This window comes from Vitis riparia, chromosome 12, assembly GCF_004353265.1.
Source record: "Vitis riparia cultivar Riparia Gloire de Montpellier isolate 1030 chromosome 12, EGFV_Vit.rip_1.0, whole genome shotgun sequence".
NCBI classification, from domain to species: domain Eukaryota; kingdom Viridiplantae; phylum Streptophyta; class Magnoliopsida; order Vitales; family Vitaceae; genus Vitis; species Vitis riparia.
The window spans coordinates 22,352,567-22,466,294 of record NC_048442.1 but is presented as its reverse complement, the minus strand read 5'-3'; the positions used below and the strand labels follow the sequence as shown (position 1 = coordinate 22,466,294).

Below are 113,728 nucleotides of genomic sequence, written 5' to 3'. Positions count from 1 at the left end.
CAATTAATTTTTAAATCTTCAAAAATGATATTTTATCAAATACTTAATTTCTACTATTAAAAAAAAAATGCTTTCTTTCCCAAACAATCTTTTGAACTCATTTGGGATTTGATTTTTTAGATTCCTCAAGAACACTTTTGTAATAATTTTTTTTTATTTAACTTATCCTATATTGTAAATAGTTCCGACTTTGGCCTCAATTTTGAGAAGGAAATAAAACGAAGTTTATCAAAATTGATTTTCAAAAAATTAAGGTTTTGTTTGGTAATTGTTTTTTAAAACAATTTTGAAAAATAATTTTTAATAACAATTTTTTAAAATTGTTCTCTAATTTTTGTAGAACAAAAGTGTTTGAAAACTTAAAATATTTTTAACCTAATTTTAATATTTTTAAATATGTTTTAAAAATAATTTTTATATGTAATATTTTATTTTTAATCGTTTGTATAATTTTTTTTAAAACAATTCTAATAAAATAAGTAAAAACAACTAAAAATGTAATTTGAAAACATCTTATTTTTTATTCTTAAAAACAAAAAATAGAAAATACCTTTGGGTTATCAAATGTGTATTTTTTGTGTTTTTTGTTTTGGAGAATAAAAATTGTTATAAAAAATAATTCTCAAACAGACTCTAAGGTGTCATGTGGACAAATTTTCTATTTTTTATTTTTTAAATAGAAAATATTAATAACTTCTATATAAAATATAACCTTTTATTAAAAAAAACTATAAATACATCCACTAAAACTCTCTTTACAACCACCCTTTAATGAATTTTTTTAAACACAAATGCCTCTCTTTGAAATCCCCAAAATACTCTTCAATACAAAAATACAAATATGTCCCCTCCTCTTTTAGTCTCTCGTAACCCTAACCAATTTTAAAGTTGTGTTTCTCACTTATTGATAAACAAATAATTATATCCATTGATGTTACAAGTCCATAATTATCATTTTTATATATCTTTCAAAATTCACCTTAAAGTGAAACTACGTGCGACTAGATTTTATATTCCAATTGTCATATATGAACTTTAAGTTATGGCCTCCGACTTTTTTTTCTCGTGCTTGTTTGCTCTCCAGAGATTTCCATAATCTTCATTTTTCATCTCTCAAGTTATGAATTACTCCATTTTCATTTGTTGCGACTCTCATCACTCCTAAAAACTCTTGCAACTCCTTATATGGACGTTAATCTCCTTCACTATCATAGATGAAAGAGGTTCTTGTAACTTGCATCATTCTCTTCTCTTAAACTTTGATCTTAACCCAATATATACATTGGAACTCATAACTACATTTTTTAGAATTAGTTTTTTTAAGATGATATTTAAATAAAAATTTACGATATTAAAAATTAATATGATAAGTGTATGAAACAAAAATGCAAAACGAAGGCTCAAAATTTTTTTTTTGTAATTTAATTAATGTGATTAATACTGACAAATTAACATGACAAATACATATATATTTACAATTTTTAAAAATAATTGATAAATATGAAAAAAATAAATAAATATAAGAAAAAGATAAACCGTTAGAATCTAACACTAAAATTTTTCAAATACCACATAAGTTAAGGAAAATAAGAAAAAAAAAAAGGTGATCAAATGCCACCTAAATCAGAGAAAAGAAGAAATAATCATAATCAAATACAACCTAGATGATGAAAAGAGGAAAAAAGCAAGAGGACAAAACCTTGGCAGTCACACCCACTAATCTTTAAGGGTCAAATGTTCACTAATCTATTATTAATCTAAAAAAAAAAAAAAGTAAATACAAGCCCTAGTAAATGCAAACCCCTTTTTTAGACTTGTACACCATAAAAATAATCCATCCTTGCACTTAAATTAAAATAATATCAAGATTCTCTAAAGTGCAAAGGATGTAAACCTTTCTTATTTCAATGCTTTATTTTGAGTATAGTGGCATGAAAAAGAACAAAAAAAAAAAATAACATAGGAAGAAAACTTGGGTCTAGGGCAAAAACTGCACTTCATGGAGACAAAAAAAATAATAATTATTATTTTATCAAACTTATATTCAAAATGACCATTTTATTACTACTGGTATGAGTCATATCATTAAAAAAATATTTTTAAAAAAATTTAAGTTAAAGCCTCAATATTTTTTTTAAAATTAAGTTTAAGTCTTAATTACCAACTGTAACTTCATTTTTTAACCTAAAACCTCAATTATTGAGGCTTCAACTAAAAAATGAAATCTTAATTGCCAACTAAGATTGAGATTTCATTTTTTAATTAAACCTTTAATTAGTAATTACGATTTTATTTTTTAACTAAAACCTCAGTTGTTAATTAAAGTTTTATTTTTGTGGAAAAATGATATGAGTGGAAAGAGACTTAAATGGTAAATTTTTATGGTGATATGGGCCATTTTGACCCAAAATTCAAGAAACTTGTGTTGTGGGGTACTTTGGTTATTGTGAGACGGAGGGTTGGATAGGATTTATCCTACTTTGTACTACTTACATGGTCTTACACGATAAGTATGTGCAAAAAGGTTTTGGGTTGAAGGAGGTTTCTTTTGTTATACTTGGCCTTGTAGTCAAGTTATTAACATAGTCATTCACCTTTTTGAGGTTTTGATGAAATATATTTTATTTCCATAAATTTATAATTTCATCAAATATTTTCTTTATTTTAAAGGAAATGGGAGGTGAGTGAAAATAACACATAAAAAAAATATAAAAATAATATTGATGAAATTTCAAACAAGTGTATTTAACCAAAACTTAAAAGAGGAAGTGAATAAAACTAACCCTAATAATAATAATTACTCATGATAACTTGGCTTTTGTTATACTTTGAACACATCTAAGTGACTAGAAACCTAACCAACTAGACCTTAAATGTTTTGAAATTGTTATATTAGAGTTTTTAGTCTCGGTAGAAGGAATTTGAGTGTTCTCTTGTACACTTTCAATTCGTGCTACAAATTTTTTATTTAAATAATATTATTTTTAAAAAACAACATTTTATAAAATATTTACATAATTTTTTAAAAAAAATCGACTTTATAAAAAATGATTTTAAATGCAAATATCATCTTTAAAAAAAATAATTTTACATTTCGAAATCATCCTTTTAAAAAAATATTTATTATTAATTGATATTTTGGTGGAGTTTGTTTTTTTGTTATTTATTCAGTTAAAAATAATATATTGATATCAATTAATATAACTAAATTGAACTTATTAATAACAAATCCACTTTAATTATATTGGTTGATATCAATAAATTACTTTTAGTTTAATAGAAAAAATCAAATATTTTAGGTTTTTATATTCAACCAAAAAACAAATGTTAATTTCATCTTTTATCTTTTATTATTTATTATTTTGGTAAAATCTTCTTTTCCAATATATGCACAATCTATATATTTGTACTAAATTATCTTGTTTAAAAGACATTATGAGATTTTATTTTATTTTTTATTTTGTTTATCATCATCTTGGCTTTGATATAAAAAACAAGAGGGAATAAAAAAAACTGATCTATCCTTTGGTGAGAACCCAATCCATCCAACGGTTGTTCAACTATATATCGTTAATTAGTATAAAAAAGGAGGTTTATCACCATCGACGATAATTGATATTTTGAAATAAGATTTTGAATTTATAAATTAATTATATTATTAAAATTAGGTGTTCAGTCTAAAAACCATATCTTTGCCTACCAATATTTTGTATAACTTTGTTTGTTATAACCAAGTTTTTTATACATCATAGTAGAAGGGTTTTTTTAATAAGATAAGACTAACAATATGGCAATGCCAAGATTTTTACTAGCATAATAATATATTGATGTTACATATAAAACATCAATTTTTTCGAAACTTATGAAAGAAGAACACACAAACAATTCAAAATACAAACATGTTCATATTTTGATTTCTTAAATATGAGACAAATCATTCAACACTCCTTTCAGATTTCTAAATATGTGAGAGTTCATTTAGCATTTTCTTCATAGATCATAGTTCTTATGTCTTGGTGGTTGAGATTATAATAAATAGCTTAGGTTGTCAAGAATACAAAATTCAAATTAAACTTGTTTCTATTCAAGGTTTATCAAACTCGTTTAATAGTATGAAAATTCTTATAAAGGAAAGACTTTTTAAAGGGTTTTGATTTTATTTCTTTTTCATCTTAAAATAAACCAAAAATATAATTATTGGTGGCAACGGCTTTTTATTACTCAAGCTTAAAGTATTTTAGTGTACTCCAATATCTCAAATTTTATTGTTGAAATTCTATAAAAACTAAGATACATTTTTATTAAATAGTTTATTTAGAAAAAAACTACGGTCAAGTCAATTCACACATAATCTCAAAATAACTACATATATGAAAGAATCACGTGAGGTGCATGATTTATGAAATACAATTTGGTTCATCACAATGAATACATTTCAACTTTCAATAAAAAAAAAATGAGCATGGCCTCATGTTTTCTTCATTTATTCTCTTCTTTATTCTTTTTCATCCATGTTTTTCATTTATTTTAGTTTTTATTTGAAATTTTACTTAGATTTCATACTATATGTGTTATTGAATAACATTAGTTTATTATGTTGGTTCATATTGATATGTTACTTTTAAAAAACAAGTTAAAATATTTGACTTTTTCCATTCAAACAAAAAACGAACATCATCTTTATCTTTTATTATTTCTTATTTCATGTAAAATATTTTTTTGAAATGTATTCAAAATCTATAAATTTATACTAAATTATCTTGTTTAAGAGACATTCCAATATTTTGTTTTTATTTTTATTTTTTTATCAGCTCTAATACAAAAACAAGAAGGATTACAAAAAAAACTAATCTATCAGTTGGTGAGAATCCAATCAATTTAACGGGTGTTGAACGATATACCATTAATTAGGATCTAAAAAGAGGTTTATTTACCTTTGATAGGAATTGATGTTTTGAAATAAGATTTTGAATTTATAAATTAATTATATTATTAAAATTAGGTCTTGAAAACGTAACTTTGTCTACTAGTATTTTGTGTAATTTTGTTTGTTATAACAAGTTTTTATACATAGAAGGTTTTTTTTTAATAAAATAAGACTAGCAATATATTTATCATAATAATATTTTGGTGTTACACATAAAGCAACAAATATTTCAAAACTTATAGAGGAAGAATATCATCATACATAAAAAATTCAAAATATGGTGTTACTATTTTGATTTCTTAAATATAGGATAAATGATTCAATTCTTCACTGTTGACGTGTAACATTTTTTTCATATTTATTGAACTTGTTTAATAGTATCAAAATTCTTGGGAAAATTTTATTAAGGTTTTGATTCTATTTCTATTTTATCTTAAAATAAGCCAAAATAGAAATGAATTTTTTCTCTTTTATCTTAAAATAAACCAAAAATATAAATGGATTTTTATCACTCAGCTTAAAGTATCTTAGTTTACTCCAATATCTCAAATTTTACATTATTCAAATTCTATCAAAACTAAGATCTACCATAAAGTCAATACATATATTCTCAAAATAACTACATGAAGAAATCATGTTTGAGTCATGTATGAGGTGCATGATTTATAAAATACAATTTGGCTCCATCACAGTAAATACGTTCCAACTTTCAATCAAAAAGAAAATGAGCATGCCCTCATGTTTTTTTCATTTATTATTTCTTATTTCCTTTTTTTTTTCATCCATGTTTTTCATTTATTTTAGTTTTTGTTTAAAATTTCACTTATATTTCATACTATATGTCTCAGTATCCCTTTGCATTACTTATGTTGAACTCTAGATTCGAGAAATTAACCGGAAAAGTCAAATTAATAATGTAATTATAAAAACATTTCAGTGGCATAATTATTCTAAAAAAAAAAAAAGACAATCTATCATATTGAAATGAAATTAAAAAGAACTTGAAGAGAGAATAGTTCAAGAAAATGCAAATTATAAAAGGCCTTCCATTAAAAAAAAAGAAAGAAAAAGGTACTGAATAACATTTTAATAATGTAATGTAACAACAAAATATTCAAGAAATGATGTACAAAAGAAAATAAAAAATTATAATAAAATAAATTACTTACCGTATTAAAATAAATTCTAATAATATAATACACATAAACATTATTAACAAGAATAATATAAATTTTTTATGGTGTATAGACTATGATATTATATACTCTACTATATTATATTACATTCTATACACATTAATATGACATTATTATATACTTATAATTAATCAATAAATTATTATAATAATTCATAATTTAATAAATAAATAAACTTTTATACCATACTATATTTGAGATAATGTTTCATTCATATTAACAATTATTTTATATTTGTAATATTCATATTCCTTTTATATCATGGGCCTTGATTTTATTCCCATTTTTATTTTTAATATTTAAAAAAAACTATTTTCATCTTTCTTAAGAAAATGTTAAAAATATCAAATTAGGGTTTTCACTTTCTATTTTTTAAACTTAATTTTCTCAAAAATATACTATTCAAACACGCTTTCGACCTTGATTTCTATTTTATTTTAAAATGAAAATAGAAAGGAAAAAGTGTGTTTACATGCAATCATGTAAAAATAATCACAAGATAGAAATTCTTTAAAAATAATTAAAGTTTCATACATGTACGGGTCAAAAATAGTATGGTTAAAGGTAATACTTATATCATTAAAAGATAGTACCTGAATGGTTAAAAATATTACTAATTTATTTTTTTTAAAAGACGGAATTCTGGCCCTAGCTGTATATTGCAATGTGTTGTCCTGTGCTGAATGAAACTAACAGAAAAGCATGAACCTTGGGAAAGGAACAAACTGCATCCAAAGGAAATTACAAAGAGAACACAACAACCAAAGTCTTCTTCAAGTTGTGGCTAATAGAGCCCTAACACTAAGGCATACATAGAGTACACCACTACTTAACTAGCATGGAGTATGCAGCTCAAGCTCAGTAGACAACTGATGAGCCACAAATGAAAATAGAAATAGAAGATGCTCTGGACCCTGATAGCTCAACTTCAAATATTAAAAAAGGTAACATGCAGACTTTTACTTCCAGATGTGGTCACTTCAATATTTGGACTCCTAAATATTTTCTTGCAAGAGGAAGATATACAGAAGCAAAGTTAGTTCTCAAGGAAAACAAGGAGAAAACCAATGTAGTCAAGGCTTCTGCTAATATTGATAACATTGCCGCCTAACTTGTTTAGACCCATAACAGCTCGATGCTCATATTTGTCATTCTGTGAGGCCCAAAGCATAAACACATGATTGATCACCTCCATGCCTCCTGCTCCATTTTGTCAGTTGCATTTCATGGTAAGACTGACATGAAAAACTAAAAACCACAGAAGGGTAAATCTGCCACAAAGTAGAAGTGAATTGTCTTTTGAGTGCTAAATTATCACACCATACCATCAAGTGAAAAAGGAAATATTGTTCAAAACATAGTCGTAAGCCAAAATTAGGTGTTGGGATGGATTTGGCAATACAAGGAATGGTAAAATGTGGCAATACAAGGAACATATGCACCATTCTAGACAGGACCTTAAGAATGATGGAATGCAGCCTCATCAGCAAACTAAAAGATCAGAAATCAATAATCAAGTTGGATTCTTATTATTAGGAACTGAACCGAAGAAGGTGTGGTTAGAACTGTGATTAATAACCATACACCTACTTGACAAATTGAACAGCAAGGATTGTAAGGTGAGCCATGTGCAAGCAGGCCAGGTCGTAGACACCTAGGATCATCATATGCCCACAATAGACCATACAAATGAACCAAAATGTTGATCGGGCTGCTGAATTGATTACTTGGGTATGCATATGTAAATGTTCCAACCTACCAATAAAGATTTCATAACACCCATGGCCAGTATGAAATTGAAGACAAATTAAAAAGGATTGAGAACTCATAACTGAAATTGGAAGATTGAAAATTGAATACAGCAGTACCCCTAAGATTCAAGAAGAGCCATTTATCCATTGACTTGGCAATGAAGATCCAAATATTTGAAGCAGCAACCTTCTCTCTTTCTTCCCTGCCTTGAGTACACCATGATCCCTACCAACACCAATCTTTAGTATTTTCCGTCCTTCCTCTACAGTAGTTTTCCTCACAACCGTCAATAAACCTGTCCCTTGGGGACCAATGGTGCCCTCCTCTTTCTCATTTTCAGCTTTCTCTCCATCCATTACTAACAAATTGGCACCATTATCTGCCAATTGTTCAGACTGTTTTTTGTCTTCTTCATCAATTTCAACTCCATTACCAATGGTACCTTCATAGCCATCAGGACTGCTGCTTCCCCACCACTTATTTGAGGCAGTTGCTAGACCACTTGTTGGGAATCCATATTTAAATTCATCCAAAGAGGCTGCAATTCCTTTGCTCAGACTTGCATTAGGCAGATTCTGGGGTCGCCCATTTTGAATGTTCCTGCTTCCTTGCTGTTGCAACATATGAGGTGGTATGGCACCATGTAATTTGGACATTTGCCAGAGAGAACTTTTAGTATCGTTTTGGGGCTGGGAGCCACTGCATTCACAAAAATGGTAAAAAAGGAAAAATAAATAAATAAGAAAAATGGAACAATAAAAAGTAACTGTATGAAAATCTAAAAATTGGGCCAAAATGCATCTGATTGCACCCAATTATTTTGTTATTTCATACCAGAATTTACTAAACCATTTTCATCAGGTATTTCTTCCTGGGGTGCAACTCAAATGAGAGAACGAGAAGTAAAAAGGAAGACACATACCCCTAGACTATTTTATAAGAACAGGAAAATAGAGCAACAATAGCATAGAGAAAAAAAAAAGTCAAGCAGCAGGATCATGAAAAATTAGAATCAATCCAAGTAAAGTTGTGTCCTTGCAAAACCATGGTAAATTGTGAGATTAGAACTTGGTAAATTGAAATTTGGGGAAAATATTACATTTTTAAGGCCTAGTTGACTGGTTTTAGCTTTAGTTCAGGCAAAAATTTAAAATGGCAGGTTTTCCTGTCCACTTCTGGTGGAGAGAGATTTTTAGAATGGAGAGCCATTTTTCTGGAGCATTTGTGGCAGTGGATGAGAACGGTACCCCACAAAACTGCTGACAGAAAACAAGAATTATGGCAAAGTTGTGTGATAGAGAATTGGGGGAAAAAGATTCAACTTGGTAAATTGTGATTTTAGAACTTGGCAAATTGAAATTTGAGGAAAAGATTACATTTCTAAGGCTCGTTGACTAGTTTTAGCTTTAAAATGGGGAGTCATTTTTCTGGAGCATTTGTGGCAGTGGATGAGAACATTGCTCGCAAAACCGCCTACAGAGAACAAGAATTTTGGCGAAGTTCTGTGATAGATAATTGGGGGGGAAATAAAGATCAAGGTCAAAGAGGTTTCTTTCTGTCATCACAGTGCGAAATCACTCCTTGGATGGAGATATTGATGGAGAAAAGCTTTTTCCATGGATAGAGGAGTTTTTTTGGTGTGCATGAGGTTAAAGAAAACCTGCACCTAAGCTTGGAGCAGTGTGTGGACTTGCAAACTAAAATTTTGAATTTCCGGTTGGAAAATTCCAGTGGAGAGGGGTCAGTTGACTAATGGATACAGTGGGATCCAAATTTAAGGTTGAATTTTAATTGGAAGGGTGATGCAGAGCCAGAGAGCTAAAATGATTGACCTGAGTTTTTTAATGCTTCCTTTTGCATATATGTATAGAAACAACTTCCTTTTCAGGCCATTCTGAAGTTATGTCCAATCAGTTAAACCAGCTTGAGGGATTAAATGAAGAGGGTGCAGGGTCCAGTTGTCCTTTAAAATCATTTGGACCTGATGGCAATGAGGTCATCCAATAAAGGAGGTGGGTCATCTAACGATAAGTTTGGGTGCAAGATGGAGATGAATGAAGCTCCCAAACTGCAACTGGAGGTGACAGATATGTTGGCAAGCCTCAAAAGACTATTTTCAGAGAGTGCCTACTAAAAAAGGAGGAAGAAGAAAAGACTATATTTTCAGAGAAGGCAAAGGCTTGCAACTTCATCAACAGTAAATTACAACCTACTGCTGTGAAGGGTACAGAGGCATTAAGTTCCCAAAAAATCTGAGATGCAAATGGAAATCCTACATCAGGCTGGTTTCCACCTCCAAATGGTTATTTTCCTTGAAGGGCACCTCATCAGCATGGAAACAGGAGGCAAGAAGCATCGCGTTCAATGAGAGAGAACCACTTCCATTAATGATGAATTGGATTTCTTATATATATTAAATTGCTCATAGATGCGTGAACATTTACTAAAATAACCCAATACATAACATGAGTCACAAATTACATGTGACAATCAGGTGGCCACCTAGGCAAGCAGCTAGCACCTAGGCCACCAGCAGGACCACTGCGTAGGTCACCTAGGCACTTAGACATCCATCCAATAAAGAAACTACAGTTGAATCAAAAGACGAGACATCTTACAAGGCTGCTGACACAGCTGAACTTGTTAAAGCGTCATTTCCTTGCACATCAACCGTCGACAATTGAGCAAGTTCCTTGTTTCTTTCTCTAGCAGCATACTTCTTAATTTCTTCAACACTTGTTCCAGATTGAAACTAGACACATTTCAAAACCTTATGAAATAGATACAAAGATAATATAAAAATCATTCTGGAATACAGTCATCAACCAGACTAAAATATTGTATGCATGTCCAAACAAAATGACACAGACATGCCCAAAGGAAACCATGCATGCCTCTTTACATAATCATAGAACTTGTTAAAGCCTCATTCCCTAGCACAGGAACCTTCAACAGTCAAGCAAATTACTCGTTTTTTTCTCTAGCAGCAAATCTTTTAATTTCCTCAACACTTGTTCCAGATTGAACCTAGCTAAATTTCAAAACCATAAGAAATAGATAGGAAGGTAATATAAAAATAATTCTAGGGCACCTCTCATGGTAAACGAGAAAATTCCTTAGATTGAAACTCAAGATGCAGAATGAACGATAAGACATCGTTCCAAGATTTACAACAAACTGAACAAAAAGGAAATGCATGCCCATAGCTCTAAATCTATACAAAATAAACTGCCTCATAATAGTATACATCTCATTGTCACCCAACCACATTAAAATAACCAAAGAATAAATACAAACTATTTTATATATGCATGTATAAATGATGCTATATAGTCAAAAGAATGGCAACAATAACATAGGAGTAAGATTCCAAAAAAATAAAAAATAAATAAAACAACCTGTGAGTTAACATGCAACCCTAGATAGAGAATAATGGCATTACTGGAAGGTCAGGCACTGGCTCCTTCTCTGGGTTTTAGCCATCACCTTGTGAAAGGTGACTTGGCTATAGTGGTATCTTGTGTCTTTTCAGGAGTACATGCCCTGGAAGTGGGACATTTATTTGCGTAAAATACATGATCCATCTGCTGAGTGGATCACTCATTCCACCAACTATATAGATAAGTTGGCCAAGCAAGGTGCCTCATTGCAAGAGGTTTTTCTAGGTGAATGCGTGCCTCCCCGAGTTTTATACATTTTATAGAAGGTCAGGCACTGGCTCCTTCTCTGGGTTTTAGCCATCACCTTGTGAAAGGTGACTTGGCTATAGTGGTATCTTGTGTCTTTTCAGGAGTACATGCCCTGGAAGTGGGACATTTATTTGCGTAAAATACATGATCCATCTGCTGAGTGGATCACTCATTCCACCAACTATATAGATAAGTTGGCCAAGCAAGGTGCCTCATTGCAAGAGGTTTTTCTAGGTGAATGCGTGCCTCCCCGAGTTTTATACATTTTATAGATGGGCTATTTGGTTGTATGTTACATAGTATAGGATTACCATTCGGTCCTTGGACAAAACCTTAGAAAAAGATAGAAAGGAATCTTAAATTTTCTCTTGTTTGATTTGCTAAGAATAAAAATCATTTAGAAACTTAAACAATTTCAAAATTTGCATTCCCTATATAAAAGGGCAATAAAATTTAAGAATGACAAGATTAAAAAACATGTTGCTAAAACCTATTCTTTTGGTTTTGGTTAGTTTTTTTTTTTTTTTTTTTTTTACCCTCTTCTTTCCTTATTCTTCTCCCTCACAACTTCCTACTTTCCTTGATCCTAACAGAGTATTAATTCATAATTCAGCCCATTATAGTTTCTGATGAAAAGAATAGTAGAAAAAGGTTCATGCAGTCAAGTGCAATTTCAACTAATTGGAGTTCACTAGGTTAAATCAGAGTGTGTACATGGCTATCCAAGGATGCAGTGTTTACAAACAAAAATATTCAATCATTGGGGAAGAATCAATACAATTCTGACATTGAATCAGGATCAACTAGGGCAGAAATAAAGTATCAGGTCAAACTCTTCTTTGGTGTTTGGGTAAAAGCTATAATAGTCATCAACTCTCACGAAAGTGAGCTTATAGCACTTCCTGACAAACTATTACTCATCATTCTGCCGTATAGCCATCTTAAGTCCAGCAATCAAGTTTTTGCATTTCACTTCATTGTTGGAATGCATGAATCGCAGCTGCACCCTTTGTTCAAACAACAATCCATATGAGGTAGTTAGGAAAACTCCATCCCCAGCTCACTTTCAATCGAAGGAACTATCCATTCTCAAATTCCACCATTCAATCGCTAAGATACAAGTACTTTTATCTCACCATCACCACCTTCTGGTAGAAAACCTACTAAAACCTAACTCTTAATGTTCGCTCTTAGGCAACATTAAGTATTGTATTCTCTCAATTCTACTGCCCAAGTAACCAATCTTCCATGGAGGTCCTGCCTCTAAACCAGTGTGGTTAGCACACTGACAGATACCTCTCTTCAGAGGCAATCATATTTTTACTAATGTAGCATACGAGTTGATGAATTGATCCATCTTCTCAAGTTAAGATGGCACTTACAATTCATGCTGATGTGACCAATTAAAGAAGTCCTATCCTTTTTGTGGAAGTCTCAGTATCAAAGGTGTATCAATATACTTCTTCAGCTGGGACTGAGCTTCCTCACATTCCGAGGTCCATCCTAGAACCACCTACCTTAGGAGCTTAAAGAAGGGAAGGCGACAAACAGATACCTTGAGATGAAGTAATTCAAAGTTACAATCCGCCTATTTAAACTCTGGATATTTTTACAGCTACAAGACAACAACACTTATGGCACAGTTTGGATCAGATCTGGATTGACCTGAGTTCCATGCTAAATAATCAGGTAACCAAAAACTTGTTATTTTATATGGCAAAGGTGCACTTCTATGGGTTCAGCTTCATGCACTACCTTCTTAACATCAAGAGGGCTTGAGCTAGATGTGCTCCATGTTCATACTACCTTGCACTCTTCACCAGCATGTCATATGAAAGGTGAATCTCAATGATAGAACACACCTAGAGAAGAGGTGAATAGGTGCTATCGACCAATTTTACCTAGATGGTGTAAACCTCTTGTTGCTAGAATCGTGCAATGCATTCTTATAGCTATATGCACCATTAGGAATTACTAAATGTTGGTGGTGAGTTGACAAAAACCACCTCCATTTCATGTATCCATCCCCTCCCCAAAATAACGATGTATGGAGAAAGGACATCCAATAGCATGAAGTAAACAGAAGTGGTGATGGTCCCTGCAGTTCCTGGCAAAACTACTTCTCCTGCTCATAGACTTCCTCACCATTGAAACCAACAACAAAATTGGTAAATGGATCAATGGCACCAGGCCTTAAATCTATTTTCATAAAGGTAGTGGTGAAAAAGATATCAACATAACTTCTTGGGTCAATGAGGATAGGTCACACCTCACAGATGGCAAAGGGGAGTATTATCACCAACACTTCTATATGAGGATGACAGAAGGTTGAGTCACCTACTTCCAAGGACACCAGGTCATTGAGACCTCACTCTAAGCTGTTCACAATAGGTTGGGAGCCACTATTGATCCAGAATGCTTTGGACAAAACCGCTCTGCGATATTGTTCTCTAGGATCGTTCACTATAAATTGATTCTGGTCTCCTCCATGTACAATAGCAATGATGATTCCACCATGTGCGTCAAACTACAAACCTTTCTGTTGTATGACCTATCCCATGACATGAATCATAATGATGGGAATCGTAATATTTGTTGAGATCTTTCATTGAATTGTTTATCATGGTTGTGGGCCAACAGAATCCCTCCTAGCTCATAACATTAGCAACTACCTTAATATATGGGTCTATTAAAGGAGAATTAGGCCCTGATGAGGGCAGAAGCACTGGGGCTTGTACCTTGTTTGGATGGACCTAGTTAGATGGCCCCATTTGGCTAATTTAAATTTTGAATTGGGTACTTCCCAGTTGTCTTCCATGGAGGCCCATTGCATGCCATATATCCCTTTTATAGGCTGCATCCTCACAACACAATTCGTTTTAAACTCTTGATGCTCATCATGTGCATCCCAACCCTCTATTGAAACTTGGCAAGTTGACTCAACGAAACATCAACAATAATCTTCTACACACCCAACAATTGAGACAAGTATCATGAATCTGCATCCACCATCAGAGAACTCCATTGTTGTCAGAAAGAATAGCTTTTCAAACACCTCCACTCCAATTCTCACCTTTGTTAAATCTTTAAGTTTATGATTAATTTTGAGAACTTTCACCACCTCTATCCCAGATTCAACAGCCAGCTCTTAGTCCATAAATGGAATGGAATACCTCGCACGTCAACCAAACCATTTCTCAAAAAAACCAGACCAAGCCTCTTTAACCCTATGTGACCATCTCTCCAATCTTAATTAGATTGCCGGCACTTGACACCACCTTCCCAATTTTACCTAGAAAAATAGCTTCTTCTAATGTTTCCATAAATTGCACCCCCTTTAAAGGAGCAAAAGGAGTACTGCAACACACCCCTTGAACCCCCCACAGCTTTGAAATTGCTCTATCCACTTAAACCCAATCTCTTGAGAGAGCCTTCTTTTGATATAATACAACTCTAGCCCATGTACCCATTGAAGATACAACACTATCTCTCTGGCCTTCCTCTCCCACCATCTTTGCATAGGAACAGAGGGGAAGGTTCTGCAATTCCACAGGTCCCCAACCACCTTTCTCTTTGGGTCATTCAAAAAAGATGATAGAACCTCCTTAAGATTACCACTACAACTAGGCCCTTCTGGGATAACCAAAAAGTTAAACATCTAATTTATGAAGACCTCAAAAGTCCGTTAGACTGATATGCTTCCCATTGTAGTTGAAATTAACCTCCAAAAGATGGGTTTTAAACTATCATCTGAATTTGTTGTTGAAAGCTATGTTTCTCTCCAAACCACAAGGTTTTTCTAGATGCTCAATAAACCAAACAACCTCCTCATTATCCAAACCCAGTGCTATCAATGCTCCTCAACTATTCCCTACTATGGTAAGCCAATTTCCTCACCTGTCTTCAATCTGCAACTCAAATGTCTTTTTCTCCACTTCCAAGTAGTGACACCATCGCTGTTCCAAAGCCCTTTCTTTCACATTGTAAATTTTGACTTCACCCTAACTTTTTCCATCTCAAACACTTGAAGGTAAAGTCTCTGCATATTCTACTAGATATAGTGAATACATTAATTTAAATATTTCATGGAGGTCAAGTATATGTCTTATAACAAGAATTCACTGCAAAATCATTTGAGATAACATTAATAATATAAACTCTAAGATACAGATCAGAGAGAAAAATATTACTTCCCCTACAACCGAACACAGATCAAACAAGAACAGAATGCAGGGGACTTTCCTAGCATACCTTGCGGTAGGGCCACCTCTCAAGTCCATTTTCGCGACATATTTTCTTCAGAACACTAGTGCAGACACCTGAAACAATAATTAAAAAAATGTCATCTGCTTTCTGCAAAATATACAGAGTCTTAAAGGCATGATTTGACAGCATTTTCAAAGTACTTTGATTGCTTGTGAATACCAAAATTACAATGACTTCCAAAATGCTAACCAAACAGTCCATTAATCAGCCCTGGAGCGAGTCCCATGGTAAATAACACTTCTTTTAGGAGCAGAGAAAATGTCAGAAAGGAAAATAATGTTTTTCCAACACTTGGGACCCAAGAGGACAAAACCCTCTACCTTCCTTGACTCGGTTGAGGATGCAATTTACACATCAAAAACCAAAAAAAAAAAAACAAAAACAAAAACAACCCTGGTAACCAAAACGTCTTACTCCGTTTGGTTACTGAGAAAAGGTGGGAATAAAAAAAATAAAAAATAAAAATTTGCCCCGACCCAAGAGACCAAAAGCCTCCACTTTTGGCCTAATTGAAGCAAACGGTTCGTTTCCCATAAACCAAAACCACAAAAAAGAAATACATATATCCAAAAATTTAAAATTCTCTGTTCTTTTCTTTACCTATCAAAAAAAAAATCCTCCGCTCTTTTCTTTGCTTTACTTTTATTTTCTGGGCAAGCAAACAGATAGATTGGAGAAAGTGGGGAGAATTACCGAGAGCGTTGGCGGCTTCGGAGATGGGCAAAGAGAAACAATTCGAGACGTCATCAAATGAGAGAGATTTGTCTGAACCTTGTGATGATTTACTCATCATCGTCTTCACCCTACTATTTTTACATTTCTTCCATGAATTTTTTTTTGGATAAAATAATATTTGAGACAAAACCTAAAAATAAAAATAAAATAAAATATAATAAAAAAGACAAAATCTAAAATTAAATAACATAAAATAAAAAAGTGAGGATGTTGAAATCATATAAATAGATAATCAATTTCTTTTATTGATTAGATTAAGTAAATTTTAAATTTTATTAACACTCCCACTTTTACTAAAATGAATTTACTATTTTGAATAGGAAAAAATGTGATCAGAAAATATAAAATATTTAAAAAAAAAACTTAAAAATCAAGAAAAATAGCTTTTGATTCACTATGAAAATAAATGAAAAAAACCTTAAATTTTTTAAATCAGCACTATCTTCGTATATTTAAAAATAATTTAAAATACATATACTTTTTAATTAATCATTTAATTATTACCAAAAATATTATTTTTGTTTGTCATGTCATAAACATTCAAACTCTTCCACTTTAAACATCATTCAAAGAGACCACCACTATGTAAAGGTAATTTTTCAAAAATCCTATAAAGTGTAATATGATTATGAGTTGACTTGAATGAAATTAGTTTGAGAATAACTTATGATTGTGATGTAATTAAGGAATATTTAAAAAAATTATTTTTTATTTTATTTTGGTTGAATCAGAGATGGGTTGTATCCACAATTTTACAATTTTTAATAAATGTGTATATTTTCTTTTGCAAAATTAGAATCACAATCACCATTTATACAAGCACAACTTCCTTATCATACCCCACAATTAACATGTATATATATATATATACAATTAACAAATATTGTTCACTCCCTATCATGTAAATATCATCTGTTTTATGTCAAATGACCCTCACGACTTTAAAACGTGTTTACAATATATGTATATATATATATAGATATATATAACATAAAAAAAAAATATATTCTCCTATCTGATATGAGATATCACATATTGGGTTCAATAAGCTATATGGGTTGATGAGTATGATCCATAACAACCTTTGCCAACTTACGACATCCAATGCCTACAACAAGTTCTCAAAGTCGTCTTCTACTTATTGGTTATTGTAAGTGTAGCATTGTCATGTGTTTTTTTTTTCTTTTATTATTTATCATATTTCTTATTCTTATTTTAATTATTGTTAAGTGAATGTATATATTGTTTAAAAAATTATCATCTATAAACTTTGAAACTTTAATATATTAAATTAAAATATGGTGTTGATGTCATATTATATTAAATATGGTGTTGATTGTGCTAGTATACATGTAATTACATTTTTTTTTTTAATGAAAACATGAATTAGTACAATACATTTATGATTAAAATAAATGTTTTCAAAATGATTAAAAAGTTTACCATATGTATGAATGAAAATATTATTAAAATTAAAAATCGTTACACATGTTTATAAAGTAATAATTTGTTTAAAAAAATTATAATCGGTGTAAATAAATTTTAAAATGGAATAATTTTTTAAATTTAAATGAAGTATGAATTTAAAAATTGTTTTTATTTTTACAATATCAAGTTAATAGAAAAAAACACTAAATTAAAAAAAAAAAAAAAAACTTCTAAACATGTTTTTTTGTTTTACTTGTTCTAAATTTTTTTTTATTAACTCAATTTTTTTAGAATAAAAACAATTTTTCAAAATTTAATTTTCAAATGCAATTTGATTTTAAAAAAATTGAAAATTATTTTTAAAAACGGTTTAAAAAAACACACACACACAAATAGGCTCTTAGGGTTTTTAAATGCAAAAAGATCTTTCTACCCTTATTAAATTTATTTTATATTTCTAATTTACTATTTTATTCCTAAAAATTAATTTAGGACGTTATATATACATTGTAACATCCTAAATTAATTTTTAGGAATAATATGATATTATAATAAAATCATACATTTCGGCAAGTCTAATTACCAAAGATAATCTTCAATTTATAAAACCTTGAATAATATAATGTTATCAAATAACTACATAAACTTATAAAATAGAATAAATTATTGAATATATAATATTTTTAAAAAATGATACGATAACACAAAACTACTACATGAAAATGTTGATTGGGCTAAAGTACACAAAAGTAAAATAAGAAAAAATATTTAAATGAAAACATAAATTATAAAAAAATTGGTATCAAGGAAAAAGAAAAGAAGATTTTTTAAAATATTAATAAATCTATTTTTCTTCCATATTTTCTTTTAATTACACTAATAATTTTCATTTATTAATTTCACCGTCTTTGTTAGGTGGTTGTGAGCATAACTAGGCTTTCAACTTTAAATTTTTAAGCATATTTAATAAAACATTAGAAAAAGTGGGTTTTAACTCACTAATATGAAAATATATAAAAAAAGAACCGAATTTTTTAAATTAATATTATTTTCATTTATTTAAAAATAACTTGTAATACATTGTGGACCCCGCATTTTGGCTCATGCGTTTCCCACTCAATGGCGAGCTCGATTTTTGTTTTGAAAAATGATTTTATTGTCGATTAAGAAAATGACTTGGAGTCGCCACTTATTTTTGTTTTATTTTTAAAAGGGTAAACAAAATAAGAAAGAAAACCCTAAGTGCGACTCCTTATTTTGAAAAAGGTGATCTATGAAAAACCGGATCGGGGTCGGGGGTCAGGTTACTTATCGGAAAGGTACGGTAGAAGACCATAGCACCCCTCTAAGTCCCTAAAGTCGGGTCTCTACTAATAAAACGAAGCTGACATGACAATCAGTAGGAAAAATCAATGGATACTCACCTAAATCATGCACAATATGGGAAACAAAACACGCAATAGAGATTGACCAGAATGAGAGTAGATGCATACCTCGGCCACGAGCCACAATGCGCTATCAAGAAACAGGATTAGTGCAAAATTAATGAATACAAAATATAGCTCATGCATATCGGGGTACAAACGGAACTCAAGCAAAATACATTAAGCACGACGATTTACGATCAACAAGGATCAAACCTGGGGCCCCCACCAAAGCCCAATTTTTCATTCATGAGCTAGTCTCACAAATCCCGTGTTTTGGAATTATGGAGAATTCATTATTGCTTACCAGAAGATTATTTAGGAACTGAAAGGGGATTAAAACTATTCGAGTGAAAACCGGATCCCGGGAGTTTATTTGAAGATTAGAGTATTTGGAATTAAAATTTAAAATATTAGAGCCTTGGTAATTAAAATGAAATTTGCCAAAGAAAATGAGTAATGAACTTTAGGGAATTAAACTGGACAGATATAGATTTTGAAAGTTGAATTTGTAATAATAATAATAATAAGGAATGAACTTTAGGAAATTGAACTGCGAGAATATAGATTTTTAATAATAATAAGAAGAAATGAACTTTAAGAAATTAAACGGCTAGAGTATAGATTTTTAATAATAATAATAATAATAATAATAATAATAATAATAATAATAACAATAAATGATAATAATAATATGGATAAACGAAAGGGATTAAAAAGGGCTTTGGAATTATAAGGGCCTAAGGTGATAACAATAACGATAATAATAATAAGGATAATTACAATAACAATAAGGTTTTGAAATAATAATAATAATAATAATGATAACAAGATTTTGAAAGTCGAATTAATGATAACAATAATAATAATGAGATTTTAAAAGTTAAATTAATAATAATAACAATAAGGTTTTGAGGGTTTGAATTAATAATAACGATAATAATAATAATAATAATAATAATAATAATAAGATATTAATGATAAGATTTTAAAAGGTTGGATTAATAATAAAAAATAAGAATAAGATTTTGAAAGTGGAATTAATAATAATAATAATAATAATATTAATGATAAGATTTTAAAAGGTTGGATTAATAATAAAAATAAGAATAAGATTTTGAAAGTGGAATTAATAATAATAATAATAATAATAATAATAATAAGATTTTAAAAGGTTGGATTAATAATAAAAATAAGAATAAGATTTTGAAAGTGGAATTAATAATAATAAATAATAATAAGATTAATGATAAGATTTTAAAAGGTTGGATTAATAATAAAAATAAGAATAAGATTTTGAAAGTGGAATTAACAGTAATAATAATAATAAGATTAATGATAAGATTTTAAAAGGTTGGATTAATAATAAAAATAAGAATAAGATTTTGAAAGTGGAATTAACAGTAATAATAATAATAAGATTAATGATAAGATTTTAAAAGGTTGGATTAATAATAAAAATAAGAATAAGATTTTGAAAGTGGAATTAACAGTAATAATAATAATAAGATTAATGATAAGATTTTAAAAGGTTGGATTAATAATAAAAATAAGAATAAGATTTTGAAAGTGGAATTAATAATAATAATAATAATAATAAGATTAATGATAAGATTTTAAAAGGGCTGGATTAATAATAAAAATAAGAATAAGATTTTGAATGTGGAATTAATAATAATAAATAATAATAGGATTAATGATAAGATTTTAAAAAAGGTGGATTGATAATAAAAATAAGAATAAGATTTTGAATGTGGAATTAATAATAATAAATAATAATAGGATTAATGATAAGATTTTAAAAAATGTGGATTGATAATAAAAATAAGAATAAGATTTTGAAAGTGGAATTAATAATAATAAATAATCAGATATTAATGATAAGATTTTAAAAGGGTGGATTAACAATAAAAATAAGAATAAGGTTTTGAAAGTGGAATTAATAATAATAAATAATAATAAGATGAATGATAAGATTTTAAAAGGTTAGATTAATAATAAAAATAAGAATAAGATTTTGAAAGTGAAATTAATAATAATAAATAATAATAAGATTAATGATAAGATTTTAAAAAAGGTAGATTAATAATAAAAATAAGAATAAGATTTTGAAAGTGGAATTAATAATAATAAATAATAATAAGATGAATGATAAGATTTTAAAAGGTTGGATTAATAATAAAAATAAGAATAAGATTTTGAAAATGGAATTAATAATAATAAATAATAATAAGATGAATGATAAGATTTTAAAAGATTGGATCAATAATAAAAGTAAGAATAAGATTTTGAAAGTGGAATTAATAATAATGATAATAAGATATTATGAGTTCGAATTAATAATGATAATAATAAGATATTGAAAGTTTGGGATTAACAATAATAAAAACAATAATAACAATAACAATAAGATTCGAAAAATTGAACAAATAATAATATTGACAATGATATTAATAATAATAATAGTAATAATAATAATAATTAATAATAATAATAGCAATAACAATAATAAAAGTAACAATATCCATCTCCATTAAGCCCAAGTCCATAGGCCTAAGCCCACTAATAAGCTCCATCTCCATTAAGCCCAAAGTCAATAAGCCTAAACCCATGTCCAACCATTAAAAGGGCCCAACTCCATCAAGCCCAAGTCCACGCCCTCCTTAAGCCCAAGCCGAGTCCCCATCTTCTTCCTCGCCTCTGGAGACGGCGACGGAGGAAATGGAGATGAGGGAGGCAGCGCCGAAGGGCCTCAAAAACTGTCTAGGCTGCCCGCTGCTCCGCGCCGCCTCGCCGCCACATCGCGCGTGTGCGCTGCCACTGCCCGCACCGCTAGGCTGCCGAAGCTTCGCGCCGCCTTGCCGCCGCGTCGCGCGTGTGCGCTGCCACTGCCCGCACCGCCAGGCTGCCGAAGCTCCGCGCCGCCTCGCCGCCTCGCCGCCGCGTCGCGCGTGTGCGTTGCCACGTCGTGCGTGTGCGCTGCCACTCCTGGTGCTGATCCCGTCGCTTAGACACGCGAAGGCCACTGCTGGGCTGGTGAGATGGGATTCGCGTATCCATTGATAACTTAGAGAGTGGATCCGCAGAGAGGAAGATATAGAATGAGCGAAATGGAGAGACTTTAGAGAGATGAAGAGGTGGTGATAGAGAGAGGAAAGGTGACGACATGCATGGGACTTTGTTTGCATGGGAATTCAAGAATGTATGAGAGGTGGGCATGAAGATGAGTGGGGGGGAGGGGGGGGGGGGGTTGCTATTGACAGCATAGACGGCTGGCGATGATGGGGAGCGACCTTGATGGAGAGGTTGGGAAAAGGTTGGGGAGATGGGTTTGATGGAGGCTCGGGTGTGGGCAAGGTCGAGTCCAGTGTTATCATGTGGGATAATGATACCAATATGAGCAACTAATCCAACACGGGCAAGAGCTTCAACATGGCGAAAACAAAGAAACAAAGAAAATAGGAATGAACACAGAGCCTGGAACGTTTTACAAGCATGCCAAACCCATTTTACTATCTCATTCATGAATCTAACATCCAATGGATTAAAGTAGAAGATGCTTGCTGAGGTGACACATTAAAATATAACAAACTCTTTATAGGTCAAACTGATAATCACCAAAACACAGTAGCTCCACAAGTAGGGTTAAGCTCACGGAGAACAAAAATAAGGAGAAATTGAAATATGAAGGAGCCTTGAAAAAACTATGAATGGTGATACCGGAAAATACCTGTCCTCCCTTTGCGGCCACCAGGCTCCCTTTTCCTCCAGATCTCTGTACCCCTTTGTCCCAGTCCTCCCCTTTTTGTTCCTCTGTTCGTGTCTTCTTCAGCAAGCCAACCCTCCATTTCTTGTTCCTCACATCAGCAAGCGTGCGGCCTCTGACCATCAGCATGGCCTATGGTATGCTCGGGCAGCTGATTTCCCGGGCATAGGGAAAAGGGGCCCCCCACTTACCTTAGCTGCTGCCCGGCTCCTCTAATGTCATTTCTTAAAAAAAAACTAACCCCTTGGCTCTTCAAAGGGGGTCTACATACATACATTTTTTAACGAGTCATATAATTATTTCTTAAAATACATTTTTTATTTGTCATATCATCAATATCAATAGATAACTAAACTCCTCCATATAAATGTTTTCCTTCCATTTATTATTGTTATCTTTTTATTATATGAATTTTTTTTTCTCCAAAAACAAATACATTTTATTTGTATCTCTATCTCTTGAATCGAAAGTGAAGCTAAAAACAAAGAAAATGTCCCAAACAATTAAAGTCCTTGAAACTAACCTCAATTTGCCATAATGAAAACAAATTCTAAAGTGATAATGGGAAAAACCATAATTTTTATTCTCAGTAAAACTCAAACTCATCTACTCAAACTCATCTATAGTTCACGTTTCACTATTTCTAATGTCTACACTTTTCAAACTACTTTGCATTTGCTATGAATTACTTGTTTATGGAAAAAAAATATTCTTAATTTTTTCTATGGGTGTTTGTTTTCTGAGTAAAAAAAAAAATCCATAATAATAATAATAATTAATATATCTAAAAGAAAGAGAAACATTTATGTGGAGAAGTCGTAAATTATTATTGGTGAAATAATAAAGTAAACAGGGTATTTTAGTAAATAATTATATGAATCATTAAAAAGTACATATGTTTTAAATTATATTTAAACGGACGGAGATAATACTAATTTAAAAATATTAGAATTAATTTTTTCCATAACCCACTTTTCCCTAAAAAATTTATTTCTACAACTTGCTGTTTTATTACCTACAAACAGGGCCTATGATGGGCCGGAATATTCATGAGGCTTCAAGGCCCAGCAAAGTACCAATCGACTCGGCTTGCCATCTTCTCTCTCCCGCCTCCAATCAAACTCTGAAACTATTCGGAAAGAAGTGCGCCAGTGCATCTGTCGTAATTTGAACACAATACCAATGCCAAAAGCGGGGAGGGGAAAAAGCAAAAGCGGGATGGAAACTGAAAAGCAGAAGCAGCTTCTTTAATAAATAGAGAGGGCTCCGAATTAGCAAAATCATGAGCCGCTTTTGTCTTCTAATTTATTCCTTAGACTGAACTAAAGCAAAAAACAAAAGGCTAAAGCAGTTCCAATTCCTTTCTTGTTCATAGAGAAACCCCACCTCCCAATCAAAGAATCTCTCATAGAAAAGAGAGAAAGATGATCACACTCTCTACTCTCCCATTTACGCATCCACTTCTCCTCTCCCCCAGCACTAATCCTCAAACCTATTCATCCGAAAGTTTTTCTCAGAGACACAGAACTTTTGGCTCCACTCTCCGCCCTTGTATTCGCAGAAGATGGCCGCTTCCACCGGGGCCGGCCCTTCTACTTCCAGGGCCTCCTCCAGGAGGATAAGCAGGGCTCCCACGATGATGGATTCCATACTCGACGACCCGGGCGACAGGGTCCCTTCGTCCCTCGCACCTGTTGTTCCCATTCTTCGTGTGGCAAATGAAGTGCAGGAGGAGAACCCTAGAGTAGCCTACCTCTGTAAGAACTAACAACACACTTCGTCTCTTCCATTCCCTAAAAATGCTTTCATTATTGCACTAGTGTTACTGCTCTTATGATAAAATCACATAATTCTGGCAGTGTCAGGGATGATTTGATTAGATGACATAGTTCTATGCGTAGTCTTAACGTGAATCTGATAAACTGTGATATTTGTAGTCGTTTCAGTGTTAAGTTGATTCAATGCAATGATTGTAGTGGTATTGTTGCGGTTAATTTGATAAAAGCCAATGATTGTAGCGGCAGAGTCAGCATTTTTATTTATTTTATTTATTTTTATAAAATGCAATAAGTGTAGGAGTAGCGTGTTGGTGCTAACTTGATACAATGTAATAACTGTAGATGTTGGCCTTCCCTTCCCAATATTGATTGAATAAGATGCGATGATTGTAGCAGTAGTATAAATGCTAGTGTTAACTCAATAAAATGTGATAATTGTAGCAGTAGCAGCAATTTGGTGGGATATCCATGTATATCTCCTACTCGAAATCACCATGTAGAAAACAATGATCAACTCAGGTTAATAGCAAGAGATAACAAAGCTCTAATAGTATTGATTTTTGCCACAAGTGCAAAAGTCTCTTGGTAATCCATGCCTTGAGTTTTAGGTGAATCCTTTAGCTACCAATCCAGCATATATCTATGCAATGGTCCATCCGCCTTGTATTTTTGTGAAAATTCATTTATAACCTACTGTTTTCTTTCCTTAAGGAAAGTCCACTATGTCCCAAAACTCATTCTTATTCAGTGCATTACTCCTTGATCATGCCAAATTTCCACTTTTATCCTTAAATGCTTCTTGGACTGTCTTGGGTATTTCTATGGATGTTAAGTAAGAAATGAAAGCTTCATAGTACGAAGATAGGTTTGCAAAGACATAAAATTAGAAACTGGGTGTTGTGTGCATTTTCTTGGACCCTTTTGAAGAATAATCAACATATCAAAATTTTTAGAAAGATCAAGGGTCAGAACAGGAGATAAGGAAATGTTATCTAGTTAGGTTTAGACAATTGATTTTGCATAGAGTTCATGACAGGTTGTTTTCCCCTTGAGTATAACTTAAGTGAAGGTGAATGATTTCCTTCTTGTTGGTCGGGTGCAATATCAAGCTCAAATGGCTTAAGAGTTGTAGAAAGCTCAGGTTCAGGTGTAACTACAGGCTCAATATGAGGCTTGGGAGGTTATTAAGGAGGTCAGGAGGTTTAGAAAGCTCAGGTTTAGGTTCAAAAGTAGGCTCGGTATTAGACTCATGATGCTGTTGAGGAGGTGAAGGTGATTATTGAAATGATGGCTCAATGAGTTGAGGTAGAAGTGAGGCACCATTCCTATCTTTTCTCGGAGAACTCTCCCTTTGAAGATAGGTGGCCAGAAAATAGGGTTGATGTTCAAGGAATGTCACATCCATAGTGACAAATTGTTCACAAGTTGGGGGATGATAACATTTGTACCTTTTTAAAATGGAAGAATAGCCAAGGAAAATACATTTAAGGGTCTTCAATCTATTTTGGTTCTATGATGCCATGAATATGAATAAATTCAGTATACCCAAATACTTTAGGAAGAAGCATCTCAAAGCCCTTGGAAAAAGGAACCCTTTTAAAATCACGATTCTTGGCTATAAGAGATTTATGAGATGTGTGGTGGTCTAAACGCCTTCACTCCATTAGTTTTGGCACTCATTTGGAAAAATAAGGCTCGAGCCATATCCAAAAAGTATCTATTTTTTTCTCTTAGCAATGTCATTTTTTTGAGGTTTGCCTATATAGGAAGATTAGTGGATAATTTAGTCATTTTGAAGATATTGGATGACATTATTATCAAAATACTCTTTTCTATTGTCAAATCTTAGAACCTGGATTTTTGTGTCAAATTGTGTGTGGACTATTTTATGGAAAATAGGAGAGACAAAGTTGACCTTAAATTTGTGTTTAAGAAGGTAGACCTAGGTAGTTATTTTACAAATCCACATACTTCACAATGAATAGAATTTTTATTGAAATCAAAGGCAATATTCATAAAGGGAAATGCATTTTTTATCAAAGGGAAAAGGAGATGCCCTAGTTTATAGAGCCAAAGTAAAAACTCTTTTTCTCTTAAGGAAGGTAGCTAATGGTGATGAATAAGCCAAAGAAGTAGATAATAACATCCACTCTTGGTCTCAATGTATAGTCAACTAAGTTTTCTAGTATGCTAATCATCTTCCTCACTACCTAATCCTGAAAAACACATTGAGAAGGAAAAATGTTCATATAATAATTCAAATCTTGAGTAATCTAGGACAAAAAATTGTAGACTAACTTAAGAATGTGTAAACCTGATTTCAATGAAATGGAAAGAGTTAAGAAAATAGTTCCTTGACAAGCAATCAACAATTTAACATTATGACTTCTTGCATATGAGCTATATGAAGAGAACAACTTAGGAGAACATATATGGTCAATCACCCCCAAGTCTATTACCTAGAGGTTGGAGAAATAATCTTTTGAAGCATTCAAGGCTATGGAAATGTCACCTAATTGTGCATAGGAGGTTAAGCATGCGAAAGTCTCACATTGGCTAAGAAGAAACAAAAGCTTTTCCATTTGGTTCTCATTCAAGGCTCGTCATTCGTGGTTGCTTGCATTGGATCTTTCATGAGGTTTTGCTTTAGAGTTCACTACATATGCTTTGTTAGCTTGCCGACTAGTTATATCTTCCCTATATCCTCTTCTTTTTTTACTCTCAGAAGGTTTGGCATGATGCTTCTAAGGCAAGTCATGAGTGTGCCTTGCTTTCTTGCAATAATCGAATCATCGAGAATCCTTTTCGCCTTGTTTTCTTCCACTAAATTGATGTTGGTTTATTGGATTAATCATTGGTGTACTTGGTTATAACTAGTGCTGGATTCTCATGAATAGGGGAAAAGAACCTTAGACAATAAATAGACAGAGTGAATAATCAAACCAAGGGTAAAGGCTATGGAAACTTGAGAGTAAAGTCCAAAATAGTTGGGAATATATATGCATAAGGAGATAAAGACTAAAAAAAACAAATTTTCTTAGCTATGGATGTTAGAGAAAGAATAAGTAACCAATGGTGGTGAAGGTAAAAAAATAAAGCAGATTTTAGACTTATTTGGTCATGAGTTTGTATAAGATCATTTCTAAGGTCTTATCAAGGCATATTCAAAGAGTTCTCCATGAAACCATACACTACTCCTAGGGAGCTTTTGTTGAGGGTAGACAAATTTTGGATGCAGTTCTAATTGCTAGTGGCGTCATGGATGATAAAAGACATTCAAGAAGAGATGAGATTGTCTTCAAAATAGATTTTGAGAAGGATTATGATCATGTGGATTATTTTTGAACCATATATTAGAGCAAAAAGGGTTTAGTACGAGATGAAGGTCTTGGATGAGGTCTTGGATGGGTATGGTGACTAGAGGTTTAAGATAAGGAGGTCCTCTTTCCCCTTTTCTTTTTTACTTTAGTAGTAGATATTTGAAGTAGGATGATGCTGAAAGCGAAGGAGGGTGGTCTTGTAGAGGGATTCCTATTGGGTAGGGATAGGATTAGAGTTTCTTATTTACAATTTGCAAATAATACAATCTTTTTCTCTAGAGCTTCTATGGAAGATCTGAAAAACCTTAAACTAGTCCTATTGGTTTTTGGAAAATTATTAGGGCTAAAGATCAATTTAGGCAAGAGAAACCATTTGGAATTAACACAAGTCAAGATTTGATTATGAAATTGGCTTCAATGTTTGAATGCAAAGTTTAAGATTGGATATTAACTTACTTAAGTCTTCCATTAGGGGGGAATCCAAAGGCAAATGCGTTTTGGGACCCCATGATTGACAAAGTTCTGAGGAGATTGAATGGATGGAAAAAGACCTTTTTGTCTCTAGGAGGTAGAATTACTCTAATTTAGACCTGCTTGTTCCACATCTCTAACTATTTCTTATCTTTCTTCAAGATCCTAGTGTTAGTATAGTCAAAGATTGGTATTGTAAAAAATTGAAAGATTGGAAAGAGATTTTCTTTGATCGGGACTTAAGGATGGTAGAAAAGATTATCTCATTAGTTGGGACTTAATGTGTAAGTGTAAAGAGTATGGATGTTTGGGACTTGGGTTGATCTCTCTGAAGAATCGTGCTCTCTGGGGGAATGGCTTTGGAGGTTCCTTAGGGAAAGTTTTGACCTTTGGAATAAAGTTATTTTGAGTATTTGTAGGACACATCCTAATGAATGGGATGTCAACATCATAGTTAGATGGTCGGATAGGTGTCATCCTTGGAAGGCCATTGCACGATTGTTCCAGGTTTTTCTAATTACACTCGTTTAGCAGTGGGTGATGGGGAGAGAATTCACTTTGAGAGGATTTGTGGTGGGGAGATCATCCTTTATGTTCATAGTTTTTATGTCTTTATAGAGTTGTCACAGTAAAAATCTTATCATTTCAATTATTTTTTGTTGTTCTTCTTCATTGTCTTGGAGTCTTACTTTTTATTTTGTCACAACCTTATGGTTTTTGAGATTAAGGATTTTGAAAGACTCATGTTCTCCCTCACTTGTGTGCATTTGGCTTCATCTACCCCAGATGCGAGAGTATGGTCACTAACCTCTGTTAAGGAGCATGATATGCATATTGAACCCAAATCTTGCAAGCTTAAACTTTTAGGAAAATTGGTTGTTCAACATGGTATCAGAGTTTGGTTTGGTGGAAGGTCATGTGTTCGAGCCGCCTTTCTGCAATTTGCATGTTTGTAAGTCCAAAAAGGACTATTTGTGTTTGTTTGTCTCTTTTTCTCTCTCTCTATACCTTACCTCTCTATGTCTTTCCACGTGCGGGGATGAGGCTGCATGTGAAAAAGGGTGTTAAGGAGTATGATATGGATATTGAACCCAAATCTTGTAAGCTTAAGCTTTTAGGAAAATTAGTTGTTCAACAACCTTTTCAGGATTATTCATAGTCAAATCTTTTTTCATGTCTTTGTCCAATACTTCAAATTTTGCTCTTTTCTCCTAGGCCAAATTTATATGGAATTCAAAAGTCTCATCTAAGGTTAAGGCTTTTGCTTAGTTAGTGACACATAAGAATGAAAATACTAATGACATGTCATAATTGAGAAGACCTTTCAAATTCCTTAGGTATGATTGGTGTGTTTTATGTAAGTAGAGCTGAGAGTCTATTGATCATCTCTTTTTGCATTGTTCGGTGACTTTAGGGCTTTGGCGTTGTCTCTTCAGGAAAGCTAGGATTAATTGGGTTTCACCTAGGAGTATTTTCAGTATATTGTTCATTTCATATAGAGATTTGCAGAGCTCCAATAGAGGCAAGATCCTTTGGCAAATATCTTATCACATTGCTTTGGATTGTGTGGCGAGAGAGAAATTGTAGAATCTTTGAGGATAAGGGAGGGATGATTGAGGGATTATGGGATTTATTTCATTTATATTCCTCTTTTTGAGCCTTTTGCACCGAAGCTTTTAAAGGCATTCCTTTGAGAGTTATCTAACTAAATTGGCTTGCGGTGTATAATTCAAAAGGGTGTGGAGATCCTTGAGAGGAATGAACTTTGTAGCCTAAACCTTTTGTATAGACTACTTGTATAGTAGAGGAGGTCAACCATATTATTATTAAGTTTTTTGTAATCATAGGGAGGATTCCTCATCCTTCTCTTGCCTTCATTAATATAAATATATACATCTCTTGTTTTTGATATAAAAAAAAAAAACAAAACAGCAAGGTGATAAATTTGAAAAAAAAAAACCTTACCCATGAACTCTAGACCGTTTACACGACGTATGATTCCTGAATAGAAATCTGAATTTGAATTATTCATTGACTAAGAAAAATTACATAAATAATGGACGCTACCCTATGAATACAATCTAGTCAAATGATTTACAAAGGGAAACTGTACAAAATCACAAGATAAAAACAAGGAAAGGTAAAATACAAAGTAAAAGAAAAAAAAATTAGAATAAGAATATGCTCCCCTTAATCAGGAATATAATCAAGCTGAATCAGGTTCAAAATTAGGTACTTTCAAACAATTCCTTTATGGTTGTTTTGAACTTTCTGGAAAGAGAGGAATAGGAGAATCTTTGAAGGCAATGAGTGGACTTTGTTGGCGGTAGAAGACACTTTTTTAAGGTCCTTGCTTTCTTAGTTGAGCTGCTTGGCGACAGGGATGATTAATTCCTTGCTTGATTTGGTAGATAATTTATGCAGGGAAGTTGTTGTACTTGGTGTTTTTGGTTCTTTTTTTCTTCACCATTGTGTGCCTCGTGTATGTCTTGTGTACTGGAATTGCGACCCTTATATGTTAGACACTTTTTAATACCTATTATTTCCTTGCCTATCAAATATTTTTTTTTGGAAGAATGTCTTGTTCTTCAATATAGTTACTAATTCATTTTATTGATTTTTATTTCTGATAAAATAAGTACCTCTTAGGGAATTTTTGTCCAATGTTTTATAAGGAATTTTAAAAATTTGTGGATTTTAAGGTGGGAGAGAGTGGGTCTAAAAAATATTCATTGCTGACAAGTGGTGTGATGGTGATGGTGTGTGCCTGTGTTCAGGCATTGTGCCTTGTAGGTGAAGGTTGTGTTGTTAGGAATGCCATATAGACATTTGGCAATTCAATAGCTGTACCCCCAGGATCAGGTCCTTTAGGAGAGTGAGTAGTTGGAGATCACCAATTTGTAGAGCTTTGCTACTGAGGACCATGGTATTGTCAAAATATTGTGTGAATGGCCGAATACTTTGGCCTTGAGTTTTGTATATTATATATAGACTTTACAAGGATGCTATACATGGAAAACAAATAAAAGCAAATAAATTCCCGCATGATTCTAGCCCTATACATGTAAACTATAATCTGTCAAATAATGTATGCTAACTGTACAGAATAATAAATGGAGAAATAAGGAAAGAAGTGTGGACTAAAATAAGGAAAAAAGTGTGGGCTAAAATAAGGAAATAAGTGTGGACAGCAAAGCAAAGCTGTCCTTTGACAGGCCCCCTCAAATTGATGCAGGTTGATCAATAAGCATCAATTTGCTACTTAGTAAGCAATGTCGATGACGAGGAAGAGCCTTGGTGAAGATATCAACAATTTGTAAGTCAGTGGAAATATGTGGAAGAGTGATAACACGAGCTTCAAAGGCTTCACGGATAGAGTGACAGTCCACTTCAATATGCTTTGTGCGCTCATGATAGACAGGATTGGCCGTGATTTGAATAACACTTGTATTATCAGCATGTAGAGGTGTAGGATCGGTCTCAAAAAAATCTAACTCACAAGCAAACCTCGAAGCCAAATGATTTCAGAACAAGCAAGAGACATCGCCCGGTACTCAGATTCCGTAGATGACTTAGAGACTCTGTCTTGCTTCTTACTTTTCCAAGAGATCAATGCATCACCTAAGAACACACACCAACCAGTGATGGAGCGACGGGTATCCGCACAACCAGCCCAATCAGCATCACTATAAGCAGCAAGGCGAGTAGAATTGCCTGCAGGAAAGAACAAGCCACGAGTAGAAGTGCCTTGAACATAGCGTATGATCCTACGGACAACAGCCAAATGAAGATGATGAGGAGTCTGAAGGAACTGGCTGACTTGCTGTACAGCAAAAGAAATGTCCGGTCTAGTAATGGTGAGATAAACAAGGCTACCCACCAACTTCCTGTATAAACTAGGATTAGCAAGTAAGTCGCCCTCCTCTTTGCGAAGCTTGATATTTAATTCCATGGGAGCATCAACAGAAGTAGCCCCTTGTAGACCGGCTGTAGCCACCAAGTCACTCGTATACTTATGTTGATTGAGGGAAATACCATAGGGACTATGATGCACCTCAAGACCAAGAAAATATGTGAGAGACCCAAGATTTTTCATATGAAAGGACTCGGAGAGATGAGTTTTGAGCTGACCAAGTAAAGCAGAATCGGAACTAGTAATCACAATATCATCAACATAAACCAAAAGAACAACAATACCCATGTCTGATTTCCTAAGAAACAAGGAAGTGTCATACTTGCTCTGCCTGAATGAAAATTGTAATAAAGTGGTGCTGAATTTATCAAACTAGGCCCTCGGAGCATGTTTGAGACCATAAAGAGAGCGACGAAGCTTACACACATGTGAAGTCGGAGAGGGAAACAATCCCGGGGATGGCTTCATATAAATACACTCTTTAAGATTCCCATGAAGAAAAACATTTTTTACATCCATTTGATATAGTGGCCAATCACTGGAAGCAGCAAGAGCTAGAATCGTACGAACAATAGTCATTTTAGCCACAGGAGCAAAGGTCTCTTCATAATTGACACCATATTTTTGATTATTCCCAAGTGCAACAAGCCGAGCTTTGTAACGAAATCCATCAAATCGGACCTTAACTGAGTAAACCCATTTGCAACCCAGAGGAACAATAGTGGGAGGACAGGGCTCAATGTCCCAAGTGTGATTGGCCTCTAGAGCGGCAATTTCTTCCTGCATAGCTTGTCGCCAACAATCATGCTTGGCAGCATGTGAGTAGCATGTAGGAATATCAAAATTGGACAATGCAGCAGTAGGGGCTGAAATAGAATTGCCAGAACTGGAAGAGGGAAATCCATACCTATTCGGAGGTACAGACACTCGAGGAGAGCGACGTACTAAAGGTGTTGGAGGTGCTGCAACTGACTGAATCTGAAGTGTGGTAGGATCAGATATCGGGTGAGCCACTGAAAGAGACCGTGGGTGGGAGCGTCTCGTATACACAATACCTGGTTGAAAGCGAGAACTGATTGGATGAAGATCTGAGAACTGCTGCTCAAAGGAGGGGAGGACCACAGTAGAAGAAGATACAAGAAAGAAATGTTGATTTTCAAAGAAAATAACATTCTTAGAAATACGTGTACGATATAATGTAGGATCATAGCAAACAAATCCCTTTTGACACATATTATATCCCAAGAAAGCACATCGAATAGATTGAGCAGATAATTTATGTTGCTCATGAGGAGGTAAATGAACAAAGCATACACAACCAAAAATACGAAGGTGATCATAACTAGGTTGCTTAGCAAATAAGCGAAAATAGGGAGACTCCATATGTAGGACTTGAGAAGGGAAATGATTAATCAAGTGAGTAGCAGTTTTCAGAGCCTCTACCCAAAACATGGATGGAGCAGAAGATTCTAACAAGAGAGTACGTACCACATCTAGGAGATGACGATTTTTGCGTTCGGCAACTCCATTTTGTTGAGGAGTAGAGGGACATGAACGTTGATGAATAATACCCTTAGAAGCCAAGAATGCTTGAAACTCAGTAGACAAATACTCACCACCGGAATCTGTGCGTAATGTCTTAATAGAAGTAGAAAATTGATTGTGAACATACGTTAAAAACTCAGTGAAAGTACAAAAGACCTCAGATTTAGAGCGAAAAAAATAGACCCAAGTAAATTTGCTATGATCATCAATAAAAGTTACATAATATTTAAATTTCTCATGTGAACTAATCGGGGAAGGTCCCTAAACATCACTATGGATAAGATCAAAGCAGTGAGATGCTCTACTTGCATGCAAAGGGAAGAGAAGAGTTTTACTTTTACTAAGTTTGCAAGAATCACACTCAAGAGATAAAGAAGAACGATCTTTATTACTAGGTAAATCAGAGTTCAATACATGAGATAAGATCTGAGTATTGGGATGGCCTAAACGACGATGCCACACTATACTAAGATCTGAAACATTATTACAAGCAAAAGACTTAATAGAAGAAAGTGGAGAAAAATCTGGAACAGGTAAAAATAGTGGAAACAAGCGCCCCACTTTAGGTCCCTTCGTGATCGACTCCCCCGTTACCTGGTCCTGCACAATACAACCATTACCAGAAAAATTAACAGCACAATTGTTATCAACTAATTGGCCAACAGAAATAAGATTCGTGAAAAGCTGAGGAGCAAGAAACATATCAGTGAACTTAGAAGAGGCATCGTTGATAGCAGCTATGGGCAAAAAGCTGCCATTGGCAGTCTGAATGGAAGATTGACCAGCGTAGGGCCGAACATGACACAAAGCGGTGGGATTATTAGTCATGTGATTAGAGGCCCCCGAGTCCACGTACCAGAGTTTAGTAGAATTGTTACCTTGGAACCCCATTGTTGATAATGCTGAAATTAACATCCATTCCACTATTTCTGGGGTGCAGTAATCTAGTGCAAGAGGTGTAGGAACAGAGCACGCAACTGAAGGAGAGTCGTGTGCTGCAGAGTTGCTATAGGAGGGACAATAACCGAAGTCTGAAATGCTTGGGCCTGACGATTCTGGGGGCGAATACGGCATTCTTTGATAATGTGATCCTTCTTCTTGCAATAAGAACAAAACTTCTTAGGACAAGTGGCAGCAATATGCCCATATTCCTTGCAGCAGAAACACTGCAAGTTTTTAGAATGCATAAGTGGTCTGCGTCCTTAGGCAGCATAGTGTCACAGGATGCTTCAAATGACCCTCCCCATGGGCTTATATAGGAGGAGGGAAGCTTCCGGAGACTCCTAGAGCCATCTACACTAAGCCATTGGTGGGAAGAGTGTGGAAGGTTCTAGAAATGCCTAGAGATGTCCACACATCTCTACACTATGGAGGAAGGCATGGGAGGAGTCCAAGGCTTTCTAGAGACTTCTAGGAATCTCTTGTATATTCTTGTACATAGGGTTGTACATAGAATAGGGTAGGATGTTCTAGAATATTCTTGATTTGTAAGGAACCCTCCAAGGTTCTAGAGAGTTCTCTTGGTGCCTATAAATAGGTGAGGGCCTCATTTGGCCAAGGCACCACCCAAATCACTTCCTAACCAAGCAAGTGAGCATCCAAGCACTTGTAAAGTCTTCTTTGAGTAATAAAGAGCTTCCATTCTTTCAAGAGTTGCCTACCAAGCTTCTTAAGCTTTTGAGTTGCGAGTGTCTTAGCTGAGCGAGCTAAGCATTGGGGAGCAAGGCTGACTTAGCAAGATCAAGCGTCTTGGCTTGTCTAAGTGCCGCACGAGCTTAGTGAACGACTAAGTCCGTGACAATAGGCTACAGTTGCCATCCCGGAACTACTATGAGATTGCTCTAGAATAGCTTGAGTACTAAGGCGTTGCTCTTCGCGAAGTAACTCACCAAAACAAATATCAAGAGAGGGAACAGGAGATCTGTTCAGTAAAGAGGAGCGGACAGATTCATATTCCAGACGTAGTTTCATAAGAAACTGATCACGCCGGGTAGTCGCGTGAATATTTTGAATAGTTGAGAGAGCGGCAATAGGAACATCCGCTGTAACCAAATCAGCATATTCATGCCAAAGAGTCAGAAATGCCGAGTAGTAGTCTTGGATGGAAAGACTGCCATGTTGAAACATGACAATCGCATGTTCTAACTGAAAGCGACGAGTATCATTATCCTGATGATAAACTTTCTTCAAGTAAGCCCACATAGATTGAGCGGAGCGATGGGGCCGCAAGTGGGTGACAGTATGAGGCTCCATTGAAACAAGAAGCCAAGACATGATGCGTGCATCAAGCACAACCCATGAAGGAGAAGACCCAACTTCCTGAGATTTGTCAAAAGTGGATGGTTTTTCAACATCGGTGCCATCAATATGACCCCAAAGGCCTTTTCCCTTGAGAAAAAGTTAAAACTGAAATGCTCAGGTAGAATAATTTGTGCCTATAAACTTAACACACACAGGTGCGAAATCCATAGAAAATAAATAGAACCCGAGACAAAAGGATGGACCAAAAAAAAATCCCAGAAGAAAATTGACCCACGACAGCCACATAAATACCGAGAAAAATGGTTGTGGTTGGGTGCAGGACGAATCAATACAGACTTGACCGAAAGACATGAGAGGCACTTCCGAAACCGAGAAGACAGAAAAGAATTTGAGGGAAGAAAAATTAACAACCTTGCTTTGATACCATGTCAAAATATTGTGTGAATGGCCGAATACCTTGGCCTTGAGTTTTGTATATTATATATAGACTTTACAAGGATGCTATACATGGAAAGCAAATAAAAGAAAATAAATTCCCGCATGATTCTAGCTGTATACATGTAAACTATAATCTGTCAAATAATGTATGCTAACTGTACAGAATAATAAATGGAGAACTAAGGAAAGAAGTGTGGGTTAAAATAAGGAAAGAAGTGTGGACAGCAAAGCAAAGCTGTCCTTTGACAGGTATATGGGTTCTGATGGGCAAATATGACTGGTAGAGGTGAGCTGTTTTTGTCAGATTAGTTGTTCCTTGTGTGATGGTGTCTTTCATTTGAACTTGGGATAATATTTTGCTGCCCCACCTGGTGGCGTTGTTCATTTGGATTACATTGATGGGTAAGAATTTCCTTCAGATAGTTTCATGTGTAAAATACAAAACCAAAAAGGCTGAGACCAGCGGACCACTCAATAATTTTGGTGTATCTGTAAAGGGATCAGCACATTGTTGGAAGGGTTAAGACTGTCAGAGTTAAGATGAAAAGATCTTTGTATGAAGCTTTTATAACTCTGGGCCAGGGGGCCTTTATTGATAAGTTGTTAGTCTATGGCCTTGTTTTTTGTCCTTTTGTTTGTGGACTTGCTGGTGTAGTTATGACTCTTTTGTTTCTTTAGGCGTTCTTCATAAACTGCTTCTGTACTAGGGTTCACACCCTTTATATTGCCTTTTATTCACTTTTCTTGCTTATCTTAAATAAAATAGAAAAAGTTAAAAAAAGAAAGAAGTAAAGAAAGGAAGAAAAAGGAAATGAATTGCTAATAGTTAGAACCTCGGCTTTGGAGTTGGGATATTGATGATTGCTAGTGTCTTGGTTAGACTCTTAGGTTTTGAACCTCTTGAGTTAGTGTAGATTAAGGTCATTGAGGCAGCAGTATAAATTTCCATGAAGGTCTGCTATTTTGCAAACCTGTGGCTATGTGGAAGGTGAATAATATGCATTGCTGAGGATGAAACTACTCAAGGGTATTGAAAAACCTCCCCCCATGTGTATCTGTCTGCTTCCTGTTTGAATTTTTATCAAGAGTAGAAAATATGTGTTTTTTCGCCTTCTATTATAGCTGTGTGATAGTATATATGCTTCTCTTGTCAACTCTCTTATTCTACTAATCTTTGCATAAGAATTTCATTTATCCTTTGTCTAACAAAGATCTTTCATACAAAAAGGTTGAATGAGGAGGTCTTTTTTTCTATGTATTATTCTCTGCTGTTGGAGCGACAATTTTTGTACATTTTGTAGCAGAAAGTTATTTAATTGAGAGAGAGAGAGGCCCAAATACCACCAATATGGAAAAACCAGAAAAGGTGGAGGACATAATCTCCAACAAAGTACAAGAGTTTTGATGCTCCTCTCTTGTTCAGTGGATTAGTTTTTTTTAATCGTTAGCTTCAAGAAAGGAAAGATGAATTATAGTGATTTTTATTTGCTAAAGATCATTTTATAGCATTTTATACTTTTATTTGTTTATTCGTATTTCATAATTGGCACTTGCATTTTATATGCTTTCTCAGGCATTTTTATTTGGCATCAACTGCACATGCCAGAGATATTCTGTACAAGCTTGTTGACAAATATCTTGCTTATGACCTTGATTTATTTTTGTTCAATTAGGTCGCTTCCATGCATTTGAGAAGGCACATAAGATGGATCCAACATCAACTGGACGTGGTGTTCGCCAGTTCAAGACCATCCTATTACACAGACTTGAAAGGGTATACTTTACAATTGTTGATATTTTGGTCTCTTGCAAAGGGTGATCTTTGCTCTTCTTACTTAGTGGTCTAAATTTTTTTAAGGCCTTTCATATTATATTTTTAGTTTCTTTAGTGATATTTTTTTAATCGTTGAAGATATAAAAAGTAAATAACTTTGGTAAGTATTTTATGGGGATGAATCTCCAAGATCTACTAAAGAAAGGAATGAATGGAAATAAAAAGATCATAAATTACTCTATCAAGTGCACTAAGGTAATTTTACATTGTTTTTCTTTTTCAATAGTAAGTAGTTGGTATTTGAGTTTCATTTAGAATTTTTTTTTAATTGGAAATTCTGCTTAAAAGAAGTTTCTATAGTTTTAAACTTTCAATTTTATAGAAAGTCTTTTATCATAAAGTTTCTATTTTGAGTCTTTTTTAGAATCTAAAAGTCTTCCATATTAGAAATTTGTCATAAGAAGTTTCTATAAAGTTAAGTTTATAATTCTAAAAAGAACGTTTATATTTTCCTTTTAATTCTAATTTGAAAAGATTTAAGAATTTTAAGAAAGAAATAAGAGTCCTGATAAGTTATTTTATATCTTTGGTTTTTTGTCCAAGATTGTATTTAGTTTTAACCGAGAGTACTGTTTCATATATTTTCTTCATTTTTTTCTTTCTTGTTCCATATTTTATTTTCTTTTTTCCTGTTGCCATAATTTTAGTTCATCATTCTTTTTTTCAATTTATTTGGTTGTAGACAACCATCCTAGGATTGTTCTACATCAAGATTACTGACTATTAGAAAATAAGCATTGTTCATTTGATTTGAAATAAACAATTTTGATAAGGAATAAGGAATAAAGGAGGGATAACTTATTCTTCATACTTGAAGCTATCATGGAAACAAATAGTGTGTTGCCTTATTGATTGAACTGGGGATCTAAGAAAAAGACTAGCTCAACATCAGAGAAATATCAATAGTTTTGGGAACCTATATGTCAGAATAATGGTTTGTTCCCTTGCACTAGGAAGTCACAAATACTTGATAGTGTCACCTTAGTCAAATCTTCTCATAGTGCAAAGTTTTGAGAACTAAGTCTTTTGGGATATATTTATAGGATGCTAGTTGGTATTTTCCCATTTCTATTTCCTTATTTATAGAAAAAAGGCTATGTAATTGAATATACTCTTTTTGCTCCTTTTTCACATTGTTTTTTGTTAACTAACATTAACCTTTACATGTGTAACTCCAAAACCTTTGCCAACTCCCTTTGTATAGACTCAAAGAACATCTCATGATACTAGGTGTACCATTCCCTAATTAAAATAAAAGATTTCGAGAAGCGTTTGCCACTCCCTCCTTCAAAATTAGGTACACAACCTCCAAGTGAGATTCTATATGTTAATGCTTATGTTAACTCACTCTACTAACTACAAAGGCTATATTTGGGCGAGTGTGTGAGAGATAAATTAGCCTACTAATTAATCTTTGAAACCTCCCTCTTTCTATTGGTGCTTCGTCATCCAAAGACTTAGGTCTTTTATTTTGATCAACAGGAGTTTCACTAGGTTTGCCTCTAAGCATCCCTGTTTTTTTAAGTGGATTTAATGTTTATTTCCATTGACAAACAAAAATTCCAAGTTTGCTTCTAAAAACTTCCACCCCCAAGAAATATCTCAAACTACCAAGGTCCTTCACTTCAAATTCATCAATCAATGTCTCCTTTGATTTCTTCATTCCAAGGTCATCATCACCTGTAAGAATTATGTCATCTACGTAAACAATCAAAATTTTCACATTTCTTTCTTGAGAGTGCCTATAGAAGATAGTATGCTCATAATGTCTTTAAGAGAACCCTAACCTTTTTAGAACTCTAGTGAATCTTCCAAACTAAGTTCTAAGGGATTGTTTGAGCTCATAAAGTGACTTCTCTAATTTGCAAACCCTGCCCACTTGTTGACCATATGAAAATCCAAGAGGAAGATCCATATATACTTCTTTATCAAGGTCTTTGTTTAAGAAGGCATTCTTGATGCCTAGTTGGTGTAGAGGTCAATCCTTGTTTGCTACCAAGGATATAAGAATCCTTATTGAATTAAGTTTAGCAATAGGAGCAAAAGTCTCCAAGTGGCCTATACTATAGGCTTGTGTGAAACCTTTGGCTACCAATCTTGCCTAATGTCGCTCAATTTTACCATCAGAGTTGTATTTTACCATAAAGACCCATTTGCATCTGACTGGTCTTTTTCAGTTAGGCAAATAAACAATTTTCCATGTTCCATTTTTTTTTTAAGAGCTCTCATTTCTTCCAAAATAGCTACCTTTCATTGGGGAACCATCATAGCTTCCTATATATTTTTGGGATTTCTTCATGTGAAAGATTAGAAATAAATGCATAGAGAGATTGTGATAATTTCTGATAAGACACAAAATTTGAAATAGGGTGAAGCATGCAAGATCTTACTCCTTTTCGAAGAGCAATGGGAAGATCAAGATTTTCAAAATGATATTCTGGAGATGAGTTAGAATTTTATTACCTATTGATGTTTTTCTCTTCGATTTAGATTCATGTTGAACTCTTGGTGCAACATGCTCTTTTATTTGAGGATTTGGTTGCTAAGGATAGACACAAAGTTCATTCAATTGGTGGTTTGCAAGTAGTGAACCATCTTCTCCCCCTATGTTTGATTTTTCCAATGGTACTATAGGTTCGATTGAGTGTTGTGACAGTGGTGAGCCTAAGATAGGAAGAGAAATTTCCCAAAAATGGTCTTCACTCAAATTCTCCCCTTGAAGAGTGGTGTTGGGAAAAAAAGGTTGTTTTTTTAAAAATGACATCCTTAATAATAAACAATTTTCGTGAGATTGGATCATAACACTTATACCCTTTTGTTGTGGAATAGTAGCCTAGAAAGATACAGTTAATGGCACGAAGGTCCAATTTGGAATGATGATGATCTGGAACAAGAGTGAAAGCCGTGCTACCAAAGATCTTTATAGGAAGGGAATGGTAAAGAGAAGAAGGTTAAGTGGTAAGAAGAGTTGATAAAGGAGTGTTAAAGTTTACAACACGGGATGACATTTGATTTATGAGAAATGTAGCAGTGCGAAAAGCTTTGCCTCAAAATTTTTTAGTCATATGAGTGGTGAACATCAATGCTTTGACAACTTCTAAGAGATGTCGATTTTTGCACTTGGCAACTCCATTTTGTTGTGGAGTGTTAGTGCAAGAATTGTGATGAGCAATTCCTTGAGTAGATAGATAATTGTCAAGAACAAAATTAAAATACTTAGTACCAGTATCAGTTTGTAAAATTTGGATTTGGGCTTGAAGTTGATTTTTAACCATGGGATGAAATTGTATAAAAGTTTGGGCATCTTTAAATTTTTCTTTCAAGAGGTAAACCCAACATATGGGTGTATGATCATCAATAAAAGAAATGAACCATTTTGTATTAGTTAAATTTGAAACATGTGAAGGACCCGAAATGACATTGTGAATAAGTGAGAAAGGACGGGAAGCTATGTAGGGTTGGGTAGGATAAGGACTAAGGTGATGTTTGGCAAGTTGACAAGTTTCACATTGTAAATGAGAAACATTTTTGTAATTGAACAAAGTGGGAAACAAAGATTCATGTGAGAAAAACTAGGATGACCTAATCTATAGTGCGATAACATTATTTCGTTATCACAAGATAAAGAACCTAATCCAGTACTTGCAACTTGACCTTGTCCATTAACAATGATCGAGTCCTCAAGATAATAGATGTCGTCACATTCCCGAACTTTCCTTATCGTCTTCCCCAAAGATAGATCTTGAAACTCACAATTGGAAGGAAAAAATTTAGCTATGCAATTGTGGTTGCTTGTTAATTTGCTAACGGAAAGTATATTACAGGAATTTTGGGACATGTAAAACAAAATGGATTTTTAGAGAATTTGAGAGTGACATCATTCTCTTCTCTGCAACAGGAGAAAGTGAACCATTCATAATTCTAATATTTTGGTGACTAGAGCAAGGGACATAGGAATAAAAATATGTTACATACTCTGTCATGTGGTCCGACGTCCCAGAGTCGACAATCCACATATCTTCTTTATTATTTGTAGCATTGAGAGCAGTAAGGAAGGTAACCTTATGGGCTGTAGAACAATTACTACCTCCTTGATTTGAACAGGATTAGGACAATGGTGAATTGAGTAGTTTGTAGAGGCGCTCAATTTGCTCCTTGCTGAATTTGACAAGAGCATTTTCTGAGTTGTTTTCATTCTGGTTTGTAGTGGCTTGATTGTTGGTGGTGCTCTAGACTTGAAAGCTCTTTCCATTTGTAGGTTGTCCAAGTGCCCAGGTGGCTGGTTTTGCATGGATCTTCCAGGGGATCTTCTTAGTATGTCCAGGTCGGTTGTGATGCTCACACCATGGCCTTTCCCCATGCTGGTTGCTATGCTGGTCACCAGGGTTTCTAGTGTTTTGCTCATGTGACACAACAAACTCTTAGTAGTCTCTTTTTCTCCCAGCATTACCTTTCTACAACTTTCTTCTATCTTTACCTTTAAAAAACTTCATCTGCGGATGGAAATGGCTCCCTTCTTAAAACTCTTCTTCTTGCTTTATCGAGTTCTTTATTTAGACCTGCCAAGAACTTAAAAACTCTTTCCTTTTTAATAATTTTTTTCTGCTTCATACTACACTCTTCAGAGTCTAATTCTGACTCGTAGAATAGGTCTAATTCCTGCCAGATAGCTTGTGGGTCATTACAATATTGTGTTACGTCCATAGTTCCCTGTTTCATCTCCTTGATCCTTGACTTCAACTTGAAAATTTGGGTAGCGTTGCCTAGATCTGAGTAATTTCTCTTAACCATGTCCCATATTGCCTTTGCTGTTGATAAGAACAAACAAGTCTGACTGATTTTTGTGCCCATGGGTTGATTAGGCATGCCATGACAATTGAATTGTCCATGATCCATGTGGAATAATTCAGATCATTCTTCTCTGGTGCCTTTGTTTCATCGGTCTGATAATTGGGCTTGCCTCTTCCACACACCACCAACTTGACTGATGAGACCATTGGAGGTAGTTCTTTCCAGTTAATTTGTGTGTCGTGATCTGCCTAGAAGGATTATCACCAGCTTGAAATGCGGCTAATGATTAAGACGATGTTGCCCTCGGCTGGGTTGAAGAGTTAGTCGAAGATTCTTCTCCTCTAGCTTCGCATCATTGCTTGTCATGCTCCATATGGCAGTTTTGGCCATGCAAGTAAATAGTTTTTAGAGTTTCTGCTCTGATACCATACAGACAAAATAGGAATTGAAACTTTATTATTTTTCATTAGATGGATTTATGGGGCCAAATAAATAGACCCCAACAGAAAACAACTAGCTTGATTTTCTCCTACAAACTAGGATCCAATCTCCTCCTAAAATCTAGGTAACAAACTGACTTCAAAATTAAACTATAAAAAAGAAACAGAAAATTCAAATCTCCCTAATTTTCAGGACTTATCATGAAATACCCTGATTTATTGAACAAAAATAAATCAAATAAGAAACCAAATTCTATCCTTATTCACAATATAGGAGGCCTTAGAAAATCTCAAGTGGAAAGAGGCAGTTCAGGAGCAAATGAGAGCTTTGTACAAGAATGAAAAATAGGAACTTATGGAATTACTTCCTGGGAAGAAGACAATGGGTTGTAAACGCATATTTATGGTGAAATTTAAGACTGATGGGACAGTTGAGAGATACAAGTCCAGGTTGGTTGTAAAAGGAATCAGTCAAGGATTCACTCAACAGCCTTGAATCATAGTCCATATTCTTGATTTATATATAGTTTTTTGTTTGAAGTATTTTGGAATTCATGAATTAATGAGGGTGTTTGCTTGAAGAATTCTGAGATAATAAATTTTAGCATGGGATCTTCTCCCCTGTTTCTTTTTTAATGATAAGTATTATAATCCTTAAAACTATAGAAGCTAGTGGAATTGATTAGATTTGCATCTCAGTAATACATTGGACGGACATTGTTTATGTCATTTTTTTTATGGGAATTACAATTCAAAGTGAATAAGTGTATGTGGTTATTCTTGATTTATTTGTTATCCATGGCTGGTTGGTGCTGCCAATATATATTCAGTCAATACAGAACATGATAGGGTCCAGAACCCTATTGCATCCAGTCTTATATCGCGAGTTCAGTGGATACTCAACCTGATATGGAGGGTTGTACCAAGATATTATGTAAAATAAATATTTGGATTTGATACTTTGGGTATGATATGATCTTTTATTTTATTTTATTTCGTAATATAAACTGTTAAAGAAGAATTTGCTTTGCCCACCTCTCTCTTGTTTATCTTGTCTGATAAGGGATACTCTTTATTTTATTCATTTATTTTCCTGATGGCAAATAAAGATTTTATTTATTAATAGGGAAAGGAAATGTATAGGGATGAGCCATTATTCCAAAAGGACAGAAGGAAAAGAGGAAGAGGAATGAAATTTGGAAATAGCTCCCAACAAAAATAATTATTTAATTCTCTTTTGTTTTGGGTACTGGAATTTGAAGGAGGAAGATTATAATTGGTTGTGATGGAAATGGGCCTTCAAGTTGTAATGAAATGACATAGAATTCTAGCCATGTTACAATCCGCTGGTATGGAAATAATTAAGGGTGGACATTGATGTTAATTGTTTGTCAGTTTGTTATCTAAACAATAATTAATTTTTCAATAGTTAACATCCGTTAAAATTATATCAGAGGTTTGAAAATCGATTAGAACCAGATTCACAACATCCCAAAACTCTTGGTTGCAGGAAGAAGAGGAAACGCATCCTCAGCTTGCAAGAAATGATCCAAGAGAAATACAGAAGTTTTACCAGAACTTTTATGAGAAAAATATCAAAGAAGGCCAATATACAAAAAAACCGTAAGCCTTGATTCTGAAGCATTGTTATGGGCAGTTCATGTTGAGTCTTGTAGCTGTTCTTGTTTATTTATCTCTTTCTTATGGTTTTTGTTATCTTCTGAAGAGAGGAAATGGCTAAGATCTATCAGATTGCAACAGTATTGTATGATGTGCTGAAAACAGTAGTACCTACTGGGAAAGTTGAAGAAGAGGTTTGTTTTGTATAAAATTTATTATCCTTCTTCGGATGTTTAAAATATTTACTTGCGTGTGGAAAGTAACATACTGGATATGTGGATTCTCAATTGACATTGTTATTGCAGACCGAAATATATGCCAAAGAAGTTGAAAAGAGAAGGAAACAGTTTGAACACTATAACATTCTACCCTTTTATACTCTTGGCGTCCAATCACCAATTATGAAGCTTCCAGAGGTTGTATATGTGCTGGCTATGTAATCTTGGTTTTGTTTGTGCTCATTAGATTTATTTCTTAATTTATGATTGTTACCTTGTTCACTTTTTCAGATCAAAGCTGCAATTCGTGCTCTGCGTACTGTGGACAATCTTCCAATGCCTAGAATTCGTTCCACTCCTAGCGGCCCTGATGACAATTCAATAATGTTGGAGGACAGGGATCAATCTTTTACTGATATCCTTGATTGGCTTTCTTCAATATTTGGCTTTCAGGTAGCTTCAAATTCGGAAAGCCTTTTTCAGCTTTTCTATTTCATGCACTGTATCATTTGTGCCATAGGATCTGTTCTACTTTGGAGTGGGTGTCAGTGGATGTAGGCTGGCTTTGACCCATCCTGTCTTTTTTTCTTTTTTGGATCAGAAACAAATATATTAATTACATTGAAAAATACAGAGGAGGATGAGAAACCCTTTCAAGATGTATAATTGGTGATCAGAAAGTAGAAATGTATATTGCTCCACAAGAAAATCCTATCTGCATAGACTAAGGCAGGAGAAGCAATGCCCACACATGACAAAACTTGACACACCTAGAGGGTACTTCAACAAAAGAAACTGAGTGCTTTTCTCCTTGATTGTCTAATTGGTTTGCAATATGGTTACTTGAGCAAGGAACCAAGAGAAGGAGCCCCCACCTCCAGCAATATCTATAATTTTGTAAAGCTAACTATTGAACTTTTTAGGCAACTAAAAAATAACAACAGCAGCAATATCTCCTTCTGCATTTTGGTTGGATAGACACAAAGCTTTAGTTTGCAGTAAGCCCTCTAGAAATGCTAACATCTCTACCCAATAGCTGAACTAACTTGGTGGGTTTTAGAGTAAGCCCTCAGTACTGTACTTGAATGATGTCTGATCCTTGGATGGAGGAGGTAGCTGTACCCATTGGTCTCAAGGGCCAATTTGGCTTTATTGACACTTCACAACAGATATTATCCTTTTTGAATTGTGGTGTCAGCCTGGGAGTAAGTTCATTCAGAATTTAACATGCTTCTGAGCATTCTTTCTTCATGTTTCAGAGACATTGGAATCAAGTTACACTGCTTTTTCCCCCTGAAGTGGAGACATATTGTGGATATATTACTATGGAACTATTATTTTCTTGAAATTAACTCTCTTGAACTAATAATCTGCAAATGAATAAGCTAGAGTTCACTCATCATGCAACTGGTACTCACCTGAAATGGTTTAACTTCAACTGTTGAGCTCAACAATAGAGACACATAATTGTGACATAGTGAAAATTAGTTGCATATAAAGCAGGTGGTTATGTGTTTACAAATAATAGATGTCAAATTGGAACTGAATCAGAAGATTCTTAGTATCTGATAATTCAAATATTGCATGTTTTCAAGTTAGATACAAATGCAAATATAAGCATATCAAAACATAAGTTTGATCAATTTCAAAATTTCCCTGTAGGATCCAAATACATAATGGGTTCTCATGAACCTGACGCAAAAAGTATAGTCCCTTGCTGGCTAGGGTCAAATAGGGTGACCAATCTTAAAGTGTTGAAAGATAGTCTGTGGTTGCAATTGTTTCAATTAATGGTACGAAAATGCAGTACGACTCTTACTTGACAGGGTTCAGATCAACACCACTCCACTCTGGGATTGAGATTTGGATTTTATTTGAGGATAAATCTTAAGATTCTTTGTATTAGGAGAGAGGAAAATTGTTGAAGTGATCATTCTTGGAGGATAAATTAAGAAACACTCTCTTGTGGATAAGGACAAAGTCTTGGAGTTGATGACCTTTGTATAGCTTTTTATCAAGAGTTTTATTTACCTTGAGAGCATTTTGTTAAACTTGTTGAGGAATTTTACCACAAGTGGGTTATTAAACTTCCAACTCCATAATTATTGCTTTTGATCTTAGAAGAGCCCTTAGCTTTAGTATTGAAGATTTTAAGCTCATTAACTTGCTAAGTAGCTTGTATGAGATTTTAGCTAGGGTCATCCCTAAGTATTTTCATTAGGTACTCTAGGGACTATCTTTCCTTTCGAGGGGACTTTGTTGCGGTGAAGATGATTATTGATGCATATTTGATAGCTAATGAAATTATGAATGAGAAGTTACTTTATGTGAATGAGGTGGTTTCCATGGTAAGCTTTAAGAATGATTGATGATGCTTTTTTATAGGTGAAAGAGAGAATATATTGACAATGTCTAAATGAGAGTGCAACAAAGTATACTCGGTGTATGCAAAGAGTGCCATCAAGCAAGTAAAAGAAGGGGAGGGAAAAAAAACCAACCTCCCTCCACTTAGTTTTAGCTCCACCAATCAATAAAGCCTATAATAGTTATGGAATGGTTACCTATGTACACTCTAACCCAATTAGAGTATACACATGAGTGACCTTTCAAGCTTTCTTCCTCTCCATCCCCACATAATAACTATGTCAACTCATAAGGGTCTTTCTTACTAAAGATTATAACCTAGGTCGCACTAAAAAGAGAACAAAATATCAACCATAGAGTTCTTGCTTTGGAGCAATGTAGAAGCAAATGATCAACTAATTCCTCTTCCCTTATACACATGTAGCACCTATTCATCAAATTCTGAGTTGGTCAAGTGTTAAAATCCTACCCCATAAATCTTCCAAAGCAAAGGAACTCACCCTTATGGGAGCCCAAGGATTCTACACTATGCTTGAAGGAAAAGCCTCACTTCTTTCCCCAGATAATTAAGAGTAGTAGGATTTAATAGAGAATTTGTTGCACTTTGTTTTCTTCCAACCCAATCTATCCTCCACATCCCTGCTTATTAAGGCTGATTGTAGTCTTCTAAAAAGGGCCTCACTTATTCTAACTCCCAATCATGCAATTGTCTGTGAAATGGGGATTCCATTGACCCCCTTTCCTTACTTGCTCCGACATTTCTGCAGTCCAATCATCTTTTCAATGGCTATACAAAAAAGTGCCAAGGAGGATTCATCCGAAGAACTATCTTTACACCATTTGACTTTCCAAAATTTTACCCTCTTTTAGTTACACATGATGTAGTGATATCTACTTTTAAAGTTTTCCCACCCATTTCTGATAGCCTTTGATAGGCTCACCTCATAGTAGTCTCTCACTGATCTTGAACACCATTCCTTTCCATTAGTCTCAAAATTTTCAACTATGACTCATTTCCAAAGGGATTCTCTCTTTGAAGCTAATCTTTAGCTCCATTTACCAAGGAGAGCCTTGTTTAGTGTGTATAGATATTTGATGCTAAGACCATCATTCTTTTTGTCTAGTTGTGACCACAGACCAACTCAACCAAGTAAGGCTTTTTCTTTGACCTCCCATTTTCCTCAAAGGAAGTTGTTTTAATTTGTTCCAATTTAAGGCCCACCTTAATGAGGATGAACATTAGTATTAGTTGTAATTAAATTAGGATTAGCATTTATTGCAGTAAATTAGGAATAACTAACTTTGTTATAAGATAATTAGAATTAGAGTCATAATATGTTATTAGAATTATAGTAGACTTTGGATTTCTTAGAAAAGACTATAAATAAGGGTAATTGATGTAAACCAAAGTATTGATTGATAATTAATAATATTACATTTTCTTACATACTTTGCAGTTCTCAGTGGTGAGATTCCATTGATTTTGTTTTAGGTGAGACTCCTAGGAGGCTTTAGTGCGACTCTAAGGTTCTATCCCTTCTTTTCCTTATTTTCTCTCTCTATATTTTATTTTCTTTTATTTTGCTGCCATAAACTTTATCCCTTGTTCCTCTCCTTAAACTTGAAAAGATAAAAACCCTAACCCACCTATTTGATTGTAGGCAACCATCTTAGGCTTGTCCTACATCACTCTCTCTTTGGAATGATAAAAAAACGATACAAAATAAATGGAAAAACTTGACAACGTGCTCTTGATCAAAGTAAGTCTCCCTCCATTAGAAAGATATTGTCATTTTCACAAAGCAAGCCTTCTTTGAAGTTTCTCTTCCACCACATTGTACACCCTCGCTGATTTGTAAGAAGCTCCTAAGGGTAAGCCTAAGTAGGAAATGGGAAAGACCTCTACCTTGCACCTTAAATATCCTCCATTAAATGCAACTTGTTCTACCGGTATAAGTTCACTTATCTCCATATTTATTTTTAAGCCTAGCATTTATTTTCAAACCACATGAAAATCCAATATACTCCATTTGTTCTTGATTAGCATTGCAAGAAAATAGGACGTTATTAGCAAATAACAAATGGGACACTTCCATACCTTGCCCACCTCTTCCACTCATATTGAAGCTAATATGAAGCCCCCATCTATTGCCTTTCTCAACATCCTTACTTAGGGCCTCCATAGCCAAGATGAAGAGGTAGGGTGAGAAAGGATCACCTTGCCTCAAACCCCTAGATCTTTGGAAGAAACTAGATGGGATCCTGTTAACTAGAACAAAGGATCACCATAGAAATACACCATTTACTCCATCTCACCCACTTTTGATGAAATCTCATTTTGTCCAATACTATAAGCAAAAAGTCCTAATTTACATGATTATATGCTTTCTTAATGTCCAACTTGCAAATAACCCCACTACACTCTTTTAACCTTCAATCTAATGTCTCATTTGCAATAAGGGTTGCATTCAAAATTTTCTTATCCTTTACAAATGCATGTTGATAAGTTAAAACCACATTACCTACCACTTTCTTGGGCCTATTAGCTATGAATTTAGTTAGAAGCTTATATACCCCCTTAACTAAGATAATGGGTGTAAAATCTTTCAAGTCCTTAACTCTACCTTTCTTTGTGATCAGAACTAAAAAAGTGACATATAAGCTTCTTTTAAAAGAACTATTATAAAAAAACTCCCTCAAGAAGCTCATCACCTCTAGTTTTACAAAGTCTAAACTCATTTACTGCAACGCCATGGTAAACCTGTCTAGCCTTAGGGTTTTATGCCAACTCAAACTAGACGGTCGCTAGAATTACCTTCTTAGAGAAAGAAATTGCCAAATTCCTAGCCTCATCACTTCCCAGTGCTTCAAAAGACATCCTGTTAATGCTAGGTCTCCAATCCTTGGTTTTGGACAAAAGTAACTAGAAGGCCTTGGAAACTCCCTCCGTTATATTTGCTTCCTTAGACAAAGATACACCATTCACTCTCACTTTGGTCATGGAGTTTCTTCTTCGAGTGTTGGCCCTTTTATGGAAGAATTTGACATTTTTATCTCTCTCTTTAACCAAATTTCTATTGATTTCTATCTCCACATAGTGTCTTCCAACAAGGTTACTTGTTGAATTCAGTCACTGCTAATCTTCTTGCCTCAAACTTATCAAGGAAAGGGGAGCTTGTCTCTCCTTAGAGTCCCAAAAACCAATCTTATTAAAGGCCTCAATTATTATTTTTTTTTAATTTTTATTTTATTTATGACATTCCTAAAGACCTCACTATTCCATTTTTTTAAGTGTTGCTTAAGGTTCTTAAGTTTGTTGCCAACATATGATTGTGGGAGCCATTCATGTTATAACCCAACCACCAACTCCTCACTAAGTCTTTAAAACCTTCTAACTTAAGCCACCTAATTTCAAATCTAAAAGGAGTTTTGTCCTTCCGTATCCCACCTCTATCAAGAACTATAGGAGGGTGATATGATATTAGCTTAGGTAAAATGCTTTGAACTATGCTTGAACATGATCCTCCCAATCATTCAACACTAGGAAATGGTTTTAACCTCAAAGTAGAATGAGAATTCATTCCATGACGCCAAGTGAAAGGCTCTGTAACTAGAGGAAGATCCCTTAAGTTCAATTTTTTTTTTGATAGGTAAGATACCTTCAATTCAATTCCTTAATAATCTTTGAGAAATGCCTCGTATCAAAAGATGGTCTTGGACAATTTCCCTTCTCGACCAAGAAATTGACCATATTAAAATTCCCTCCTAAGCACTAGAGATATCATTCCATAAACTTCTAATAACACCTAATTCTACTCAAAAGTCCTTTCTTTCCCTACTAAGGATTGACAATAAACATCTAAAAACACCTAGACAAAGCCATCTTCACAATTTTTGAACCAATAAGGGATAGAAAACACTCCCACTTACATTTTAAGAAGCTTTAGCACTCTATTATCCCAAAAACCTAAGATGCCTCCTACTGAACCATTGGCTTCCACTACAACCTAATCCAAGAATCTTCCTACTCCTAGACTTTTTACTAGTTGTCCAGTCATCTGTTTTACCTTTGTTTCTTGAGGATTGACTAGATCAGGCCCTTAAGACCTAATTAGTGGTTTTATTAACTTTTGCTTTTTCCCATCATTTGCCTTTTTGACATTTGAGATATGATTCCTAACTTCATTAAGTGGCTAAGATTGGCTCCTCGCTTTTCTTCTCATGATCCTTTTCTATCCCAGATGTACTCTTGTAATTAATTAAACATTCTAATTTTTGGAGCTCTCTCTCAAAGTGGGTTGTAGAAGATGATTTCCTCTTCTTTCCCAACAATGAAACACTGCCCCCTTTCTAGCTTCCATCATCTCCTACAGGGATATAATCTCCTTTTCAAAACCCTCGATTACCATCCCCATGAAACTATTAAAGATAGCTAGTTTGTGGAAGACACCCTTGGGTATCTTTTTTTCCAAATTACTCTCCTACCACCTTACCCCATCCTTTGAGTATCCCGAATCACCTGGACAAAATTCGAGGAACATTGACAATGTGCCATCTTGGAAAATAATCCTTAAAGGACCACTTGTAGCCCTCATGGACTTGCTAGAAATCCTTTTCTTCATTTGGTTCAAAATTTCCCACACTCGACAACTATAAGAACTCTAGTTCATGACCTTTTATCAACATTGGTAGGCCTTATATCAAAACTTACCTTTGGCTCCTTTTGAGTGTCCTCAATTATGCACCAAACAAAGAATTTCTCGCCTATCCTTTGGAGGACAAGAGGAAGAAGAGAGCCCGTCCCCAAAAGAAACACAACGGATAAAAGTCATTCTTTTGAATTGGGTAGTTGTGGCCAATAACGCTTCATTTACATAGGAAAGCCCTCCCTCTAGGATTTAGGTGACCTTCGATACTCGAGGAATGAAAAAGTTAGGCTTGCTTCCCTTCCTCACACTATAGAGAGGAAAACTCTAGAACATCTCGTGGGCTCTTTTCTCCTTGGATTTAAATACAAAATTGGGCTTTGCTCTTTGATTGGATAGCTCCCTTAAAAAAGGGGAACATGAAGAGGTATGAGGAGCTTCAATAGGCCTATCCTCGCCTAGGCCACAAGAATGAACTCCACCTTTTAAATAAACTGCCCTTTGATCTCGTAGAATTGCTATGGGCCTCATTCAACTTAGAACCCACGTCCTTTGGGCTAAATAATGCTCATTCCTTAGCTTAAAATGAATTTAAAATAGAAGGGCCATCTAGCTTCGACCATATTGCTCCTAAGGTCTACTAAAGGGGGATACCCACCTCACTACTCCCATCTATGCGCAAGGTTAGGAAAAAGATATGCTCCTCACTCCTACAACAACCAATTTACATCCCTTGCAAGACACACTTTCAACCACTTTTGCACACAACTCCTCGTCTTTCCCTACTTTCCCCACCAACACATGAAGGCCCCCTCGCTCTTCCTCTAACCTCCGACTAGTAAGCTTTGTTTCAACCTCAATCAGCCATGACAGAATCTCCCACTAAAGCTGAATGGAAAACCACAAAAATCCCACCATACTTGGGACCACTAAACTAAGAACTTGGGACCACTCTCCCATTTGAGTAAATGAGGATCCTTGCCTATTGTAAATTAAGTTGAGACATTGTGTCTTTATCCACTGCCGCAAAGTCCCCGTACTGGTTCCTCACATTTTTAAACAAATCCTTTCCTTATAGATGAAAAGACAACCTTATTAATCCTAAACATACTTCTTCAGCATTAGCATCATGCCTGAAATAACCGACTTCCTGAGACCACCTATCCAGATGCAAACAATTTCCCTTGAAATTCCTCAACCTCATTTGCAACACCTTTTGATCCTTGGTCAAACTCAAATAAAATTAGGGAACCGCTCATCAAATCCAAATAAATGTTCCCTTTCAACCACCAATTATACATAGCTCAATTTTCTAAGGAGAATAGATCCAAACTATTATGTGAAGAATCACCCTATCTACCCATAAGGTTCTATTGAAGGTGTGCCATATTTTTGCTGATTTTCTCCCTTCTTATTTGAATTCACATTGCTTCACTCACACCAACACGATCGTTTGTCACCAACTCTACCAAATAAGCTATCTTACTTGGGGACCCTCTTTTTTCCCCTACATGAGAAGACTAACCCCTTGTGCTTCTTGTTCAATCCTGTGAGGAGGGACTAACCCTAAATTCCCTGACTTTGCAATGAGAAACTTCCACCCCTTAGAAAACCTCTTTCCTTAGAGAATATCAAAGTAAATATCTTCTTCTCCATTGGAAAAACAAAGCATAGTAGGAATCTTCTTGCCTTGTTGCACATTTCCATCTTGAAAATCCTTTCTCCCTCCTTCCCTACCTTCCTATGAGAGTTTAGTCCTACATTTTCATTGCGTGATTCTACCCCATCCAATAACAAGGTAAGTTCTTTCTTGCCAAACTTGATCTAGGATGAGAATACTCGCCCCCTCAACCAACACCTTACCCACCACCTTGCCTTTAACAATCTCTACTAAAATCGTAAAAGATTTTGAGTCAACACCAAACTAGCATTTACCTCCATTTAGTGGCTGTCTCTACACAATGTTAACTAGGGTTTGAGGATTATACCCTTAGTTGAAACTATAAGCCTGTGAGTTTAAGATTTGGGTGGAAGAGAGAAAAAATAAGAAATAAAAGATAGAAGAGGTTTAGGTTTTTGTTCTGTTGACTTACCTATTCTCTTCCTTCTGTTCATGATATTGAGTCTTATTTGAGAGCATGATATACATTAGGGGTAAAATCTCAACATTTTAAGCTTTTAGGTAAATTGGCTGTCTAACATAGTATCAAAACCACAACATGTTTATTTTCCTAATTTATTAAGCCATGTGCAAGTCCAAAAAAGATTGTCCATAATTTGTTTGCCTACGTTCTAGTTTTTTTCTCCATGTTCAGGTATAGGACCACATGTGAGGGAGAGTATTGGAGAGCATGATATACCTTGTGGACATTAATGCGAAAGCTCAAACTTTTAGGAAAATTAGTTGTCCAACAATTCTGAAATAAGAAATTATAATGATACCCCAAATATAGTATTATAACAATAATAAACTTTAATGCAACAAGAATAAGCTCTAATGGTCCCCCTCAAGCTAGAGCATATGGATGAAAATTACAATGATACCCCTAATATAATATAACAATAATAAACTTTAATGCAAAAATAATAAGATCTAATGCAGTCCCTCTCTTCAAGCTGGAGCGTATGTAAACCCACTATATGTATAAAGTGCCAAAAAGTGCTCTCTATTATGTTTGATTTTTATTATATTCTAATTGGACTTTTACTACATTAGTTTTGTACTTTATTTAGGCTTCTATTTAATATTTTCTTACTAGGAATAGATCTACCATGATTATGGTTATTGTCCTATTATATTTAGTATTAGAATTGACTCTATGAATGCCTAGGGTTGTACACAATTATTCATTAATTATTCAGGTAATAAAAATATTTGTTTAAAATTCTTGTATTTATGACGAGAAGTTTTTTACTCCTTTCTTTATTCCCTCTTTCCTATCGTTTTCGACTACATCTACAGGCTTTACGAGGACAGCCTCTTGTGGTAGTATTGGGACATGCTATCAATTCTTTGGCTGATCTGTATTGAGAGAAATGACAGGATGTCTATATATAAGAGGTGGTCTGATGATTACTTTTTGAATAATGCTCACTATTTCACCTTTCTTTTGGTGTCCCATACTAAGATGTGCTTTGGCATTCCTGTTAGCTTGATTATATTGAGTTGGAGAGAGGTTTTTGGCTACCATAAGTGGGATCCAAACATCAAGGTTGAACAGTTATGTCTCTCTTTAGGATCCCCAGATAAAATTTAATGGTTGTTTTTTTGAGTAACCTGGTTCTGCTAGGGGTTGTTAGAATGTTCAATGACCATAGAGGTAGTTGGTTAAAGTTTTGTCTAGGCCAACTGGTTTTGGTCTAAACCTTGAGGTAAGGATCCTAGCTTTGTTGTGAGGATTGATAGAGCATCCTTATAGGAAGTCTACTACCAATATGTGGAGTGGGACTTGAATGTTGTTCTCTCATGGGTATGCCATAGAAGGGGAAGGCCTTGGAAATTAATGCTTGGATTCACAAGATTATCCCTCCTAGAAATCTGGAGTGTGTCTGCTGACAAGGTAGTGTACTGCATGGCTAAGCAAGGAGCTGCCTTGTAGGAGGGGTTTGTTGGGGAATTCTTCTTCCCCTGAGTTTCATTTATATGTTCTGTTATCCTTTGTTGTTCCTCTGTTATTTTTCTCAGGCCATGAGCGTTCACCTTCGGGATAAGTAGTTTTGTTAGGGCTGCTGTTTTTAGCTTTCTTTTTCATTGTTTTTGTTCCTATGGCTTTCTTGAAGGATATTTCAGTGTTTCTTGTTCTATTTTGCTTCTTCTTAATAAATTTTTCTTGTTCCTATGAAAAAGCTACAGATTACAGTTATATGTTAGTCGATTTTCTGCATGATATGCTTTGTATGTGGTATCTTTTCTGTGAGGGATATGCCGTTGTAGTATTTCTGGTTAAATTTGCTGCCACTACCACTGTTGCTTGTTTTATCCTTATCATATAAACTGCTAATAAAGTCAATAGTGCTGTTCATCTGATGCTGACTTTTGTCTCATGTGTTTTTGGGACTGAAGAAAGGTAATGTGGCGAATCAAAGAGAGCACTTAGTAATGCTACTTGCAAATATGGACGTCAGGGATAAGAACCTCGAGGAATATACCCAGGTGAATTATTGTTCCTAATGTTATAAACATTTGGACATAAATCTTTATCCAGTGGGTGGGTTAATATACCCTCTTTGTTTGCTTGATGGATAACCCGCATTTTTTTCTTCAAAAGTTGTAGATTGATGAAAAATTTATGGCAGGCTTTGCAGCTAAGTGAACACACTGTGACAGATTTGAAGAATAAAATTTTTGAGAATTATCTTTCGTGGTGCAACTATTTGCATTACAAACATAATATCAAGTAAGTTGATCTGTTTCAGTTCAAATCATAAAAAAATGCCTTCAATGTAATTAGTGAAATTAGTACTCTTCTTCATTTTACTACATGAGCACTTGAAATTTTAATTTAGTGGGAGTTTTTTTTTCATGGAAGGATTCCACAAGGTGCTGATAGACAACAGTTAGAGCTTCTTTACATTGGGCTTTATCTCCTCATTTGGGGTGAAGCTTCAAATGTTCGATTTATGCCTGAATGCATTTGCTATATTTTCCATAATGTAAGTCTCCTTGTATTTTCAGTCTCTCTGATCTGGACATTGTTGTTTCCTGAGCTTTGCTAATTTTATCAAATTTTCTGATAATATTTTCCCTTGCAACATTGAATTTCTTTTATCTTGGAGTGCTCTTACCAATGGGCAATCATCATATTATTTTCATAATAAGGTGTTTTCCCTTTATTATTATATTTCATTACTGTGCAAGGCTTATTCTTACATTCATTTTAGATTATGAACTATTTCAACTTTTCTAAAATTGTTTGTTATATTTTTATTTATTAATAATGATGACTGAACATACCCTTTCTTCACTTGCATCTTATGTATTCTTGTTTCCAATTTCATTTGTGATTAGCATCAGGGTATCATTCATGGTATTTGTTATTCTGTTAAGGGTTGCTTGATTTGATGTAAAGATGAGGTATTTGATCTCCAATAAAGAAGGTTAAGGTTCATGTAAGCTTTGAGGAAAATAAATTTTTATTAATCCTCTTTTCTAAAAAAAAGTATGAAGGATACAATATAAGTTTATATAGAGACTCCTCTAGTTAGAAAATAGGAACTTCCCTAAAAGATAGAGAATCCTCTAGCAAGAAAATAAGAACTTCCCTAAAAATTAGAATAGGAAACTCACTATAACTAAATCTGAATTTAAAAATAAATTTCAGGATAAAATCCTAATTTAAAAATAAATATTAGATTTTATCATTTTCATTAAAAAATAACAACAATATTCCTAGACTTTCAACACTCCCCCTCAAGTTGGTGCATAAATATCTATCTAAAGAAAAAGAATATTTTTTTCTTTTCTAATATGGTATTTACACAGCTATACAGTTTCCTTCTTATAAGAAAGTCTAATGTACAAAATTAGGAAAGAATAATTACTGTCCAACTAATATCCCTAATTTACAGGGTGGACTAAACAACATAAATACAAAAATGTATACTATAGCTATCATATCCCTCAAATCTCTGTTAATTGAACCAAATCTTCAATTTCTCAACACTCCCCCTTAAGTTGGTTTAAAAATATCTTCCATAGCCATTTTGCTAACTAAACTGTCAAATTGCTTCCCATGTAGTCTCTTTGTCAGTATATCAGCAACTTCTTCAGTTGTTGGAATGTATGTCATGCAAATCAAGCCATTGTCAAGCTTTTCTTTGATAAAGTGCTTATCCACTTCTACATGCTTAGTTCTATCATGAAGAACTAGATTGTGTGATATTAAGATAGTTGCTTTATTATCACGGTAAGCTTTCATGGGAGATGGACTAGGAATCTTCAACTCTTCAAGTATCCTTTTGATCCACATTACTTCACAAATCCCATGTGAGAGATCTAAATTTTGCCTTAGCACTACTTCTAGCCACTACATTCTGTTTTTTACTTTGCCATGTGACTAGGTTACTTCCAACAAAGGTACAATAACCTAATGTTGATCTTCTATCCATAATATTTTTTGCCCAATTTGCATCAATATAGACTTTAACTTGTAAATGACCACGCTTTCTAAATAATAACCCTCTTCATGGTGTACTTTTTAAGTATCTTAAAATCCTGTAAACAACATCAAAATGTTCTGGTCCTGGAGAGTGCATAAATTGGCTCACTATACTAACTGCAAAGGCTATGTCCGAGCGTGTATGAGACAAGTAAATTAACCTTCCGACTAGTCTTTGGTATTGTTCTATACTTTTCACATCCTTAGATTTGGCAGCTTGTAACTTCAAGTTAGGCTTAATGGGAGTTTCAGCTGCTTTACAACCAAGTAAGCCTGTCTCACCAAGCAGATCAAGTACATATTTCCTCTGATTAACAAAGATACCTTCCTTAGATCGCGCAAACTCCATTCCAAGGAAATATTTCAACATATCTAAGTCCTTGATCTCAAAGTCTTTTGCAAGTCTCTTCTTGAGCCTTTCTAGTTGTCAATATCATCACCAGAATCATGTCATCAACATAAACAATTAAAATTGCAACTTTTTCTTCCTTTGAGTGTTTATAGAATAGAGTATGATCTGCTTGACTTTGCTGAAAACCATAGCTGGTCACAGTTTTTCCAAAGTGTTCAAACCAAGCTCTCGGGGATTGCTTAAGCCCATACAAAGACTTTCTTAATTTGCAGACTTTGTCACTTCCAAGTTTCTCCTCAAAGCCTGGTGGTAAACTCATGAACACTTCTTTTTCTAAATCGCCATTGAGAAAGACATTTTTTTACATCTAGCTGGTACAAGGGCCAACTGGAGTTAACTGCTAAAGACAATAAAACTCTAATAGAGTTTATTTTTGCAACATGAGCAAATGTTTCCTGATAGTCAATCCCATAAGTCTGTATAAAGCCTTTTGCCACAAGTCTTGCCTTGTACCTTTCTATGCTTCCATCAGATTTGCACTTTACAGTAAACACCCATTTGCAGCCCACTGTCTTTTTGTCTCTCGACAAATTTACAATTTCCCATGTACCACTTCTTCTAAGACCATTCATCTCTTCCATAACTGCCAATTTCCAATTCGGATCACCAAGGTCTTCCTGTATATTTCTTGGAACAAACAAGTAAGAGATCTTAGATATAAAGGCTCTATGATTTTTTGACAGTTTTGTGTAAGAGAGATATTTGGCGATAGTATGCATAGTATAGGAGCTAGTTCATTTTCTAATTGCTATGGGCACATCTAGATCCAAAGGTATGGTATTAGAAGGAATAGGAGGATTTAGAGTACCTTAAATATTTAGATAACCATCTCCCAGAGTGTTTGACTTATCTTATGCTAGTATGATAGTTGGGTTTTGTGTTTGATGATGAAGTTTCCTTCGAGTATAAACTTGAAACTCAGAATTCAAACGATTTACATTCTTCTGTAGTGCTTCTCCCTTTGTTTGTGAAACATCTATACTAGGCAAGGACAAGCTAGGATTTTCTATATTTCCAATATCTGGAACATTTAATTCCTTAGTTTGAGTTTCTAAATTATTATGAGAAGAATACTCTAGTAAAATAGTATTCGGTAAAGGGACATAAAAATCCCAAAAATTATCTTCTACTCCTTGATTCTCCCCCTGGAGAAATTTTTTGTGAAAGTAAGGTTGATTTTCTAAACAAGAAACATCAATATTAAAATGAAATTTTCTGGTTTGTGGATTATAACACTTGTATCCTTTTTTGTTTGGAGCATAGCCCATAGAAACACATTTTTCAGCCCGAGGGTCAAGTTTAGATTGAAATTTATTGGGTATGTGAACAAAAACAATACAACCGAAGACTTTTATAGGTAAATCAAAGTATATTTGTGTTTTAGGAAAAAATTTTTAAAACACCTGAAAGGTGTCATGTACTTTAAAACACGAGTCGACATCCTGTTAATCAAATAGCAAGTGGTTAAAACAACATCACCTCATAAATATTTTGGAACATTCATATAAAACATTATGGCACATGCTACTTCGAGTAAATGTTTGTTTTTACGCTTAGCAATGCCATTTTGTTGAGGGGTATCTCGACATGTAGATTGATGCTGAATTCCTTTTTCTTTCAAAAAGTTTCCCAAGAGCTCATTTAAATATTTAGATCCATTATTTGAATAAAGAATACATATTTTTCTTTGAAATTGGTTTTCAACCATAGTGTAAAAATCTTTAAATAATTTCTTAACTTTAGATTTTTCACTCATCAAATATATCCAGTACAAACGAGTGTGATCATTAATAAACGTCACAAACCATTTTTTTCCAGTACTATTAGTAGCCTGAGATGGTCCCCAAACATCACTATGTATTAAATAAAATGGTTTGGTGGCAAAATAGGGTTTGAATAAATATGTAGCACACTGGCTCTTTGATAAATAACAACTTTCATAATAAAAAAATGAACAATCAATATCTTTAAATAAAGCAGGAAATAAGTGTTTAAAATAAGAAAAACTAGGATGTCCTAGTCTATAATGCCATAGCATTATTTGTTCACAAATAAAATTTGAACTAGTACTACTAAGGCTCTGAGTTTTTTTATTACTAGAGGAAAGTTCATCAAAATAGTAAAGCCCTTCGATCATTCTAGCACTACCAATCATCTTCCTCGAGCCCTGGTCCTGAAATTCACCATGAGATTCAAAGAAGGTGACACGACAATTAGCATCTTTGGATAGTTTACTCACAGACAAAAGATTACAAGCAAGTTTTGGAATGTGAAGAATAGATTTTAGAGTTATATTCTTAGAAATTTTATTACTCCTTTTCCTGCAATAGGTGAGAAATTGCCATCAACAATACGGATTTTTTCACTACTAGAACAAGGTGAGTAAGAACTAAAAAGATAAGAAAAACTTGTCATATGGTCAGACTTTCCAGAATCTATGATCTAGGGAGCAGAATTTTAACATGATAGGGCATTAGAATTAGTACTTGTTTGTGCCAAAGAAACACTTGGAATACCAGATGAGGAATTAGATTTTAACAGTTTTTGAAGGTGATCCATCTGCTTTTTGTTGAATGTTCCATGGTCTGCTTCATTGGCTGATGGAGTTACACGAGAAGTCCTCCCTTCCAATTTTTTGTTTTTCCAATTTGCAGGCTTGCCATGAATTTTCCAGCAAGTTTCTTGAGTATGGCATGGCCGATTATAGTGATCACACCAAACCCGAGGCTTCTCATCCATCCTGTGCGGATAATTGCTGGCCTTGTTGGCAGCAACATCTGTAGTAGCCAAAGCAGAATTTTCGAATGGCTCATCAGTAGTTTTTTTTTCTGAGCATGACAAGTCTACAACTTTCCTCTCTTCGAACTTCAGAAAAAACATTACTGATAGAGGGAAGAGGAGATCTGCCAATAATTCTGCCTTGCACTTCGTCAAACTCGACATTGAGTCCAACAAGAAACTTGTAAATCCGATTGTCCTCCATTGTTTTCTTATGTTGGTTACAATTTTCTGGGGATTTCCATTCATAATCGTTGTATAAATTCAAGTCTTGCCACAACCTTTTCAGTGAGTTGAAGTACTTGGTGACAGAGTCATTTCCTTGTCGAATTTCTCCAAGTTTCAGTGTTAACTCAAAAATTTGAGACTGATTTCCCAGATCAGAGTACATCAGGTTAATGTTATCCCATAATTCTTTGGCCGTGGGATAACATAAATAATTGGAGCTAATGTCTTCATCCATGGAATTAACAAGCCATATCATGACCATAGATTTCTTGGCATCCCAGGTAGCATAAGTCAGATACTCCTTTCCTGGTGCCTTCTTGTCTTCGGTTAGGTAACCTATCTTCCCTTGCCCCTGTATATACATACGAACCGATTGAGACCAATGCAGAAAATTATCTCCATTCAGGTGGATGGTGGTAATTTGGACTAAATGCGAGGTGTGGGTTGATTGTGTCTCAGAAATTTTAATAGGGGCTGGTTGAGATGCAGTCGAATTTTCAGACATGGCTATAGTGAAACAGATGAAGGAAAAAACGAAGAAAAGACAAAGAATTCTAGGGTTTTTGAAAGGAGAAAACAAAGACCCAACCTGTCTCTGGTACCATGAAGAAAAAGAACATTTTTTTCTTTTCTAAGATGGTATTTACACAACTATACAGTTTCCTTCTTATAGGAAAGTCTAATATACAAAATTAGGAAAAAATAATTACTGTTCAACTAATATCTCTAATTTACAGGGTTGACTAAACAACATAATACAAAAATGTATACTACAACTATCATATCCCTCAAATCTCAACACTTTCATGTCCAATTTGTTTGTTAGATGTTCAAAAACTGGTCTTTGAAGTCTCTTGGTTAGGATGTCAGCTAGTTGTTGTGTAGTTGGAACAAATGGCGTGCATATAATACATGCTTTGAATTTTTCTTTTATGAAATGTCTATCAATCTCCACATGTTTAGTCCTATCATGCTAAACTAGATTATATGCAATACTGATTATAACTTTATTATCGCAATAAAGCTTCAAAGTGTAGGTTGTTGGTTGTCTCAGCTCTTTTAGGACATGACTAAGCCACAACACTTCACAAACCCCATGCGTCATCACTCTAAATTCTGCCTCCCACTACTCCTGACTACCACACTCTGTTTTTGACTCTAAGTAACCAAATTTCTCTAGATAAATGTGCAATACCCTGAGGTTGATCTCCTATCAGTCATTGAATTAGCCTAGTTTGCATCTATGTATACTTCAACTTCTTGTTTTTTATTCTACTTAAAAAAATAGTTATTTTCTTAGTGTATTCTTCAAGTACCTTAAAATTTTATAAGTTGCTTCGAGATGCATTTCAAAAGGTGAAGGCATATATTGACTTACCATACTAACTGTAAAGGCAATATCCGGTCGAGTATGAGATAAGCATAGTTGTGAAAGACATGTTTCAAGCATGCTTAGGTGCAAGGCGGCCCAATGCGAACCGTAGACGCCTCGCCTTACTCTAGGCGATGCCTGTTGAAGGAGGCGCGACTTAGGCGTGCAAGGCAAACTATGGTATATGGGAAAAATAATTTTTCAAGGTTTCAATGGGAGTTTTGAAGTCAAGGGCTTTTGAAGGCATATGGTTTATTAAATAGGCTGTACTAAGGATGGCATCCCCCCAAAAAGTCATTGGAACATTTCTTGCAAACACAAGTGCCTGAGCTACTTCAAGGAGGTGTCTATTTTTCGTTCAGCCATCCCCACACATGTAAATTGGTGGATATTGTCATTTTGAGAGAAGAACGTAGTTAGACTTTCATTGAAGTACTCAGTTCCATTATCAAATTTAATCACTCGTACTTGGACACCAAATCGTGTTTGTATCATTTTGTAGAAGTTTTGCAAAATATTAATAGTTTCAGATTTCCTTTTTAATAGATATACGCAAGTAGTCCTGCTGCAATCATCAATGAAACTAATAAACCACCTAGCTCCAGAAAGACAAGTTACTCGTGAAGGTCCCCACACATCCGTATGTATAATAGAGAAAGAAACTTCACTTCTCTTATTATTACTCAAAGGATAGGGAACCCAGTGGTGTTTTTCCAATTCACACACTTCACACTTGAGCTTAGAGTTATCTAGGTTGATACAAAGTTTAGGATACACCTGTTGTAGGTAAGCAAAACTTGGATGTCCTAATCTCTCATGCATCAGCCAATAGCTTTCAAAAAATCCTTCAACAGTCCTCTTTATTTGATAACCCTAAACTTTTCCTCCTTCCTCGGTGTCTAGGTAGTATAGGCCATTTCTCTCCTTAGCATTGACAATCATCTTCCTTGAAGTAAGGTCCTGGAAAACACAATGATTTGGGAAAAAAGTTACTGAACAATTGGAGGTTTTGGTAAGTTTTTTGATTGACAATAGGTTACAAGACATTTTTGGAACATGCAGTACATAAGTGAGGGTAATCTTTGGTGAAAGAGACACATTTTCTCTACCAATAATTGGAGTAAAAGTTTAATCAACAACCTGCACCTTTTGTTTGCCAAAACAAGGTATATATGATAAGAAAAAATTGGATTCTTTGGTCATATGATCACTAGCTCTTGAATCAATGCCCGTTGGAAAAGACAATACTTGTCTAAGGGCGGGAGAATCACTCTGATTAAGAGTACCCTATCTAGCATTCCTATTTATCAAATGTCCATCTTTAGAATGCCTAAGTCAGTGGCTAAAAGGCTTGAGAAATTACAAAGAGATTTTCTTTGGGGAGGGGGAAACATGGGCAGGAAAATCCATTTAATTAATTGGAAGGTGGTGTGTACTCAAAAGGAGAAGGGGGGTCTTGGTATTAGGAGGATGGGGTTATTGAACAAGGCCTTATTGGGCAAGTGGATTTGGAGATTTGCCGTTGAGAAGGATGTCTTGTGGAAGAAGGTAATCGGGGTGAAGCATGGGTTGGAGGGCTGTGGTTGGAAATCTAAGGAAGCCCGGGGGCCCTTTGGAGTGGGAGTTTGGAAGGAGATTTTAAAGGAGAAGAGCTGGTGCTGGAATAACTTGAAGTTCAAGGTGGGGAGGGGGACCAAGATCATGTTCTGGACTGATCATTGGTGCGGCACCGAAGCGCTGTCCCAAGCGTTTCCTCATATTTTTGCCTTGGCAGTGTGCAGTAATGAATTGGTGAATGATGTGTGGGACCCAAGGCTTGGCCAAGGAGGGTGGAATCTCATATTGATTAGAGATTCTAATGATTGGGAGCTGGTGTTGATAGAAGATTTGCTCTTTTTGCTAAGGGACATCAGAGTAACCCCAGAGGAGGACTTGGTGCTTTGGAAAGGTGGGGATTCTGCCAGTTTTCGGATTCGGGTGGCTTACAATCTGCTGGCAGCCCCTAATTCTATTGTTTTTCCGAGAAAAAATATATGGGTGGATAAGGTCCCAACCAAAGTGGCGTTTTTTGCGTGGGAGGCTACTTGGGAAAAAATCCTCACGTTGGATAGGCTGCAAATGCGTGGGTGGCAGCTTCCAAATTGTTGTTTTTTGTGTGGTTGTGAAGAGGAAAATGTAAATCACATTCTTTTACACTGTACAGTGGTTAGGACCCTTTGGGAAATCGCCTTTGCCTTATTTGGGGTTCAGTGGGTGTTTCCAGAGAAGGTCAAAGAGGCGTTGTTTTGTTGGCGGGGCCCCTTTGTGGGTAAAAAAAGGAAGAAGATATGGAAGACCATTCCGTTATGTATTTTTTGGACGGTGTGGAAGGAAAGAAATAAGTTAGCTTTTAGAGGGGGTCTTTTGGCTATTCAGACTCTTAAGAATTCCTTTGTATGTAGTCTGTGGAGTTGGGCTAAGTTGTATAGGGGAGAGGAGTCCTCTTCACTTCTAGGCTTCTTGGAGTGGGTAGCGGTCCCCTAAGGGCTGGTGAGGTGTTCTTGTTTTTGTTTTTTTGGCCTTGTGGCTGCTTTGTATACCTCCTGTATGCGGTGTCGCCTTTCGGCCTTCTTTAATATATTTTCTGCTGTTGCTTATCAAAAAAAAAAAGTTAGGATCCGAAGTTTCTGGTTCTGTTATTGTTCCACGTAGATACCTCATCTTTCCCTTGACTTAATAGAAAGAGTTTGGTTGACCGAGACCACTCAAGGAAAATATGATCATTGAGTTTTTGGGTAGTGATTTGGAGAGTAGGATTATCAAATTGGGGGCGAAAGGAGGAGCAGACACCAAAATTTGGAGAAAGAACGACGGAGACGACAAAAAATGGAGGAAAAAAAGTAAGGCGAAGTCGCTAGAAAAAATTGAGCCCAAGAAACTACAGTGACTCCGATACCATATTGTTTCAAAAAACTACTCTGATATTTGATTAAACAAATAATACAAATATATAATAGTGTCTAAGAGGCAAACACCCAATTTATAGCTGTCCTAATCACTAATTTACAGCTATCCTAGTCAATAGTTGACTTTTACAGTTATCCTAATTTGTACATTGATTGACTAATTCTACCAAGCTAATATTAAGAGCTAATATATACCGTATATAGGTTCTTTATAGCTGATCAAACCCTATGATTAGGTGATTTTGTTGATTTCCCACATGAGATATTGGGTCTATTTAGGGGGAGCAACCAAATTTGTCTGGCCATCCTCTGTCATAATCAAAGAGGATGAATTTTCGCTGGCCCCAATCATAGTCGTCTTGACCATGGGAATTTTTTGATAAATAGCCTATGCTCTGATACCATGTAGGCTTTGAGGAAAATAGATTTTTATTAATCCTCTTTTCAAAAAAATAAAATACAAAGGATACAATATAAGTTTAGAGACTCCTCTAATTAGAAAATAGGAACTTCCCTAAAAAATAGAATAGGAAACTAATTATAACTAAATCGGAATTTAAAAAATAAATATCAAGATAAAATCCAAATTTAAAAATAAATATCATATTTTTTTCCCTTTTACTAAAAAATAATAATAATATTCCTAGATTCCCCACAGTTCACTTTGGGGAACATGGATTGTGATTGTTTCATGGGTAGAATTGCATAATAAACAAGAAACAGAATGTGGCAGCCAAGAAGATGAATGTAAAGACTGTAAATGTAGCTAATGCTATTTGGGATAGAATGTTGTAACAGGGCTTTGATCTGTGGAAGTTCTGATATGCTGTTTTTTTTTTTCATAACTGAATGTCATCTTAAATTTTGGAATAAACTCCTTAGAATTCTCTATTTGGATTATTTGTTCTTATTTCATTTGAGGTTTTTTGTGCTTGTCAATTCCAAAGCACTGGCCTTGAATGCACCCAGCCTATATTTTCATGGTCAAGTATCACAATAGAATTCTAATTCTATTACAGTGAAATCAGATTCACATGAAATGGACGCCTATGTCTGATTTTGATATTTGGATGTGTTGCAGGAGCAACCAAGAGGCTTACTGTGGCCAAATTCTGTAGTCATCTTTGCTTGGGCCTCTAGTTAGCTTGAAATTTCAGTTTTTTATTTTTTTTTATTTTTATTTTTTTATTCTGATTTATTTTTTAAATTGGAGAGGGTGTGGGGCGCATGGTTGGTTTTGGTGTGGCCTTATGGTGGGGGTGTGACACACAGGTAGCAGTTTGAAAGTAGTCTTGACTGCTAAATACTAGGTTAATAGGTCAGTTGAAGGCTAGGTGATGTTTGATGTACAAATTTGGTTTTTTTTTTGGTTCTTTTTAAACGATGGTCCTTATAATTTACTATTAGGTTGATGACTGTTAAATTTCGGTAGTCCAATGCAACTCTTACTTGTTCAGGCATGTTGAAGGGTGAACTAAGTCTTGTTTTCAACCTGCACTTATTTTGTGTGGAAAAAGCTGAAGCTGCATGGTGTAATTCTTTACAGAATTCTGTTAACTTGCAGAATAAGTATATTTTTGCTGTCAAGTATAATGCCCTGAATTTCAAATGATCATGCACCACCTTTGATGTGTACAAGTGTTTTTGTTTGTTTTGTTTTGTACTTAATAATTGAAATAACCAATCCCTTGTTTCCTGATATAATAAGATGGCACATGAGCTTCAAGGAATTTTATATAGCAATGTCCATCCTGTCAGTGGTGGTCCATACCAGATAGCTTCTCGTGGTGAAGAATCATTTCTGAAAGATGTTATAACCCCTATCTATAATGTCATGCGCAAGGTAACTGTTGTATTATTCCACTGCATCACTCTTTGTTTTCTGCTTACTATTTTATAAGTTGTTATCTAAATTTTATATTTTATATATATATAGATATATTTTTATTTTTTTTATTTTTTGGTGAAAAAGGAAGCCAGGAGAAACAAAGGAGGCAAAGCAAGCCACTCTAAGTGGAGAAATTATGATGATCTAAATGAATACTTCTGGTGATGCTTCTTGACTATTAATTTTTCTATCAACGCTGTAGCTAAGTATCACATAGCTAAAAAATCTGCCTCTTCAGGTCTGATAAATGTTTTCGATTAGGGTGGCCAATGGAACTGAAAGCTGGTTTCTTTATGCACACTGATATGAATCCAGTGACATCAGGTTCAAAGGAGGTATTTATCAAAATGATATTAATGTTCATTTGCTACAAACAATGTATTTTAGTTGTATTTTTTAATCTATAATATCCTCAATATATTATGATATTTTAGGAAGAAACATGACATTAAGTAGCTCTAAAAATCTTGTTTGAAGATTAGTCCAAATATTTCCTGCCATATTTTTTCCTTTCTTTTAAAAGTTTACCCAAGATTTCTGTACCAAGAAATCTGGGTAAATTTTATATAGGCTAGAAGTTAGATTGTTTAATTTAAGAGAATTTTTTTATAGTGCTAGAATAGGAAATTTCTTTCAGTAAATTAGTTGTATTTTCTGGTTGTATTATTACCATTGATCTATAGGAGGTTAGGATATTTTCTTAGTTTAGTGCTTTATAAGTCAACTAGTTACTCTATATATTTTGTAATATTTTTTCCTAAGGAATGAATCAGTTTTTCATATTTTCTTTCACAAATTCACATGGGAGCAGACCCATTTTAGGTTCTTAGGTTTATAGGCCTTTATTTATGTTCTATTTTGGTGGAGTTGATTGGCACCATTTTGTCCTCCACGACCTTCATCGCCATTATCCTTACTGCTTATTTCTCAACTCACATCCTTCATTGCTGTCATTTTTGTTACCACTTTCTCCAAAATCTTCTTTTCTTTCAATTTCTCCTATCAAATTCTATTCTCCTTCAACCATGTTTGAAACTCCTAAGCCCACCAATACCACTTCTGTAGCGGCTTCTTTTAGTGCCTAGGTATCCATATGCTTTGAAACTCCTACCCTCCAGGGAGAAGCAAAGGGAAATTCTAACGCGTTAGTGGGTTAGCAAGACCACCAGTCAAAAGTGATCCTAAGCATGAGATTTGGGAGGTAGAAAACTTGATGGTAATGTCTTGGCTAGTAGTCTCCATGCAACTAGACATCAGTAAGACATATCTACTTCTCTCCCATGACTAAGGACATTTGGAAGATTGTTAAAAGGACCTGTCCCAAGGTTGGTTCCACCTGCTAAGTTTGTCAAATTATGAATACCAAACAAAGGTCTTTAAGTGTCACAAAATACTATAACTCTCTTGATTGATAGAGTTAGATTCTTGCCAAAACATGGAGATGTAATATGCCGCCTACACAAAGAAGATGAGGGACATGCTGAAAACACATTTAGTCTTTCAATTTTTTTTGAGGCATAATCCTAAATTCCATCAAACATGTGTGAAGGAAAGCCTCAAAGAATTGATGGGCAATAAAATTGAAAATAGTGGTCCTACAACAAAAAACTTTTGTTCTAGCGGTGTCTAAACTAAAACAAAATGTAGGGGACAACAAGAAAACAGTGGACAAGGATTAAATGTGATATGATTATTGCAACAAACCAAGACGCATAAGACCCATTTGTCGGAAGCTACATGGAAAACCTCAAAACTTGAAACTGATCAACAGCAAAAGATGAAATCAGCCTGCCCGATTGGGACAAGCCAATCATACAGCCATTGTTGAAGAAAAATCAGAATAGCCAAGATTTAACAAATTTGATATTAAGAGGCTAAAACAACTGTTGAACTAACTGAAGAATTCCCTTGCATACTCCTCTTCAAATTCAGGTTCTTATTCCATGGCTCAATCAGGTACAAAGGCTTCATTCTCCTTGGTTGCTGGCTTAGGATCTGTACATATCTCACCCACCTTAACCTTACACTCTCCTTCATGTCCTAAAATTTAAATTATAGTTTATTCTCTACTGGAAAAATCGTAAGAGACTTGAATTGTTTTGTTGAATTCACTCCCACTTGTTATTTTCAGGATTGTTCAGGAAGATGATTGGCATGGTAAGTTGAAAGATGGACTTTACTACTTGGATACAGATTAGAGAAGTGGAAAAGAAGAGTCTCAATTCTTGGTTTTAACCCATAAAACTAGTTTGGACTAAATCCTTCTTTTGCATAACCATATAGGACACCCCCATTCTCTTTGTTAAAAGGGTTGTTCCCTTGTTTGAGAAAATAGATGTTTGCAAGTTTCATTGTGAGTCATGTTGATGTAGGACAACCCTAGGATGGTTGCCTACACTCAAGGGTAAGTGGGCTAGGGTTTTATTTTTAGGGTGTAAGGAGAGGAACAAGGAATAAATTTTATGGTAGAGAAAATTATAAGATAAGAAATAGAGAGAAAGAAGAAACAATGAAGAAAAGATGGAAAAACCTTAGAGTCTCACTAAGGCCTTCTAGGAGTCTCACCTAGAAGAAAATCAATGGAGTCTCACCATTGAGGGTTGCAACCTTACAATGAAAGAAAGTATAATATTATTCATCAAATTCATCCCTTTGATTTACATTGATTAGCCTATTTATAGGCTTCTCTAAGAAATCCAAAGTCTACTAGGACTCTAATAACCTATCATGACTCAAATTCTAATTATATTATAACTCAACTAGCTAATCCTAATTAGACTCCAATAAATACCAATCCCTATTCAATTCTAATTAATATTAATCCTACTTAAAGTTTACTTAGGTCTTCCCTTTCTTCCTTGAATAAACTTTAAAAGGCTTTCCCCCATCACATGTACTTTAGCTAAACATCATCGTGTGGGCTTTCCAAGAAAAGAGATTCAATTTGTTTCTCCATTCAATTTAATTCATTCAAATGTTTGGGGCTCAATCCGAGTTACCAATTTTTTAGGAACTTGTTGGGTTGTTACTTTTATTAATAATTGCACTAGGACCACTCAGGTTTATCTCATGAAGTCTAAGTTTGAAGTGCCCTTAATTTTTTTGCATTTCACAAATTTTTCGACACTAAGTTTGAACCAATATTCAAACTGTAAGATCTAATAATGACAAAGAATATTTCAATCAGGAATTGATGAATTACTTGAACAATGAAGGCATTCTATGTCAGTCAACATGTGTTGATGCCTAACAATAGAATGGGGTGATTGAAATAAAAATAGACATCTTCTGGAGGTCGCATGTGCTCTCTTATTCCAAATGAAAGTGCCAAAATGATACTGGGGTGATGCTATACTAACAATTGCATACCTTATCAACAGAATGCCAACTAAAGTCCTAGAAAACCAAGCATTTGTGAATAAACTCATAACACTATTTCCTAACTTTCAAGGTGGGTGTGTATCGTATATTCATATCCATGAACAATTACATGGAAAGTTGGATCCTAGAGATGTGAAGGTGTGTTCTTATGGTACTCCTCCACAAAGAAAGGCTACAATTGCTATCACCTTCCTACAAAGAAGCATTATGTCACTATGGATGTGACTTCTGTAGAGAATTAGTCATATTTTTATAGCACCTATCTTCAAGAGGATAATATATTGGGCTTGGAATATAGGTGGGATTGGGATGTGGAAGAAGAGTTGAAAGAAGGAACAAATGTCATTGTTGTTGAAAAGAATGATACAATTGGCTTTTGAAAAGAAAGACAGTGGTTAGAAGTCTTTATGCAGATAAAGATGATGGGAGCAGAATGGTTGTTGACCTAAATAAGAGAGTTAACCACAATAGTCTTTCCTACTATCAATTAGATAGTGCTTCATTAAAATACTTGCTGAAAATCCTGTTATAACTTCTCCTAATCCTCTCATAAATAATGAAATCATGGCTGAGAAACTTAAGACTCCAATTCTCAATGTGTACTTCAAGAAGAAAAGATCCATCATCACTTCTTTGACTCCAATTGTCAACCTTGAAACAGGCAATGAAAATAATGATCTAAGTCTAACTTCTATTTCAAAAATCTATTCTCTTATTAATCTTTCATCTACCTATTGCTTTTAGAAAATGGGCTCGATCTTGCACTCAACACTTGACGTCTCAATTTATGTCTATGCAGAAATTTTCACCTCAATACTAGGCCTTTATCTCACAAGAGCTATCTTAACGAATACCCACCTTTGGTTAAAAAGCCTTAACCTCAAAATCATGGAAAAATGGCCTGAATGAGGAGAACATAACATTGAAATAAATAACCAGACTCAAGAGATTGTTGATTTATTAGAAGGAAAGAGACACGTGGGTTGCAAATGGATCTTCACCATGAAATACAAATTTGATGGATCATTGGACAGATATAAGGTAAGACTTGTCACCAAAGGGTACACTCAAACTTGTGGTATAGACTACCATGAGATATTTGCACCAATGGCAAAGATGAATACCACTAGAATTCTTCTGTCTTTAGTTGCTATGAAGGAGTCGTCTCTATGTCAATTTGATGTGAGGAATGCATTCCTTTATGGGGATTTAGAAGAGGAGGTTTATATGAACATACCATAGGGATACAAAGTGAGAGAACATAAGAGCCAGGTATTTAGACTGAAAAATTCACCTCACACATGGTTTGGGAGGTTTACCTAGTGTATGCTTGATCAAGGCTATTCCCAAAGTCAAGGTGATCACACCTTATGCTTAATAGGGAATTTTTATCTCTCAATAGAAATAAGCTCAAGATATCCTTCAGGAAATAGGTGTGAGTGGTAGCAAACTCATTAGCACTCCAATAGAGGCCAATTATCAGATAAGAGACAAACAAGAGAAGGAAGAACCAATTGACTGAGGTGTTAATCAAAGAATGGTTAGGAATATTATCTACCTATGACACACAAGACCGGATGTAACTTATGTTGTTAGTGTGGTGAGCCTCTTAAACCACATCTTGAAGTTGTTTATAGAATTGTTAGGTACTTGAAAGGAACTCTAGGGAAAGGCCTCTTATATTAGAATGGTGGTGAGCTTAATTTAAAAGCTTATACAGAAGTTGACTAGGTTGGCTCCATAACAAATAAAAGATCAACTACTAGGTATTGCACCTTGTTAAGAGGGAATTTGGTTACTTGGAGAAGGAAAAAACTACTAGTGGTGGCTCGTTCTGATGCAGATACAAAGTTTAAGGAAATGGCACCGGGGATATGCAAATTACTCTACTTGAATGATGCTTTATTGTGACAATAAAGCGGTTATAAACATAGCACACAATCTCGTTAAACATAACTAAACCAAGCATGTATAGATTGATAGACATTTTGTAAAAGAAAAGCTTGACTCTAAACAAGTTTGTATTCCATATGTTTCATCATCCAACTAGGTCATAGATGTGCTCACAAAATTAGTATTAAGTACAGACTTTCAATAGGTAATTTGCATGCTTGGAATGGAAATTATATACTTTCAAGGAGAGTGTTAGTATAAGGAATTATTTTTTACAATAGACAATTATTTTTAGTAAATTAGCTGTAAATTTCTGGTTGTATTAGTACTATTGATTTGTATCTTCTATGTATACGAGGTTAGGATATTTTCCTTCTTTAGCACTGTGGGATATTTTCATGTTTTCTATAGGTTAATTTAAGGGATCCTTTTTTTTTTTTTTTGATAGGCAAAGCTTAATTCAGGGGATCTTGTCAATCCTTCTTTTGTATATGTGTATTGTAAATTAGAATAAAATGAGTTATATGATAGATTATCCCCTTTTTTCAATGTGGTATCAGAGCAAGAAGTCTAACATTGCTAAGATCCATATAGCCTCCATTGCTTAGTCACATAAAACCTTCATTGCTGTTAACTTGCTCATTTTTTTTTTCAAGCTAGCCTTAATTGCTAGTGACTTGGTTCCCCACTATAATTCCTTTGAGATTGCCACTGGTTTTCTCCTGAACTAGAAACCTAATTTTCTTTTTCCTGAAATGTCTGAAACCAGTGAAAATACACCATCCTCTCAAACAACCTTGCCCTTCAATCCCTCCTCCACACTCCAAACCCTACCCACCGTTATCTACTATTCACAATGACAGCCCTACACTTTAAATCACCTTTCAAAAACTCAATGGCCAGAATTTCCTGCCAAGGTCCCAATCAGCAAAACTTTTTATTACAAGTAAAGGGAAGATGGGATATATTGTTAGTCCAACTTATTCAAAGATTAGAATAATGGCACAAGTATATCTGATCAAATAAAAAAAAAAAAATAATGGCACGAGTATATGAGTTGTAGCGCTGAATTCATACTACTAAGCTGGGAAGTTGGTTTGTGACTGAATATTACAACAAACTTTGAAGTCTATGGCTTAAATTAGATCATTACCAGCACATAAAAATGGTAGCTACTGGAGACACTGCCAAATTGAAGAAGATAATGGAACAAGAGAGGGTATTTGGAACTCTTGGCTATTCTTAATCCAGAATTAGATCAAGAGTACAAATATTGGGGAAAGAACCTCTTTCACCCATCAGGAAAGCGTATGCCTACGTGATTGAAGAATAAAGGTGTTGAGTTGTGATGCTTGGAGGCACTACTCCAGAAAATTCAACAGTGACTACTTTTGGTCATTTCCATCCATTGGTGTGAATATTGTCATAAACCAATGGATGTTGGAAATTCAAGCCAGTTAGGGATTGAGGGGGTGATTCAAGTTACTGTGGCAGTGTTATCACGTATGTTTATCTAGCACATGAGTGAACTTCCTTGGAGTCACAATTATAGTTTTTATCGTAACTTTATTTAGCACTACGTGAATTGATATATTGTGAACAATCATTAGAAAAACTTCACAAGCTATATAATATGAACCTAAGAATTTACATTTTCTGATATTTTTTTTAATTATGTCTTTTTCTTCTTTCATTAATTTGGGTTGTGACCTCTGTGCTGTTGCATGGTTTTTTTTGGTAAGTACTGTTTATTATTGTATAGAGTTCCTGAAACATTCATGAGAAGTCTATGTATTTTCAGGGGCCTAATCCAGTCATTCCAGGAAAAAGGAGTTCCAAGACGAACTTTGTGGAAGTCCGTACATTTTGGCATCTTTTTAGAAGTTTTGACCGAATGTGGATCTTTTTTATATTGGCTTTCCAGGTAACCTCAAAATTAGGTTGTGAGCTCAGTTTTTGGTTGTTAACTTTATCTACATTGGCACTTTTGTTGGTTTTCAGGCTATGGTAATTATTGCATGGAGTCCTTCTGGATCTCTTGCTGCCTTGTTTGATGAAGATGTCTTTAGAAGTGTTCTGACAATTTTCATTACCTCTGCTTTTCTCAATCTTTTGCAAGGTATTTCTTGGTGCTCTCAGTCATTTGAATTTGTTTTCCCATGTTCTTATTGTGTTTATGGTGTCAATTCTTGTTAATCACAGATTTAAAATCATCCTTTCACTGTATTGTGTTTGGCATCTGTATAAATATTTATCAGTTTGTATAGTAGTTACATTCATTCAAATTATTTCTTCCCTCTTTTAGTGACATGTTTTAGATTTAATGGTTTTTCTTATATTTCTTTATACCGTGTACAATCTCTTATGCAGCTACACTTGACATAATTCTTAGCTGGTATGCTTGGAAGAGCCTGAGATTAACCCAAATACTTCGGTACATCCTGAAATTCGTACTTGCAGCTGCTTGGGCTGTAGTCCTTCCAATTGGTTATTCCAGCTCTGTGCAGAATCCAACAGGACTTGTGAAATTTTTCAGCAGTTGGATAGGGGGTTGGCGAACCCAGTCTTTTTATAGTTATTGTGTTGTAATTTATTTGATACCAAATTTGTTGGCGGCATTACTGTTTTTGCTTCCACCTCTACGGAAAGCCATGGAACGTTCAAATTGGTCCATTGTTATTCTTCTTATGTGGTGGGCTCAGGTAAGCACAATGAGCATATGTTACCTTTTAATGATAGTTTTATTATTGTTGTTGTTGTTGTTGTTGTTATTATTATTGTTATTATTACATCCTCTTCTCCTCAACCCCTTTATTTAATTAACAAGTGTTTAATGTACTGCAGCCTAAACTGTATGTTGGTAGAGGCATGCATGAGGACATCATCTCACTTCTCAAGTAAGAAAAAATGTTCTTGGTTCATTAATTCATATTCTTTTTTCTATTGCCTTTTCTTGGAATAGGTGCCTTTTTTTTATTGAAGTTGCCTGCTTGGTCCTAGTCTTCTCAAGTTTGCATAAGTCTCCATTTGTTTGTTGTAAAATGAAGGGTTGAAAACTAATTTCATATGAAAAGGAAATTTCCTTGCCTTACAGGCAATCTGTAAAACCCAAAAAATTAACACTTGATGGCAAATATGGTGTTGGATGCCATGTTTCAACCATTGATTTTAATGTCTTATATTTTTGTTTGATCTGAAACAATAAAATAGTGTATATTAAGAGAGCAAGAGAAGGGTGAGGGATCGTCCTCACAAAATACAAGAATCCAATCAAAATGTGACAAAAACTTCCTCACTATACAAGGAAACCTATACAAAAACTTTTTTTGATAGGAAACAACAAAGAAATATATTGAATTAGAAAATAGGAAATACAAAAGAATCCTCTCACAAATGAAAACTAAACAAATGAATACCAAGAGCAAAAAGCTATGTAGTAATTACAAAAAGCAACCTCTCCTTACTAACCCACACCCTTGGAGCTACACACCTATACAAAAACTAATTACAAGCTAATCGCCAGTTAAGTTAAAAAACATTGAAGGGAATGCCTTTAAATGTAGTAGTACAAGAAGCCTATAAGGAGGAATAGATATGAAGTAAATCCCACATTGTCTCTACTATCCTCCATTTTTCCTCAAAAATCCTAGCATTTCTCTCTCGCCACTCTATACAAAGCAAAGTGAGGCAAGCGATTTGTCAAAGGGTCTTGCCTCTGATAGAATTCCCCAAACCTCTAAAAGAGATGGTCATCATGTCGCATATGCTCCTAGGTGGAACCCAATCCATATTGACTAGACTAAATAACTTGTGCCATAACCTTAGAGTTATTGGACAATGTAGAAAAAGATGGTCAATCGACTCTCCACCCCTGATACCTAAGATTCACCAATTAGGGTTAAGGGACTTGTAAGGTCTTCTCACATGGAGCAATCTCTTTATCTCACATCTTGTTGTTCACACCCACTAGAACATGATCTTCAGCCGAAATAGCCCATACGTAGTTCCCAACCTTGTATTGATGAGATGCAGCTTCAATTAGCTGTCTCACCTGTGCATGAATTGATTCAATAAAATCTGCCATCTTTTTCGGCCTTCACATTGACCCTCTTTGAGTTTGGAATAGGAACCAAGTCTATAACACTGTTAGGATTCAAGCCATATATCGCTCCAAATGGAGAAAGTTGAATTGTGTGGTACTTTGAGGAGTTATAGGCAAATTCAGCAAGAGGAAGAATCGAATCACTAATGCTTTGGCTTGTCTCTAACCAAGCATAAAAGAAGATTACCTAAGCTTTTGTTAACAACTTTTGTTTGCCAGTTTGTGGGTGGAAGTGCTGAAATCTCATTCTATCGCAATGTTCAAGACCATAATGTTTTCCAAAGTGTTCAGCAAACTTAGAATCTCAGTCAGAAACGATAAAGTGAGGAACACCATGCGACTTATAGACCTCTTCAAGGGAAGGATTAGCCACATTAGTAGTAGTATCCATTGGTTTTTGACAAGCGATGAAGTGAGCCATTTTTTGATAATCTTTCTGCTACCACCATTATAGAATCAACTCGCTGTTGGGTTGGTGTAAGACCAAGCAAAAAGTCCATATTCAATGCTGTCCATGGTCTATTGGGCACCAGAAGGGGTATATAAAGTCCTGCATTAGTAGCTTTTCCTTGGACCATTGGCATATATGTTATCTTTCTACGTTACTTGTAACATCTCACTTCATACCCAGCCAAAATTAATCTTGTTACACTAAGATGATGCACTTATTAATTTCTAAAATGTTGCAAACCATGCTACTCAATGATAATCTTCTCCCTCAGAAAACAATTTGGGATACACAATTGATTACCCTTGAAGAGATAATCATTCTGGAGGCTGTAACCATGCTTCTGTCCAGCAACAACATCATGCAAAATTGGGCATAAATAATCCCTTTGTACAGCTCTTTGAAGCTATCAAATCCCAACACTTGGACTAGCATCACAATACACTTTGAAAAACTACTCAAAATTAGCTAAGGCAAAAACAGGAGCTTCTTCCAGTGTTTTTCTCTTTTTTTGGGTGAAAGCTTTCTTCTTCTTCCTTGGTCCACTAGAAAGAGTCTTTCTTCATCCAAGCTGTTATAGGTGTAACAATGGTGCTGACATTTTGAATGAACCTATGGGCAAAAGTGGCTGCTACATGAAAATTACAGCCTTCATGGGTTGTAGATTGAAATGCCAATCTTGAATAGCTTCCACTTTCTCGAATTGCTTGACCCACCTCTTCGGAACGCTTCATTCACTCGGTCAAATTTGCAAGAGTCTCCCGTGTGTAAGAGATTGGACCGTTTTCTTTACTCAAATGAGTGGGGGCTGCTCTTTCCCCAAGGCCTTCAAGAAGCCCTAATTAGAAGGACCTCGGATCACTGGCCAATTGTTTTGGATACCAACCCGTTTATGTGGGGCCCAACACCTTTTAGGTTTGAGAATATGTGGCTACAACATCCTAATTTCAAGGAGAACTTTAGAAATTGGTGGAGTGGTTTTCAAGGAAACGGATGGGAAGGCCACAAGTTCATGAGGAGACTACAATATGTTAAAGCCAAATTGAAGGAGTGGAATAAGTTTTCTTTTGGAGAGCTTAATGAAAAGAAAAAAAGTATCCTCAATGATTTAGCTAACTTTGATGCCATTGAGCAGGTAGGGGGTCTCACTTCTGAATTGTCAAGTCAAAGAGCCTCAAGAAAAGGGGAGCTAGAGGAATTAATTTTGAGGGAGGAAATCCATTGGAGACAAAAAGCTAGGGTGAAATGGGTTAAGGAAGGGGATTGTAACTCTAAGTTTTATCATAAAGTGGCTAATGGCAGGTGAAATAGGAAATATATCAAGGAGTTGGAGAATGAGAGGGGCTTAGTGTTGAAGAATGCCGAGAGTATCACAGAGGAGATCTTACTTTACTTTGAAAAGCTCTACGCGAGCCCTACAGGAGAGTCTTGGGGTGTTGAAGGATTAGATTGGTCCCCTATTTCAGAAGAGAGCGCGTTAAGGTTGGATTCCCTTTTCACTGAAGAAGAGATTTCTAAGGCCATTTTTCAGCTGGATAGGGACAAGGCTTTGGGGCCTGATGGGTTTACTATTGCAGTATTCTAAGACTGTTGGGATGTGATTAAGGAGGATTTGGTGAGAGTGTTCGCAGAATTTCATAGGAGGAGAATTATCAATCAAAGCACTAATGCCTCTTTCATTGTTCTATTACCCAAAAAGAGTTTGACAAAGAAAATATTAGATTTTAGACCCATTAGTTTGATCATTAGTCTCTACAAGATAATAGCCAAAGTGCTCTCAGGGCGTCTAAGAGGGGTTCTACATGAGACCATCCACTATACTCAAGACGCTTTTTTTCAAAGGAGACAAATTTTGGATGCAGTTCTTATAGCGAATGAGATAGTGGACGAGAGAAGACGATCAGGAGAGGAAGGTGTCGTTTTCAAAATAGACTTTGAAAAGGCCTACGATCACGTGAAGTGGGATTTTTTGGATCATGTGTTAGAAAAGAAGGAGTTCAATCCTAGATGGAGGAAATGGATGAGTGGATGTTTATCCTCGGTATTTTATGCAATCTTGATGAATGGTAGCGCTAAAGGGTGGGTTAAGGCATTGAGAGGATTAAGACAAGGTGACCCTTAATCCCCTTTTTTGTTTACTTTAGTCGTAGATGTATTGAGTAGGATGCTTATGAGAGCAGAGGAAAGAAATATGTTGGAGGGTTTCAGGGTGGGTAGAAACAGAACTAGGGTGTCCCATTTGCAATTTGCTGCTGATACCAATTTCTTTTCTAACATTAGGGAGGAAGATCTGCAGACTCTCAAGAGTCTTTTGTTAGTGTTTGGCCACATTTCTGGGCTCAAGGTCAACCTTGACAAGAATAGTATTTATGGCATCAATCTTGATCAGGTTCATCTTTCAAGATTGGCTGAGATGCTTGATTGCAAGGCTTTCGGCTGGCCTATACTCTATCTGGGTCTTCCTTTGGGTGGGAACCCTAAGGCGTGTGGCTTTTGGGATCCAGTGATTGAGAGAATCTCAAGTAGATTAGATGGGTGGAAAAAAGCCTACTTATCCTTTGGGGGAAGGATAACTCTTATCCAATCTTGTCTTACCCATATGCCCTGTTACTTCCTTTCCTTATTTAAGTTACCCGTTTCAGTGGCTGCAAAAATCAAGAGGTTGCAAAGGGATTTTTTATGGTCAGGGATTGGGGAAGGCAAAAGAGATCATTTAGTGAGGTGGGATGTTGTGTGTAAACCGAAGGCAATAGGGGGTTTGGGTTTTGAGAATATTTCTTTGAGGAATCTCGCTCTTTTAGGGAAATGGCTTGGAGGTATCCTAGAGAGGGTTCAGCTCTATGACATCAGGTCATATTAAGCATTTATGGTTCACACTCCAATGGTTGGGATGCTAACACTTTAGTCAGATGGTCACATCGCTGTCCTTGGAAGGTTATTGCACAAGTCTTTCAGGAGTTTTCCTTGTTTACTCGGTTTGTGGTAGGAAATGGGGAAAGAATTCGGTTCTTGGAAGATTTGTGGTGAGGGGATCAACCTTTGGGAACCCAATATCCAAGACTATTTAGAGTAGTCGTGGATAAAAACATTCCTATTTCTTCAGTTCTCGGTCCTACTCGTCCTTTCTCTTGGAATTTAAATTTCCACCGTAACCTGTTAGATTCTGAGATAGAGAACTTAGAAGGTCTCATGCGGTCACTTGATGAATTGCATCTATCTCCTTCGGTCCTAGATGCCAGATTTTGGCCATTATCCTCTTCAGGGCTTTTTTAAGTCAAATCCTTCTTTCTAACATTATCTCAATTTTCTGGATCTTCTCAGGTTTTCTTTTCTAAGTTCGTTTGGAATTCTCAAGTTCCTTTCAAAGTGAAGTCCTTTGTCTGGTTAGTGGCACACAAGAAGGTGAATACTAATGACATGCTACAAGTGAGAAGACCCTACTAAGCCCTTAGTCCTGATATTTGTATTCTATGCATGAAGCATGTGGAATCAGCATATCATCTTTATCTTCATTGTTCCTTGACGATTGGGTTATGACATAGGTTATTTTAGTTAGCTAAGATGGATTGGGTTCCCTCGAGGAGCATCTTTGACATGATGTCCATCAAATTTAATGGTTTTGGTACTTCTAAGAGGGGGATAGTTTTGTGGCAAGCTGCGAGCATCGCTCTAATTTGGGTTGTGTGGAGGGAAAGAAACGCGAGGATTTTCGAGGATAAAGAAAGGAATTCAGAGTTTCTTTGGGACTCTATTGTTTTCCTTGCTTCTCTTTGGGCTTTTTGTTCCAAGGCGTTTAAGGGGACTCCCCTTAATGTGTTACAACTTGATTGGTTAGCGGTGTGTACTCCATAAGGAATGGTCCTTTATAGAGAGTTTGTTTGTTTTCTGTGTATTTTCCTGTAATTTAGTTTTCTTTGGCGGGAGGATTTCTCATCCTTCTTATTGTACTTCTTTTTTCTATCAACATATCTATGTGTCGTTTCCAATAAAAAAAAATAGCTTCCACTTTCTCATAATCAAATAATATCCCTTTTGATGATACAACACAGCCTAATAAGATCAGTCTGTCCATGACAGAGCTGTACTTTTGAAATTACAATATAAGTTCTCTTTTTGTTGAATTTCAAAGATGTCACCAAGATGGGATATGTGGCGTTCAATATTATGAATGTAGGCAAGAATATTATAAAAATATATAGCCACATACCTCCTAATAAATGGTTTTGGCAACTGGTTCATTACGTGCATGAATGTCCTTGAAGTGTTAGGTAGGCTAAAAGGCATGACTGGCCATTCAGACAAGCCCTCCCTTGTTTTGAACGCAATCTTCCATTTATCTCCAGGTTTTATACAAATTTTGGGAACCACAAAGCATGTCCAACATGTCATCAAGGCACAATATAGGGAAACAATATCCAGCAGTTATCTTGTTTATGGCTCTACTATCAATGCACATGCACAAACTCCGATCCTTCTTTAGCATAAGTAGTTCTGGTACAAAACATGGACTCATGCTTTCTCTAATCAAGCCATTCTCTAGTAACTCTGCAACTTAGAGGTTCAAGTCTTCATGCTCTTTAGGACTCATTTCATAGGCCGCCTTAATAGGTAAAATAGAACCCATAATGAGGTCAGTATAGTGCTATAATATCCCTCATTGGGGGTAGCCCTAAAGGGAGATCATTAAGGAACACATCCACATACTCCATCATGGATGGCTCAATATTCCTAGGAATATTAGTGGCTGCAATCTTTTCCTTAGCCAATGAGGTATAAATATGTCCATGTTCTTGAGCTTCCACAACAAACTTGACTCTGAAAGGAAGATTCACATCCTTCCTCAAATTAGGCTTGGAACCAAACCTCTTTCATATGGGTCCTAAAGTGATTTTCATATCATCTTTCCATAAATGTTCTTTATCCATGGTGGGTTGTGTGTCTATCATATTGCTAAGGCTGCCTTAGTAAAATGTGGCATGTATCTATTGCAACTATATCACAACATATATCATTTTCCAATGGAAAGTGAAATAAGAAAAATGTCATGAGTTTTATGACATTACCCTTTCAGAACCGTTGCTAATTTGTATGGCTTTAGATGCTTCGCTTGGTTTAACTTCAGTTTATCAACAACTTCTTGAGACTTTTACAACTTCTGCTATTAATAATTAATTTGTGCACCTTTCCACTAATTGTAAAAATACTATGAAAGATGTTAGTTCTCGGCCAATCTTCTTCATTTTATGCTTTGAGAGTATCAAACTTTTCCTTATAATTAGAGCATCACCCTTGTCACCATATGGGATGTCATCATGTTTCTTATCAACAGCCTCATCATAAACTAGTTCTTCTTCCTCTTCAATTTGCTGTTGTTTTCCCTTATCTTAATGACCTGCTGAAAGCTTTGCAACAATATGAAGACTTGTTCCCGTCCTCACCACATTTTTAACACTTAAAGCTAAATTTAGTTTGATTCCAATTTGCTTTTCCAACTTTATGAAACTGGTACCCAGCTCCAGCAGTTGATCCTCTCCATGTTTCAGGTTATGTACTATGCTGTCCCCTCACTCAGAGTACCCTGCTAGAGACATTACCCATCTTGTTTTGATTTTTGTACACAACCAAAGTCCTTTTGTGAGCCTCAGAAATAGTTTCAAGTTGATGTAAGCTTCAGTTCTCTTGAGTTCCTTGTCGTAGGCCCCCGATAAACTAGGCTTCTTGCTGTTCTTCATGTCCAGAAATCTCATTCCTAGCCACTAAGTGATGAAACTCTTCTGTTTACTCATTTACCAACATGTTTCCTTGCTGTAAATTATGCCAGTGCTGATATATGATTTGAACTTAAATGGGTCAAAATTTTCTTTCAGCTTTGTCTTCATTTTTTCTCAATCAGCAATCCTCAATCCTCAATTTCCCCCTTCTTTGTCTTGTTAATTTCACTTGGCTCCACCAAGTGATTCCTTTTCAATTGGATAGCTATCAGCCTTACCTTCTTATCATCTGGGCTTTCCTTATATCGAAAAGTTGTCTCAATTGTATTAAGCCAATTGATAAACTTTTAGGCTTGAATGCTGCCATGGAATTCTGAGATCTCAATCTTTAAATTTGACTCCGCTATTAATCATCTGGATCTACTGGGTCTCTATGACTAACTCAATTACGAAATGTATTCTTTAAAGGAATCAACCTATTATGATATTTTGACTTCATGATCAAGATTTTCAAGTTTTGTCAATTGTTGTCTCAAATTCTCAACTTGTCTCCTTTTTTTTTTTTGGATCAGAAACGAAGAAAAATTCTCAACTTGTCTCCTTAGTTGATCAATCTCATTTTTGTTGTCAAAAGGTGGATCAGTCTGGGCTGCTATTTGGTTCCTCATAGTCTAGGAGGCATGACTGATGAGAGTGAACTAAGCGACCCCATATCAACCAGCTTTGATACCACCTGATGTCCAAAAGTTGGAGAGTAGTGAACAACTGTTAGTTCAATGTTGTCTAGTTGTTAAACTCTGCTCTATGTGATCATCTCTCCAAAACAGAAGAAACGAAGACCAAAAGCTAAGAATGAAACAAGGAGAAATAAGCTTCTAGGGTTAGAAAACCTAAGACACTACCTGGTGGATGAAAGAAAGGCTTGGTAAGCCTTCCTCTATTTTCAACAAAAAAATTCCAAGAAAAATTGATCATAAAGTCTAAAGAAAATAAATTATAAATGTTACCCTAAAACAATTAAATTCTAGCCATTAATATGTTTTAGTCTTGTTCATTCCTCTTGTTTATATCAAAGACTTAAAACAAACAAATACCTTTATGAAGTGGCACCCTTTTAGCACCCTAACTATGGCCATACCAGCCTGTCTCTAGGTATCATGTTCACAATGTGCCAGCAGCCCTTGCTTGGTCTCCTGCAATGCCAAAAGCTACACCAAGTTGAGACCACATGTGCCAAGCCCTCTACTGAGCCCCCATGTTGCATTGTAGCCCCCCATGACTTCTATCCATTTTATGCATGCCTTGGCTGAAACTTTGGTGGTGTAACTCACCTTATAATGAACAATTGACCCTTAGGCTGTCCATCTCATTTTTTGGCAGGTCTCAAGCCTTTTGAGTGCTGCCAGTGACACAAAAAAGTTCAGCCATCTCATCTACTAGATCATATATCTATATATATGTGTCACTGTAAGAGATGGATGTGCAGTAATCTTTTGTAAGCCAGCAGGCAGATGAAGAACTTGTCACTAACCAAGAGCATAGATTTTTCTTAATGAAAATAAAAATAAAAATTACAGTTATATTTCAGGCTTAGAGGTAAAGGATCTAGTTAATTTATAAATCAAAGTGTCTCCTGATTAAAACAAGAAGCAAACTATTCTGAATTATCATGCAACTATTGGAGCTGCCTCCAAACAAAATGGAAAATTAAAAAAAAAAAAAAGAAGAAGAAGAAGAAGAAGAAGAAGAAAGAAAAGAAAAGATAAGAAAATCTCAAATTCCATGTAGAAGCTCGAGTCCTAAGTTACTTTAATTTTAGAGCGCAAAAAAATTCAAATGAAACAAACAGTCTAAAGCTTTCTGATAAAGTTCTCTAATTTGGGTGCATTAGTGATGGTATGAACTTTAGAGGTAAAGGATCTAGTTAATTTATAAATCAAAGTGTCTCCTGATTAAAACAAGAAGCAAACTATTCTGAATTATCATGCAACTATTGGAGCTGCTTCCAAACAAAATGGAAAATTAAAAAAAAAAAAAGAAGAAGAAGAAAGAAAAGAAAAGATAAGAAAAATCTCAAATTCCATGTAGAAGCTCGAGTCCTAAGTTACTTTAATTTTATAGTGCAAAAAAATTCAAATGAAACAAACAGTCTAAAGCTTTCTGATAAAGTTCTCTAATTTGGGTGCATTAGTGATGGTATGAACTGGAGGTGCTTTATTCCTCAGGTACACGCTGTTCTGGATCACACTGCTGATCAGCAAGCTAGCATTCAGCTACTATGTGGAGGTGACTTTGTTCTCCTTTTACTTTATTTTTAGGTGTAGCATTGTTTGTGTGTGTGTGTGTGTGTGTGTGTGTGATTTTAAAGGTTAAGGCACAACTAGTATGATCATTAAATGATTGAGCATTTGGGCATGTTCCTAGAGTTTTTAAGTATAGTCTTGTTGGTTGTTATTTGATTAGTGGTTTATAGGTGAAGGTACAATCAAAATGATCTTTAAATGATTGGGCATTTAGGTGTAGGCCTAGATTTTTCTAGTATAATCATGTTCGTTTGTATTAGGTTTAGTAGTTTGAAAGGTGAAGGCACAATCTATTATGAACTTTAGATGATTGTGCATTTTCATGTAGGCCTGTGGTTTTCAAGCATAGTCTTGTTGGTTTTTGGTTGTCATTTTGTGTGTGTGGCCCAATTTGTTATGTAACCCTAATAAAAGATTAAGTACAAATCATATGCAAAAATAGGAAATTTCATTGTTTTCCAAAACCATGCCTACCTCCATTGATGGGAATGCAAATTCCACTATCAGCAATATGAACATGTTATAGAGGATAGATGAATTGGTTCAAAGCGCAGGCCCTGCTCATTGTATCTTCCCCTCAATTCGAGCAATGAATAAACTCATGTTTCCATGCTCTACATTAGCCATAAAACAAACCCATATTTTCCATGCTCTACATTAGCCATGAAACAAACCTATATTTTATTTCTCTGCTGGTTGTTTCCTTTCTCTCCCTTTCATCTCTGCCAGAGCCATGAAAAATCCTTGTAGGCTCATCTCTATTTCTGATGGATATTTCCTTTATGAATTTTCTTTGCATGACATAAGATTTACATAGATTATAAATCAATACCTTATTAGACCAGGACGATTTCCATTCTGGTGAAAAAAACATCAAGAAAGTTCTCTTCTACATGAAAGTCTCTACAAAAAAGTATTATAAAATAAGATAGGAGTTCTCCTTCACAATCCTGTTGCAATTCATCTTGGGCTTGTTATTGACATTTTCCCTTGCACTCCTGTTTCGGTTCATGTTTTGCATGTCATTTAGAAATTCCTCTACACTGGTTTAATTCAAAATTTCCTTTACATTCTGGTTTCAGTACATGGTATGCTGTCATTTGTAGATTTTCCAACTCAGTTGTTTTTAATATCTAATTCTACATTTTCTTTCTAAAAGATATTGCCATTAGTTGGACCTACAAAGGCGATCATGGCAGTGCCTGTTGGCAGATATAAATGGCATGAGTTCTTTCCAAATGGTAATGCTCAGTTATTTTGTTATTTTTTCCTGTTTCTTTTTCTCCTTTATGGCTATCTCCTTACTCATTTATGTTTTGGAACTGTTATAGTAAAACACAATTATGGTGTGGTTATTGCAATATGGGCTCCCATTGTTCTTGTAAGTACACTATAATATTTCTCTACAATTATGTATATAAGTTTTCAAGTTATCTTCTGAATACTGACATTAGTTTATTGGTATATAGGTTTATTTCATGGACACGCAAATATGGTATTCTATATTCTCCACCATTTTTGGTGGCATTAATGGCGCCTTCAGCCACCTTGGTGAGGTTAGTGGCCAATTTGTATTCAAAACATGGTGAAACAAGTTGAAGAAAAAGTTAGTGACCTTTTGAAACCCATGAATATTGGATTTTCCAGTGGGCAGAAATGAAAATTTCTTTTCTATTTGACTTTTCTGGGAGTTCTGATGGTTAGGGATACAATTTATTCCTTTTTGAAATTTACTTTGTCTTAGTTCTTTTTTTTTAGATACGGACACTTGGGATGTTACGGGCAAGATTTGAATCTGTTCCTTCAGCTTTTAGCACACGCCTTGTGCCAGGACCAAAAGAGAAATCCAAAAGAAAGCACAAAGAAAAAAATCACTCGGTAGTGCTATCTTTCCTTGATTTAGCATTTTTTTTTTATAAGAAACAATGATTTAGCAATGTTCATTATTGCTCTTAACTCCATGCACTCTGTTAGATACTTTCTCAATCTAGATGCAGGCAACATATTCTGTGTCTGTACAATATATACAGTGTGACTTATTTACTCCATTGTCTCTAGCTAAAGTGAACACTTTTCTGCTGTAGGATGAGAATACAGAGAGAAAGAACATTGCAAAATTCTCTCAGGTCTGGAATGAGTTCATACATTCTATGCGATCAGAGGACTTGATAAGCAATTGGTTAGTTGCTTGCTTAGACATGCATTACATATGGATGATATCCATTATAAGTTCATAACTTTCTTTCTTTCTTCTTATTGTTTTTTGGGTGGGGGACTGCGGGGATGCTCCAGGGAGAGAAATTTATTGTTAGTTCCAAATTCTTCAAGTGAGATTTCTGTTGTACAGTGGCCTCCTTTCCTGCTTGCTAGTAAGGTAATGTATAAGCTTGGCTTAGTTCCTCATGTTCATTTCTCAGTTCAACAAACATTGTGTTTGACTTTCTTGCTTTTTCACATTTACCAGATTCCTATAGCATTAGACATGGCAAAGGATTTTAAGGAGAATGAAGACGCTGATTTATTTAAGAAGATAAAGAATGATGATTATATGCACTCAGCAGTGATTGAATGCTATGAGTCACTCAGGGATATATTATACGGACTTTTGGAAGATCAAAATGACAAGATGTAAGGAAGATCTGCTCAAAATGTTTCCTTTTCAGTTCTTACGCAATTTAATGTTGTCTCACCATATACAACTTTTCTGATAATAAAAGAATTTTTATTTTTCTCAATATAACGAAAAATCCTGATTATGGTTTAGCTTGCCTCTTGTTATACAGGATTATAACCCACATATGCCGTCAAGTTGATGATAGTATACAACATAGCAGATTTTTGAGTGAATTCCGGATGAGTGGTCTGCCTCTGCTCAGTTTTCAGTTGGAGAAGTTTCTAATACTTCTGGTAGCATTCGTCTTTGTATTCCTTATTATTATTATTATTATTTTCCAATTGCTTGGCAATGAACAAGAGATGCAGTCTGGATTTTATCTTTATAACTACTGAGTGCTTAAGTATGCACATTGGCAGCTTGGTGATGAGGAACATGAGAAAGACCCATCCATCAATGAGGAATATGAGAAGGACTCATCCATCATCAATGCACTGCAGGATATTATGGAGATTATCCTGCGGGATGTTATGTATAATGGGATTGAGTAAGTGCTGAATGCAGGATCACTTGGGGGAATTTACAGAAAAAGGAAAAAAAACAAAATTATATTGTATTTTTACAACAGAATGAGTTTTCATGACTCATTTTTGCTATGGCTATTGGTTTTCCCTTTTCTATGTAGAATTCTGGAAACAACTCACCTGCACCACTTGAGAAATCAGAATGAATACAGGGAGCAGAGGTTTGAAAAGTTACACTTCCAGCTTACTCAGAAAAAGGCTTGGAGGGAGAAGGTATTTAGTGCTCACTGTGTTTTTTCAAATATCATGCAATAGTGTTGTATGTGACCATCCTTTGATCTTGTTCTTTTCTTTTTTACTCCATAGGTTACCAGGCTCCATTTGCTTTTGACAGTCAAGGAATCTGCTATAAATGTGCCTATGAATTTGGAAGCTCGTCGACGTATCACTTTCTTTACGAACTCCTTATTTATGATTATGCCACCTGCTCCAAAAGTTCGTAATATGTTCTCTTTTAGGTCTGTTCTGCTGAATATAAGTATTCTCTGCACTCTTGCTTTATTGTGTTTATCGTCCATTATTTCTAGTTGGGTTGTCAATATGCTTCTTTCTTTGATGAATTCGACGTTAAAGGCATTTTGTGTGCTAATTCATCGTATTAATATATTATCATCACGATACTGTTATTCTTCATGAAAATATTTGAGTTTTGCCAATTGAATCACATGAACTCAGCAGGTGTATCTTTCATGTCAAATCCCAAAAGCTATTGGTTCTTCCATTATTTTGAAGATGCTACTACCATAAAGTTTGAGTACCGTAAATAACAGTGATTTACCCTTCTAGTTTCTAAGCTTTATATTTTGCACTTCAACCTCAATAAAAATTAGCGTGCTTGATGTAGGACAATCCTAGGATGGTTGCCTATAATCAAATAAGTGGGCTAGAGTTTTTATCTTTTAAGGTTTAAGGAGAGGAACAAGAGATAAAGCTTATGTTGACAAAGTGAAATGAAATAAAATAAAATATAAAGAAAGAAGATAAGAAACCTTAGAGTCGCACTAAGGCCTTCTAGGAGTCTCACCTAGATGAAACTCCATGGAGTCTCATCATTGAAAATTGCAAAGTAGACAAGAAACATAATATTATTAATCATCAAACAATACTTTGGTTTATATTAATTAGCTTTATTAATAGGCTTCTCTAAGAAATCTAAATTCTTCTAGGATTCTAATAACCTATTTTGACTCTAATTTTAATTCTCCTATAACCTAATTGGCTACTTTGAATTTGACTCCAATAAATACTAATCGTAATTTAATTATAAGTAATACTAATCCTATTTTAATTATAACTAATACTAATTCTTTTTCTTGATGTATATCTTGGAGACTCATCCTCATCATTGTTTTTTCCTATTATCTTATTTGCCTCCATTACAATCAATCCATATTGGAAAGATTAAGGGATAGAGAGCATCGGATTAGTAGCTCAATCTGCTTCTCTTTTCCCAATGTTATTTTAGTTTTGGGCTGTTTTCTTTCATTTTTATTCCTATTTGCTTTGAAGAATATGTCACCCTTCTTTTTAACTAGTTTTCCTCTAATTAATATTGTTTCTTATTTCCTAGTAGCAAAAATATTGCATATGAGAGGTTGAAAAAACCCAACCCAAATTGAGATCGAGTTGAAAAAACCTTACCCAAGCCCAACCCGAGTATTGAACATGATCGCCCAAGCTTGTCCAAATGTTGAGTTAGGTCAAGAAACCCATCCAAGTTGTGTTCCTACATGCCTCTAAGTTGGTCTTCTAAGTTGAGATAAGAAAGTTACCTAAGAGTTGGAATTAGAATTTTGAATAATTCATTCTCATTTATTTGAAATTCAACCTATTTATACAAGTTGTATAGTGTTAAAAAAAAATGGCCTAAGGAAATAAAAACAAATTCCTACAATTACTCTAACATTCCTATCTTACTATAGATATACAGATTTGATTTGATCTTATATTCAAATTCCATGATTTTAGTTCATAATCAAATCAAGAAAAAAAATCCATGTTTTTCGACACTCCCCTTCAAGTTGATGCATAAATATTATGCATTTTCATCTTGTCTATTATGGAATTAAAAAATAGACTCTTACTCGAGGTGGCTTTGCATCAGTACAAGCTTCCACAAGAAGATGATCATTCTTCTTCAAAAATAGACTCTTACCTAACAACATAGACTATCGTTTGGTTGAGTATAGGATAAATAAATAAGCCTTTCTTTGGTACATGCCCTTATTAATTGGATCTCCCTTAATCTCTGCTCTTAGTTGTGGTTAGGATCTATCGGTGTAACGATAGGTTTGCACCCAATCAGCCTAGTTTCTTCCAAGAGATAAATTACATACTTTATGTGGCAAAGAACTATACCATGCTTGGTTCTTGCTACTTCTCTGCTAAGAAAATATCTCAAAGTCTAAATCTTTTATCTTGAACTCTTTTGCTAAGCGCTTCTTTAAACTTTGGACTTCCTCCAAATCATCACTTGTGACAATTATATCATCTACATAAACAATGAGAATGACCATTTGCATGAGTGATGAGCATTTAAAAGATAGTGTGCGGTCTCCTTGACTTTGTGAAAAGCCATATTCCTTTAAGGACTTAATGAATCACTTAAACCAAGTCCTAGGGGATTGTTTGAGATCAATTATTTCTTTAGTTTACACACCCTCTTATCGTTGGAGGTCCTTTCAAATCCAAGTGGAAATCCATATGCACTTCCCTTCTCAGCTTCCATGCAAAAAGGCCTTTTTAACATTGAATTCAAGTAAGTTCTAATCAAGATTAGCAGCTAGGGATAAAAGGATTCTAACTAAATTCATCTTAGCCACATGAGCAAATGTTTCTCGGTAATCAATACCAAGAGTTTGAATATATCCCTTAGCTACTTATCTCATCATGTATATTTCAATGGGGCCATTGGCCAATTATTTGATTGTAAAAACCCATTTGAATCCAGTGAGTTTCTTTCCTCTAAGCAAATCAACCACTTCCTAAGTCTTACTCTTATGGAGTGCTCTAATTTACTTAAACGCAATATCCCTTCATTTAGGATCTCTTAGAGCTTCTTGTATATTTTTTTTTGGATGGTTTGTGATGATAAAGTTATGGTAAAGGCTTATAGCTATGACTGAGGCAATGGTAGGAGACAAAGTAGGCTAGGGGATATTTAGTGTAGGCTCTAACACCTTTTCTATTGGCAATAGGAACATCCAAGTCATATTTAATTAAATAATTTGATGGAGTTGAAGGATTAAAAATAATACCTTTCTTTGGATATTTATTACATTCTGCCTTCTTCCTGAGTAAATCTAGTGTTTTAAAAGGCTTACGCCTTGAGGCAAGTAAGACTTTGCAAATTAGCCTTGAGGCTATCGCCTTACGTAATTAACGCTTAAGCCTCACCCTATTGAGGCTTACAACTTTGAGGCAATCATGGATATTGAGGCCTAAGCCTCAAACATCCAAAGGGTTTTTGCCTATGTGGGTGTTTGGTATATATTTTATAAGAGATTTAAGCCATAGTGTTCAATGAGTTTTAATGGGTTCTATTATCATCTATGCTTTTGTGGATTTTTGATATTCCAATTTGGTTAAACCTTTTACGAAGAAAGGACTTGGTTAACTTCCAATTAACCTTTTAAACGGAACAAAAAAAGAGAGTTTGAATAGAGATAATAGGGGAATTGTTGTCTATCAAATAAACAAGAAAAGAAAAAAAAAAAGGGAAATTGTTAATTATTCTATTGGTTAGTCTCACATATAATCATTATTTTATTCTTGATAAAAAAAAAATACTAATGCAATTGGTGGATGAAGAAGAAGAATTAGTGGATATTAACATTGATAGGAAGGATAATATAGCAATTGGATATAATTATATTCCTTTAAGGAATTTACTAGAGATTGTGACGGTAATCTTCAAAATTATGCGATGAAACTATGAGAGAGAGCTAAATTTTAGAAGGGAGAAAAAGAGATTAAATTAGAACCTATTTACAATATAAATAATTAATTTCATCATTATGAAGTTTATGTGTTGTGATGTTATAAGTATTTTTCTGATTTTTTTATAATTTGTATTATTACTTATTTGTTTAAGTTAATGCTTATGTTTCGTTCTGCCTCGAGGCTTACACCTCACCTCATTTAAGCAAAATGCCTCAAGACTGCCTTTAGTGGTAGTGGATCCAACTAAGGCTTAAAGGGTGCACATGCCTCCCTTGAAAAAGAAAAAATTATTATACATAATTAGGGATTTATCCTATAACCTTAAGATTAGAGAGAAATCAAAGAACTAATGTGCCAAATCTTGCATTTTAGTTTGTTTTTGCCCCCATAGATCCCATTTTTGGTTTTGTCCTTGTCCTTTAGCTTTTTTTACCAATAAGTAAATCAAGGGGGTTTTTAGAATTCTAGTAACTTGTCCATTCATTTCAATTTCAGGTTTTTCTTTCTTGTTTTTTACGGGGGGTACTGAGTAGCTTTGGAGTTAACTATCATTGAAGGTAATGAGATTATTTATAGTAGGGTTAGTTGGTATAGATAGATAAGAGGACAAGTCTTCAACTCCCAAATTCTCCCAATGATGAGTTGTCTTAGAAAGATAGAGAAAATTATAAAAAAAAATTGGCATCCATGGTGATGTATTTTTTCCTGGTTGAAGGATGAAAACACTTGAGACCTTTTTAAATTGGAGAATAACCTAAGAAAAGACATTTAAGAGCTATGAAATTGGATTTGGAATTCTAGCTAGAGGATGAAAAATACTCTAGACCTTTTTTAATTGGAGAATAACGTAAGAAAAGACAATTAAGAGTTATTGGATCTAATTTAGACCTCTCTCTACTTTGAACATGAACATAAGCAACTATTTTTAGTGGAAGGGACCTAAAAAGATTTGTATGAGGAAACATAGTTTTTAGCATATCAATTAAAATTTTCATATCAAGAGCTTTTGAAGGCATGCAATTGATTAAATATGTAGCTATTAAAATAACGTTACTCCAATAAATGTTTGGGACATTTTTTGTGAACATTAGAGCTCTTCCCACTTCTAAAAGATGCTTATTCTTTCACTTGGCCATCCCATGTTGTTGAGGTGTGTCATTGCATGAAGAAAAATGTACAATGCAATTTTCAAGAAGATAAGATCCTGAAATGGAATTAAAATACTCTTTTTCATTATTAGTTCTGAGAACTTGTTTTAAGTTTGAATCATTTTGTGATAATTTTTTAATAAGGGGCAACTTTGGATTTTTCTTTTAGCAAGTAAATCCAAGTGGTCCGCATGAAATCATTAATAAAATTCACAGACCATTTAAAACCAAAATAAGATAAAGTTATGGAGCAAACCCAAACATCACTATGAATGATAGCAAAAGGAACTTCTAATCTTTTATTACTAAAAGGATATGGAATATAATGACTCTTTGACATCTCACAAATTTGACATTGAAAACTTAAAGGTTCAATTCCAAGAAATAATTTAGTAAACATTAATTTAAGAGACATAAAATTCAGATGTTTAAAATGAAACTGACCATATCTCTACTCTTTTATTTTTAGAAGCTTTATAAATTAAAACCCTTGCATTGTCTTTCACTTTTGAAATCATGTAATGAGACCCTTCTCTCTTCTTAGCATTGCCAATCTTCTTCCTTGTAATTAGGTCCTCAAAAACATAATGAGTTGGATAGAACTTTACACAACAATTTAAGGGTTTTGTGATTTTATTGATTGACAAAAGATTAATTTTTAGAACATAGAGAACTAAATCGAAAGTAATTGATGGAGAGATTGAAACAAAACCTTTACTATTAATAGGGATAAATGATCTATTAGCAACAAAAACCTTACCATTATTTGAATATGGATTATAGGACAAGAAACACTTTGATTCATTCATACTATGATTAGATGTCCCTAAATCGATGATCTAGGGTTTAGATGAAATGTTTTTAGATGCATTTAATGCAAAACCAATATTACCTAACTTGGCAAAATGGGAGGAACGGTTAGATGAAGATTTAGATTGATCTCGCATCTTGTACAATAGCTTTAGTTGATCCTTAGTGAAGGGACTTTTGTCTAATGATTGAGAGGTTGTCTCATGCTCTAATATCATTTGCAATAGTCCTTTGGAATGTTGAAGGTTACTTTACTCCCTTATCACCAAGAGGTGGTTTCCCATTCAACTTCTAACAAGTATCTCACTCTCTCTTGTATGCCTTAGCTTCTAGCGGTAATCACACCAACAAGTATGTTTTTTCCTCTAGATTTCTATTATTGCAAAAATTTAGAGACATTAGGAAGATTTAGGGAGCCTTTAGTTTGTTCAAATCTAAGACTTCTTGGAAGTTTGGACCTACCATAACACTGCTTCGTCCGTCCTTAACATTCAAATAAGAAAATACACCACTTGACTCATCTTATTAAACCAAGCTTGAGTTGACCATTTCATCCCATGTATGACTTTCTTTAGCATACATACCTTTCTTGACTCATGTTATCAACAAACCTTATGGTTTATATACTTCTTTGTGCAAATCACCATTCAAAAAGTGTACATTTTTTTCTATCAAGCTACTATAAGGATTAGCAAAGAACAATAAAATTTAGTAGCTACATTGAATTCAATCTAGCTACAAGTGAAGGGGTTCCAAAACAATCAACATTGTGTGTATGTGTATTGTCCTAAAAAACTTTTGGGCTTTTGACCTCTTAATAGTACCATCTTGGTGGTATTTAACAACAAAGACCCATATATAACCTATAATTTCTTTATTTTCTACTAAAGTGGCTAAATTCCATGTGTTACAATTACATTAGGCAATCATCTCCTTTTATATGGCAAGCTCCCAATGAGGATAAGAGAGTGCCTTGTGGTAAGTCTAAACAACAGAAAACTAGGAGAGAATTGTTTGAGTGAAAAAATGGTATTTCATTGATGATTGAGAATGATATACACATACACTACTTATAGGCTATACGAGGTACTAAAAAGGGAATAGAATAATTATACAACTAACCTAATTTACAGAGTTGACTAGGTCTATATTTAAACATAAAATACAACTAGGTGATGCTTAGAGATCAACTATAAATCTAAGCTGAATATTCTCCTTTCCAACACTGCCCCTCAAGCTAGTTTGAAGATATCTTACATAGATAGTTTGCCCGTCAATTTCTCAAATTGTTTCTTAGACAATTCCTTTGTAAGAACATTTGCAATCTGTTCATTAGTTGGCATATAAGTCATAGAAATTTGTTTGTTCCTCCTTGATGAAATGTTTATCTACCTCAACATGCTTGGTTTTGGTTTTCTTCTTCATCATTTCTTGCCTCTGTATCATTTTAACGGGAGCATGTCCTTTTCTATGATTCATTTAGTGGTGATCTTGATGGCTAAGTAAGCTCACCATTGCTAATCTAACCTAATTTTATTTTTTTCTTTTTTAAATCAATTCATGGTTTAGTGTTTTGACTCCGTACTACAAAGAAGATGTTCTCTATTCTGATGAGGAACTTAATAAGGAAAATGAGGATGGGATATCAATTTTGTTTTATCTGAGGAAGATTTTTCCTGGTAAGGTTGAAATACTCAATGTTGTATTGTGATGCTTATTGTTTGTAATAGGAAAAGAACTGATTGTTTGATCCCTGTGATTGCAAAATAGATGAGTGGACCAATTTCGAACAACGTCTAAGGGATCCAAAACTTGGATATGCTAGCAAAGACAGGATGGAATTAGTTCGCCAGTGGGTTTCTTGCAGAGGGCAGACACTTACTAGAACAGGTTTGGGCAATTAGGAATGCCTGCCGCCTTTTCTCACTCTGGTATTGTTAATGGATTTTTTTGCTTAATCTATGACATTCTATATATATGTTTCTTCCAGTGAGAGGGATGATGTACTACAGGCAGGCTTTAGAACTGCAAGGCTTCCTGGAATCTGCAGGGGATACTGGTAGATAATCTAGCACATACATATTCCATCATTTCAAGTCAACATTGTGTCCTGTTGATTTCCTGCTAAGGGGAATTCCTTTGACCCACAAATTATTTATTCTTTCCCTTTGCAGCTATTTTTGATGGTTTTCGGACTATTGATATAAATGAGCCTGAGCATAAGACTTGGGTAGATATTTCACGAGCTCGTGCGGATTTGAAGTTCACCTATGTGGTCTCCTGCCAACTCTATGGTGCTCAAAAGGTCTCCAAAGATACTAGGGATCGAAGTTGCTATACTAATATTCTCAATCTCATGTTGACGTAAGTTATATTATTTATAGTGAACTGTTGGTTTAATGTTGAAAGGTTCTTGAGTCCCATAAAAACTATACAGGTACCCAAGTTTACGTGTTGCTTACATTGATGAGAGAGAGGATACGGTGGGTGGAAGAGCAGAGAAGGCTTATTACTCTGTTCTTGTCAAGGGAGGGGATAAGTTAGATGAGGTATGTATTGACAAACATGATAGTGATTCAATTTTATTTTATTTTTGCTGAATATTAAAGCCACATTTGAACTTGTCAATTTGGAGGAGGTCTGGATTATAGCCATTTGAAATACACATACATACACACACACATATATATATGTATGTATGTATGTATTGGTTGAAAAAACCAATTCATTCACTTGAGCAGAAAATAGTACACACATATAGAAAGTGTCAAGAGTATAACACTCAATTTACAGCTGTCCTAATCACTAATTTTGCAACTGTCCCAGTCAATAGTTGATTGTTGTAGTTGTGCTAATCTATGCAGTAGTTGACTAATTCTACCAACTAATATTAACAACTAATATACAGCCAAAATAGCTCATTTAGAGCTAATCATGCCCTAAGATTTGGAGATTCTCTACATTTCCTACACTCTCCCTCGAGTTGGTTCAAATATATTCTTTTTTCCCAACTTGCATGTTATTGAGTTCAAGCTTAGATTAGATACTCCTTTCAGTAAATATATCAAACACCTGCAGTTTAGATGAAACAAAAAGAGTGCAAATGATACATGATGTGCTTTAGAGCACAATTTATGGTCTTCCACAATGGTTGATGGTCCTTCTCATCGTTTGGGTACTCATTGTCCAATATAGTCAAGACTATACTATAAAAGGTAAGGAAGAGTATGTGGATGGTGTATGGGGAATCTATAAAGCACTTCCATGAATTTATTTGATGGATCTCCATGCTTAGGTTTCCTCATCCTTGAAGTGAACAACAATTAACAAACATGCTAATTTGATTATTAAAGGTTTTTTGCAAAAAATAAGATAAATAATGTAGTGGTTGAAAAAATCTAAAAGCATGGAAATACAACTACTGCATAGTACATACCTAATACAATCATTAATAGAGAATTGATAGCAAGTTTGAACGGTCAAAAATTTTCATGGGAAAAGTTTGTCATTAAATTAAAAGTCAAAAAGGTAGTCTTGTTTTACTAGAACTATAATAAATGAATATATGAAGGCGACCAATTAGATCTTGGAAATCATAAGAAAGTAGTTGAGGGCTGGCATTATAAAAGTAGAAGAATGTACTCATTGTAAGAACTTTTTTTCTAGAAGAAATATAATAAGTAATTAACCAGAATTTTCTGGTTTCAGTTTATGCAAAGATCTTTTCCTGAATTTCTCCTTTAAGAAATCTTGGCTCCAATGGTGTTTGGAGTAACTTGCTTCTACCTTACTTGGATAGCAACTGTATAAGTTTTTCAGTTTTCATCAATACCTCATATATGTTTGTTCATGCAAATGTTATGACAGTTGCACCTCCCCCAAAGTCAAAGCTAAGGGTTCACTCACTTGAGACCTCTAGAAGCCTTAATTCAACCCCTCCTCCCTCTAGTTTCAGAGCAATAATCCTCACTGTTGACAAAAAATACACTAATCACCACCAAGTCTATTTGGAGCCAAGAAATTGTCTTACCAAAATATGTTGTAGAGAGCTCTAGCCAACTATAATCATAGTCTTTCTTGAACTCCCCCTAAAGGATCACTCTTTTATCTTGAAAGAGTTCTCTTGTCCAAATTTTATTAGGAATCATGGCCACACCAGGAATGTGTCTACTTGTAACAAAGGCTCTTCAAGAAGACCTTCTTATTACCTTTAATGAGGCATGGTCATAAAAAGATAAAAACACCTTTTTATTACCTTTAAGGAGGCATAGTCGTAAAAAGAAAAAAACATGTAAAAACAAAAAAGAGTGGTCTTATGAAGCAAGGATACAAAAGGAACAAGGTAGCGTCCAATGTGATTAAACTCCATCAACATAAAGCAATGGTTAGAAACAGGCCTAGGCAACACTTCCTTAACAATATTGGGAAATATGGTATCACACCCATCAAAGAATGTATTCTGGAATTTACCTTAGTAATATACCTTGGAATGTTAACATAACTACTTTTCTACTAAGAGCTAATCCATCAATTTATATTTCATCATTTCATTGTAGATATCTACTCCTCTAATGGCTGGTTGGGCTTAAGAAACATATATGATAATTGGAATGTATAGCTCCTTGCCTTTTTGAACATAGAACAAATCATTATGTCAGGAAAAGTCATGTGAAATGTGAATTAAAATTTTCCAAAAGCTAATGCTGATCTTATTCATGTGTGAAAACTTCAAATTTCTCTTATCATAATATTCTTTAAAAAAATCTCTTATTTGATAATCCCTTGCCTTTTAGGAAGTATATCGTATCAAGCTCCCAGGTCCTCCAACCGAAATAGGTGAAGGGAAACCTGAAAATCAAAATCATGCCATTATATTCACTCGTGGAGAAGCTGTACAAACCATAGACATGAATCAGGTAATTTCCATATTGTCCTTTCTTCAAAGAAGATACACTATAATTTGATTGATTGTGTATTGTGATCCTTGTCTAAAGGATAATTACCTCGAAGAAGCTTTCAAAATGAGAAATGTATTGGAAGAATTTCGAAAGCGTCGCCATGGGCACCGACAACCTACAATATTAGGTTTAAGGGAGCATATATTTACTGGAAGGTTAGTGTTAGCTTATATCTATTTTTCATATAGTTTAATTGGAAGAATGTCATTGCAGGAGTGAAATGGAACAATCCACAAAACAGTATTATGTGCGGTAATGTCAATGTGTTAGTGTAAGCTTATTTTCTCCTTCTGTTTTACAGTGTTTCATCACTTGCATGGTTCATGTCCAATCAAGAGACTAGTTTTGTGACTATTGGACAACGAATTTTGGCAAATCCGTTGAGGTGAGCCTATCACAGTTTCTTTATTGAATGAAATGTTATGTTGTTTTACATCCAACATATTAATATTTACAAATATTTCAGTGATTTGATCATTTTGACATTTTGTCTCCTATGAATAGGTATGGGGATGGTATTAAGTAATAGCATTCAGGGATTCTAAACCAAAGTTCGCTCATTGAAGCTGAAAATTGTGGTGGAAAACATTTTGAAACATTGTCAAACCAAAATAAGGATAAAAATAGGGAAAAGTTTGTAAACAGTTCGAAAAATGTAAAATACACTTGGATGTACAAACCAATAGTAATTTGAGTAAAAAATTATGATCCAAATGTGCAGACCAATACATAAACCCAGAGGTAAAGATTATAATCAAAGAGAGAGAAATAGTGTGATTGTAATTTAACTGCAACTTGATATGGCAGGAATGTCCTGCTGAGATGATTCTATTAACAACCAAATAATTTTGAATGACTTCTTCAGCCTTAGATTTTACTCTTCAAGTGATCAAAATATTAATACTGCTTGATTGAGTGGAAAAAAGATCCAAAAATAAGTATTGTTAATATTGAAGCACAAAATCATCCAATTCTTTATTGTTAGTTTCGACTATTCTTAGGAATATGATATTGTTATAATATTTTTATGTAAATCATTTCTGCTGCATATTGAGAAGCTGAAATAAAAAAATTTATACTTAAAATAAAAAATAAGTATTGTTAATATACTTATTTTTTATTTTAAGTACTATGGTTGTTTGGTAAAGTTAACTTAAAAATTTATTTTAAATCATCAAATTGGCAAAATTAACCCTCATTAATTTTAACTAAAATTTATATTTCCATTAATCTTAAGCAATAAATTTATTTGTTAAACATTCATATTTAAAGTATTGTAGAAACATGAGAAAACGATAAAAATCTTTACTATAAAAAATGAGTTGTGAATGTAGAGTCATAGTTGTAAAATATATTTTCACTAAATACAGGTAAATAAGGTAAAAGAGATTTGAGATTAAGAATAAGTTAACTATTTTGACTTAATACTTAAAATTATTTTTAACTTCAAGTTGTGATATCAAGTTATTTTAGCAAACATGCTTAATCTACTTAATGACTTAAATTAAGTCATTGAGTCATATTAAGTCATTAGGTTGATTTACCAAACACCCACTAAGTTTCTATAAAATAAAAAATAAAAATGAATAAAAATATGTTTTCTTTCATTTTGTTTTTTTAAAAGATTTAATAGTTTTAGGAAAGGAATAAAAGTCTAATAAGAGTTACTACATAGGTTAGGTTTCTATTTTCATGGTTTTGTTCAAATTTGAAGGTTTTCTAAAGCCTATAAATAAGGCTAATTGATGTTATATAGGATTAATAGTTGATGATAAATAGTCTTAAGTTCATTTGCATGCCTTGCAATTTTCAGTAGTGAGACTCTATTACTTTTCTTCTAGGTGAGACTCCTAGAAACGCTTAGTAAGACTTTAAGATCTCCCATCTTTCTTCTTTATATTTTTTTTCCATTTTGTAATCTAGTTTTTTCCTGTTATAATCTTATTCTTGTTCACCTCCTTAAATCCTAAAAGATTGAAAACTTAGCCCAGTTTATTTGATTGTAGACAACCATTTTAGGGTTTTCCTACATCACTTTATCTTGGTGCTAGCTTAAATTAAGTCTTCTCTAGTTTAGTTAGCTAAAAGAGTACTTTCAGCAAGCAACATTCAACAATATGCCCAATGAGTTTATCCAGCTAATGTATAATGGTAAGAGGTCAATGGAGCCATTTGATGTAAGTCTATAATGATTGGGAATACTCTTGCTATAATTCATTTCTTCTTTTGTTAGTTATTGCTCTCTCACATGTGTATTTGATTGTTTGTATCTATTAGATGCAAATTTCTCTTTGAATATAATCTCTTTAATGACCCTATTTTAATCTTCTACAATCAATAAATTTTGTGTATAAAACTATTTTATCTCTCGCATTTCCATTAGTTAGAGAGACACAATGGCTCCCATGGATGCCAAGTTCCTTGTACAAAGCTTCCATCAATTATAGAGAATAGTTTCCATGGGTGCCAAACCCCAATCTCTCTCTCTCTCCCCCTTTCCCCACTCCACTAGCAAAGAGGAAAAATTTTGTTCAAAAGGAAGGAGAAATAATGTTTGCAAAGATGAGTAACCCTTCAAGCAAGCTGCAGAAATATAATAGCTAAAAGAACATACAACTAGGAAACCCAAAAGACCCCACTAGAGAACACACAACAGAAAATCTTAGGAGAGAGGAATTCTCTACTAAAGATATCCACCAAGATAACTTGTCCTTTAGCCAAAGGATTCACTACCTAGATCGTTGGCCTAGGCTTCCTACCAAAGAAACATCATGATTGCTAAGTCAACAATTTTCTGAATTCGCATAGCAAACTTTAATGCCCTCCCTATCACTTTAAAGCCTAATAAGGACAATCATTTATTCTCCTTCTACTCAAAGGTTACTAATACTCAATAGAATGCCTCCGTAAATCCTACAAGTAAGGTTAGGATCTTCAATTCTATGGCCACATTAAAAGCAGTTAACTTAAAAGAAGAAGAAGAAGAAAGGACAAATGTTTGTTCTCCTTATTGGTCTCCTTTCACTCAAAGGCCACTAATACTCAATAGGAATGCCTTTGTAAATCCTACAAGGTTAGGATATTCAATTCTATGGCCACACTCAAAGGTTACTAATACTCAATAGGAATGCCTTTGTAAATCCTACAAGTAAGGTTAGGATCTTCATTGATGATTGTGTGTGCATAACTTCAACTTAACATCTCAAAGAGAAATCGTAAGTTGCCACAAATTTCAAATCATTTCACACAATGATTTTGATGAGGATGAATCTCTGAAATATATATCAAGAAAGGAAATTTGTATTAGTTGCAATTAAATTAGCATTAATATTTGTTAGAGTCAAATTAGGATTATCTAGTTAGGTTATAAGATAATAAGAATTAGAGTCATAATAGGTTATTAGAATCCTAATAGACTTTGGATTTCTTAGAGAAGCCTATAAATAAGGCTAATTGATGTAAATCAAAAGGATGAACTGATTGATGTTAATAATATTATATTTTTTTCATTGCAATTGTTACAACCCTCAATGGTGAAATTCCATTGATTTTCTTTTAGGTGAAACTTCGAGAAGGCCTTAGTGAGACTCTAAGGTTTCCATATTTTCTTAATCGTTTCTTCTCTCTCTATTTTTTTTATTTTATTTTTCTCTACCATAAACTTTGTTCCTCTCCTTATACTCTAAAATCAAAACCCTAACCCACCTACTTTTGAATATAGGCAACTGTTCTAGGGTTGTCCTACATTAGATTCAAATCAGTTTCATGCAAAAATTAAACCTTTTCAAACAAATAATGGAAAAGATATTTTTTAAATATTTCATCTCAACAAAATGAAATGGGGAAGAAAAAAAAAAATTAGTGGAAGTTGCTTGAGCCCTTATGGTTTACCCATAATGTCTCTAAAATTTGCTAGAGGGATGTTGCCTTCACTACTACCTATTTAATAAATTGCATCTCTCTAAGACTTTAAAATTCAAAACTCTTATCTAGGTTCTAAAAACACCATTTCCCAGTGTTAATCTCTTTGGGTCCCTTTCTCTTAAGGTTTTTGGGTGTGTAACCTTTGTTCATCTTCCAAATAGGATACAATCTAATAGATGCTAGAATGATTAAGTGCATATTTCTGGGTTATTCACCTACACAAAAGTGATACAAGTGTTTTTACTCTACAACCAAGAAGAGTTTTGTCACTATGGATGAAGCTACGAAGAAATATAAAAAATGAAACATGCCAAAAATGTATCTAATCCTTTAAGTCCATTGGTTTATTCAAGAAGAAACTAGAACAAGGTAATGGATCCTATGTCTCTCTCTCATAACCAATCTTAAAACCCAAAGCAGGTAATTTTGACTCTTTTTTTGCCAACACCTTTGTTTGATATTGATCTTTATGTTCCTACTACTATAAGGAAGAGAGTTACAAGCTTTACAAAACATTCTTTTTCCAATTTTGTGTCATACCATCGTCTAAATCCTAATTTCAAGGCTTTCACCACTTGGTTATCTTTAAAATCTATTCCAAAAAAATGTACAAGAGGCTTTAAAAGATTAAAGCGGAAAGAAGCAATACTTGAGATGAGAGCTTTACATAAAATTAAAAAATGGGAAGTAGTTGAATTACCAAAGAGAAAGAAAAAAAAAGGGTTAGTAGTGGGTGTTCACTATTAAATATAGGGTTGATGGATCTATTGAGAGACATAAAGGTACGTTAGTTGGTAAAGTTTACACCCAAACTTATGACAATGACTATCGAGAAACATTTGCCCTTGTTGTGAAAATGAACTCTATTAGTATCTTATCATCTTTAGCAGTTAATTTAGATTGGCCATTACACAATTTGATGTGAAAAAACACTTTTCTATGTGGAAAGTTAGGGAGGAAGTATACAACATCTTCCACCTAGTTTTGAGAACATTCAAAAATAGAAAAAGTTTATAAATTAAAGAAAAAGTTTATCATTGTTACTAGTAATGACATGGAAGAAATCAAAGGTTTGTAGAGTTGACTAGCAAGTGAATTCAAGATAAAGGATTTAGGGAACTTAAGATACTTTCTTGGAATTGAAGTGGCAAGGTCCAATAGTGATATAGTTTTGGCTCAAAGAAATTACATCTTGGACTTATTAGAGGAAACTAGAATGCCTAGTTGTAAACTGGCAAAGACACCCAATGATCCAACCACAAATTAGGGTGAGAAACGAAGATACAAGAGACACCCTATGGGAAAATTGATTTACTTATCTCATTCAAGGTTGGACATAGCCTATGTAGTAACTATGATAAGCTAGTTTATGCACTCACCATTAGATTACTCTTAAAGTATTTAAAGATTACTCTTGGAAAGGGATTCCTGTTTTCCAAAAATGGTCACCTCAAAATAGTAGCCTATACAAACACAGATTATGTTAGCTCTCTTATGGATAGAAGATCAACGACAGAATATTTCCCCTTATAGGAGGCAATCATGTTACATGAAGAAGCAAGAAATAGACAGTTGAGGCAAGATCCAATGCTGAAGCTGAATTTTGGGCTATGGCTTAGAATATGTGAAGTCTTATAGATTAAAAGACTACTCAAGAGTTTAAATTGGCGCCCAAAGAACCAATGAAGATTTATTGTGATAATAAAGTTGCAATTGGTATATCACATCGTCCAGTTCAAATAATTGTACCAAACATGTTATGGTGGATAGACACTTCATTGAAGAAAAAATTGAGAATGGGCAGATTTTCATGCCTTTTGTAACAATCAAATAACAGCTCGTAGATATTTTCACAAAAGGAATGTCAACAATCACATTTGAATCTAAGGTTGACAAGCTGGGAATGCACAACATCTATGAATCAATTTAAGAGGAGTGTTAGTAGGAGCAACATAGAATCTGTCTAGATTCATAGAATTTGGTTTAGTCAATGTTTTGTGTATATTTGGTAGGGAGTAGATATGGAGTCATTCTAGGGATTGAATACTTGCATATTGGACTTTTTTGGTCCTCTAATAGCTGTACAAATCTTGTATGTATACCCTGTAAAACTTTTCTGGTCAAATTAAATGATTAAGAAATTAAGTTCTCCAGAAGCTTGGGATGTGTTGAAGCTAAGAGGGGTTGTTGGAGATCACCAACACCTTTAAACTGGGAGTACTACCATTCATCCAAGCTGTGTGATTGATTTGTTGGGAAATTACGTCAACCAAATCTGAGCAGAAAGAAGCTGATAAAACTCTGAAATTCTGGAATGATACAAACTATTTAATTATTTTTCTTTGCTTAGATAGCTTGCAAGAATCATGTAGAAGGCAGGAAAAGAAATAATTACAATCTTGAAACTCTTCACTCTAGGGATTAAGGAAACTCAGTCAAGACTCGTGAATGACTTTCTCTTCTAATCAGAGAACATTCACAATAGATGAGCTAATTTGATAGATGTCTTAACAAAGAATATGTAATAAAATAAAAAATTAAAAAAATTAAAAAATAAATAAAGGAGGAAAAGAAAAGGGAGAAAAAAAAAAGAAGGAAAACCCCAATATTTGCTTAGAATTTGAACAAATAAGCTGGTTCTTTATCTTAAAATTAAATAATAAAAAAGTAATTCAACATGGAAGCACCATCCTTATCACCAAAAAAATCATAAATGAGGCCACTAATTGAAACTCAGAAATAGCATTCCAAATTCGGTTGGTTGTGCTAGATATAGCATGAGTCAAACTAGCACTAATGCATGAACCTTTCTGCTTACAAATTAGATGTAGCAGATCAGCTTGAGATTGCATTGAGCTTAGGTTGAAGCCTAAGTCAATGTATTCTTACTCATTCATGACCTATTTTATACACCTTTATACCATATGCATGTAGAAAGATATTATGACTAATAGTTACTTTCACTTATGTAACATAATGTATTTAATACTCAATGCCTACATATGTCAAAATGCTCCTGATCTGCAAAGGGAAAAAATGGTAATTCATCCAACTTAAACTGAGACTGGTGTGCCCTAAGATATGGTCAAGACAATGATAAGAGGTAGGGTTCAGTTTGGCAGGAGACAGCCCATATAACCTTAGGCTTGGGATCTGTTGGCCTTTGAACTAACCTGGCCTACTGAGTTGCTGCATGATTGTGAAATGGCTTATTTTTAAGCTAGAGTGTAGATTGGGAGTGTACTCATCTAAACAATGTCAATAGAAAATTAAGTCTTTCAAATTCCTCGGGTTTCCACAATGCCCGACAACCATAAAATTTATTTATAAAATTTTCCTGTTTATTTCATTGTTGCCCCATACTGATAACACTGTCCTTGTGACTAAAATATTTCTGCAAAAATGCAATAGATGGATGGAGATGCAAACATTATATGATAAACTCACATTTCATCTACTTCTAAACTTGAAGATATGTCTCAATTTTATTCTCTTAGAACATAAATTTAAAGTAATCTGCATCGGAATTGTTTTTGCATTTTATTGTGTTTTGAATAACAATTCTTTCTGTTTTTTCTTGTTTATATTGGAACATCAAATTTGTTGAGGATTCTTGAAATTCCTCATATGGTTGAATATAATCTGTCTTATTTCCATTTATTCCCGTGTGACTTTCTAATTGAGAAACATCCTAAATTTACAGGGTGCGGTTCCATTATGGTCATCCTGATATATTTGACAGACTCTTTCACATAACAAGAGGTGGCATAAGCAAAGCTTCAAAAATAATAAACTTAAGTGAAGATATATTCTCAGGTAATTGTTTGGTTCATCACAGGTGACTGCTTAACAAATATTATCCCACAGCTGATAGTGTAAAAATCTTCAGGTTTCAATTCAATTTTACGTGGGGGATATATAACACATCACGAATACATCCAAGTAGGCAAGGGACGTGATGTAGGGATGAACCAGATATCACTTTTTGAGGCTAAGGTTGCAAATGGAAATGGGGAGCAAACACTTAGTCGTGATGTTTACCGGCTTGGACGGCGGTTTGACTTCTATAGAATGCTGTCATTCTACTTTACAACAGTTGGCTTCTATTTTAGTAGCATGGTTTGTCCACCAAACAGATCTCCTTATATTATATCTTATGTTTTTACATGTTTTCTAGTCATTCAGATAATTAAACTAGTATGATGGGTAGAAAAAAGCTTAACTATTCTTCCTAATTTTAGTCGATACGATTTCTTATAGTCACTTCCCTCAGTCTTATGTCTGTCAAAAAAAGATTACTTGGCTCAGATTGTCTTCATTTTGTTATGATGTTAAAAACATTCCTTATTTGATGGGCTAGGGTGCTTGAGGCGAAGGGGTTTTGTCATGAGAGTTGAAAACACAATTTACTGTGAAATATAATACCAAAAAACTGAAAATTATTTTAAAAGTCAGAATCGGATCAATAGGGTGTCAGGTTCAGACCAACCAGTTGCTGATTCATCAATGCAAGCAACATCTCCATTGTTGTTTGAATGTTACCTCCTCATCCCCTACATATTTAGTGGTATTAAATGGAGTAGTTACTGGTAATTTTCAAATTATCAGAATTGATTGACTTTTCAAATTATCAATCCTCTTGAATCGTAGTTAGATTTGACTTTTTGGACTAGTATACACACTTATCTGTCTTTTTTTATCCTTCTTTGTACTTAATATTTCAATACAATGAAATTGTTGTTTGTTATAAAAAAACAACAACAACAACAACAACAAAAAATGATTGAACATATGTATCATTTAGAAATTTTCCATTAGGTGCACTTTGTTTTTGGGTTAGACATCTGGAAGAATCTGAACTTTGTTCCTGGTTTTTGATCGTAGGAATTCAATCCTTATTTACAAAATAGAACTATATGAGATACAAGATAAAGAAAGTCAAAATTCTTTGAGGTTGTAAAAATATAGGTCATATTCCATCCATTGAAGCAACAGTGAAGTCAGAGATTTGACCTTTCTACTCTCCTAATTGGGAGAATGCTAATCACGTTGGGCCACTAGGACAGTGCATACTAGTTTAATTCTGTTTCTTGGATGTGCTTGTAGGAGAACCTTTTTTCTCCAGTGTTCAGAGTATGTGTTTGATTTTGATTTTAATGTAATCTTTTTTCAGGTTACCGTTCTTACTGTATATGTATTCTTATATGGACGTGTATATATGGTTATGAGTGGGCTGGAAAGGTCAATTCTTGACGACCCAAGCATTCATCAGAGCAAGGCCCTCGAGCAGGCATTGGCTACCCCAGCTGTCTTTCAGCTGGGCTTGTTGTTGGTGCTACCCATGGTTATGGAAATTGGTCTGGAGAGAGGGTTTCGCACTGCACTGGCTGATTTTGTAATAATGCAGCTGCAACTGGCCTCTGTATTCTTTACATTCCAGCTTGGGACAAAAGCACATTTTTTTGGAAGAACAATCTTGCATGGAGGATCTAAGTACCGGGCCACTGGACGTGGGTTTGTTGTTTTCCATGCAAAGTTTGGTGATAACTACAGGCTGTACTCACGAAGTCACTTTGTCAAGGGGTTGGAGCTGCTTATGTTGTTGCTTGTATATCAAATCTATGGAGAATCATATCGTAGTTCAAATATCTATTTGTTCGTTACTTTCTCCATGTGGTTCCTGGTTGCTTCCTGGTTATTTGCTCCTTTTGTTTTCAATCCATCTGGATTTGAGTGGCAGAAAACAGTGGATGATTGGACAGATTGGAAGAGGTGGATGGGAAATCGTGGTGGTATTGGTATCCAACAAGATAAAAGCTGGGAGTCCTGGTGGGATGGAGAACAAGAACACCTGAAAAGCACAAATATCAGGGGGAGAGTGCTGGAGATAATTCTTGCTTTTCGCTTCTTCATTTATCAATATGGAATTGTTTACCAGCTCGATATAGCACATCGCAGCAAGAGTTTGCTGGTATCATTTTTAATCTCCGCAATTTTTTTTTTCTTTTATTATATCAATAACTGTACCATATCTCACCTTGCATTTTGGTTGTTTATCTTTTATTTTGGATAGGTATATGGACTGTCGTGGATAGTTATGGCAACCGCTCTTCTGGTATTGAAGGTAAATGTATTAAATTCATTAAAATGTGAAATGAGTGTGTTTCAAAGTAGCTTGAGTAATTGTTGGACTTCTTGATCTGACGCTTGGGGTGCAGAATGCAGACATTCGAAACACAATGTTCCTTGTTAAAAATCAAATCATTTTTATTATCTGCATTTTATCATTTTACTATTTTTCTTTCAATATATAATGTAAGACATTCGGTCCTTTTTGAGCATCATTGTCCATGGAGATGATATGCTTCCTTCTATCTTAACTGACTTTCATTTGGTCTCATGTTGGTTGCTTGTTTTCCATGTTGCTATAGATGGTATCAATGGGTAGACGAAGATTTGGTACCGACTTTCAGCTAATGTTCAGGATCCTCAAAGGACTTTTATTCCTTGGCTTCATATCAGTCATGACTGTGTTATTTGTAGTATGTGGCCTTACAATATCTGATTTATTTGCTGCAGTCCTTGCCTTCCTGCCCACAGGGTGGGCCATTATTCTTGTAAGTTCCAAGTTTCAAACTTCTGCATATTCCAAAACTAGAAACATGCAGTAGTTTGTATGCATGCATAACAAGTAAGCCATCATGATAATCTTATAGTAGCTTTTAAAAGTCCAAGGTTATATATATAGCATCTAAACACAATATGGTTACCTTGACTTTTAAAGTTAAAACTTCTATATCAAAATTTTGATTCTTCTTCCAAATGTTACAAAAACGAAAAATAAATGACATAATCTAGAATTGAAACTATTGTCATAATTTTCTTTGTGCTATTCTTGTGCTTATGTGGCACAATATGCATAATTTTCTTTATTTTGTTCTTTGCTTTTCTAATATGAAGTGTGATTTAAAGTTGGAGTTTTATGATCATTATTGCAACAAATTAAAGTTGTGATTTTATAGTTTCACATACTGTTGCTACTTGAAGTGGCAGTATTGGCAAAAACTATGTTTTCTATATCTATATTTGAGTTGCATTTATCCCTGAATGACAATGTGTTCCTGTTGACCGAAGTTTTCACCCTAATGAAATTTATCATTCCATTGTTTTGGCTGATGTGTTTCTTGGAAATGCTTTCATAAGTTTTTATTCAGAATTTTTCTTCCTAATACGTTGTTCTCTCTCTCCTCCCCTACTCCTTTCAGATTGCACAAGCATGCAGGCCTATGATTAAGGGTGTAGGATTCTGGGAATCAATAAAGGAGCTGGGAAGGGCTTATGAGTACATAATGGGACTAATAATCTTCTTGCCGATAGTCATATTATCATGGTTTCCATTTGTGTCAGAGTTCCAAACCCGCTTGCTCTTCAACCAGGCATTCAGTAGAGGCCTCCAGATTTCCATGATTCTTGCAGGGAGGAAAGACAGGGATTCATCTAATTGAGCTTTCCAGCATCTCACATTCATCCTTTTTTTTTTTTCTTTTGAAGGATACTCATTTATTTTGGAAAACAGAGGATTGCCATAGTTATTCTGTAAGATCCATCAACACTGATCTCTTTCTTCTTTTTCCTTTTCGTCTGTAGTTGTTGTTGCTGCCATTGTTGTATAAGCACAGTAGACTTATTCCAAGAGTAATTTCTCTAACACAAAATCTAAACACTAGTACTCCAAGAAAGCAGTCAAACTAATGGAGAATTGTCTGTTAGATTTTATTCTCCTTCCTCACTTCCCCACTTCACCAGCAGCAGCTCATCATGGATTTTTGTTGGTGAGGTTGTGAAGATGGCTGTAGAGAATAATACTAAGCTCGTCTTTTAGCTTATTTCTTGTATGAAGCTGGACCCCGTAGCTAATTCATATTAAGAAATGAACTAAAACCATAATTGGTGACTGTAATTTTGTCATCAAATTGTTCACCAATTTTTTTCCTCAAAAATCAGTGATTACCAATTGACATGTGGAGCCACCCAATTGATCACAGCTATGATGACCTCAGACCATGGCTATTTTTCTTGGGGTCCAAACACCTTACTAATTTATACCTATTTGGTTGTACAACTATTAAAGCCAAAGTGAAATGAGAATCCAACTAAGAGATAATGGAGAGGGGCTGGAAAAATTCTATGACCCAAAAATAAAAAGGCAAAAATAGAGAGAGAGAGAGAGAGAGATTTTGGCTGTGTGGCCATTTTGGCTGGCTTGACGACCAAATCAAGAGACTCCCATGATAACAAAAGCACTTTTGGTGAGGTGGGATCCCAAAAGAAACAGCTTGTCTCCAAATGGAAAAACCTCAACGGCTAACAAAAGCACTAGCCGTTGGAGAAAAGTGTGATTAGTGGAGAAATAAATTATAGTAACGTTCAAAATGCAACGGCCACTCACCCCATGACAAAAGAATAAAAACATAAATGAATAATTAATTAGTAACTGGGAGTCTCACAATAAATGACTTAAAACTTCATCTTTCAATAAGCCCATTTTTCTTTTTCTTTTTTTTTTCTATCTTAAAGCATGAATCATAAAACAAATTTTCATATAGAAAAGTAAAGAATAAGCTGAGTAGAGCATTGATAATGGCCCAGCTGTGAGGCCAGCATCATCTTTTGGTGGTGAAAGAACCAAAGCAAGCTTATATATAACGCCAAAGCCAACTCCAAGGCCCTAAGCTTTTGTGGGGTCTGCATATATCACAACCCAAAAGGAGAGAGAAGATGTGGTCATTGAAATTGAAGAAGGTGGTGAAGCCATGGAGGCTATCAGCATTTTCATGGAAGAAGATGAGTATTGTTGATGATTTGGTGTTCAAGATCCTCTATGTGTTGGAAGCCATTGTACTTGTCTCCACTCTCTGCTTCTTCTTCCTCTGCTGTGGCTGCCATATCTGAACTTCATGTTCTTTTTATTTGAATTTATTATTAATTTGTTCATTCTTTCAAAAAAAAAAAAAAAAAAACAGAGGCTTTACGCAAATGGGTGATGTTTGTTTTTGTAGTGTAGGTGCTTAATTTCATCACAGATGTAATTGGTTGAATCAGAAATTTTTATTTTTATTTTTATTTTTATGTGCCTTGTATTGCCCATGTAATATGTTAGTCAATTTTCTATTAAAAACCATGATATGGAATTTTTTTTTTCAGTAAAAATACCGAAAAATTGGCGATTTTTTGAAATCCTCCTCCGGCCGCTCACGCATCAGCTCCACTTGCGATTTATCGGAATATTTCGGTTCTAAACTGATA

General features: G+C 34.6%; 3 protein-coding genes across 7 annotated transcripts; 2 read left to right on the top strand and 1 right to left on the bottom strand.

Moving 5' to 3' along the window:
- Positions 1-6,840: 6,840 nt before the first annotated feature.
- Positions 6,841-16,632, bottom strand: LOC117927072. Of its 5 annotated transcripts, none has more exons than XM_034846464.1 (4): positions 16,524-16,632; positions 15,816-15,883; positions 10,494-10,627; positions 6,841-8,574 (listed from the first exon to the last, which is right to left on the bottom strand). In XM_034846464.1, exons 1-4 carry the CDS (start codon positions 16,621-16,623, stop codon positions 8,001-8,003), a joined length of 876 nt encoding a protein of 291 aa, XP_034702355.1. In that variant the 5' UTR covers positions 16,624-16,632; the 3' UTR covers positions 6,841-8,000. The 5 variants fall into 5 exon arrangements, with proteins under 5 accessions (XP_034702355.1, XP_034702357.1, XP_034702358.1 ...); XM_034846466.1 differs by having other exon boundaries at positions 10,494-10,610; positions 16,524-16,610; XM_034846467.1 differs by lacking the exon at positions 16,524-16,632 and adding an exon at positions 16,431-16,517 and having other exon boundaries at positions 10,494-10,610.
- Positions 16,633-22,138: 5,506 nt separating this feature from the next.
- LOC117926114 lies at positions 22,139-23,399 on the top strand. Its single transcript, XM_034845192.1, has 2 exons — positions 22,139-22,453; positions 23,250-23,399. The coding sequence occupies exons 1-2, from the start codon at positions 22,139-22,141 to the stop codon at positions 23,397-23,399; spliced, it is 465 nt and encodes a 154-aa protein (XP_034701083.1).
- A 1,061-nt stretch (positions 23,400-24,460) lies between these two features.
- On the top strand, positions 24,461-112,174 carry LOC117926577 (callose synthase 7). Its single transcript, XM_034845718.1, has 42 exons — positions 24,461-24,940; positions 38,584-38,684; positions 45,486-45,598; positions 45,702-45,789; positions 45,901-46,011; positions 46,105-46,266; positions 56,887-56,976; positions 57,120-57,220; positions 57,353-57,476; positions 68,425-68,559; positions 68,689-68,765; positions 68,843-68,939; positions 75,680-75,802; positions 75,880-75,997; positions 76,249-76,580; positions 76,723-76,775; positions 86,365-86,425; positions 87,602-87,683; positions 87,774-87,823; positions 87,912-87,998; positions 88,201-88,320; positions 88,527-88,621; positions 88,735-88,816; positions 88,907-89,070; positions 89,226-89,349; positions 89,476-89,603; positions 89,742-89,853; positions 89,947-90,098; positions 97,110-97,219; positions 97,311-97,430; positions 97,531-97,599; positions 97,715-97,904; positions 97,978-98,089; positions 100,334-100,456; positions 100,535-100,653; positions 100,800-100,883; positions 108,126-108,238; positions 108,312-108,541; positions 109,596-110,393; positions 110,496-110,546; positions 110,854-111,039; positions 111,688-112,174. The coding sequence occupies exons 1-42, from the start codon at positions 24,748-24,750 to the stop codon at positions 111,925-111,927; spliced, it is 5,820 nt and encodes a 1,939-aa protein (XP_034701609.1). The 5' UTR covers positions 24,461-24,747; the 3' UTR covers positions 111,928-112,174.
- Positions 112,175-113,728: the final 1,554 nt, after the last annotated feature.

Excerpts from the sequence above, each read along its gene's own strand:
- LOC117927072 (XM_034846464.1), bottom strand. The coding sequence starts at position 16,623 with ATGATGAGTAAATCATCACAAGGTTCAGACAAATCTCTCTCATTTGAT. Across the intron at positions 15,884-16,523 it reads CGAAGCCGCCAACGCTCTCG|GTGTCTGCACTAGTGTTCTG; the intron begins GTAATTCTCCCC and ends TTATTGTTTCAG. Across the intron at positions 8,575-10,493 it reads TCAGCTGTGTCAGCAGCCTT|TGGCTCCCAGCCCCAAAACG; the intron begins GTAAGATGTCTC and ends TTGTGAATGCAG.
- LOC117926114 (XM_034845192.1), top strand. The coding sequence starts at position 22,139 with ATGGAGATGAGGGAGGCAGCGCCGAAGGGCCTCAAAAACTGTCTAGGC. Across the intron at positions 22,454-23,249 it reads CGAAGGCCACTGCTGGGCTG|CAAGCCAACCCTCCATTTCT; the intron begins GTGAGATGGGAT and ends TGTCTTCTTCAG.
- LOC117926577 (XM_034845718.1), top strand. The coding sequence starts at position 24,748 with ATGGCCGCTTCCACCGGGGCCGGCCCTTCTACTTCCAGGGCCTCCTCC. Across the intron at positions 68,940-75,679 it reads TGACATCAGGTTCAAAGGAG|GGGCCTAATCCAGTCATTCC; the intron begins GTATTTATCAAA and ends ATGTATTTTCAG. Across the intron at positions 87,824-87,911 it reads TATGGGCTCCCATTGTTCTT|GTTTATTTCATGGACACGCA; the intron begins GTAAGTACACTA and ends ATTGGTATATAG.